Genomic DNA, 121,552 nt, shown 5'->3' with positions numbered 1-121,552 from the left:
ATGAAGTAATGAGGGGTTTCTGTAGTCTAGTAATTTAATTACAAAAATGTTAACTGTAATTCCTTACGTTACTCTGTTACTGACAAAAATAATTAAATTACAGTAATTCATTACTTTCAGTCATTACCCCCAAACACTTGTCTGTGGGAGTGTCTTGGCTGACACGTCTCTGCAGCATTGTGTTGCAGTCAGAAACTGTGGACCAGCTCTACGCCCTCTTTAGGGTGCTGGAGGGTGTGTGGCAGTTCCTTCATCCAGTCGAAATGTGTTTTGTGGATTTGTAGAAGGCGTTTGACTGCGTCCTGCGTGATTTCATGTGAAGGGTGCTCTGTGAGTTTGGGGTCCGTTCACGAGTGAGGAAAGATTGGAGCGTGACAGAGCTCTCTGTGAGATCGACACACGGATTGGAGCGGCTTCCGCTGTCATGAGATGGGGTGAGAGGCTGGTCAGTAAAACACAGATTAGCCAAACATTCCTTTATTTCAAATAAGTTAATTGTATAAAAAGGCATGCTTCAATTGAACCATAGCTTTAAGATATCTCTTAACAGATGACGTGAAAAAAACATTTCACAACAACCATACAAGAAAAACCAAAACAACTGATACACCTAAAATATGGCTGATCCCAAGAACTTTCAATTTTGGAGATCTTTTTTTGTTTGTTTGCTTTAATATTGATTTTTTGACTGCCTTTAAGCATTAAACGCAATATGCACGAGAGGGCTTTAGTTCTCGGTCTTTCATAATACTCAAAATGTTTCAAAGTCCTGAGAACTTCTACTTTTCTTGTTAGGTGTTGGGATCCACTTGACTCCAATGGAAGTCTGGTTTCTAAAAGTTTAGGATTGTCTTCCTCACACGGCTTGGTTGTTGTAGCTGACGTAGGTGGTTTTTTGTGGGGACACTAAAAGAAAAAGAAGCAAAAAAAAAGAGCATGAGAGATACATCAAGATGAACAATTCACAGGTCAAACCACTATTCTTACTATTTAATGCATTAAGTTAGAATGGTTGCCATATATTTGTCTTTTTACTGGATATATGAAAATTAAAATAATATGTACACTATTCACAATAAATTAGGGATATTGTGAAAAACTCATTGGATGTCATAAACACAGTGTTTGTTTCAATTCACAGATTTTTGTGATATGGAAGCAATTGTACTGAGGTGATAGACACACCTCACTGTGGGTTTTCCACCAAATCGTCTGTGTGCAGTGTATTTGACAGTAAGTCGTTCCAAGTTCATCATTCAAACAGCCACGAACATACAGCATTGCTTAACGGACGAGCAGCATCAGCTGGCCATAGTGTGCCTTCAGGTTGGTAGTAGGCCATCAGATATGGAACGTGAACTTGGTGAGCCTCAAAGTGTCATTAGCAGACTTGGATCAAGACACAGAACTTCTGTCAGAGTTTGTTCCAGACCCATGAGTGGAGCCCCGCCAGTGACTAACTCCAACCATGACCAGTACCTAAGGACCTCTGACCTTTATGGTCCACAAAGCTGCAGGTCCGTTTACCAGAAGTCGCTTCCTGGCCAACTATAGACCAATAACAAACCACCCCTTTATTTAAAAATCCTAGAAAGAGTTGTAGTTAAGCAGCTTTACCGCCACCTACAGGACAATAGCCACTTTGAAGACTTTCAGTCAAACTTTCACCAAATCAAATCAAGTCAAATCAAACTTTATTTATAAAATAGCGCTTTTCATGCAGTTTGCAGCTCAAAGCGCTTTCACATTAAAAACAGAAAACTCACAATATTACAGTAGAAACCCAACCCACCCTTCACCTTTCCCACTCCCCTCCGTTAAAACATATGACCCATGACCCCCACGTACAATGAATAATGACTATACGTAACTGTAAAAAAAATTAAATTATATAAATAAATAAACAAGTAAGACTTGGCTCTGCTTTGAGGAAACAGTATTTGGGAATCCCTTTCATACCAGGAGCCAGCTTGGCCATGGGAGCATCGCCACAGCGCCCACCCAGACTGGGACAACACTGGGTCCACTTCACAGCCGTGAAGCTGCAAAATTAGACTCTAGCTGCCCCAGCAAGGGCAACAACCGTGGCAAAAACCACAGAGCAAGCCGGCAAGCCCTGGCAGAAAAGATCCCCACAAGAAATACTGGGGCTAAAATCCTGATAAGATACTAAAACTAAAGATACAAGATGTATATAAAAACATAAAATTGAGAAAAAAGATGCATGAAATGAAATTAAATAAATAAAATAGCCAATACTAAAACTAATAGAATAAATTAGCAGTTAAAATCAACTAAAAGCTAAATTAAAAAGGTGGGTCTTGAGCCTCTTCTTGAAAACCTCTACAGTCTCTGCGGCCCTGAGGTTCTCCGTCAGGCTGTTCCACAGGCGAAGACCATAATGGCCGAATGAAGCCTCACCATAAGTTTTGGTCCTCACCTTAGGAACAACTAAGAGGCCAGCACCGGAGGACCTCAGAGGGTTCATATTTTAAATGTATATATTTTGAATAACATCACTGAAAGTGCACTAGTTGGACTCTGTAGAATTTATTTAAAAATCCTCCTGCTAACCTATAAGGATTACATGGTATGAAGTTATTACAAATCAATTACCGTTACTGTTTACTGAAATCATGAATGAATGTTTTCTGAAGATAGTTAATCATTAAAGGGCAATGGATTTTGTAACTTGAAAAGAATCTACCTGATCAGAACCAGATCACAAAAACTATGTAAAACTATAAAATTAATTAACTCAGTACAGGGGTGGAATTATATAAACTCGCTTCTTCCCAAGCAATAAATCCAGATCTACTTGACTTTAGTTAAGGATCACTACATTTAATTAAGCAAATGTGACTTACCGGTCTTTGTTTTTTTTCTGGTTTTTTTTTATCTATGCATTTCATCATTTCTGTAATGAGTTTGATAAATCTGTGTAACGGGTTTTATTCTATTGACATCAATCAATCGATCAATCAGTAGCAAAGAACTGCACATTTTGTTCACAGATGGTGAATTTATTAAAGACTGCATAAATAAAATGGTGAAGAACATTTGTCCTGAGAAGAAGCAGGAGTTTGCTCATGTTTGCCTGGAACACTGTGGTCCAGAGAATTGAAGACATTTCATCCGACATTAGCAGACAATTGGAGGCAAAAGGAGCGGAGATTGAGTGTTTTTCATTAGCCTGCGATGAAAGCAGAGGCAAGTCCCACATTTTTATTGCGAGGAGTGGACAATTTCTCTGTGTGCCCTGATGACGCTCCAGACCACCTGCAGACGGAGCTCACTGCTGTAGGTCACGTTTTTATCATTTAAGAAATGATATGCAGCCCCTCCTTATTTTTTACTTTCTTTTTTTTATTATTATACTGCACATAGAAACCATCCAGGAATTGTCTCATTTAGCTGCAGAATTGACAAACTTCCTTAACTTAACCCTTGTGCTATCCTAGGCACTTTAACATTGGGAGTTGGGTCATCTAGACCCACTAGACAGTGCTCTGAACCTTTTCTCTTCAATGATTTGTGATCTTCACTGGTGTCCATGGATTACATGAAATCTTTCCACCTTTATCCACTTTTGTCATGGTAGGGAGAACACGTCAATGTAAGGGTGGGGTCATCTAAGATAGCACAAGGGTTAATCTCACCACCACTTTTTCATTTGGATTACATGCTAAATTACAGTGACTACAGGTTAGAAACCCAAAACCCATGCAGGGAAAGTCAAGCAGTTCCCAGAATTTTTAACTAAGTTTCCAGGCTTCCTATCGACTACTATCTTAGATTCTGATCAAATTATAATATTAGGGGATTTTAATATCCGTGTTGATGATCCCATACTGTCGAGGACAGTGTTTTTCAAATGCCGTGGGAAATTATCAATTTTTGTGCCTGTGCAGTTTAGCGCCTGGCAGAACAATCATTACGCTTCAGTACTCTTCTATACCAGTAGGTGGCAGCAGCAGATAACTCATTGCTTTGTGCTTGGAGTCAAGCGAACTAGTGACACATGCATGCAGCGGCAGGTGGCGTTGACGGTGACATTGTGAATGACAGGACAACGGTGAAAGTGATGCAGTTGTTAAACCTCTTCTGAAAAAAGCCCAGTTTATTTACTAGCAACTTGGCCAACTATTGACCAATATCAAACCTCCCCTTTATTTCAAAAATCCTAGAAAGAGTTGTAGTTAAGCAGCTTTACCGCCAGCTACAGGACAACAGCCACTTTGAAGATTTTCAGTCGGGGTTTAGACCTCACCACAGCACGGAAACTGCACTAGTTAGAGTCTCTAATGACTTGTTGTTGGCCTCAGAAAAGGGACTACTTTCTTTTCTGGTCCTGTTGGACCTCAGTGCAGCCTTTGACACTATCGACCACAGTATTTTACTCCAAAGATTAGAGCAGGACATAGGGATCAGAGGATCTGCCCTCCAGTGGTTTAAATCCTATTTATCCGACAGGTACCAGTTTGTTAATGTAAATGGACAGTCCTCTCTTTGCATTCGAGTTAACTACAGAGTCCCACAGGGCTCAGTTTTGGGACCCATCCTGTTTATGATCTACATGCTTCTCTTAGGAAATATAATTAGGAAATACAGCATTGATTTTCACTGTTATGCAGATGATACACAGTTGTATTTATCTACTAAACCTGAAGAAAATGACAATATAGAGAAACTGAATGCCTGCATCAGAGACATCAAGACCTGGATGACAATTAATTACCTCCTCCTGACCCCAGAAAAAACTGAGGTCATTATACTCGGTCCTACAAACCTCAAAGATGCTCTGTCTGCTCAGATAGTCTCCCTGGATGGTGTAAGTATAGCCCCCAATTCCACAGATAGAAACCTTGGGGTTTTATTTGACCAGGATTGATCATTTTAGGCTCATATATCTCAGGCTTTTGAAAACTGCCTTTTTTCAACTACAGAATATAGCTAAGATCAAAAATATACTTTCCAAAAGTGATACTGAAAAACTCATCCATTCATTTATTACATCTAGACTGGATTACTGTAACTCTTTGTTAGCAGCGTGTCCTAGTTCTTTAAGAAGTCTCCAGCTTGTTCAGAATGCAGCTGCTAGATTGTTAGCAGTAACTATCAAAAGAGATCACATCACTCCTGTGTTAGTTTCACTTCACTGGCGCTAAGTTGATTCTAGAATCAAGTTCAAAATCCTCCTGTTAACCTATAAGGCCTTTCATGGTATAGCCCCGTCCTATATTAAAGACCTCATAGTCCCTTACCACCCAAACAGAACACTTCACTCCCAAAATGCAGGACTGCTTGTGGTTCCTAGAATTAGTAAAAGTACAGTTGGAGATCCTCCAGTATTATCCTCCACACTAAAGGGATCAAAACTGTGAATTAACACATGTGGAATTATATACATAACAAAAAAGTGTGAAACAACTGAAAACACGTCATATTGTAGGTTCTTCATAGAAGCCACCTTTTGATTACTGCTTTGCACACTCTTGGCATTCTCTTGATGAACCTCAAGAGGTAGTCACCTGAAATGGTCTTCCAACAGTCTTCCCAGAGATGCTTAGCACTTGTTGGCCCTTTTTCCTTCATTCTGTGGTCCAGCTCACCCCAAACCATCTGGATTGGCTTCAGGTCCGGTGACTGTGGAGGCCATGTCATCTGGCGCAGCCCCCCATCACTTTCCTTCTTGGTCAAATAGCCCTTAAACAGCCTGGAAGTGTGTTTGGGGTCATTGTCCGGTTGAAAAATAAATGATGGTCCAACGCAAACCGGATGGAATAGCATGCTGCTGGAAGATGCTGTGGTAGCCATGCTGGTTCAGTATGTCTTCAATTTGGAATAAATCCCCAACAGTGTCACCAGCAAAGCACCCCCACACCATCACACCTCCTCCTCCATGCTTCACGGTGGGAACCAGGCATGTAGAGTCCATCCGTTCACCTTTTCTGCGTCGCACAAAGACACGGTGGTTGGAACCAAAAATCTCCAATTTGGACTCATCAGACCAAAGCACAGATTTCTACTGGTCTGATGTCCATTCTTTGTGTTCTTTAGCCCGAACAAGTCTCTTCTGCTTGTTGCCTTTCTTTAGCAGTGGTTTCCTAGCAGATATTCTACCATGAAGGCCTGATTCACACAGTCTCCTTTGAACAGTTGTTGTAGAGATGTGTCTGCTGCTAGAACTCTGTGTGCCATTGACCTGCTCTCTAATCTGAGCTGCTGTTAACCTGCCATTTCTGAGGCTGGTGACTCGGATGACTTATCCTCCACAGCAGAGGTGACTCTTGGTCTTCCTTTCCTGGGGCGGTCCGCATGTGAGTCAGTTTCTTTGTAGCGCTTGATGGTTTTTGTGACTGCACTTGGGGACACTTTCACAGTTTTCCAAATTTTTCGGACTGACTGACCTTCATTTTTTAAAGTAATGATGGCCACTCGTTTTTCTGTACTTAGCTGCTTTTTTCTTGCCATAATACAAATTCTAACAGTCTATTCAGTAGGACTACTAGCTGTGTATCCACCTGACTTCTGCACAACTGATGGTCCCAACCCTATTTATAAGGCAAGAAATCACACTTATTAAAGCTGACAGGGCACACCTGTGAAGTGAAAAACATTTCAGGTGACTACCTCTGGAAGCTCATCAAGAGAATGCCAAGAGTGTGCAAAGCAGTAATCAAATCAAAAGGTGGCTACTATGAAGAACCTACAATATGACATATTTTTAGCTGTTTCACACTTTGTTGTTATGTATATACTTCCACATGTGTTAATTCACAGTTTTGATCCCTTTAGTGTGAATCTACAATTTTCATAGTCATGAAAATACTGGAGGATCTGTCCTCCAGCACTGTATCCTCTGCTCTCCATTGCCTGAGACATTCACTGAGCACACTGTCAGTTGAGCTTGATGTATTCATGCATCTTGGATGTTTCATCCTGGATAGTGGCTTCTACGCTCACTTGTCCTTGGCCTCCTTCCATGCGGCTAGCATACAGTCTCAGGGTGCTGGATTTGGGATGGAACCGTCCATGCATGGTAAGGAGCTTTCGTGTTTTAACATCCGTGGTCTGTTTCTCTTTCTTTGGCCATCTTATTATTCCTGCAGGGTATCTGATAACTGGCAGTTCATAGCTGTTTATTGCCCGGGTCTTGTTTTTGCCATTGAGCTGGCTTCTCAGGACTTGCCTTACTCGTTGGAGATATTTAGCTGTTGGAGCTTTCCTTGTTGCCTGCTCCAGGTTGCCATTTGCCTGCAGAATTCCAAGGTACTTGTAACTGTCTTCAATGTCTGCTATTGTTCCTTCTGGGAGTGAGACCCCTCCTGTGTGGATTACCTTGCCTCTCTTTGTCACAATCCGGCTGCATTTCTCAAGCCCGAATAACATCCCAATGTCAGTACTGTAGATCCTGGTGGTGTGGATCAGGGAGTCAATGTCACGCTCGCTCTTAGCATATAGCTTGATGTCATCCATGTATAGGAGGTGACTGATGGTGGCCCCATTTCTGAGTCGGTATCCATAGCCAGTCTTGGTGATTATTTGGCTGAGGGGGTTCCGACCTATGCAGAACAGCAGTGGGGACAGAGCATCACCTTGGTATATCCTCATTTGATGGACACTTGTGCAAGTGGCTTGCTATTGGCTTCAAGGGTGGTTTTCCACAGCTTCATTGAGTTTCCTATGGAGGCTCTTAGAGTCCTGTTGATGTTGTACAGCTCCAAGCATTCAGTGATCCATGTGTGTGGCATTGAGTCATAGGCTTTCTTGTAATCAATCCAGGCTGTGAACAGGTTGGTGTGCCGTGAGCTGCAGTCTTGAGCGACTGTTCTGTCAACCAGGAGTTGGCATTTGGCTCCTCTGGAGTCTCTACCAATGCCCTTCTGTGTGTTACTCATAAATTGATCCGTGTGCCTATTTATCTTGGTGGCAGTGATGCCTGACATGAGCTTCCATGATGTGGAGAGACAGGTTAGGGCAGTAGATGAATGGGACTTCACCCTTTGAGGGATCCTTCTGTATCAGGATTGTTCGCCTTTCCGTTAAGTATTTAGGGTGAGTCCCATCTCTTAGCAGCTGGTTCATTTGTGCTGCCAGGCGCTCGTGGAGTGCGGTGACTTTCTTTAGCCAGCAGGCATGTATCATGTCAGGGCCCAGTGCTGTCCAGTTCTTCATACCTGAGACTCTTTCTTGAATGTCTGCCACTGTAATGGTTACTGGATTCTGTTCAGGGAGGTTGCTATGTTCTTTTCTCAGAGAGACCAGCCACTGGGCATTGCTGTTATGTGCTGTCTCTTTCTCCCATATACTTTTCCAGTACTGTTCATTTTGTTTTGACCCTGCCACTGAGCTTACACTTTCACAGGTTGAGTTGCGAACAGCCTGTTTATCCGTCTGGCTTCATTGTCTCTTGTGTACCTCTTTAGGCGGCTGCTCAAGGCTAAGAGCCTTTGTTTGGCAGTTTCCAGTGCTTCCGGCATGGGCATCTGGCTGTATCTCTTTGGTATTTGCTTTCTCATTGTACCTCTTTGAGCCTCTGTCAGCTTCCTCACATCCTTCCGAGTTGCCTTGATTTTGGCCTCTAACCGTTGATTCCATGGTGGGTATTGTTTTCTCCCATGGTTGCTCTTATAGCCAAGCATCTCAAGGATCACTGCTGCTGAAGTGTAAACCAGTTCATTGGTTTATGTGATTGTTGTGGTAGGAATTGCCCTCAATTCACAGTTTCCAGAGGACTTTCAGGAGGTACATCATTTAACTGTTGTAGCTGGCGTCGGGGTTGCCTGTTGTTCATTCTAGACATGATCATGTCTTTCAGGTCAGTTGCTGCCTCGCTCAGCGTATCTGTGGTTGTTGGGGCTGTGTATCCAGGCAATGAACAGGGGTTGTGTATTTGTACTATACCACTTCAATCTCAACTTGTGATAGGAGTTGCCGTTGGTGGATGTTCGAGCATTGGGCTGCCAGTTGTTTGGCAGTTAGCCTTGATTGTGGGTTTCGAAGCATCCATTCATTCCACATGAGCTCTGGTACAATATCATCGGGAGCAACTCCAACCCAGCCAGCCCTCCCATCTACCCTTCCTAACACCCTCCCTCCTTCCCTTGACCGAAATAAATAAATAGATAAGGAAAGAAAACAAAGTCTTTTTTAATTTTTTTGTTTATTTATCTTTGGTGGCCTGCGATCTACCCTCATGTGCTTGAAGATCGACCAGTCGATCGTGATCGATGTAATGAGCACCCCTGCCGTAAACACTCTGTGCTTCAAGCTGGAATGCAAGCAAGCAGTGAAACCCAAAACAGCTGTCAAAAGCCAGATTGTATAACTTTACAGTAACTCACCACTGGGCTTCATCCCCAGGCTCTGTTCTGTCTTCATTTCACCGTTGGGCCGCTCTGCTGCCAGATGCGATAGTTTGGTGGTCAAGGTGGCAGCAGTGACGATGGCCTTAAAGCTGCGCTTGCGTTTTGGAACATTTTGCTCAGGGTGGAAGATAATGGTGTAGACTTTAGGCATATAGAGCATTCCCAAAGAAACAGAAGCGCTGAGACCAAGGGAGATGGTCAATGTTGCTGTCTGGATGTACATCTGCACATGAAAAGAAAAACAAAAAACTGAAGGAGAAGGGGGGCAGTGAGAGGGAGCAGTCTATGGGAAATTCCACTCCTAACATCAATGTTGGTATGTTAGGAGTGGACTGAGTTCTGCGGCACAGAGGCTGAAAGTTTTAACCCACCTGAGTGATCTGAAAGTACATATTGTTTTACTACAGGAAACCCACTTATTTAAATCAGCTGATTATCTCCTGTGCTGCTCACAATTCCCCTTCTTGTACATGGTTAGCTATAACTCCAAACAAAGAGGAGTTGCTGTTTTAATAAGTAAAAATATTAGGTTCACTCATAAGGATACATTTACTAACCCCAAAGGCTGATTTGAAGGTTATGTCTATTTTACATAATTATTAAGTACTTCATCTTTGACATGTGATTTATTAATTCTTAAGGATTCTTAATGACCTGAAACTGTGCTGTTAAGGCACAGATATCTGATAAAAAGTTATGAACTGGATTATGATAAATCATGTAATGAAAATGGTACAGTTGAACAGGGGTGGGATTGTGAAAATTCACTTTCATTCATTACCTTCAAAACAATCTTTGATTTAATGTCTAATTATCCTAAGTTGGATACATCTTTGTATGAATGTATAACTGCTGATTGCATTGCTTTGTCTATTATTCTTGCTTTGATTGCTTGAAATAAACCATATCTTTCAAAATTTCAAATCTTGTACTGAATAAATGGAAGATTAGGACAGTTGGTCATATTAACCCTTGATGACCCCACCCTTGCATTGACGTTTTCTCCCTACCATGACAAAGGTGGATAAAGGTGGAGAGGATTTCATGTAATCCATGGACACCAGTGAAGATCACAAATCATTGAAGAAAAAAGGTTCAGAGCACTGTCTAGTGGGTCTAGATGACCCAACTCCCAATGTTAAAATTCCTAGTAAAGCACAAGGGTTAAAAGCATTCAGACAGATCCATAGCCAGAATTGATCACTAGAATACAATGATAGCTCCCTCAGACTCCCATTTTGCCATGGGCAGGTAAATTGTGTCATTTGTATTAGATACCAATTTGTAAATTTTGGAAGTGAGCTTTGGGTTGTTAGGGTCTGTGAATTGCATTACTGTAGGAGGGAGTTCTAGGTCTATTTGGGTCAAGCAGTATTTAGTACTTCTTATTAATTTGAGTTGCTGGTATCCTAGAAATTTGTTTTTGCTAATCCAATGAATTGAGGATAGTGTTGGGAGAGGTATAAACAATCTTTTCTGAATAATATGATGAAACTGTTGGATCCCTTTGTTCTTCCATGAAGTAAAGTGAATTATGTCTTCGTTGAGTAATATGTCATTGTTGTTCCAAATGGGTATGAGTTTGCATAGAAATATTGTGGAGTTATTTTTTTTTTGGAAAGTCCCACCAGGCTTTTAGAGATGAGCTGATGTTTAAACTTCTGAAGCACTTGTGATGCTTAATTTTGGAACCGAAAAAAGGCCAATTAGAAATATCTAGGTTATCACTGATCTATGAGAATCCAGGATTCGTCTAAAAGACCAGGTTTAAGCTATTTTTTGCAAAAAATAATCTATTTGCGCAGTAGTAATCCTGAACGCTAGGTAAGCTCAGTCCTCCTCTGTCTTTAGATTTCTGAATAGTTTTCAGTCTGATCCTTGGTGGTTTACCTTACATTGTCTGATTTTAAAGAATTTATTTGTAAATTATGGTGGAAAATAGGTATTCAGTCACCTACTAAGAAGCAAGTTTTCTGGCTCTCACAGACAAGCAACTTCTTCTGTAAGATGATCCTCTGTCCTCCTCTGGTTACCTGTATTAATGGCACCTGTTTGAACTGGTTATCTATATCAGTGTTTTTCAACCAATGTGTAGTGTGCCGCGGGAGAAGGTCAGGTGTGTCATGGGAAATTACCCATTCACTGATCTAAAAACTTTTACCATCTCCAGGATGTCAGCCCTGTGTTCAACCAAAGATCGTAAAATACTTTTTTATTTGTTTTTATTTGATTCTATTGAAGACACTTTGATTAGAATGACGGTACCGTGATTTAGCCGCAGCTTCAGCTCTGTTTGCGGAAAAGTCCCGCCCCTTTAACTGTCTCCAACAATCATTCTTGGAGGCTTAATCACACGTCATCAGTCTGACCAACCAGAAGTGGTTAAAGTCTTCACTTCCTTGTTCCGATTCTGCTCCTAAAGTCTCTCAGTTCTAACAAAAATACCAGCTAAAGCTCGTCTTTAGCGGTGTAGCTTTCCACAGAATCCGGTGTCAGACCGTGGAACAAGTGAACAAAACAATGGAGCTCAGAGAAGAGAGTTTCGCACTACATCTCCCATGATGCATAGGGTTAAAGTGACAGCATCTCAGCACAATGAGTCTCCCCTCTTAAACGTCTTGAAACCACAACGAACACACATCAACCAGTTTTTAAATTTTCTTGATAAAATTAGAGGTCAACAGTTTAGTTCTCCTTCAAGGTTTGTGTTTATTAACAGCCAAACATCCCAGAGTTTGGTCCAAGTCGTCTTTCTAACTGAAACACTTTTCTAATAACGTCTGGATTATTTTATATGTTAAACTTAAGAAGAAGTAACAACAACATTTAAGAAACAGGATTGAGGTCAAGTGGCCAACAGACACAATTAAACTAAATTAAAATAATTTAATCATCTAAAAACAAATAAAACATATTTGTTAAAGTTTTCAAAGACTTCATTTTTGATTAAGACAAAAGAAAAACTAATAAAACTTCAACATTTTCACTTTTTGTGTAGCTACAGAAAACGTAAATATAATGTTAGTCTTTTTGTGTAAAATTTATTAAACATTTTGTGATGATATTGTTCAAAAATTACAGTTGCCTTTGCACCAACATTTAAAAAATAAATCACTATTTAGACAGAATATAGTTTTTTTTTTTTTTATGGTTACATAGAATTGCATGTTAATAAACTGAAGGGGAAAACAACTTCCAGGGTAAAATGTCAAATAATTTAGTTGAAAATTTTTACTGAAAACTAACTTAACTTTTATTACATCTTTAAGAAAAAACAGGTGCAACTTCCAGCTTTTCTGCCACAATTATCACAAAAATGCATGTGAGATCATGGAGGTACTGTACATCAAACTAACAGACTAAAAAGGACAATAGAGTTTCTCCTTTTTTAATTTTTTGGACGCTGGTGTTCCACGGGATTTTTGTCAAGGATAAAGTGTGCATTGGCTCAAAAAAGGTTGAAAAACACTGATCTATATCAAAGACATCAGTCCACAACCTCAAACAGTCACACTCCAAACTCCACTATGGAGACCAAAGAGCTGTCTAAAGACACCAGAAACCAAATTGTTGACCTGCACCAGGCTGGGAAGACTGAATCTGCAACAGGTAAGCAGCTTGGTGTTAAGAAATCAACGGTGGGTGCAATTTTTAAGAAATGCAGGACATACAAAACCACTCATAATCTCCCTCCATCAGAGGCTCCCCACAAGATCTCACTCCGTGGTGTCAGAATGATCACAAGAACGGTGAGCAAAAATCTCAGAATCACACGGGGGACCTAGTGAATGACCTGCTGAGAACTGGGACCAAAGAAACAAAGGGTTCCATCAGTAACACACTATGGCGCAAGGAACTCAAACCCTGCAGTACCAGATATGTCCCCTTGCTAAAGCCAGTCCATGTGCAGGCCCGTCTAAAGTTTGCTAGAGAGCATTTGGATGATCCAGAAGCAAGGGCATTGAAGATGAGACATAGCTGGGTCGTTCAGCATGACAACAATCCCAAACAAACTGTTCGGGTAATGAAGGAGAGGCTTCGTAAGAAGCATTTCAAGGCCATGGAGTGGCCTAGCAAGTCTCTAAATCCCTACCTCAAAGAAAATCTTTGGAGGGAGTTGAAAGTCCATGTAACCTACCAGCAGCCCCAAAACATCACTGCTCTAGAGGAGATCCGCATGGAGGAATGGGCCATAATACCAGCAACAATTTGTAAAAACCTTGTATAGACTTACATAAAACTTTTGACTAACAAAGTATTTAGTAAAACTTTTGTTTTTTGTTTTTCCACCATAGTTTACAAATAAATTCTTTAAAAACAAGACAATGTGATTTCTGTTTTTTTTCTCTTAATTTGCGTCTCATAGTTGAGGTATATTTACAATAAAATTACAGACTTTTCTCACCTTTTTATATGGGAGAATTTGCACAATTGGTGGCTGACTAAATATACACACACATACACATATATGTTACGCCATCATAATCCATGAGAGACAATGAAACACGTCATGCTCAGTTTCAGGCTCAGACGTCCAAAATAGGTCTGAGAGGATACATGCACAGAATGTGGAGTGAATCTTTGCCTCAACACCCACAATCAATGCTAACTGCCAAGCAACTAGTAGCTCAATGTTCCAACATCCAATTGGCACCTCCTATTACAACTTGAGATTTAAGCGGTCCAACACAAATGCAACTCCATAAGTGCCAGAACACCAGGTCAAAGAGGAGGCTATGCCACATACAACAGCAGAGCAGATTGACCAAGGCTCGAAACTGAACAGTACTGGAAAAGTATACGGGAGACAGCAGATAACAACAATGCCCAGTGCCTGGTCTCTCTGAGCAAAGAACACAGCAACGTCCCTGAACAGAATCCAGTAACCATCACAGAGACATCCAAGAAAGAGTCTCAGGTATGAAAAACTGGACAGCACCAGGCCGTGACATGATACAAGCCTACTGGCTAAAGAAACTCACCGCACTCCACAAGCGCCTGGCAGCACAAATGAACCAGCTGCTAAGAGCTGGCTAACAGAAGGGCGAACAATCCTGATCCAGTAGGATCCCTCAAAGGGTGCAGCGCCATCAAACTAACATCCAATAATCGTTCTCTCCACAACATGGAAGCTCATGTCAGGCATCATTGCAATGGCAAGCTACTTGCACAGGTTTCTATCAAATGTGGGATATACCTAGTTGACGCTATGTCCCTACTACTGTACTGCATAGGTCTGAACTCCCTCAGCCAAAAAATACAGATTCAGAAATGGGGCCACCATCAGCCACCTCCTCTACATGGATGACATCAAGCTATATGCTAAGAGCCTGCATGACATTGAGTCCCCTATCCACACCACCAGGATCTACAGTACTGACATTGCGATGTCATTCGGGCTTGAGAAATGTAGCCGGATGGTGACAAAGAGAGGCAAGGTAGTCCACACAGGAGGGGTCTCACTCCCAGTAAGAACAATAGAAGAAATTGAAGACAGTTACAAGTACCTTGGAATTTCACAGGCAAATGGCAACCTGGAGCAGGCAACAAGGAAAGCTGCAACAGCTAAATACCTCCAACAAGTAAGGCAAGTCCTGAGAAGCCAGCTCATTGCAAAAATAAGACCTGGGCAATAAACAGCTATGCACTACCAGTTATCAGATACCCTGCAGGAATAATAAGATGGCCAAAGAAAGATAAACAAACCACGGATGTTAAAACACGAAAGCTCCTCACCATGCATGGACGGTTCCATCCAAAATCCAGCACCCTGAGACTGTATGCTAGCCGCAAGGAAGGAGGCCAAGGACTAGTGAGCGTAGAAGCCACCATCCACGATGAAACATCCAAGATGCATTAATACATCAAGCTCAAGGCCTCATCTGACAGTGTGCTCAGTGAATGTCTCAGGCAATGGAGAGCAGAGGATACAGCGCTGGAGGACAGATCCTCATTGGTGGACAAACCCTGCATGGGATGTACCACCGGACCATAACTGAAGTGGCTGATATCACGAAGTCCTACCAATAGCTAAAAAGGGCTGACCACAGGACAGCATTAAAGCACTCATCCTGGCAGCTCAGGAACAAGCCCTAAACACCAGAGCGATAGAGGCTCAGATCTACCACACTACACAATACCCAAGGTGTTGGCTGTGCCAAGATGCGCCTGAAACAATCCAGCACATAACTGCAGGGTGTAAGATGCTGGCAGGGAAAGCATACATGGAGCGCCACAATCAAGTGACTGGAATAATATACAACAACATGTGTGCAGAATATGGACTGGAAACCCCAAGGTCAAAATGGGAAACACCTCCGAAGGTGGTAGAGAAGGAGAGAGCAAAGATGATAAATGGCGTATACTTATGTAGCGCTTTTCTACCTACAAGGCCCAAAGCACTTTACAGTCACAGACGCATTCACACACTGGTGGCGGGTCAACCGCCGAACACTGGCGCCAACCTTCCACCAGAGGCAAGGCAGGGTTCAGTGTCTTGCCCAAGGACACTTCGACTCATGGGCGTGCAAGGCGGGAATCGAACCTGTAATATTACAATCATGGGTCGACCACCCTACCGCTGTATCCCACAGCCGCCCCCTGTGGGACTTCCAGATCCAGACTGATAGAATGGTAATGGCGAACCAACCAGACATTGTAATGGTGGATAAAGAACAGAGGAAAGCCGTTGTGGTGGATGTGGCAGTATCAAGCGATGGGAACATCAGGAAGAAGGAACATGAGAAACTGGAGAATTACCAGGGACTCAGAGAAGAACTGGAGAAAGCATGGAAACTGAAGGTGACAGTGGTGCCTGTGGTAACTGGAGCACTCGGGGCAGTAACCCCCAAGCTGGAGGAATGGCTACAACAGATACCTGGAAAGACCTCAGACCTCTCAGTCCAGAAAAGCCAAATGGTAGGAATAGCTAAGGTACTGCAGGACCCTCATCTGGCAGTATTTCGAGTATTTCCTGTTGAGTTCCTAAATAAAAGGAACCTTTTGATTCTGAGCTTTCTGCGTCCTGCATATTGTGTCCACACGGTTACTGACAACGAGATTTTAGGAAACAACCTTCTTTACTTAGTTCGAGCATCGAAGATGGGTCATGGCTGGGTTTTCCAACATGACAATGACCCGAACCAGACCTCAACCCAATAAAAATCTTTGGAGGGAGCTCAATCTTCATGTTTCTAACCAACAGCCCAGAATCCTGACTGATCTAGAGAAGATCTGTGTGGAGAAGAATGTGCCAAAATCCCACCTGTGGTGTGTGCAAACCTGCTGAAAAACTGCAGGAAATGTTTGACCTGTGTAAATCTTGCCATGTGATTTCTAGAATTCTTTTTTTTTTTTTGGGGGGGGGGGGGGGTTGTATCTCACTGTGGACATGCACCAAGGATTAAAATGTCAGACCTCTCCATAATTTTTAAGAGGAAGAACTAGCAAAATGACAGGGTGCTGAATTACTTGTTTGCCTTTTTCTATATAGGAGGACATTGTGTTAGTGATGTAAAATATGTTTTAAAGGAATACAGCTCCAAACATCATAATGACGTGGTTTGATTGCGATGCATCTACCAGACTTAAAGTATTAGGTTGACCACAATGTAGAGGGATGTGAGGGAACCATTTGGAAATGTGTGAGCACAGAGGAAAATCTGCGGTGTAGTATACTATACATTTTTACACCCATGTGTGAACTGTGTGCACCAACTGAAAACTAAGCTTGTTGACAGAGAGAACTGGCTTACACATACGCTCCCATTTTTTCATCATTTCTCTTTATTGTCAGGATGTAAAATGAATGTTAAGGAATGTTTTTGTCTGTCATTTTTAAAACTTATGTGAATTATCAGGTTAATCAAATAGATATACTTACCCTTTCTTCTGATTGTGCAGTGCCAAAGAAGATCGGGATAAAAGCAAGCCAGATGATGCATGTGGTGTACATGGTGAAACCAATAGGTTTAGCCTCATTAAAGGTTTCTGGTACACTGCGTGTCTTGATGGCATAAACAGTGCATGTGACCATTAAAAGGATGCTGTAGCCCAAGGAACAGATCAGTGACAGGTCAGAAATGTCGCATTTGAGGATACCGCGCGCATTTTCGGGGTTTTGAGTTCGTTGCTCGCCATAATCCACAAAGGTGTGTGGTGGATTGGTAGCAAACCACACAAGGACACCCAGCAGCTGAAGTGAGATAAGTGAGAAGGTGATGACCACTTGAGAAGCTGGTGAGATGAAGCGAGGCGGTGTGACAGCTTTCTTTCCTTGTCTGAAGATGCGGTGGATGCGGTTGGTCTTGGTAAAGAGAGCAGCATAGCTGAAGCACATGCCAAGGCCCAGTAAGATGCGTCGGAAGGAGCAGACCACAACATCAGGAGCAGCGATCATAGGAAAGGTAACAATGTAACACAAAAAGATACCTGTTAGTAAAACATAGCTCATCTCTCGACCTGAGGCACGCACAATAGGTGTGTCGTTGTAGCGGACAAAGATGACAGTAACAAAAGTTGTAGCAATTATTCCAAGAACTGAAATTAAGATTGCCAGTACAGCCCACGGTGAATGCCACTCTATCTTAATGATAGGAATAGGGTGGCACATAGTGCGGTTTTGGTTTGGTCTCTTTTCGTAAGGGCAGAGCTCGCAGGTGAACTCGTTGGCTTGGAAATGGTATCCCTCGCAGTGCTCGCAGTGCCAGCAGCACGGCATGCCCTTCACCACTTTCTTCCTCTCTCCAGGGCTGCAGGGCATGCTACACACTGAAGATGGTCGGGAAGAATCACTTGCATCCCACTGCAGGGCCTCCATCTGAGGGTGACAAGAAACCAGGATAGATCAAATACACTTTCCAGCAGCCCTGAAAGACTTCAACATAATGACCTTTCTTTGAATCAGTCATTGAAAAAAATGAAAGGGTGGGAGAAAAAAAGCCCTGACCACTATTATTTATGTATTATTACTATTATTATTGTTATTATTATTAATATTATTATTAAAGGCGGCAGTGGCTCAGGCGGTTGAGCAGGTCAATGATCGAAGGGTCGGCGGTCAACTGTTGTTGTGTCCTTGGACAAGACACTTCACCCTCCCTGCCCCCAGTGTCGCTCCACTGGTGTGTGAATGTGCATGAATGTCCCGGTGATGGTAAACTGGCAGCCACGCCTCTGTCATTCTGCCCAGAGGAGCTCCCAGGGGAGCTGTGGCTACTATCCCCAAGTATCAATGAATAATGGACACATTGTAAGAAATTTGAGCTTCTGGATTCATTAGTGTGGTTAGGTATTTAGGTTTCTGTCTTTGTGTTGTTGTTGTCGGAGTGTCCTGTTTTTGTCCTGTCAGTTAACCCTTGTTTTGTCCCACTCACAAAAGTTTTGGCTTCCCAAACCCTTGGATTCAATTGCTCCTGGGTTCTTTCTGGTTACGAGCCGTAACAACTGCTCGCTGACGCACATTTCTAATTCAACCAATCACATGCCAGCAAGTCAATGCATTTAGACACGTAGACATGGTCCAGACAACCTGCTGCAGTTCAAACCGAGCATCAGAATAAGGAAGAAAGGTGATTGAAGTGACTTTGGTTGTTGGTTCCAGATGGGCTGGTCTGAGTATTTTTAGAAACTGCTCATCTCCCGGGAGCTTCACCCACAACCATCCCTAGGGTTTACAGAGAATGGTCTGAAAAAGAGGAAATATCCAATGAGCTGCAGTTCTGTGGGGGCCGAAATGCCTTGTTGATGCCAAAGGTCAGAGGACAATGACCGGTTCCAGGTGATGGAAAGACAACAATAACTCAAATAATCACGGGTTCCAACAGAGGTCTGCGGAAGAGCATCTCTGAACACACAATACGTCCAGCCTTGATGCAGTTGGACTACAGCAGTAGAAGACCACACTGGATGCCACTCCTGCCACTTAAAAACAGGAAACTGAGGCTACAATTCACACAGGCTTACCAAAATTGGACAACAGAATATGTGAAAACGTTGCCTCTAATGAGTCTCAGTGTTTGCCTTGACATTCAGATGGCAGGGCCAGAATTTGGTGTCAGCAACACAGAATCTGATGTTAACAACATGAAAACATGGATTTATCCTGCCTTGTATCAAGGGTCAGGTTCCTGGTGGTGGTGTAATGGTGTGGGGGATATTTTCAGTCAGAAAATACAGTCAGAGATATGGACTTGAGTACCATGACTTGGACTCAAGTCAGACTCCAGTCATGAATGTGATTATTTTAGATTCAATTTGGACTTTAACAGCAGTAACTTGTGACTTGATTTAGACGTAAACCCTCTTACTTGAAAAGACTTGCTCTTTTCCTCAACATACAAATATTAAAAAGTGTTTTGACATAAACTACATCACGTTTTCTCTGTTGCTGTGTATGTTTTCATCCAGTCAAATTTGGTTCGCATTAATTTAATCCAACACCATCCAAGCAATCACATTGCAGGACAACCAATGAAGACAATCTGTCAATCAAAGTGCCAGTTTCTGTCTGCCAGTGTTATTACTTTTTGGTATACAATAAAGGATGTTTAAATTGTCAACAAAAAAAAATTGCAGTTTGCTAAACATGCAGTTGAAGGTAAGACTGGCTAAAACACTTTGATCCAGATCATGATCATATCCATTCGGACATGTTTAAATATTGGCTCATGTTCATTGTTGTTTAATTGTGATTTATATCTAGTGGTGTAACACAACTTTAAGATTTGTAGGTGATGTTGTGGTGAAGGGAGGTGATAATTGGGTAATTGTCCGGCTACTCCTGTTTCGATGAAAGGGATTGTCATGCATCAGTAGGGGTGTAGGAAAAAACTGATTTGGCGATATATCGTGATATTTCATTTGGCAATGTTTGTCTAGATTCAAAATGCTGTCATTATGATATTTATTGAATTATTCATGAGCGTCCTTCAGCGTCTGACTCTTGTTCTCTATTTGGTTGGCAGCACCGCCTGCTGAGCCTCTTTGGGCAGCTCTACACTGCACCACACAACTACAAGATCTCAACGAAGAGCAGCTTGTTTCGTTCTCATGAGATATGTACTATTTAGTTTTTAATTGGGATGGGTACCCAACCAAAACTCTGTGCCATGTTGCTGCCAGTGTCACAGGAAAACGCGGATAGCGGTGCGTTTTTAGCGAGCTCAGATAAGAATGAGTGAAGGAGTGTAGCACAGTGGCTAATGCACTGAGCATCGGTCAAAATGCTGTCGGCCAAGCGGATTACATGAAATCTTTCCACCTTTATCCACCTTTGTCATGGTAGGGAGAACACGTCAATGGAAGGGTGGGGTCATCTAAGATAGCACAAGGGTTAAGCAATTTTGGAAATAAACAGAACTTTATTTACTCAATCATTTATTTAGAACCTTGTTGGTTAAGGCACATTCATTCTATATTTTTTTGCATTTCTTATTATACTATATTTATTCCGCAATGGGAAATTTGCCCCTTCATAGTGGGCCGTTGGGGCCTTCAAGGCCTAAAAAATATCTGTATCATGTGTCAATTATATTTTGCCTTCACTATCAGTTCTGATGGCCCCCTAATGCAAAATCAAGGTCATACATTTATAGTATAGATCTAACTTAGTTATTTGCTTCAGTTAAGATAAATCATTTTTTGTTAGGTCACCTTAAAAATAACACGTAGTTTTCAGACAATTATTTTCCTTTCATTCAAATTAATTCAATTAAGTAGGTTTAACTTTGGTGCTGCTGTTAGAGCGCACCGCAAGGGATTCTGGGATATCATTCCCTTTGGCTGTTTGGACGGATTTGGGTTTAAGTGTGGGTTTTTGACAGAATGTGTTTAGTTGTTTAGCTGTTTTACTGTGATTTGCCGTGTTTTGCCGAGTTACGTCTCTGCACCATGAGTGAGAGTGAAGGAGAGGATGATGAGTTTATATAGCCCTCCTATACATCCTTAATGTAATGACAATGATGGAAAATTCTTTAATGAATTTTTGGATAAGTTATATATATATATATATATATATATATATATATATGCGTCACAAGGAAAATGGAAACAAGATCAGAAACTCGTGCGTTTACTTTGTTGTTTTTCTCCAAGCAGAAACTCTTTTTTTTTTATGTTGCAGCCGTATTACTTTTTTGATGGACGTATAATCTTCATACGCCGTCATTAAAATCTCAGACTCCGTCTCACTGAAGTATAGCGCTTTCTTTTTTTCTCCACGTGTTTCCATGGTGACTCCAGAAATCGGCGATCTATTGAGAATGTCTTTATGTACATGCCGTGCACGAGCATTAACCCAGGGTTACCAAGTGGAGCGTAATTACGCTAACTCATATCCGGTCTTTTGGAACCGACATACCAAGAGTAAGCAAGTTCAGGTGGATTTCAGCCAGAGTTCAGGCTTAAAGTCAGGCTAGTTTAAACATGCTTCCTGGAATACCCCCCTGGTGAAACAGTTTGGTATTTGTCTTTCTGTTTCTGACTCCCTCTGTGTTTTGCTGGTCAGCTGTCACTTCTGCTGGATGGTTCCTCCCTCCCCTACCCGGTGTTCTCTGTGTTTGGTGCACAGCTGCCTGCACTTTGTAATCAAGCTCATTTAAGTTGAAATCACTCAGTCCTCCGTGTCGGTGCGTTAAGTCTGTGGTTTTCCTGCTCAGCCGACACAGAGATCTGCTTGTCCTTTGTTTTTGTTTGTTTTTACTTTGATTAGTTGTTCATTTTTTTGTCTTTTTGCAGTTTCCCCTCTTATATGGAGTTTTGTTTTACTGAACCCACCTTGTGGCATTTTCTGCTATTTATTAAATTGTTTCTTGGCGCGTTCCAGAGACTCGGCCCTCTCTGCACCTGGGTTTCCGTCATTCCAGCCGTAACACCTGGTACAGGTCAACAATTTGGTTTCTGGTGTCCTTAGACAGCTCTTTGGTCTTGGTGATAGTGGAGTTTGGAGTGTGACTGAGGTTGTGGACAGGTGTCTTTCTATAGATAACCAGTTCAAACAGGAGCCATTAATACAGGTAACCAGTGGAGGACAGAGGATCCTCTCCAGAAGAAGTAACAGGTCAGGGAAAGACAGAAATCCCGATTGTTTGTAGATGACCAAATACTTATTTTTCACTATAATTTACAAATAAAATCTTTACAAATCAGACATTGTGATTTTCTGTATTTTTTTTTTCTTATATTGCCTTTTATAGCTGACCTATGATGAAAATTAAATGCTTTTCTCATCTTTTAAAGTGGTAGAACCTGCTCAATTGGTGGCTGACTAAATACTTTTTTGCCCCACTGCATTGTTGGAAAGCAGGAGCAACAGAAGATATCCATTCTTTCCATTCCAGTCTCTTGGCCATTATCATTCCCAGTTCCAGTGGTCGCTGCATTGTTGCAGGGATATTTTTAATCATTTTTGAGCAGCCAAAAATGTCCTGCTTCAGGCTGGAGAGGTCTTTGTAGGCCTTAGAGAACCATCAAATATTTTAGATCAATATTCCAAAGAAGAGCAGAACTAGCAAGAACAGTGTTCCCACCGATACCTCACATCTCACATAAAGGAAAAACTGAGGGATAAATGCTGTGCAGGTTAACTTTAGAGCAATACAAAGGATGAACAGTCTTAGATAGAATTAGCTGATGCCTAGTGTTAATAGAACAAGAGTGAACCTTAGATAAGCACTTATCCCACATCAACTCAGGTAACTCAATACTTAACTCCTCCTTCCAAATATCTAATTTTTTAAGGATATGCTATAATACAATTATCAAACAGATGCATAATTTCAGAGATGAGATGTCTGGAGTTCGAAAAGCTCTTTAGCACACCAAAAATCTCATGCTCTATTGGAACATTTCTGTAATTCTGGATTTTTGATTGGATATAGGGCCTGACCTGTAAATAGCAACAAAAAAAAAGTGAATGAGAGTCAGGTGTGTGGCATCCAGGAAGTGGGCGCTGAAGTTGCTAGGAGATGATGTGCATTCAGTACCTTGGAGACAGCTCCCACCGGTGACCAGAGGGGGAGACAGAGCTCTGACTTCTGACAAAGCCCTCCTTTCTCCATTCATGGTAAGATTTATCAAGCCAATCATGTTAAAAAAGAGTGGTTACAAATAGGTGTGTATAAAGAGGTACCCGGCAATGCTAAGAAGTTCCTAATTTGGTTTAAAACTCTAACAGACTGTTTTAACACAAAACACAGATCTCTTAGGGACTCAGGTTTTTCAGGATGGATCCTAAGCCACAAGGGAGCTGCAGCGATCAGGTTGTCCAAGGCACCTTACTGCCAAAACATCAACCCTCTAAGATTGGCAGCTCAGTAGTATTGCCTGAAGACTGGTAGGCCAAGCCCCCCTTTAACTCTAGATTTCTGTAAGAGCACCCCTGAAATTCTGGCATTTTCACTGTGCCAGATGTAGGAAAAAGCACTCAAATCTAGATCCTGAAAGAGGGCCAAAGTAAGGTAAATTGGAAAATGGTGACATAGATATAGAAATCTGAAAAAGCAGATCTGTGATATCATATCACTTACATTCAGATGAAGTTGATCAGTCCAGTGTCCAATGACCCTGTAATCTGCTGTGGACCTGTTGTTGATCTGATACTGGAAAATGTCATATCGTCCAGGAGCATCACCTTTCTCATTAAAGGTCACAGGAGTTCCTCCACTTCCTATAAAAAACAATTCATTTTCAATGGTTAACTTCAGAAAATATAGAAAAACATTACCAGATAGAAACAGCATATCCTAAAGGAAGAGCATTCTAATTTTTTAAACTCCTGTGCCAAGTTGAGTTTAGAAAAAACATCAGTTTCAAGTTCAAAATGTGGGTGACCTGTTTACTCTATCCTGTACAATAAGAAGCATTCAGTCAAATTAATGGTCTCTTTTTAACTAAAACATGGCTGGGCAAGAACCATGACCTGTTCTTACAGAGGCCTCCGCACAAAATCTTTAGTTTTGGTTTTCCAACCAGGGAGGGCAAAAGGGGGGGGGTGGTACTGCATCTAAAAGCAAATTTCCTTAAATGAAGCCTTTGTTTTTAACAGCCCTCCAATTTTATGCATCATAGTGTACAGACCACCAAAATCAAGCACTGTTTCTATTAAATAGTTTTCAGATTTTTTAGCAATTGTCCACACATCCTTTAACCTGTGATTATATACAGCCAGTCAAACCATCACACTATATAGTTTATGGAACCTGCTTGCTTCACTGGATTTTATACATGTCATCCAGCCGACTCACAACAGGGGGCACAGCCTTGATCTTGTCATAAGTCGTGGTTTATCTGTCTGTCCACTGTCATGGACCTGGCTGTATCTGACCATTACTATGTGCTTTTAAACATCACTGGTGTTATAATACAAGAGACCTCTGTGAAAACGGTAAAGAAATGCTACTTGACTCCTGAAGTGGTCGAAAAATGTATTTCATCTGTTAACCCTGACTCTCTACTTATGCTACTTAAACCCCCTGCTATTTCCTTGTAGAAAATGTTACCAATACTAAAACCTGAAAAGATAAGCCTCAATCCCTTGGAGAACTGAGGAAATTACACAATTGAAGGGATAATATAGGGCTGCTGAAAGACGTTGGAAAAATCAAAAACTTTTAATAAACTATCGGGTATTCCAAAACCAACTAAAACTGAAAAACCAGCCTGTGGAACAGACCAGGAACCAGGGACGCGTACAGGATTTTGGAGGGGCCGTGATACGTTCACCCTCCTGCTGCTCAGCCGTACTCCCTCTGGAGGTCGCTCTTCTTCTCTGTCTGTTGCTTCTCCCCACAGCTGGTTCTCATTTTACTTTGATTTGGTTCCTTTTTAAGGTCTCTGTCCCTGCATATGTTTGTCGCAGCGTCTTGTTTGGATGTTCTCTGTTTGGTTTAACGCTTTGGCATTAAATAGCCTTCAGAGTTCATTAGTCTCCTGGTTCTTCCTGCATCTGGGTTAACCCCCTTGGTTTCTCGTAACATTACGCTGCGACCATGTCCAACCCAGCAGGAGATTCGTCTCGACGAAACTTACCCGGATCCTCCGCCGGTGATGGTTCCGTTACCGGTACGGAACGGGCAGACCTGGCTCAGGAGATGCGAGGATTCATGTCAGGTATGCAGCAGCTCCACGAACGCCTCTCCCACCTGGAACGTGCGCCCTCGTCTTCTTCTCGGCAGACCAGACTGGGTCACCCTGAACCGTTTGATGGGACTGCTGCAGACTGCCGGGCGTTTCTTACTTCCTGCCGGTTGCAGTTTGACTTTAATCCTGACGATTTCCCCTCCGAGCAGAGCAAGGTGGCGTTTGCTCTGAGCTACCTAACCGGAAGAGCCAAACGATGGGGACTGGCGGAGTGGGAGCGCGGATCGGAGCTGTGTCGCTCCTTTCGGGTCTTCTCCGCTCGGCTTCTCACGGTATTCGATCCCACCACGCCTCATCGTGCTGCTGCGTCTGAGCTTCTTCGCCTTCAGCAGGGATCCCGCTGTGTCTCGGACTACGCGGTGGAGTTCCGGACCTTGGCCGCCAGCACCCGCTGGCCAGATGAAGCACTGCTCGACGTCTTCCTGCGGGGCCTGTCTGACGCTCTCAAGGACGAGCTGGCAGCGAGAGAACTTCCAGACGACCTCGAGGAGCTTATCGACCTGGCGGTTCGTATCGACCGGAGGATGAGGGAACGGGGGTAACGAGCAACGCAGCCTTCCTGGTTACCGCCCACCGCGCCCCGCGGAGGTTCCTCCGCCTCATTCAAACTCCTCCCCGGAGCCCATGCAGCTTGGAGCGGGCCGTCTCTCTCCAGCTGAACGGCAGCGCCGCATGCGGGAGGGACTTTGCCTTTATTGTGGACGTTCGGGACACGTTGTGCGCAACTGTCCGGGAAACGCCAGGGCTCCCCAGCAGTGAGGAAACTGGTGAGTCGCAACCATTCTTTTTCCTCTCCTTCTCGTCCCTCCACCACGGTTTTGGTGGCATATGCTGGAGCCCAGGTGGAATTTGACACTCTTATTGACTCGGGGTCTGATGGGGATCTGATCTCCCAGGAGGTGGTGGACAGACTGAAAATCCCCACCGAACCTCTGTCTCCAGCACTGGACATTCATGCCATTAATGGGACTCTCATACACAAGGTTTCTACTCGTACTGTTAAAATTTCTGTGTTGATCTCTGGAAACCACTCTGAAACCATGTCGTTTTATGTTGTTGAATCCCTTAAACCTCCTGTTATTTTAGGGTTTCCCTGGTTGAGCAGACACAAACCCCACATCGACTGAGCCTCGGGGCGGTTTCTGTCATGGAGTCCTTTTTGTCTGCTTAATTGCCTTTCCTCTGCCTCTGTTCGTAAGGTTGTGGAGGCCCAAAAGTCTCCGGAGCCTCCAGATCTCTGTAAAGTTCCGTCTGTCTATCATGATTTGGGCTCTGTGTTTTGTAAAGTACGTGCTATTTCTCTTCCTCCCCATCGCCCTTATGACTGTGCCATCGACCTCCTGCCAGGGACTCAACCACCGAGGGGTCACATTTACCCCCTGTCGCCACCTGAACGAGAGGCTATGGACTCGTATCTGCAGGAGAGCTTACAGGCGGTGCTCATTCGTCCATCCTCCTCTCCGGCAGGAGCAGGGTTCTTTTTTGTGGGGAAAAAAGATGGGGGTCTGCGTCCTTGCATTGATTACAGGGGTTTGAACACTATTACTGTCCGTAATACTTACCCCTTGCCACTGCTGCACTCCGCTTTTGACCTGCTAAGCGGGGCTCGTATCTTTTCGAAGTTGGACCTCAGGAATGCTTATCACCTGGTTCGAGTGAGAGAGGGTGACGAGTGGAAGACTGCGTTTAACACGCCTAGCGGGCACTTTGAGTACCTAGTAATGCCTTTTGGTCTAACTAATGCCCCAGCAGTGTTCCAGAGACTAATCAATGATGTACTGAAGGATATGCTTAACCGATTTGTGTTTGTCTATCTGGATGACATTTTGATTTTCTCTCCTGACCCAGAGTCCCACGTGCAGCACGTCAGAGCTGTACTCCAGCGCCTCCTGGAGAACCACCTTTACTGCAAGGCCGAGAAGTGCGAATTCCACTCTACGCAGACTCGGTTCTTGGGGTATGTGGTTTCTCCTGGGAGGATCCAGATGGATAACTCCAAGGTTAAGGCTGTGTTGGAGTGGCCGGTTCCCTCTGGTCGGAAGCAACTACAGCGCTTCCTGGGATTCGCCAATTTCTACAGGCGTTTCATCAGAGGTTTCAGTGGCGTTGCTGCACCCCTTCATAAGATCACTTCAGCTAAGGTGCGCTTTGTTTGGGATAAGGAGGCGGAGAGGGCATTTTGCGAGCTGAAGAGACGTTTCTCTACAGCTCCTATTCTGACTCAGCCTGATCCCTCCAAACAATTCATTGTGGAGGTGGACGCGTCTGAGTCTGGGGTAGGGGCTGTGTTGTCACAGAGAGCGTCTGATAATAAAATCCATCCCTGCGCGTATTTCTCCCGCAAGCTCACTCCTGCGGAGAGGAACTACGATATAGGGAACAGAGAGCTGCTGGCGGTGAAGGTGGCTTTGGAGGAGTGGCGCCACTGGTTGGAGGGGGCTGAGCGGGCATTTCTAGTTTGGCCTGATCACAAAAATCTCGAGTACATTCGTTCAGCCAAGCGCCTCAATCCTCGCCAAGCGAGGTGGACTCTGTTTTTTGACCGGTTTAACTTCTCCCTGTCCTATCGGCCAGGGAGCAAGAACATCAAGCCCGACGCCCTTTCTCGCCAATTCCAACAGGAGGAGGTGGAGGAGAACCCCACAGAGGCCACACCCATCATCCCTGGCCACCTGGTGCTTGGAACCACCCGTTGGTCCCTGGAACGGAGGGTACAGGCTTCTGCTCCTGATCCGGCCTCCATCCCCTCAGGTTGTCCTGAGGGCCAGTTGTTTGTACCATCTGACCTACGCACCATGGTTTTGAAGTGGGGGCACTCCTCTCGGCTAGCTTGCCATCCCGGAGTAACGAGGACGGGGTTTCTTATAGCCCAGCGCTTTTGGTGGCCTACTATGTCCTCCGACATAAGGGCCTTTGTGTCTGCCTGTTCCGTTTGTGCCAGTGTGAAGACCCCCAGGACCCTTCCCGCCGGCCTGCTTCACCCTCTACCTGTGCCGTCCAGACCTTGGTCCCACGTTGCAATGGACTTCATCACTGGACTGCCAAACTCAAGGGGTAAAACCGTCATTCTCACTATCATCGACCGTTTTTCCAAGTTAGCCCATGCTATTCCCCTGCAGAAACTTCCTTCGGCCAAGGAACTAGCAGCATTGATTTCACAGCATCTGTTTCGTCTTCATGGACTTCCCCTCAATATTGTCTCGGATCGGGGTCCCCAATTCATCGCGGCTTTCTGGAGGGAGTTCTGCAACCTCCTCGGGATCAAGGTCAGTCTGAGTTCGGGATTCCATCCTCAGACCAACGGCCAGGTAGAGAGGTACAATCAAGATTTGGAGACTTCCCTGCGGGCAATGTGCAGTAAGAATCCTAAGACCTGGGCTGCACAGCTTCCCTGGGTAGAGTACTCCCACAATTCTCTAGTTAACTCCACAGGATTCTCACCATTCCAGGCCGCGTACGGATTCCAGCCCCCCTTGTTCCCGCACCAAGAACACTTGGCCTCCTCTTCGGGTCCGGCGGCTTTCGTGAGGAGGTGTCGCCGTACCTGGAGCAGGTTCCGCCAAGAACTCCTGCGGAACCAGGAGCGGCTCACTGTGGTGGCTAACCGTCGGAGGACCCTTGCCCCGGAGTACAAGGTGGGAGACAAGGTGTGGTTATCTGCTACCGATGTTCCTTTGAAGGGTGGTTCCAGGAAGCTGCAGCCCCGGTACATCGGCCCATTCTCCATCACCCGAATTATCAACCCGGTGGCTGTACGACTGGAGCTGCCTTCCTCTCTGAAGATCCACCCAGTGTTCCACGTGTGCAAGTTGAAGCCTGCTAAGGTCTCTAGTCTCCAGCCTGCTCCAGCTCCTCCTCCTGCTCCTCGGATGGTGGACGGAGGACCTGTTTACACCATTCGGGAGCTTCTCGCCTCTAGGAGAGTGGGACGGGGCATCCAATACTTGGTGGACTGGGAGGGTTACGGCCCTGCGGATCGGCAGTGGGTTCCAGAGCGCCACATCTGTGACCCCGGGCTGATCACCCGTTTCCATCGCCTCCACCCGGATCAACCCCGTCGGGGTCCGTCTGGTATACGGACTTCGGGGAGGGGGTTATGATACGTTCACCCTCCTGCTGCTCAGCCGTACTCCCTCTGGAGGTCGCTCTTCTTCTCTGTCTGTTGCTTCTCCCCACAGCTGGTTCTCATTTTACTTTGATTTGGTTCCTTTTTAAGGTCTCTGTCCCTGCATATGTTTGTCGCAGCGTCTTGTTTGGATGTTCTCTGTTTGGTTTAACGCTTTGGCATTAAATAGCCTTCAGAGTTCATTAGTCTCCTGGTTCTTCCTGCATCTGGGTTAACCCCCTTGGTTTCTCGTAACAGGCCGGGGCTCAAGGTCAGAAAACGGCACCTTTTCTTAAAAAATATGGAAATTAAGTAAAATTTTAAACTAAAATATTAATAGATAAATACTCAGCTATGTGTCCTATAAAAGTGACACAATTGTTCTTTTTTATGTAAACTAATTATTGATCATTAAGTCGGACGGTTGCTTCCGCGAAGTGCGTTAAAAAGTAATAACCGCACACTTCGAAGGCCATTAACCCGCTTATACCATGGTCACTTACAAAAGCAATACATATTAACCAGGTTTTAGTCCTTAATTCTTGTTTTTTTTTCGATTTGGATCACTTTTCTCATAAACAGCGTACTATATGTTACGTGTTGGCTCCTATGTAACATATAGTACATATATATAACATATAGTCCGCGTCGCGCAGCACCACCGCTGCAGTCAAGATTCGGCGATATATATATGCTGATCGTCACGATGGGTTGAATAAAGCATCAATTCAGAGGGAAAGTTAATCGCTTACCGCTTGTTTTTGCCCAGATGATGAAGCAAAAGGTTGTTTTACAGAAGCCGGCGCAGTGATACAAATCATTTAAGCTAGCCGACCGGAACTTCTTTTTTCACCGTGCGGTTATCAGGTTTTAACGCATACCCAGCAGCCAATCAGAATCGAGTATTCACCCTGACCATGGTATAAGATGTTGTGAATCTCTAGCAAGACCTGTGCCTCATGCACATAAGTCATGCACCACTCCCCATCATATAAGCCACTTGAATTCTGAATAGATAATTAAAAAAAGAACAATTTGAACTTGAAATATCAAACTCTCAAAAATTCCACAGTCTGTTCAGACCCTGTCTGAATAATGCAATAAATATTTATTTACTTAGATATTATTAGGACTATTATTAAGACAGGATTATTAGCGATATTTACCACAAATTCTACTTTGATTTTTGCCTCATATCACCATAGCACCCTATTCCCATTATGTCTCTGTCAAAAAGCACCTGGATGGCACAGTCTGCTGTGTGCAGGACTGGCACATGGGAAACCAGGGTTTATTTCCCAGGGGCTCGATGAACTTCATCTAGTGTGGGTCCTTGGGCAAGACCCTTTGCACTACTACCTAAGTAGGTAGCCACGCGGCGTGCTAAGTCTGGGTCCCCCTTTGCCGGTTCCCAGCCTGTAAAAAATACAAGGTTGTGTCAGGAAGGGCATCCAGCATGAAAATCTCTGCCAAATCACCCGTGTGAATCAGTGAAAACTGATTCGCTGTAGGAAAAAATTGTCATCCTTCTGTTTATTCACAGAAGTGAATGGAAAGCTGTTTGTTTGTGTGTTTACAGCATGTTACGGTTCTGAAAGAATATAACCTTTGTTTGCCACAATGTGAATCTAGATGCCGACAAATGTGCCAACTTTTAAGTATAGCAGAGAATAGAGAAGGTGAATGAACTGTAGGCGGGTCTAAAGACACGGCAATGTTTGTACCCACAGCCAATTCATTTGTGACGCTGCAGTGAAAGCTAGCTACTTCATTTCTAGCTACAATTTTTTCTCTTGATTTAGCATTTAAGGTCATTGCAACTTGTTTTAGTAAAGTGCATTTGACCATTGAGGCCAAAGTAACCTAATGCACCACTTCATTGCACCTCATCTTTGTCAATAATCCCTCACAGAGCTTGGAGCTGTGCTCTGGATGATTATGTCATTAGGCTTGCTGAGCCACAGTTATCTTCATCTCTCTGTGGTAGTGCTGAAAAACTGTCTGTCTACATCATCTTTAGATTCTCTTGTAGGGGAAGAAGGACAGTTGGACTGAAGACACACACTCATGCAGGGCTGCACAGTGGCGCAGTGGTTAGTTCCTTCGCCTCACAGTGAGAGGTGCCTTGGTTCACGCACCAGCTGAGACCTTTCTATCTGGAATTTGCATGTTCTCCAAGTTCTCCATCCACTTCTCATAGTCAAAAGCATAGTGAAAGGGTTCATGGCATTTCAAAATTGCCCCTAGGTTTGATTGTGAGTGTGTGGCCCTGGAATAGTTGGGTGACTTTTTCAGCATTACCCTCCCTTTGCCCAACAGTAGCTGGGCAAATGCAGGGTAGCCAACCCTGTGACTCCAAAAGAGATCAAGAAGAGTGATGGGCATATGCCTTTTTCAAAGTTTAAAATATAATGGGAAAGTATATTCATTTCTACAATTCCATTCGAAAATTAAACTTTCACTTAATATCTAATTGAATTTGTTATTTTTTTTTTTAATTAATGTGGTTTCCATTTCACGAAACTTTCACGGATTTCAGGAAATTAGAATAGTGTGGAGAAATGACTTTTTAAGTCTCAGTTACCCTAAAGGCAGAGATTTAATCCCATCCATCCACCATTATAAGTATTTTTTTAATCTCTATCTTTGTCGAAAGTCAGAGCTCTGTCTCCCCGTCTGGTCACTGGTGGAAGCCGTCCCCAGAGTTCTAGCCACACTACAACTCCCAGCAACCCCAGTGCACACTTCATTGATGCAGCACACCTGAGTCTCATTCACTCAATCAACCACAGCATATTAAAGCACTGCACTGAGCTGAGCTGAATGCAAAGGATTGTTTGTGCCACCTTGCTTTATTGCTGATCGTTATATCTGGGCCTGATCTTCTGTCTCCTGACCCTGTTTCTGACTCTCCCTGTGTCCGAATTACCACCCTAATAAACATTGCCATGATGGACTAATAACTTGGTGGTTTATTTCTGAACAAATACATTAAATCTACACCAATGTGTTTGTAATTTTATTCTTATAAATCAGCCACGTTTTCCATGATCAGAACATAGCAGATTCATAAATAGTCTTCGTAAAATGTTCATATTTATTAGGTTTGTACTTTGGAAAATAGGTGTCATTATCTGCGTTAAATAGTAGTTCCCCTCCAGACCAGGTGGTGGTGGTAACGCGCCACTTTGTTTTCTTGTCAAGCGCTCTATGAAGAACACCTGAAACAGAAAAGTAGTGAGCATGGGTGTCCAAATTGCTTTTAAAATCATGGGAACTACTAAAACTCTATTTGGTTGAATGCTGTAAAGCATTCAACCCTTTGTTTTTCTGTTTCTCTTTCTTTATTATTGGTTGAATGCTGTATAGCATTCAACCCTTTGTTTTCCTCTTACGCTATCTTCCGCCGTTTTTCGGCACTTAACTCCTTCTACAATTTTCAACCTATTTTAACCATTCAACTATTAAACTGTTCAGCTCTTTCAGCTTATTACTGCTATGACTTTTGGTTTTTCAAATCCTTGAACTTTTTAAGATATTCCAGGATTTTCCATGATTTTTTCTCCATTGAAATACATGAAGAATTTTTCGTGCAGAAGTTCACAGTTAAACTTCTTCTACAATTTTTCACCTATTTTAACCATTCAACTATTAAAATGTTCAGCTCTTTCATCTTATTCCAGCTATGACATTTTGTCCTTCAAATCCTTGAACTTTTCCAGATAGTCCCGGTTATTCCCGGATTTTCCAATATTTTTGCTCCATTGGCCACACCTTTGCTTCTTTAAACAATTGTAACTTTAACATTCTTTTGGCTAGAGACACCGTTCAAACATTGAAATGTTCACAAGGTTTTGGACTTCAATATAAGGCTCAAAATTATTATGGGATGGCAACACCACCTACAGTTTGGCGGCCATTTTTTGCCAAAATGTGAGGCAATTTTAAACTTCTTCAAACTTTCACCTATTTCAATCATTCTACTATTTCAATGTTCAACTCCTTCAGCTTATTCCTTTCAGCTATTACTTTTGGTCCTTCAAATCTTTGAACTTTTCAAGATATTACAGGATTTTCCAAGATTTTCGCTCCATTTAAATACATTGAGAATCCTTGAAAATCTTTGGTTCTTTCAACCATTGTAACTTCAACATGCCTTTAGCTAGAGATACCGTTCAAACGTTAAATTGATCACAAGGCTTTGGACTATAAAATAGGTTTAGAAATCATTATGGGATGTCGACACAACCTACTGTTTGGTGGCCATTTTTTGACCAAATCTGAAGCAAATATTGCATTTAACTTCATCCATGGCTGGAACTGAACATATTGAAATTCACTGGATCTGGACATATAAGGAATGTGGGCGTGGTTAGCAAACAAACTTCGTTGCTATGGACGTCCAAAGGTTTACTTTTTCTGATTTGTCTGAAACTGACGTCGATTGGTTCGTCATCCCCAGGCGACCTAAACATAAAATGGTTGCTATGGAGATAGAATTAATAGAAAAGCCGCCATTTTGAAAAAATTGATTTTCTATCAACTTAGACATGTAGCTTTTACCAATATGATACTCTCAAACAATGTGTTTTTTTGAGTCGGTTGATGATGCTGATTCCAATGCTAGCACTTTTAGCCATTTTAGCAACATCTTCAAATTTTCAACAGTTCAGCCATTTTTTCAACAATTTCAGCTTTAATGCTTAACTCCTTCTACAAATTTTGACCTATTTTAGACATTCTACTATTACAATGTTCACCTTTTTCAGCTTATTCCTACTAGGACTTTTGATCATTTAACTTTTCAAGGTTTTTCCAGTACAGTTCAGACATTTCTTCAGCAAATTTAGCTTTCATTCAGCAGTACAGCATTCAACCCTGCATTTTCTTCTGGAAATGCAGCTCCTTCTAGTTGGTTGAATGCTGTAAAGCATTCAACCCTTTGTTTTCCTCTTCTGCTATCTTCCGCCGTTTTTCGGCACTTAACTCCTTCTACAATTTTTAACCGATTGTAACCATTCAACTTTTAAAATGTTCAGCTCTTTCAGCTAATTACTGCTATGACTTTTGGTACTTCTAATCCTTGTACTTTTTAAGATATTCCAGGTTTTCTGGGAATTTTTGCTCCATTGAAATACATGGAGAATTTTTCGTGCAGAAGTTCACAGTTATACTCCTTCTACAATTTTTCACCTATTTTAACCGTTCGACTATGAAAATGTTCAGCTCTTTCATCTTATTCTAGCTATGGCATTTTGTTCTTCAAATCCTTGAACTTTTCCAGATATTCCCGGATATTCCCGGATTTTCCAATTATTTTGCTCCATTGACAATACCTTTGCTTCTTTAAACAATTGTAACGTCAACATGCTTTCAGGTAGAGACACCGTTCAAACATTTAAATGTTCAAAAGGCTTTGGACTTCAACATAAGGCTCAAAATTATTATGGGATGGCAACAACACCTACAGTTTGGCGGCCATTTTGTGCCAAAATGTGAGGCAATTTTAAACTTCTTCAAACTTTCACCTATTTTTACCATTCTACTATTACAATGTTCAACCCTTTCAGCTTATTCCTTTCAGCTATGACATTTGGTCCTTCAAATCCTTGAACTTTTCCAGATATTCCCGGATATTCCCGGATTTTCCAATTATTTTGCTCCATTGACAATACCTTTGCTTCTTTAAACAATTGTAACTTTAACATTCTTTTGGCTAGAGACACCGTTCAAATAATGAAATGTTCACAAGGTTTTGGATTTCAACATAAGGTTCAAAATTATTATGGGATGGCAACACCACCTACAGTTTGGCAGCCATTTTGTGCCAAAATGTGAGGCAATTTTAAACTTCTTCAAACTTTCACCTATTTTTACCATTCTACTATTACAATGTTCAACCCTTTCAGCTTATTCCTTTCAGCTATGACATCTGGTCCTTCAAATCCTTGAACTTTTCCAGATATTCCCGGATATTCCCAGATTTTCCAATCTTTTTGCTCCATTGGCCACACCTTTGCTTCTTTAAACAATTGTAACTTTAACATTCTTTTGGCTAGAGACACCGTTCAAACATTTAAATGTTCAAAAGGCTTTGGACTTCAACATAAGGCTCAAAATTATTATGGGATGGCAACACCACCTACAGTTTGGCGGCCATTTTGTGCCAAAATGTGAGGCAATTTTAAACTTCTTCAAACTTTCACCTATTTTTACCATTCTACTATTACAATGTTCAACAATTTCAGCTTATTCCTTTCAGCTATGACATTTGGTCCTTCAAATCCTTGAACTTTTCCAGATATTCCCGGATATTCCCAGATTTTCCAATCTTTTTGCTCCACTGGCCACACCTTTGCTTCTTTAAACAATTGTAACTTTAACATTCTTTTGGCTAGAGACACCGTTCAAATAATGAAATGTTCACAAGGTTTTGGATTTCAACATAAGGTTCAAAATTATTATGGGATGGCAACACCACCTACAGTTTGGCAGCCATTTTGTGCCAAAATGTGAGGCAATTTTAAACTTCTTCAAACTTTCACCTATTTTTACCATTCTACTATTACAATGTTCAACCCTTTCAGCATATTCCTTTCAGCTATGACATTTGGTCCTTCAAATCCTTGAACTTTTCCAGATATTCCCTTATATTCCCAGATTTTCCAATCTTTTTGCTCCATTGGCCACACCTTTGCTTCTTTAAACAATTGTAACTTTAACATTCTTTTGGCTAGAGACACCGTTCAAATATTGAAATGTTCACAAGGTTTTGGACCTCAACATAAAGTTCAAAATTATTATGGGATGGCAACACCACCTACAGTTTGGCGGCCATTTTGTGCTAAAATGTGAGGCAATTTTAAACTTCTTCAAACTTTCACCTATTTTTACCATTCTACTATTACAATGTTCAACCCTTTCAGCTTATTCTATTCAGCTACGACTTTTAGTCTTTCAAATGTTTGAACTTTTCAAGATATTCCAAGATTTTCCAGGATTTTCCAAGATTTTTGCTTCATTTAAATACATGGAGAATCCTTGAAAACCTTTGTTGCTTTCAAGCATTATAACTTTAACATGCTTTCAGCTAGAGGCACCGTTCAAACATTGAAATTCTCACAAGGCTTTGGACTTCAACATACGTTTTGAAATTATTATGGGATGGCAACACAACCTACTGTTTGGTGGGCATTTTTTGACAAAATCTGAAGAAAATATTGCAATAAACGTCATCCATGGCTGGAACTGAACATATTGAAATTCACTGGATCTGGACATATAAGGAATGTGGGCGTGGTTAGCAAACAAAGTTCGTTGCTAAGGACGTCCAAAAGTTTACTTTTTCCGATTCATCTGAAACCGACGTTGATTTGTTCCTCATCTCCAGGCGACCCAAACATAAAATGGTTGCTATGGAGATAAAATCAATAGAAAAGCTGCCATTTTGAAAAGACTGGATTTTCTATCAACTTAGAACATGTAGCTTTGACCAATATGATACTCTCAAACAATGTGTTTTTTTGAGTCAGTTGATGATGCTGATTCCAATGCTAGCACTTTTGGCCATTTTAGCAACATCTTCAAATTTTCAACAGTTCAGCCAATTTTTCAACAATTTCAGCTTTCATGTTTAACTCCTACAAATTTTGACCTATTTTAGCCATTCTACTATTACAATGTTCAACTTTTTTAGCTTATTCCTGCTATGACTTTTTTCTCAAATCTTTGAACTTTTAAATATATTCGAGGATTTTTGCTACATTAAAATACATGGGAAATCTTATAGCTTAACTTCTTATACAGTTTTTTACCCACTTTGACCATTCTACGTTTAAAATGTTGAGCTCTTCCAGCTCTGTTCAGCCATTTCTTTAGCATATTCAGCTTTCATTCAGCAATACAGCATTCAACCCTGCATTTTCTTCTGGAAATGCAGCCCCTTCTAGTTATTATCGCATCTTATAGTATCTTCCGCCGTTTTTTGGCACTTAACTACTTCTACAATTTTTAACCTATTTTAACCATTCAACTTTTAAAATGTTCATCTCTTTGTGCTTATTTCTGCTATGACTTTTGGTTTTTCAAATCCTTTTACTTTTTAAGATATTCCAGGTTTTCCGGGAATTTTTGCTCCATTGAAATACATGGAGAATTTTTCGTTCAGAAGTTCACAGTTAAACTCCTTCTACAATTTTTCACCTATTTTAACCGTTCGACTATGAAAATGTTCAGTTCTTTCATCTTATTCAAGCTATGACATTTTGGTCCTTCAAATCCCTGAACTTTTCCATTTATTCCCGGATATTCCTGAATTTTCCAATCTTTTTGCTCCATTGGCCACACCTTTGCTTCTTTAAACAATTGTAACTTTAACATTCTTTTGGCTAGAGACACCGTTCAAATATTGAAATGTTCACAAGGTTTTGGACTTCAACATAAGGTTCAAAATTATTATGGGATGGCAACACCACCTACAGTTTGGCGGCCATTTTGTGCCAAAATGTGAGGCAATTTTAAACTTCTTCAAACTTTCACCTATTTTTACCATTCTACTATTACAATGTTCAACCCTTTCATCTTATTCCTTTCAGCTATGACTTTTGGTCCTTCAAATCCCTGAACTTTTCCATTTATTCCCGGATATTCCTGAATTTTCCAATCTTTTTGCTCCATTGGCCACACCTTTGCTTCTTTAAACAATTGTAACTTTAACATTCTTTTGGCTAGAGACACCGTTCAAATATTGAAATGTTCACAAGGTTTTGGACTTCAACATAAGGTTCAAAATTATTATGGGATGGCAACACCACCTACAGTTTGGCGGCCATTTTGTGCCAAAATGTGAGGCAATTTTAAACTTCTTCAAACTTTCACCTATTTTTACCATTCTACTATTACAATGTTCAACCTTTTCATCTTATTCCTTTCAGCTATGACTTTTGGTCCTTCAAATCCTTGAACTTTTCCAGATATTCCTGGATATTCCCAGATTTTCCAATGTTTTTGCTCCATTGGCCACACCTTTTCTTCTTTAAACAATTGTAACTTTAACATTCTTTTGGCTACAGACACCGTTCAAATATTGAAATGTTCACAAGGTTTTGGACTTCAACATAAGGTTCAAAATTATTATGGGATGGCAACACCACCTACAGTTTGGCGGCCATTTTGTGCCAAAATGTGAGGCAATTTTAAACTTCTTCAAACTTTCACGTATTTTAATCCTTCTACTATTACAATGTTCAACCCTTTCAGCTTATTCCTTTCAGCTACAACTTTTAGTCTTTCAAATCTTTGAACTTTTCAAGATATTCCAAGATTTTACAGGATTTTCCAAGATTTTTGCTTCATTTAAATACATGGAGAATCCTTGAAAACCTTTGTTGCTTTCAAGCATTATAACTTTAACATGCTTTCAGCTAGAGGCACCGTTCAAACATTGAAATGCTCACAAGGCTTTGGACTTCAACATACGTTTTGAAATTATTATGGGATGGCAACACAACCTACTGTTTGGTGGGCATTTTTTGACAAAATCTGAAGCAAATGTTGCAATAAACTTCATCCATGGCTGGAACTGAACATATTGAAATTCACTGGATCTGGACATATAAGGAATGTGGGCGTGGTTAGCAAACAAAGCTCGTTGCTAAGGACGTCCAAAAATTTACTTTTTCCGATTCATCTGAAACCGACGTTGATTTGTTCCTCATCTCCAGGCGACCCAAACATAAAATGGTTGCTATGGAGATAAAATCAATAGAAAAGCCGCCATTTTGAAAAGAGTGGATTTTCTATCAACTTAGAACATGTAGCTTTTACCAATATAATACTCTCAAACAACGTGTTTTTTGGAGTCAGTTGATGATGCTGATTCCAATGCTAGTACTTTTAGCCATTTTAGCAACATCTTCAAATTTTCAACAATTCAGCCATTTTTTCAACAATTTCAGCTTTCATGCTTAAGACCTACAAATTTTGACCTATTTCAGCCATTCTACTATTACAATGTTCAACTTTTTCAGCTTATTCCTGCTAGGACTTTTGCACCTTTAACTTTTCATGGTTCTTCCAGTACAGTTGAGCCATTTCTTCAGCTAATTCAGCTTTCATTCAGCAGTACAGCATTCAACCCTGCATTTTCTTCTGGAAATGCAGCTCCTTCTAGTTAGGGATTAGGGTAGGAATTAGGACACAGCATCTGTTTGCCCTGACCCTTGCCTGGATTTTGACCATCCTGTCTCTTCTCTAATGATCTCATGTCTGTTATCGGCTCCTGCCTGCCTGACCCTGATTCAGCTTTGTGGACTTTAAAAGCTAATAAATAAACCTGCATTTGGATCCAGCCGTCTGCCTGTTCTTGTGACAACAGCAGTCTATGAACAACCAGCCTGCTTAGAATTAAACCTTCATGGATTAACCAATCTATGGAAGGGATCAATGATAGTCTTCCGGCTGGTTGTCAAGTCTGAAGTCTTTATGCTGGTTGTGCTCTGCAGTTAGCATTGTCCTAAAACGTCTTAAAACTTAATATAGCTTGAAGACTTGACTGAGAGCTTCGGTCAAAACTGAACTAGCTCTGCTTGTGGAGCTAGATGAAGGTATCAGGAGACTTTGAGCCCAGAATGAACAACAAGACAACAGGATCGATAAACGAGTGGATGACTTGGAACAACACTTCAAGTTAAACAATGTGATTATAACTGGATTACTGATCAAACACAGATCTAACACTGACAATGCTTCTGATCCTAGAGAGCCTGATGGCATCTCTGTGAGGCAACAAGTTGAGGCTTTTCTCACGTCTATTAGGCTTTCCCTAAAAAACATCAAGACCTCCCACCCGCTCCCCACGAGAAAGGAGACGGATAAACCTGCGATCATTGTGATTCAAAAACACAAACTAGCTCTAATAAAGCAAAGAAAAAGCTCAAAGGGTCTATTATTTATATGAATGACCATCTGATCAGAAGAAATGTTAAAATTGCCAAGAAAGATCGAATTTTAAATGTTAGGCAAATATTTTGTCACTTTCTCTTTCTGACCAACAGTGTGACTGTTAATATATATAAAACCTAAACGCCCCTCTCACCCTCCGCGGGTGGTTTCTCCTCCAAGCTCAGGTCCTCTACCAGAGGCCTGGGAGCTTGAGGGTCCTGCGCAGTATCTTAGCTGTTCCTAGCACTGCGCTTTTCTGGACTGAGAGGTCTGAGGTCTTTCCAGGTATCTGTTGTAGCCACTCCTCCAGCTTGGGGGTTACTGCCCCGAGTGCTCCAATTACCACAGGCACCACTGTCACCTTCACTTTCCAGGCTTTCTCCAGTTCTTCTCTGAGTCCCTGGTATTTCTCCAGTTTCTCATGTTCCTTCTTCCTGATGTTTCCATCGCTTGGCACTGCCACATCCACCACAACGGCTTTCCTCTGTTCTTTATCCACCACTACAATGTCTGGTTGGTTTGCCATTACCATCCTATCAGTCTGGATCTGGAAGTCCCACAGGATCTTTGCCCTCTCATTCTCTACCACCTTCGGAGGTGTTTCCCATTTTGACCTTGGGGTTTCCAGTTCATATTCTGCACACATGTTCCTGTATATTATTCCAGCCACTTGATTGTGGCGCTCCATGTATGCTTTACCTGCCAGCATCTTACATCCTGCAGTTATGTGCTGGATTGTTTCAGGGGCCTCTTTGCACAGCCTACACCTTGGGTCTTGTCTGGTGTGGTAGATCTGAGCCTCTATCGCTCTGGTGCTCAGGGCTTGTTCCTGAGCTGTCAGGATGAGCGCTTCAGTACTGTCCTGTAGGCCAGCCCTTTCTAGCCATTGGTAGTACTTCTTGATATCAGCCACTTCAGTTATGGTCCGGTGGTACATCCCATGCAGGGGTTTGTCCTCCCATGAGGATCTGTCCTCCAGCACTGTGTCCTCTGCTCTCCATTGCCTGAGACATTCACTGAGCACACTGTCAGTTGAGCTTGATGTACTCATGCATCTTGGATGTTTCATCCTGGATAGTGGCTTCTACACTCACTAGTCCTCGGCCTCCTTCCTTGCGGCTAGCATACAGTCTCAGTGTGCTGGATTTGGGATGGAACCCTCCATGCATGGTGAGGAGCTTTCGTGTTTTAACATCCGTGGTCTGTATCTCTTCCTTTGGCCATCTTATTATTCCTGCAGGGTATCTGATAACTGGCAGTGCGTAGCTGTTTATTGCCCGGGTCTTATTTTTGCCATTGAGCTGGCTTCTCAGGACTTGCCTTACTCGTTGGAGGTATTTAGCTGTTGCAGCTTTCCTTGTTGCCTGCTCCAGGTTGCCATCTGCCTGGGGAATTCCAAGGTACTTGTAACTGTCCTCGATGTCTGTTATTGTGCCTTCTGGGAGTGAGACCCCTCCTGTGTGGACTACCTTGCCTCTTTTTGTCACCATCCGGCTGCATTTCTCGAGCCCGAATGACATCCCAATGTCAGTACTGTAGATCCTGGTGGTGTGGATCAGGGAGTCAATGTCACGCTCGCTCTTAGCATATAGCTTGATGTCATCCATGTAGAGGAGGTGACTGATGTTGGCCCCATTTCTGAGTCGGTATCCATAGCCAGTCTTGTTGATTATTTGGCTGAGGGGGTTCAGACCTATGCAGAACAGCAGTGGGGACAGAGCATCACCTTGGTATATCCCACATTTGATGGACACTTGTGCAAGTTGCTTCCCATTGGCTTCAAGGGTGGTTTTCCACAGCTTCATCGAGATTCCTATGAAGGCTCTTAGAGTCCTGTTGATGTTGTACAGCTCCAAGCATTTCATTTGTGCTGCCAGGCGCTCGTGGAGTGCAGTAAGCTTCTTTAGCCAGTAGGCATGTATCATGTCAGGGCCCGGTGCTGTCCAGTTCTTCATACCTGAGACTCTTTCTTGGATGTCAGCCACTGTGATGGTTACTGGATTCTGTTCAGGGAGGTTGCTATGTTCTTTTCTCACAGAGACCAGCCACTGGGCATTGCTGTTATGTGCTGTCTCTTTTTCCCATATACTTTTCCAGTACTGTTCAGTTTCCAGCCTTGGTGGGTCTGCTCGGCTGTTTTGACCCTGCCACTGAACGTACACTTTTGCAGGTTGAGTTGCGAAGAGCCTGTTTATTCGTCTGGCTTCATTGTCTCTTGTGTACCTCTTTAGGCGGCGGCTGCTTTCTTTGGCAGTTTCCAGTGCTTTAGGTATGGACATCTGGCTGTATCTCTTAGGTACTTGCTTTCTCATTGTACCTCTTTGAGCCTCTGTCAGCTTACTCACATCCTTCCGAGTTGCCTTGATTTTGGCCTCTAACCGTTGCTTCTATGGTGGGTACTGTTTTCTTCCATGGTTGCTCTTATAGCCAAGCATCTCAAGGATCACTGCTGCTGAAGTGTAAACCAGTTCATTAGTTTCTGTGATGGTTGTGGTAGGAATTGCCCTCAATGCTTCATTCACAGTTTCCAGTAGACTTTCAGGTACGTCACTTAACCGTTGTAGCTGGTGTCGGGGTTGCCTAGTGTTCATTGTAGACATGATCTTGTCTTTCAGGTCAGTTGCTGCCTCGCTCAGTGTAATTGTGGTTGTTGGGGCTGTGTACCCAATCTCAGGGTGGGAGTGTGGTATAACCTCCTCTCTGACCTGTTGTTCTGGCTCTCCCATGGCATTGTATTGTATTGCTTCAATCTCAAGTTGTGATAGGAGTTGCCGTTTGTGGATGTTAGAGCACTGGGCTACCAGTTATTTGACAGTTAGCCCTGATTGTGGGTTTCGAAGCATCCATTCATTCCACATTCTCTGCATGTAACCCCTCTGGGTGGGATTACTTGAGTAGTAGCATTCTAACAGAACCTTGTTCTCACATCTAGTCCATTTCCGTCTTGTTCTTGTTCCAGTAGCCCACTTTCCATCAGGGTGCTCTGGTCCCTCAGCACCTGACGCAGACCTTGTTTGGCCGGGCGACGTCTGAGCCGGCATGACATGTGGTTCATTGTCTCTCATGTTGTGAGGTAGGCGGTAGCGTTAAGGGTCTTGCCCAAGGACCCTCACTGGTTAATTGCCCGTCATTGTTATGGTAATTGCCCCATTTCCATTGTCATGGTAATTGCCCCATTTTTCATTGCCATTAATTGTTCATTCCGCCCTGGGAATCGAACCCGGGTTTGCTGCATGACAGTCCTGCATCTTACCAACCGAGTTACCCAGCCGGTTATATATATATATATATATATATATATATATATATATATATATATATATATATATATATATATATATATATATATATATATATATATATATATAAATAAACATACATATATGTGTGTGTGTAAGGGTTAATGGCCGATGAAGTCTGCATTATCACCTTTTAACGCACGCCCTGGAAGCCTTCGCGCCGGACAGTTGCTTCAGCGATGATCGTGCAATCCTGACCCTTCCTTTCTCTTTGCTCTTTGCCAGAACTTTGGACCAGTCCACCGGACCGGTGCAAAGTTCTGGTTGTCAACACCATGAAGGATTTTGAGAAGTGTTTGATCAACACAACAACAAATGCAGTCATAAATCAAAAAGCCTAAAATAATTTTCGGCGCCCGGGATCTGCGCTCTCTCTTACACTGGTCCTTGAATGGGCATGGCTCCGGGCAGAAGGTCGATGGCACAGAAGTACCAACGGGGGAGGGAGCTGTGTGGCAAGCTGCTTATTGAAGCAGTGTGCCACGCGGTCCTCGGGTTGAGCCAGAAACTCCTCCAACTCCCCCGTTGCACTGATCTCAGTGAGAGTGGTGGCAGCTTGATGGAGCATAGTTTTTAGATTTTCCTGCAGTCTGAAGGCAGTGTCAGTGGCAATTAGTGGAGGTGAGTTTGTATGCTGAGCAGTTTATAGTGTGATCATGCCCTTCCAGCCAAGACAGACCGAGGTTGACGGGACAACGAAGGGACTCAATGGCGAAGAGGCGGAGAGAGTTATGATAGTGATCAGATGAGACGATTGTGATGTCCTGAGTCAAGAACCAGATCTGGCCCGACCCCAGGGGCCTTCCGTCTAGAGGGGTGACAGCCACCCGGGCGTTGCAGGTGAGCAAAGGGACATCATCATCATCATCATTTATTTATTTTAAAGCACCTTCCACCATCAGCCAAGGAGACCCAAAGTGCTGTACACATGGAGAACATAACACAAAAATTAGAACTATAAAATCAAATTAAAACATTGGAGAAACATAGATGGAAATGAATAAAAATCATAAAACCAACTTAAAAGACATTAAAAGCAACATAATAACAGGGCTAGGCTGATGCTAAAACACTAAAATGGAGGAGCTATTCATTTTTAGAACTCTCGAGGGCGTGAACTCTCTATTGCTGGTGGCAACTGACTGCATAGTTTAGGAGTCAACACAGTGAACGCACGCTTCCCCCGAAACTTACTTTTGGTTCTGAGAACCATTAACACAAACTGGTTAGTGGAATTTAAGGACTTTAGGGACGAATATTTTAAAAGCAGACTGGAGATGTAAGAAGGTGCTGTACCCTCCAGGGACTTAAAGGTAAGGACCAAAATTTTAACAAAAAGCAAGTATTTCAATGGCAGCGAGTTCAAAAAGGCCAAGATTGGTGTTAAGAGGTCAAACTTCTTTTCCCACAAATAAATCTGGTTGCTGTGTTTTGGATCAGCTTCAGCCAGGCTATTGATGTCTTTGGTAAGCCAGCATATAAAGAACTGCAATAATTTAGTCTGGACAACATGAAGGCATGGATCACAATTTTAAGGTTCGTTTTTTTAAACAAGGTGCGGGACGTCGCCATACGTCACATCTGATAAAAGCATGGCCACAGCGTTTATTTGGAGGTTGAGCTTCAGAGCTGCATCAAGTTGAACATGCAGGTTCGTGACCACAGACTGTTCTAAAGGGGCAAGAGAGATGAGATTAGGACCATGATCTTTTCTACCACTAGGGGTTAACACACTTACCTCAGTTTAGCTTTATTTAGGGCAAGAAAGTTAGCCGACGTCTATGACTTAATTTCACCAAGGCAATCAATTATCGTGGCAATAGTGCGGTCGGGTCCATTACATATAGGGGCATATATTTGGCAGTTTTAGGCATGAAGGTGAAAGTTCACCTTATGGTTCCCCAAACAGCATTCCCAGTGGTAGCAAGTTAATAGAAAATAACAAAGGGCCCAGAACTGACCCCTGAGGGACCCCCCACGTCAGGGAGGTAGCACTTGGATGAGTGAGGGTCCATTCTAACACAGAAAGACCTGTCAGTATAGTAAGACTGCATCTGCTGTAGGGCGTCTGACAAAATGACCCACCACCCTAAATGATGCTTCAATAAGCATTGCACTGGAGTTAACCAACTAGATGGAAGGCTTTAATGCTTCACTACAACCACAAACTGGCAATGAGAGGCTGGAATAAACAAATGTATATGCAGAGGAACACAGGTGAGAGAAATAAGGTTGAGATGCTAAAAAAGGAAATGACAGGAGCACACAATATCTTGCTTAATTCCAATCTGCAAGTCAAGTTAAATTTCAATAAGTTGAAGTAAAACTAAGCCAGTCTGTCAGGCTAAAACTCTTTTTAATTTTTATTTTTTGTTTAACATCATCATCCCTGCATTTCTGCAGAACACTTGAATAATAAATAGAGTGCAAGCCATAGCCCATGCAGAGACTGGCTGTATTGCCGTACCCAGGTTTTTCTTTTTGTTTTATTTAAATGAACACATTGCCATGGACTGAGATAGAAGACACAGACACAAAGCGGGATTTCTTACCATTAAAAGTGACAGCATGAATGTGAGCCAAGAGCTCCTTCCCATCAATGTTGGCCATGCGTGGACACAGGCCAGGATATCCGCTGCAGAGCTCAAGGTGCATATGGTGAAGAGCGTGGGCCATTGCATAGACGGCGTCCATGACAAACTGCACTTTACCTTCTTGCTCATAAATAGAGTCACGGCCAATTTTCTCCATTCCTAGATGCAAAAAGACATGAAAAACATTAAACAGACCCAAACTAAAAGTTCCTTTAACTGCTTTGAGATTTTTTTCCGGACTGCTCTGGTTTTCTTTGGTGACCTGGCGTGGGATAAAGTGGTTAGGTGCTGCTGAAAATTATAAATTTTTTGTTTTTATTCATGGGAAATTTGTAAAACTGATGATATGATGTGGTTTGTATTCCCTGGGAATGTCCTGTGAATATTGGTTGAAATGTGTTCGCACAAATATATGTAATCACGAAAATTGCAGGTGAACACAACTCTTTTTTTTTTTTTTTTTAACTTGTCCTGTCCAACAGCTGGGCAGACAGATGAGTGCTGAGGGCCTCTTGTGTTGGACATATTTTACTTTAACAAGAGGGGTTATTAATCTTCAGACAAACCAAAGGTATGTCTGAATAAACCCCTTTTGTAATTGAGGCCAAACTTTATTAATTTCAATCATGTCTGAAAATCTTTGGTGTTGGACCGGATGGAAAAGGAAAGAGGGGAAGAAGACAGAGGGACGTTAGAGAGAAGGGGGGGTAGGAGGGTGATAATAGGAGGGGAAGGGGGATAAGACCATGAAGCAGCATAAAGCAACAAGTTTACTGGTTGTTAATCATTATGGTAAGGTTCAAATGTAGTACAAAAAGGGCGGAGCCTATCCACACACACATTAAAATGTTATAAACACACCTGCTAGCTGCAAAAATGTCCACCTGTCGACATGTACACAAAACAGATGGTGTTCACACGCATACTTATGCCTTAAAACCAACTAGTGTGAAATATTTCAGTCATTCAGTCATGCAAACTGTTAGTGCAAAGGTGAGCTAACACCTGTGCTCAGGTGAGTGTTTATGTTCTTCTAAAATGGATGGTGGAACGTGAAAAGAAGGAGGGAGAGTGCCCAGCCATCCCCACCCCAAGACCCCCACCGCAGCAGCAGCGGCAGCCGGAATCCCCCCAACGCCACACGGGAACCGGCAGGGAACAACCGCCGCCCGGGCGACCAAGCCCGCCACCCAGGCCAGGGCCAGCAGGACCGCCGCAAGGCCCCCAGAGCCAGAGAGCAGGGAGGCACGGAGGGAAAGAGAGCGCCGCCCCAGCCTAACCAGGAGAGCAGCCCCCCCGCCGCGCCGGGAGAACTAAACGCAGGGCACCACTGGAGAAGGACGCCCACACCCCCAGACAAGCACCCCACCACCACCCAGGAGTTCCGGGCATCCCCCCGCCCCAACCCCAGGTACGAGCCAGGACCCCCCAAGGGAGACCCGCTCCGCACTCCAGGCAGCCATCTGCCCGGCCCACGGTTGGTCCAGGGAGGAGCAAGGCAGGGGCCCGCCGCCCCCGCCCAGGAAGGGGGAACCCCGGGGAAAAAAGAGGGCCCACAAGGGGTGTTGTAAATATGGCCCGACCAGGCTCGGCCACAGTTGGAAATTTGGCGGGGCCCAGCGCTCAGGAGCAAGGACCAGAACCCACCCCCCAGGGACACGAACACCCCCGGCTCAGATGTAATGTGAACCCCCCCCACCGCGCGGAGAGAGCAGGAAGCCGGCACCCCGGGGACACGGCCGCTGTTGCAAAGGGGCCCGTACCCCCCACCAGAGAAGAGGTAGGGAACAGATGGTCCTAGGTCCCACCTTCCTTGCAAAATGTGTGTGCGTGTATGTGTGTTTAAGAGGGTGTGTGTGTGCATGTGTGTGTGTTTATGTTGGGATGTATATATATTTAGGGGGGAGGGGTGTGTGCACTAAGGGGGGTGCAGTTAAAATTGGCGGGTAGGGCACTAAGGGGACATCTCCTGATTACTCACAGTGACGTCCCCTCCCCCTCCCCACCAAGGGGCCCTAAATGTCTAAGGTGCGGTTAAAATTGGCGGGTAGGGTGCTAGGAGGACATCTGCTGCTTGCTGGCAGTGATGTCCAAGCACCCCCCTTACCAAGGACCCTACATGTCTAAGGTGCAAATAAAACCGAAAGAGGGGGGGCCCACTCCATACGGCAACCATAGGAGGGGGGCGAACAGGAGGAACGTGATGCTGTAGTATCGCGAGACCCAGCGAGACGAGTGTGGTGAGTCGACTTGGCGGCGCGTAAGCATTTGAACAAACATTTTCGATCTTGTTTCATTTTTCCGCCAGATTAAAATATTTCCTGCAAACTAACATAACCTGTTAAGAGTATTAAGCTTCTGTCAGCCTGGAGGACCTGGAGAATTTCATTGACGAGTGTTTAAATACCTGCAACATGGTGAAGCCCAGAACTACCACCACCACCCCCTCCGCCAAGCGTGAACGGCCTGAGGACTCTCCCGGGGCTGTGTCCTCTCCAGGCAGCGGAGTGAGCGATATCCTGGATTCGATTGATAAAAAGCTCTCCAGCTTTGATTGCCGCCTATATTTGCTGGAGATCCTCCATAGAGAATTTCAAGGTCTGCGGGAGTCTCTGGAATTCAGCCAGCAGCAGGTGCGGGAGCTCGCAGCGGAGAACCAGGCCCTCAGAGAGACCGTCAAGATTCTGGGCAATGACACCGCCCGTCTCTCCGAGGAGAACCGATCCATCAAGGAAACCCTCCTGGATCTTCAGTCGAGGAGCATGAGGGACAATCTAGTGGTCGCGGGGGTTCCAGAGGAGGCAGGAGAAGACCCCGAGGCCACCGTCAGATCCTTTTTAGAGGTCCACCTGAAGCTCCCCAAGGAGGAGGTGCAGAAGATCTCTTTCCACAGGGTTCACCGCCTCGGAGGAAGAAGGTCCGACCACCAGCGCCCGCGTCCTATTGTGGCTAAATTCAAACATTTCAAACAGAAGGAGTTGGTGAAGGGCCGCGGACGGGAACTGAAAGGCACGCATTACAGCGTGAATGACCAGTTCCCGGCAGAAATCCTCCGTAGAAGGAAGATCCTGTTCCCGCTGAGGAGGAAGCATCTTGCTGCTGGTTCGAGAGCGATTGTGGCCGTTGACAAACTTTACGTGGACGGCCGGCTGTTCCGGGACCCGGAGATCACCCCCTGGCTGTGCTGAAGGCTTTCAGATCCGCACTGAGAACATCTGCGCTGCCCAGAAGAAACCCGCAAAACTTACTTCAATGAATGGAAAACCGGATCATCAATAATCCACACCTCGATCTCAGGAAAACAGTCTTTTTTTTTCTTCTTCACCTCAGTCCCACTCACGTTTTTATTGTTGTTTTGTTGTTGTTCTCGTTTTCCCTTCTATCTCTTTTTTTCTTTCCTTTACTCCCCCCCCCCTCTCCCCCCTCATCATATGTAAATCACCTGGAAGCAACTCATCCTCGGTAAGTATTTATTTATGCACGGAACGGGCGCGCGCGCACACAAGCGCACACACGGGCGTGCACATGCGATCCCGCACACACACGCCGACATACTGCAATCACCTCACACAGGCTCTCATAGGACGCACGCGACACGCAGCTCACATAGCCAGAAAACGTTCACGCGCACAGCGCTTCTCAATGCGGGCACGCGCACACGGACTGGTACACAAGCACTACTTAGCTTTACACCTTTTCAGTCAGAGCAGTTATGAACAGTCTTAACATCGTTAGCTGGAATATGCGTGGACTTGGCTCTGAGCCAAAGAGACTGAAAGTGTTAAATCACCTGGATGGTCTAAAAGCAGATATAGCTCTACTGCAGGAGACCCATTTATCGGATTCTTTGAATCACCTTATGTGCTGCTTACAATTTCCAGTTATATACTCTGCCAGTTACAACTCCAAACAACGAGGAGTTGCTGTTTTAATTAATAAAAATCTTAATTTTACTCATAAGGATACAGTTACTGACCCAGAAGGCAGATTTGTAATCATTAATATATCCATTCAGAATAAGGACTTTTGTATAGCGAATGTAACCCCCGTTACAGATACACTCAGTAATAATAGAGCATTTTACAATGATATAAAAAGGTCAATAAATATTAATAAACAACATGATAAAAACAGCTAAAAGTTGTGAGGATAAAAATAAAAATAGTATTCACATTAATAATTTATAGGTTTTATTACTATTTTTGTTTAAAAAGAGAAATTGTTTTTGTTGTCGATAAAGTTTAAAGTTTTTCAACAGCCCTCCCCAACCTGTGCGATGCGTATCGGAGAGAGAGGCCTGTTTAGGGCAGAGACAGCAAGCACGCACAGCAGAGCAGCCATTAGCTGAAAAACTACGGTGAAAAACTAAAATAACGGTGCAAACCTGTTGTCTAGCCGGACCGGAAGAGGGGTGTGAGCCAAATAAGATTTTATGCCATTACGAGACGAGTTTTGTTTTGTATTTTGCCTACTTTTATGGCGTGGGTTTTGCCGTGATGAGGCGAGCCCAGTTGAGACCAATTTAAGTTGTGAAAAGATGACAAAACAGTACTTTTGTGTTATTTATAATTTTCTTTGACATTTCGAAACATGAAGAATTTTATTTGATGTACTTTGGGTATATTTTGTGTGAAAATAAGCTAATTTTGCAAGTAGAGTTGGATGTATGAAAAAGAAAAAAGAGCAGCCGCCATTTTAAGTTTCTAAAGATTCACGTAGCCTTCTAGTGCGGCTCCGCTTTCATTTTGGAGTGGTTTTATTTTGCATATGGACTAAAATTATTTTTATGGCCTGTCCTGCAGGCCAGGTTTTTGATTCCCCCCGAAAGTAATTGGGAGACGGTTCCGGACCGGATCGTTCTGGACTTCTACAGATCCATGGATGGCGAGCCTACCCAGGGAGCACGATAATCTGGACTGCCTGTAGAGCATCACGTGGTCCTATACTTTTCCTCACTACTACAAAATCTCTGCCAAGGTCGCGGTAGGATATTGAACACTAACTGTGGATCCAATACACTTTAAAGGAGCACTACCAAAAACTGGATACATCTGTTAACAAGCTTTAAAGGATTTTGCTAAGCAATTGGACATTTAGAAAATCAGTTCTTTGTTTGCTTTGCATATTGAATTGTCTTTTGTTTGATATCTGATAAACTGAACTGATTTACAAAAAAGTGAAAAGGGTAAATATAGTGAACTCAAAAGAAAGCTTAAACTAAATTTAAGTTAAACAAATTTAGTTCTGTAACTAAAATCCCTTTAAACCAAATGACCGGTCATCTTTAAGAAAAATAGATTGAAACTGAAATTAACTTGAACAAAACCTTTTATTTGAACTTTAACAGAAAAAGTAAAGGAAAAAACAACATAAAGGGTGTTGAAGAGGTGTCTTAACATTACTTAAGAACCAAATTTGTATGTTTATTGTTGTTTGTCAATTGTTCAGTAAACTGCCGGCTTTTTCCATTCTACCTTTATATTGACTCTTGGCTCTTTTATTCAATACACACCACTCCGTGCGAACCTATATCTGGTCCAGTAGCCTGACTACCTCTGCCTAATAGCATAGGTGCTACACGAATGTATACGGCCCTAATGTTGACGACTCTTCCTTCTTTCACAGATTCTTCACCTCACTCTCGGTCCACTCTGACTCCACAATCATTATAGGAGGAGACGTCAACCTGATTCTGGACCCTGAACATGACAGACTCAGCACAGCAGCAAATCAGCGTACATGGCGGTCTGCAAGTATTCTAAAGCAGTACATGAATGATTTTGGGTCTCTGCGACGCGTGGCGCTCATGTCACCCAAACACTAAAGGGTTCACCTTTTTCTCTCCAGTTCACCACTCACACTCCCGTTTAGACTATTTATTAATCAGTAACTCTCTTTTAAAAAATATTCAAAGCTCCAATATCCATCCAATTATTATCAGTGATCATGCACCAGTCTCTGTAAACATTTCTAGGGAAAAATCCACACCCTCTGGTACAACCTGGAGGTTTAATACGTCTCTGTTAATAGACCAGGAATTTCTTGAATTCTTTAAAAAAGAGTGGGCAACCTTCTTAGACTTCAACAATACTCAAGACATCCCACCTTGCGTTCTTTAGGAAACAGCAAAGGCAGTCATGAGAGGGAAAATCATTTCTTATTCAACACACAAAAAACGCAAAGAGAAAGCAGATTTATTAGAATTAGAAAATAAAATCAAAAAACCCTGGAGACTGCTTATGCTGCTTCTGCACAGGAACACATACTGGGCGACCTGAAAAATGTAAAGCTGCAGTTAAATGACATCATTAATAAACAAACACAATTTCAAATACAAAGGCTACGACTTGAAAGATTTGAAAACTCTAATAAATCTGGCAAATTTCTGGCTAATCAGCTTAAAATTAATAGAGAAAAATCATCAATCACCTCTATTATGGACCAAACAGGAAATGTCACTCATGACCCGGTCAAAATTAATAACGCATTTGAAAACTTTTATAAAAACTTGTACACACCGCAGATCAATCCGTCAGAGCAAAGTATTGACTCATTTCTTAATAATGTAAACCTACCCAGGCTAAATGAGGATCAAATCACAAACTTAGATTCTCCGCTCTCGCTGTCTGAACTTCATGAAGCTCTGTTACTTATGCCCAATGGTAAAGCACCAGGGCCTGACGGCTTTCCTGCTGAGTTTTATAAAGAATTCTGGGAACAACTGGCACCAACATTTTATAAAACGGTCACATCTATAAATGAGAGCCAATCAATGCCACCTAACATGAACTCAGCCAACATAATTCTTCTTCTAAAACCAGACAAAGATCCCACCAGTCCTTCAAGCTATCGCCCCATTTCTCTAATCAATGCAGATGTAAAAATTATCTGCAAAGCACTAGCACAGAGAATAGAAAAAATCACTCCTCACATAATTCACTTCGACCAAACTGGATTCATCAAAGGCAGACACTCGGATGATAATGTCCGTAGATTAGTTAATATAATAGACTTTGCCACCATTGAAAACCAGGAAATGACGGTACTATAGCTGGATGCTGAAAAAGCCTTTGACAGAGTAAACTGGAAGTTCCTTATTGCCGCCCTCCATAAGTTTGGTTTTGGAGAAGCATTCATCAATTGGATCAAAATATTATATCACAACCCCAATGCATCAGTTAGAACTAATAAACAGACTTCAAACAGGTTTTTTCTTGGAAGAGGAACCAGACAGGGCTGCCCACTCTCTCCTTCTCTTTTTGCTATATTCATTGAGCCTTTAGCTGCAGCAATAAGACAGAATGAGAGCATTATAGGAATAAAAACCAAACACAGCCATCATAAAATTAGTCTTTATGCGGATGACATATTACTGTTTTTAAGGAATTTACATTCTGTAAATGAAACAGCAATGATCATAAATGAATTCTCCTCCATATCAGACTATTCCATTAATTGGAATAAGTCTGTTTTATTACCACTCAACAGGAATATGGAACAAAGACTCACAATTCCAGTTAAAACAGGAAATATCAAATATCTGGGTCTCTACTTTTTCTACTTTTCCCCCAAAATATCAAAACTGGTGCAGCTAAACCACACCCCATTACTGAAAAGCATACAGGACGATCTAACACGCTGGACCAACCTGCCTCTGTCACTTATGGGCAAGGTAGCCACGGTTAAAATGAAAATCTTACCCAAGGTTAATTATCTCTTCTCAATGATTCCCACACAACCGCCATTAAAATGTTTCAAAACATTAGACTCATCCATATCAAGCTTTCTATGGAACAACAAACCTGCAAGAATTAGTCTAAAAACTTTAAAATCTGCAAAAAGCTGTGGAGGATTAGAATTACCTAATTTCCACAAATACTTTCTTGCAAATCCATTACAATACATCTTAAAATGGTTAAAAAATAATCCAGAAACCAACTCATGGTTAGACTTGGAACAAGCGTTATGTGGGAAGATCAACCTGTCACAGCTACCATTTATTAGCCAAACAGTTAAAAAACAGGATTGTTTCAAAAGCATTAATATAAATGCCACTTTAACAGCCTGGTGGGAATTTCTCAAAATATCAAAATCATCAATTCAATCGTGCAAAATGACACCCATCTGGAACAACCCGGACATCCTTATTAACAAAAAAATGATTCACTTCCCAGCTTGGCAAGCAGGGGGCATAAAACAACTAGAGCACGTAATTATTGATAGAAGATTCATGACTCCCCAGGAAATTCAAGACAAACATGGAATAAATAACTTCTTGGAATATCAGCAACTTAAATCAAGTATTACTAAAAAGTATAAATTTAAAGACGACGATTTAAAGCTACCAGATGTAGTTACCACTCTGATTAATTTTTCAATGAATAGAACTCTCTCCAAAATATACAAACTTTTATGTAATTTAGATCAGTGTTTTTCAACCAGTGTGCCGCGGCACACTAGTGTGCCGTGAGAGATGGTCAAGTGCGCCGTATGAAATTGCCCTCATTAACTGATCTAAAAACATTTCCCATCTCCAGGAAATCAGCTCTTTGTTCATCCAAACAGGCCCTGATAAAACACTGAGTAGTTAGGAATATAAAAGATCATACAATTAAATTTTCTTTGTGTTTATTTAATTCTATTAAATACATTTTAATAAGAATGACGTTACCGCGATTTACCTGCACCTATAAGTGTTTGCGGAAAAGTCCCGCCCCTTTAACTGTCTCCGCCAATCATTCTTTAAGGTTTAATCCCATGTCATCAGTCTGACCAATCAGAAGTGGTTCAAGTCTTCACTTCCTTGTTCCAAATTTAGCTCAAAAAGTCGCTCAGTTCTAACAAAAATACCAGCTAAAGCTCGTCTTTAGCGGTTTAGCTTTCCACAGAGTCTGGCTCGATCAATAAAGACCATGAATTTCTGCTTTTTTTTTTCTTTGGATGCTGGTGTGCCGCGAGATTTTTGGCAAGGTTAAAGTGTGCCGTGGCTCAAAAAAGGTTGAAAAACACTGATTTAGATAACAATATTGCCCTTCCAACAAAAAAATGGGATGCAGATTTGAGCATCAGCACAGATGAAAGCTTCTGGTCAGAACTCTGTCTAAACACCTTTAAACTGACAAAAAGTCCAAATCTGCAGCTAATCCATCTCAAAACTCTTCACAGAATTTACTACACTGGACAGAGGATGTTCAAGATGGGTCTCAGTAACTCAGACATTTGCGAGCACTGTGATAATAATCTACCCGACAGCTACATGCACGCACTGTGGTTCTGCACTCCTGTCCAGGCTCTCTGGCAGCAGGTATGTGCCGATTTATCAGTCTGGCTTAAGGTTTCAATCACGGCCTCACCGTCACTTTGTGTGGTTGGTGACATGAGTGCCATCGATATAGAAGAAGGATTAGCATCTATCATTTTCACAACTCTTTGTATTGCCAAAAAAAATATTTTAATAAATTGGAAAAACAAGAAAAATATAAACATAAGTCAACACAGAAATCTGCTGTTTGATCATATCAGCTTGGAAAAAAGCAGCAATGCGCCTTGGGGGGGGGTTACTTGGCAGTGGCCCCCCTCCTATGGTTGCCGTATGGAGTGGGCCCCCCCTCTTTCGGTTTTATTTGCACCTTAGACATGTAGGGTCCTTGGTAGGGGGGGGTGCTTGGACATCACTGCAAGCAAGCAGCAGATGTCCTCCTGGCACCCTACCCACCAATTTTAACCGCACCTTAGACATTTAGGACCCCTTGGTGGGGAGGGTGGGGGGACATCACTGTGAGTAATCAGGAGATGTCCCCTTAGTGCCCTACTCGCCAATTTTAACTGCACCCCCCTTAGTACACACACCCCTCCCCCTTCAATATATACATTCCAACATAAACACACACACATGCACACACACACCCTCTCAAACACACATACACGCACACACATTTTGCAAGGAAGGGGGGGACCTGGGTCCATCTGTCCCCTACCCCTTCCCTGGTGGGGGGTACGGGCCCCTTGGCGATGGCGGCCGTATCCCTTGGGTGCCGGCTCCCTGGGCCCGGCGGTGCTCTCTCCGCACGGTGGGGGGGTTCATATTACACCTGAGCCGGGGGTGTTCGTGTCCCTGGGGGGTGGGTCCTGGTCATTGCCCCTGAGCGCTGGGCCCCGCCAAACTTCCAACATGGCCGAGCCTGGTCGGGCCATATTTATAACACCCCTTGTTGGCCACCCTTTTTTCCCCGGGGTTCCCCCCTCCTGGGCGGGGGCGGCGGGCCCCTGCCTTGCTCCTCCCTGGACCAACCGTGGGCCGGGTGGGTGGCTGCCTGGAGTGCGGAGCGGGTCTCCCTTGGGGGGTCCTGGCTCGTACCTGGGGTTGGGGCGGGGGGATGCCCGGAACTCCTGGGTGGTGGTGGGGTGCTCGTCTGGGGCTGTGGGCGTCCTTCTCCGGTGGGGCCCTGCGTTGGGCTCTTCCGGCGCGGCGGGGGGGCTGCTTTCCTGGCTGGGCTGGGGCGGCGCTCTCTTTCCCTCCGCGCCTCCCTGCTCTCTGGCTCTGGGGGCCTCGCAGCGGTCCTGCTGGCCCTGGCCTGGGTGGCGGTCTTGGTCGCCCGGGGGCGGTTGTTCCCTGCCTGTTCCCGTGTGGCGTTGGGGTAATTCCGGCTGCTGCTGCGGCGGGGGTCTGGGTGTGGGGGTGGCTGGGCGCTCCTCCTCCTTCTTTTCACATTCCACCATCCATTTTAGAAGAACACAAACACTCACCTGAGCACAGGTGTTAGCTCACCTTTGCACTTATAGTTTGCATGATTGAATGAATGAAAGATTTCACACTAGTTGGTTTAAAGGCACAAGTATGCGTGTGTGAACACTATCTGTTTTGTGTACATGTTGACATGTGAACATTTCTTGCAGCTAGCAGGTGTGTTGATAATATTTGAGTGTGTGTGAACAGGCCCCGCCCTTTTTGTACTACATTGGAACTGTACCGTAACGATAAACAACTAGTAAACCTGTCTGCTCAACACAAGAGGCCCTCAGCTCTCATCTGCCTGCCTAGCTGTTGGACAGGACAAGTTAAAAAAAAAAAAAAAAACATAGGAGGGGGGCCAATGCCTAGTAACCCCCCCCCCCCCCCCAAGGCTCATCGCAGGCTAAGCCCCCCACCCCCTCATCCTAATATGAGGTTATATGAGGAAGGGGGTAAGTTGGGGACAGCTGGTAGACTGTCCCCCGGTGGTCAAACAGCTGTCCCCCGCCCCCCCCCCCCCCCCAGCAAGCGGGCCAGGCCCACCCAGCCCAGGGGCCCCACCCCCGGAGGCGCCGACACTCCAGGCCCAGCACCACCCACCCCACACAGAGAGAGAGGAGCCCAGGCCCCCACCCCCAAACGCCGGCCCTAGAAGAGCCCTGGTCAGGCCTCGATGGGACCGAGGCAGCCAACCGGCCGGGGAAACCGCCGATGGCCTCAGCGGAGACCCCGACCCGTCAACCCCCCCTGCCCCGTACCAATAGTGCCCCCCCCTCCCCCAGAATGCCCCCCCACAGGACAGGGCCGACAATCCCCCCACCCCACCCCAGACCCCGCAGCCGAAGCGGATGACACCCAGAGCGACCGGGGGCCCCAAGAGGGTTGTCCCGTCCCGCCCCAGAGCCAGGGAAGGGCCGATCCCAGCCCCAGGTGTAGATGGGCAGCCCATCCAGCGCCGCTGCCCCCCCCCCCCCCCCCCCCCGAGCAGCGCCCCCCGCCAACCCCCCCCCCAGCACAGGCAAAGGGACCACCCCCCCAAACCAAGCCAGACCACCAACCTACCCCCCACCACACACCCCCACACCCAAGCCCAGAGTGAACACAACTCTTGGTCACGAGGTTTGCAGCAAATTTCGTTAAGAGTTCAAGTTGTGATACCTTGCACTCAAAGACACTCTTTTCTTGACAAGCAGAAAGAAGGTACTGTATGCTTATTTGTGATGGTGCGAAGACACACATTGTAGAGCCACAATAAGAGTGATGACGGGCAGAAATGCAAATCAACGCCCGTTCCAAAAATCTGTGTTGTCATAAAAAGAGCCATAGCTGTTACAAGTCCTAAAACCTTTCATTAGAATTCACTATTTGTGATTTAGTATTATATAGGTCATTTAAACCCATTCATCCCTTAATAAACCAGAATATCTCCTGAGGAAGATGCAGTATGAGTCACTGTGTTCAGCATCTGGGTCAACTGAATCACAAGAGGGCTTGTAAGAAACTTGTTTAGATTGCACTTGCCTAACTGTTTGTAGGGTGTTTCTTCCCTTTTTTTGCATGTTTTTCTCCATGTTTTTGTTGTTGCACTGGAGCTGACTGGCTTGGTCACAAGATTTTCCTGCTAATCTGTGGTTAAAAAAAAGTCTGTGGCGAGTGCAAAGTATTAGAAGAATCCTTAACATTAAAAATAGTGCGACCTGCAGAACAAAAAACAAAAAAAACTTCAGGCACTGAAAAGGTGCACATTTCTTAGACATACAATCACTGGGTACATGATAGACAAGCTAAAACCATTGACTCTGAATTGGCATTGTAGGATATGCATTGAGAGGGTACCTGTCTAATGACATGAGATGATAGAATCTCTGCCATATTACATTGAACAACCTTGTCTACTTCCCTGGACACTCAACACTTCTTTTAAGCTTCATTAATGGTAACAATAATAGTAATAATAATTGATACTTTATTTATCCCACAATGGAGAAATTCTTCTCCACATTTTAACCCATCCCCTGGGGGGGAGTGGTGAGCTGCAGACTAGCTGCTTGGGGGGGGGGCGACAGCTGGCTGGGGAGAGCGGGGATTGAACCTCCAACCCTTCAGTTGTCAGACAACCTGTCATGGTGGCCTGTCAGACTCCTCCCCCTCCAGCTCTGCTGCTCATCACTCTCAGCTGTGACCACTCTACTCATCAGACACCTGCTACTTAAGGAGACCCAGCTTCATCATTCTTCGCCAGTCCGTTAACCCTGATGGTGCTTAGTCTCCAGAAGCTCACTACGCCTGGCCCCTTGTCTCGTCCTGAGTTAACTTTGTCTGTTTTCTGCACTCCAGGTTTTCACCTCAAGCCAAGAGTGTCACCTGAATCTTACCACCTCGAGCAGCAGAAGCCACAGCCGTCCTGTTCTGACGCCACCTGTGAACGTGAGCCACAGTCTCTGTGCTCTTCTAGTTCAGCAGCCACGCCACGCATCAAGCCACAGCTCTCCTCAAGATCTCCAGCCACGTTACCCACAGTCTCGCCAGGAGCCAACAAGAACTATATTAAAACATCTTACTTACCACTCACCTATTTGTCTCTGCCTCTGGGTTTCAGCATCTGGGTCCGTCCCGCGTTCTAGTCATGACACAACCTGCTCTACCGCCTGAGCTAAACTGCCATAACAAGATGAATCAATCTTGTCTTGCTAAATATTACAACAAATAGTAAATGTTAAACAAACTCTAAAAGAGTCAATGAACCATTTCAAATGGAAGGAAACACTGAAATAGAAAACTAATTAAATACCAAGTGCTGATGAGAGTGACCTGTTTAGAGATTTTTGATATTATTTATTTGGTTTTCTTTTAATGTAGAGCACTTTGTGTTATAAATAAATAATATATAAATCAAATAAAGTTTGATTTGATTTGAATGCTGGTTAGTTTTTTGCTCTGACGGCACATGTCAAAAAAAGAGGCTGGTGCAAAGCATCAATCCGGAAAATGTGACACTCCGCTGACTGCAAGCCGCCTTTCTGACTACAAAACAATGCATTTTGGGAAACGGTGTCCTGTCAGTTCTTGCAGTTCTAAGTGATTCTGATCAGAAACGGCTGGCACTCAATCAAGGAAATCTGAGTATTTTGCAACTCTTTCTGCGAATAGTGAATCACTAATGAAAAAAACTGAAGATTTATTTTTGTACAAATGGTAATTTAAATCAACATCAATATGATTACTTTTTTATTAGAAATTGTTTTCCTTGAAACATTTAATTGTTTTATGTTTTATACTGATAATCATTTTGGTTTTAATGCTAAACATCAGGCAGACATTTGCATTTATGCAACAAAATAAAGTCATAAGTACAGGCAGCACAAATCATTGCCTTTATAAGTTAACTTCACTTTCAATTGTATTTATTTCTCTGGGACAGCGCACCGTAAAAGCATCACCGCAATGAGCCAGAATCAGGTTAGCGGCTATTTGTCATCTGTTGTCCATGGACAGATGTTAACATTTTCTGCCTTAAAAGCCAATAAGAACGGTTAAAAACTATTGAAAATATCAATAAAAAGGAAATACAAGAAAAAGTAAATGATACAATAATCAAAATAAAACAGATAAGATGACACAAAGGCTAGAGGAAGTGGGAGGATGATGAGCACCTTGTATTGAAAAAGTGTGTCTCACAAATGAAGTCCATTCTGACTGATCTCTCAGTTAAACATGTCTAAGGATGACGCCTGACGTCAGTGACTTGAGGTGGAAATACGCAGTGCAGGCATAAAATAATCCAATGATTAATAATAATTATGTCTTTCTTTCCTTAAAGAAATAATAATCATAATTAAAGTTTTTAGAAGTGCCGCTACTGCGTACCGGTGAGTACAGACCAACTTAAAGCACTGATCACAGCACAAGATGGTAGCATTATATTTTATTCTGTCTGTTTGATTTCACAATAAAGAGTTAAAGTACAGTTCACTTAGTTTTCATGTATCTATTTTATTTGCTTTTTTCTTCAAAAGCAAAAGAGTAAAAAAAAAAAAATTCTAAGGAGAAATTCATAGAATTTACTTTTAGTTACTAATTTATTCACAGGATGTTGACAATAATGTTTTTCAATTTTATGTTTGTTCTATAAACTTAAACATTAGAATTTATTTGTAGAAGTAATGTTTTTTCAAATGGAACTGATGATGCAGTTTAACATTCTGTTTTATTTCTGTTCTCTTTTGGAACTTGAAAACTTTTGCTTTAATCATGGTCCTTCAGTGCATCTGTTATGTTTAAAGTACAAAATATTTAGATCTAAACAATCTGCTGATGATTACACATTTCTCTTAAAATGTCATAAAATTTGACAAATGTAGTTACTTTTTTTATATCTTCATATAAACATTATTGTTTGAAATGAAAAAAAAGAAAACTATATCGTAATATAGAAAATGTCATATCACTTGGCCCAACTTTGTTCCTTTGGTTTCAAGTTTTTTGTGATGGGCAAATATTCCATATTTTAATCCTATTTAGTCCCAATGTTGATTGCAAATTTAAACAAGGTATTCTAATATGAGTTTTAATTAAAAAAGTTCTTTCCTTGAAGAGGGAAAATTTTTGTTTGCTTCAGTATCTAAACCACAGTCAGAACTTAACAGTTATCGCTTGAACAAGAAAATGTAAACATTGAGTTATCCTCTCTGTTGATTTAATGTCTGGAACCAAAAAATGGTTGTGATTATTGCATCAGGGAACTGAATAAGCTGCCCATGTTCAATGACAACAGCATTGTTTTAACTCTGATGGTAAATGGCGTGTACTTATAAAGCGCTTTTCTACCTTCTTCAAGGCCCAAAGTGCTTTACAGTCACAGACCCATTCACTCAGTCACACACACGTTCACACACTGGTGGCGGCTCTCCTGCCCAACACTGACGCCAACCTCCCACCAGAGGCAAGGTGGGGTTCAGTGTCTGGCCCAAGGACACTTTGACACATGGGTGTGCAAGGTGGGACTTGAACCTGCATACTTACAATCTTGGGTTGATCCCCCTACCGCTGCACCACAGCTGCCCCACCCTTACATCAAGTTTTCCCAAACAGATACTGGAGCCTAATTGACTTCAAAATAAAAACTCAAGTTAATGTTAAAAAAAAAAAACATTTGTTTTTTTGTTTTTGTTTTAAGATGTCAGTTCCTTTAAAATCATCCGTTTGCGATGCGCTGAGACTAGATCAGTTTTATGAGCAGCAAATAATCTTTGTCAACATGAATGATAAAACCTTAGCAGCCACAGAAGAAACATCCAGACAAAACATTCAGAGAATGTCAAACTTTTTCCTCTCTCAAGCCAAATGAGCCAAATGTGGCCCAAACATGTGAGGACAAGAATCTGGCAGCAGGATAGGCAGGAAAAGTTTAGAAAAGTTGGTCCTGATCTTCATTCACTGTTCCATTCACGTTTAAAAGAATAAGGTTGAAACCAGTAATAAAGACGTTAGGATTTTTTAACTGTATCTTTATTTTTGCTGCCCAGACTCCGCCTCCAGTGGAAAATTAAAGGATTTATTTCATTTAATTTTGAGACCCCAGAAATAAAGCAAGATAGATAGCGCTGCTTAGCCTAACAGCTTGAGTACCTGTACATTTTTTAGGACTGCCAGGTCTTTTGCCATGCATTCCCAGCTTGCAGCCAAAATTTTCCTCCCAAAACTCAGCAAACCAGATGTTCCTGCGGTTGTTGGACAGAGAGCGGCTCTTGAAATGACGATCGAATGCTGAAAGAAAAGAAAAAAACTTTATTCCTGTCTTATAGCAAAAGTGGTTTGTTTCTTTTCAGCTGTTTACAGCCTCACCATCTACAGCGGTTCTTCTTGGAAGGATGGTTATGGCACCTTCGGCAACTTGCTCCTGCTGGAGGACTGGAGAGATTTTAGATCCCCAGCTGTCAGAGCCCACCCATAAGAAGTGTCCTGTTAGGTTGTTCCGCTTTGCAGCCTCCAGAATTCGCCTTCCAGCATGATGAGCAATAAACGCCAGAGATATGAAAGATTTAAGGTTTTATGGAAAAAAAGAAAAAAAGGAAGGAGTTTACTCTCAGTGTTTTCTGCAAATTAACAAATCAAATTCTATTAAGTTTGAACGTCAGGACACAAACGTAGTTGTCTCAAGGGGCTGAACAAAGAATATGAATGAAAAAACAACAATCCAAGCTTTGTGCACATGATCTGCTCTTTGTATTCAGGGCTGAAGAACCCTTTTCTTATATTATTTATCTTTTGGCTACATTTGGTAAGGTGTCATCTTACAAATTCAATCTATAGACTAGTTGCTGTCACTTAAAATGTCCAAGTTCTTTTTGGAGAACATTACTGTAACATTCAAGATTGCAGATTAGCTTCGCTTAGTTTATCTCAGAATAACTGTGAGGATGAACTTTCGAAATATTTTTAGAAAGAACTTCATTAAATTAAAGCTAATGATATAACAATAATTATCCAAATGGTCTCCCCTTTACCTCTCACTAGTTGAGAGTAAATGTAGATAAAGTGTATACCTAGACTTTTGTGTTTAATTTAGTGCCCAATCCCTTATGAATACTTGAACTTGATTCTCTTATTTTTTAACGTTCATATGGAGGGGTAAAAAACAAGAAAGAACATTTTCAGAAAACAGAATAAGATGGTAGGCTATCACTTCCATTTTTTGCTGCTAATCACTATTTTGTAACTATTTGGTTACTGGGCTACCAATTGTGTCCTTTTGGGCACAATACTCCAGAAAGACTGGCTCTCTATGGGTGAAGCTGGAGAAACCTTCCCCCAGACCTCTATCATTGTCATGTGTAAATGGTTCACTTGTCACCAATTGTCTAAACCTTTGACAGCTCATAATCAGTCATACGTGATCAATTAAAATAAGTCATCAATACAGAAAACCCTTTGGGTACTTAGTAATGAGATTATCTAATCCTTCTTTTCCACCCTCATTGTTTGATGCTACATTTCAGAGATGGCATTGAGAGGGTCTGAAATAATAAAATGACTCATTTATTGACAATTAATTTGCCTTTTTAAACAACTATCCAATAGGTATAATCTGTCAGCCTCACACTTTTACAGATACTTACAGGCGTGTCATTTTATTACAACCTCCACTTCAGGTTTTCCAAATTAACCTCCCAAGAATGTTATGGATGATAGTCTCACATTTAATCCGACTAAGAATTCCATCAACAAAATGCTTAACATAATGTGTCTCCCTCCATGCAAACCATAAAATATCTTGGAAAAAGATCATCATATTATAACAAATGACACAGTTTGGGACGATGTTATGACAAAGGGTAATTCATCTTCATCATACGGTTAAAACAGTTCACTGTGTTTACCTTCATGAATCCTAACTGGCTAAAATGTATCCACAAATTGATCCTGTAACAAATGATCAGAGGCCACTTTCTTAAAATCAATTTGTATTTTATTTTCTATTACATAAAGTAAACATTTTGATGAACGTGTATCCAGTACAAAGTGAAGAGTTCCAAGACAAACTAATAAATAAATATGCTATAAAGACAAGACAGAACAAATTGAAGGAATGGAGGTACAGTACAGTAGTAGTTCCAATCATATTGTGGGTGCTGTGCCGTGCTTAGTTTAAAGGCATTCCATTTTTTCCAAGGTTTTGAAAACAATATTCATTTTATTTGTAGAGCAAAAGTCATTATAAGTCTGTATATGAAATTTTGTCCACAACTTGAAACGACTGGTCCGACTTGGGGATGGTCGCATTTCAGCCAACACCTAGTGATGGTTATTTTTATAGGTAACTGTTAACATCTGAAAAAGGAAGCAATACGCTTTTTCAATCTCCTTTCCAGGTAGTAAACCAAAAACCTAGCAGCTTCTACTGTTTTAATAATGTTTGGCCTCATACCTCTAATTTGGTACAGGGCCAAAAAATGTGAAACTGATAAGCATTAATCCACACTGTAAATCCACACTGCTTCCGACAATATTGCTGTTTACATTAAAATCGCTTACAACTTGTGGTGTTGTCAAGAACCTTAGAATAATTTTCCCCTCAAATTCCCTCTATTTTTTTGATTTATTTTATGTTAGCTGTGTCTAACACAATCAATGCCAGTCACTCTCTGACAACTTGTGTTGAACAGATTTTACTGTTATAATTGTGATTTATGGATCTTCAGACAAACAGAGCATATTTTTATAAACCCCTTTTGTATCTGAGTCTTAGCTTTACTTATAATAAATGTGTTTATATGCATTCCTTGTTGGACCGGGCAAGGAGAGGAAAATGTATACTTTTAAATGCAATGCTTTTTTAACTTATGTATTGAATAAATGGCGTAGTTGGAAATACCTAAAACAAAAATCATTTTTTTCAATTTGAAATCGGTTTATAATGTATTGAAAGATATAAATGTGTTTCCTTCTAGGAACAAGCACAGTGCCAACAAACCTTTTTCATTCCAATGCAAGAAGGCTGCATTTGTTCTACCAGGTTGGGATTTTGTTCAGAAAGAAGGCCAAATTAAAGTTTGATATCATAAAATAAATAAAGTTTGGCCTCGATTACAAAAAAGGGTTTATTCAGACACACCTCTGGTTTCAAAACCCCTTTTGTTAAAGTAAATTATGTCCAACACAAGAGGCCCTCGGCTCTCATCTGTTTGCCCAGCTGTTGGACAGAACAAGTTGTGACACCGCCACATTGAAAAATGAATGAAAAATACAATGAATGAATAATGAGAAAATGTAAAATATAAGGAGAAAAGAAACTGATTGCTCAAGGGAAAATGCATATGAAAAGAAAATGTGGGAATTATAGCATAAAATCCTATTTCCTGACCAGTGCCTCCTGGACTTCGCCTATGACTACAGAGCCCTATGTTTGAGGTGGAAACCTGACATAACCGAGTCAGAGTTAGTCCTAAATCCTAAATAACTGCAATCCATAGATAGCAGGTTGTTTAAGAGATACCGTTACCACAGTGGATCAGTTGGTGAGGATTGGCACCCTTGTAGAAAAGGACTACACTTCCTCCAGAGAATACTGGGGTAAGGTAGACCAGCAGAAAGCCAAAGAGAAGGGTCAAAGACGAGCTTATGATAAGGGTCCGCGGAAGAACACGGATGTAGTCAACATCATCCATTGTGGACAGAGGGTTTTTCCAGCAACCCTACTTCATGTACCAATTGAAGTAAGAGGTAAATTATGCCAAGCAGTGTTTGATACCGGGTGTACATTTTCTCTAATGAGACAGAGCCAGTGGTCTGAAATCGCTCACGAGGGGGAGCAGTTGAAAACCTGTGATAGCCAGACATTTGCTTTGGCTGATGGGAAAACCCATCGGGCTTTAGGGAAAGTACAATTACTGTACAACTGGCATGGCATGTTGTGGTCCCTGGACACGTACATCATGGCAGATGCTCATTTGGCATTCCCCATCATATTGGGTTTGGATTTTTTGAGGAAAACATCTACCATTTTGAATTTGGGTAACCAAACCTATGGTGTCAAAAACCTCTCTGGTTATACCTTCCACCATTTCATAGACAATCACCATGGACATTGGGAGAGTAGCAGTTCCTCTGTTCATCTGTATATGGCTCTTCCACCTGCGGTTACAAATCAGGGTTGGCAGATAGCACCCCCTACATTTATGGACCAACCAGTGGAAGTTCGCGAACTCTTGCGAGCCTGGCCTAAGGTATGCTCGGGTAAACTGGGGATAACCTCAGCTGAAGAGCATCACATTTTCACCACAGATGAGGTACCAGTTAGGTGTAAAGCCTATCGGGTTTCGCCATTCAAGCGTAAAATTATAAAAGAACACATTGATCAAATACTTAAGCATGGCATCATTGAACCCTCTCAGTCGGCATGGGGTGCACCCATAGTATTAGTCCCTAAACCAGAAGGGTCCATGAGATTCTGTGTTGACTATCGTCAGTTGAATGCCAAAACAACGGCTGACGCTTATCCCGTGCCACTGATCCCTGATTTGCTGGAGTCAATGCATGGAGCTGAATTTTTCAGCACCCTAGATCTAAAATCTGGGTATTGGCAAGTGGCGATGGCGGAAGACAGCAAGGCTAAAACTGCTGTAATCACACCCACTGCCCTATATCAATTTAAATCCACGCCGTTTGGATTGAAGAATGCGGGAGCCACTTTCCAGCAGTTAATGGAAAAAGTACTGGGAGAGCTAAGGGGGAGAATGTGTTGTGTTAACATTGACGATGTCATCGTTTTCTCTCCATCAGCCGAACAACATCTGAAGGATTTACAGGCCGTTTTTGGAAAATTGCACTCAGCCAACCTGGTGCTCAATCTGAAAAAATTTACGTTTTTTCAGAGGCAGTTAAGGTTTCTGGGTCATATTGTCTCTGGAGCCGGGGTGCAGGTCGATCCTGATAAGTCTCGGGCTGTTATGTCCTATCCAGAGCCGACAAATGTACCATCTCTCCAGCGGTTCCTGGGTTTGGTGGGCTGGTACCACAAATTTATTCCCCAGTTTGCAGACCTTGCCGCTTCCCTGAACCATTTAAGGAAGAAAAGTGTAGACTGGAGATGGACGGAAGAATGCCGGAGGAGCTTTAATCAGCTGAAACAGGCTCTCGCCAAAGCTCCCATATTAGTACAGCCTGACCTTTCTTTGCCTTTCGAGGTGCACACTGACGCCAGTGACCTGGGGTTGGGCGCAGTGTTGGCACAGATGACCAGCGAGCGAGAAAGGGTAATATGCCTCTAGAAGGCTTAAAGGGGCAGAACATAATTACTCAACATCTGAAAAGGAATGTCTGGCGGTGGTGTGGGCTGTTGAAAAGTGGCAGCATTATTTGGAAGGAGCAGAATTCACTGTGTTCACAGATCATGCTGCTCTTACATGGGCCCCAAGACCTCGTCTAGACTGACTCGTTGGACCCTACAGTTGCAACGATTTCAATTAAAAGTGCAGTATCGAAAGGGTTTGCATAATATGGTGCCTGATGCCCTCTCAAGAGCTATGATTTCACCTTCAGACGTAGCTACTTGTGCAGCTTACAAGGCCCATCCATGTTCTGCAGATCTACAATGCTCTTTCGTAGAAATCAAAGAGGCACAACAAAGAGACTCGTCCCTCTCTAGTATAATTCAGGGGTCAGCACCAATCCCAGTAATGTGAGATCAGACCGAATAAGTTTTGTGGTACTGCAGGGTCTGCTCTACCGTCGGTCTCCAGTAAAAGATGATGGTGATAAATTTCAGTTGGTTGTACCATCCAGCCTAATCCCTGTTTTCCTGAAATACTTCCATGATCATCCCCTGGGTGGGCATCTATGAAGTCTCAAGACCCTTTTGAGAGTGCTGGAAGTAGCCTGGTGGCCATCAGTGAGGAAAGATGTCTGGAACCACGTCAAAGTCTGCCATACGTGTCAAACTCACAAGGCAGAGAATCAGAAGCCTGCAGGTTTTATGCAGTCAACTGTGGCCGAAGCTACATCGGAGAAGTTGGGATCGATCTACTAGGGCCTCTCCCCAGGAGCAAGAAGGGGAATGTTTACTTGGTGGTCTTGGTGGATTACTTCACGAAATGGGTGGAGTTATTTCCCCTTAAAGACAGTAAAGCACACCGCATCGTAACTTTCCTGAGAGATAACATCTTTACGCGGTATGGGGTTCCTAGAGAGATTGTGTCTGACAAAGGTCCACAGTTCACTAGCCAAGAGATGCTGAACCTTTGTAAAACATGGGGAGTGATCCAGCGCTTCACTACCAGTTACCATCCACAAGCTAATCTTACAGAAAGGTCCAACCGAACTATAAAGACGATGATAGCGTCTTACGTTGGTTCTGAACATAAAAACTGGGACTTGTGGATTAGAGAATTTCGATTCGCGGTCCAACACGATACCATGCGATACGCGGCCCAACACGAAACCACGGGCCGGTCACCAGCCGAACTTATGTTGGGTGGAGGGTTGAAAGGGCCCCTTGAACGTCTTATAGGCGTGTCACCTTCCCCTCATCAACCTCATAACAAACTCATGAAAAGATAGACAGAAATGATTGAACAAGTGCAAAAGAGAGTGGGAGTGCGACAGGCCAGACAAGCCAAGTATTATAATGCTCGTAGAAGAGGTGTACAGCTTCTACCGGGGAATTTGGTCTGGGTACGGTCTCATCCCCTATCTAAAGCATCAGAAAATTCTCAGCTAAGCTCCTAAATGGTCAGGACCAGCTACGGTGTTGAGACAAGTAGGACCCATTACATATGTGGTGCAGTGGAAAGACCAGAATAAAAAAGAGGATACTGTCCATGTGGGAAATATGAAACCCTATTATGGTGTGCAGCCTCTCTCACCCAAGGCTGGGGGGGGGGTATGTGACACCGCCACAATGAATGTAAAGTACAATGAATGAATAATGAGAAAATGTAAAATATAAGGAGAAAAGAAACTGATTGCTCAAGGGAAAATGCATATGAAAAGAAAATGTGGGAATTATAGCAACAAATCCTGTGTACACTGCCTATGAATATAATTAATGGGGTCATTGACTATGGGACTTTTTGACTGGGTAAACAATCATTAGAGGCGGAAACCAAAGGGGATTTGAAAAGAGGAGCGGTAGACGCTGAAGGAGAGGGGCGTGGCGGTGCCAGACGCCGAAAGTCTGAAGCCACAATTTTTCATCTCTTCATTCATCTACCAGTATTGGAAGAATAGTGGGAGAACCTTAATCCTAATCTTCATCTTGGCAGAGCTGTTGCGGGAGGACCGGGTCCCGGAAAGCGGCGTTTTGGACATGCGGGGCGCACTCGAAGGAGCGCTTTTCGGATTACGCTTGGAAGCGGTGAGACCGACCCTTAATATTCATTTTTTTTGGATGTACATATTTTTTTTGTAAGTCATGGTACCATGCGAAGATTGAGACTTCATTTTTGTTTTTTCTGAGGAACTTTTTTTCAAACGGATTATTCAAATATTTTTCATTTGCATCATATCAGGAGCGGACCGAGAACTATTGACTGAGGGACTCTTTTTTTTTTTTTTTTTTCAGCGGGTTCGTTTTGTCGCGGGAAAAAGGACATAGTGATAGGATATAGTGGCTGGTTTATTTTGTTTGGGTGTATCTGGGTTTGTTTGGCTTTAATGTAATGGTGAGGAACCCCCTTGGTAATGTATCAATCAGAAGACCTAGTAAATGTTTTTTAAGCGTTAAAAAGTAAAAAAAAAAAAAGGTTTGATATCATTTTTCAGTTAAAATTTTTTGACAACTCAATTCCAGATTACCAGTCTGTTTTCCACTCAGCAGCTACTTAGTTATTTTTCCCAATTGTGTTTGAGATGGAGAATGTCCTAAATTCAACTCAATCTGTTTCCAACAGGCTTCACCATCTGGAGCTAAATATTTGATCTTTTGTCCATCCCATTTAAATTTGTAACTTCGTCTAATTAAAGTACTTCAAAAGAAATGTATAATCAGGCTCTGGGTTTTGGAAATATTGAGATGATAACCCGAACGATAGCTGGCTATATACAGTATTTTCAGCATAGCCATGATCTTAAGAAGAGTTGAATCTATGTAGATAAATCATGATGTCATTAGGAAAAAGCCCAATTTTATGTTCAGTCTTTCCTGTAGTGATTCCTTCAAGTTTCTTATTTTGCACAGTTAAAAAGCTATTGGTGAGGTGGCCACTGATTTTTTTATGGCTGTTGGTCTACTATATAAACCTGCTATATAAAGCTTATTGATTCCTAGCCTTTCAAGAACTCTGCACAGAAAGGTCCAATTTACCTGATTAAGGTCTTTTGCACATCTAGACTAACTAAAGCTAGTTTGAGCTTTTGTCTCCTTGATGGTTCTATAATAAGTAAAGTTAATCTAAAGCTATCGTGTGTTTGTCGACCTTTATTAAATGCTGTTTGATCTTCATGTATCAGGTCTTGCAGATATGGTTCCATTACTTTACAAATTTTTGAGGTTAATAGTTTGTAAGTTATGTTCAAAACAGAAATTGGTCGGTAGACTTCACAATAATCTTTATTTTTTTCTGCTTTTGGGAGAACAGTTATTATGGCCTCTGACTATGATAGTGGTATTTCAGCTTTATTAAAGGTCCAGTTAAAAAACTCCAATGTCAATGAGGCAAGTTCTTCCTTAAATATTTTATACCATTCATTTGTAAACCCCTCACTGCCTGGACATTTGTTTGATTTAAATCTTTCAATTACAATATCCAATTCTTTTTCTTATCAAACTATCATTCTGAATTGTTCCAAGGAAAGGTACTTAAGATCTAAAGTTGAAAGGTGATGCTTGATTTCTTTTTCTGCTACTGTGAAGGCTCAACTTGCATCACGTTATATCCTTTTTTATTACCAGTATATTCTGTTTGTTATGACCCCTGGTCGTGTCTGCTTGTTTTGTATGTATGTAATGTATGTGTTTGAGTTTCAGCTTTTGCAGAAGTCCAGCTCCTGCACAGCTGGAACAGGTAAGCAGCTTGGTGTGAAGAAATCAACGCTGGGAACAATTATTGGGAAATGAAAGACATACAAGACCACTGAGAATCTCCCTCCATCTGGGGCTCCCCCCAAGATCTCACCCCGTGGGGTCAAAATTATCACAGAACAGTGAGCAAAAGTCCCAGAACCACACGGGGGACCTGGTGAATGACCTGCAGAGAGCTGGGACCAAACTAACAAACTACCATCAGTAACACACTACACCACCAGGGACTCTAATCCTGCATGGCCAGACGTGTCCCCCTGCTAAAGCCAGTACATGTGCAGGCCCGACAGTCTGCTAGAGAGCATTTAGATGATCCAGAAGAGGATTGGGAGAATGTCCTATGATCAGATGAAACCAAAATGGAACTTTTTGGTAAAAAATCTACTCATTGTGTTTGGAGGAGAAAAAATGTGGCATCCAAAGAACACCTGTCACGGTTTTAGTTTCTTTGCTTTTGTGTTCTAGTGTGTCTTGTTTTGAGTTCAGTTTGCTGTTTTATTTTGAAAGTCATCCTGTTATGTTGTTGTTTCATGTTTTACTTTTGGTCCCGATCTGCCCTCATTGTTTCCACCCGTGTCTCGTCTGTTCTGAATGTATTTAAGTGCTGTCTTTCCCTTCCTTCTGTGCTGCTCCATAAGTTGATGTTTCCCTGGTTCTAGCTTGTTCTCGAGTTCCTGTGTCATTGTAATTCAAGTTTCGAGTTTGCCTGGATGCTGCAGTGGTATTTTGTCTAGTTTTGTTTTAGTCACTAAAGATCCCTTTTGCCTGGAACCTCCTGCTTCCTCCTCCTCTCTGCGCCTGGGTGCTTCCCTCATTCCCTTTCGTAACAACACCATATCTACTGTAAAGCATGGGGGTGGAAACATCATGCTTTGGGGCTGTTTTTCAGCTGTTTTTTGGGAGGCTGGGTCTTTCAGCATGACAACGATCCCAAACAAACTGCTCGAGTAACAATGAAGGGCTTTGTAAGAAGAAATTTAAGGTCCTGGAGTGGCCTAGCCAGTCTCCAGATCTCAACTCCATAGAAAATCTTTGTAGTGAGTTGATTCTGTGTTGCCCAGCGGCAGCTCCAAAACATCACTGCTCTAGATGAGATCTGCATGGAGGAATGGACCAAAATAGCAGCAACAGTTTGTGAAAACCTTGTGAAGACTTACAGGAAACGTTTGACTGGGGTCATTGCCGACAAAGGGTATATAACAAAGTATTGAGTTGAACTCTTGCCATTAACCAAATACCTATCTTCCACCATAATTTACAAATAAATTCTTTAAAAAATCAGACAATTTGATTTTTGGATATTTTTTCTCATACTGTCTCTCATAGTTGAGGTCTACCTATGATGAAAATGACAGGCCTCTCTCACTTTTTAAACCCTTGTGCTATGTTAGATGACCACACCCTAACATTGACGTGTTCTCCCTACATGACAAAGGTGGATAAAGGTGGAAAGATTTCATGTAATCCATGGACACCAGTGAAGATCACAAATCATTCAAGAAAAAAGGTTCAGAGCACTGTCTTGTGGGTCTAGATGACCCAACTCCCAATGTTAAAGTGCCTAGGATAGCACAAGGGTTACGTGGGCGAACTTGCGCAATTGGTGGCTGACTAAATACGTTTTTGCCCCACTCTAGCTATCCTTTTTCGGGCCCTTCCAATAGGGGAGGTTATACTGTCGACCCTTCAACAGGGTCAAAGCAGTGGAGTTGGAGTTTCTATTGCAATTAAGGTTCTTTCTATTTATGTTTTTTGTTCTTTTTGCATCTTTTGGGGTCACGGAACTTTCTGTTGGTGGAAAAATGGCAAAAAATGTATGACTTCAAAAATCCAAAAAGACAGGAAGCAAATAGCTCTCTTGAGGGGGAAACATATGTCAAAGCACATGATACATTTAAAAGGTTTGGTATACTTTTATACTTTTTCATTTTACAGCAGCTGTGTCAACAGTACATAGAGAGGTGTAATCACTCTAATTTCCAATTCAACAACTTTTAATTTATTTCTGAGGTTGGTGATAAAGACGGCAGATATACTAGATATGTCTACTGGATTGCAACTGGGTTTCTTGTAGCTTGGCTTTCGCTCACTGTGTCACTGCTAGGCCGTGGTTGACTGACGACTGCCAGCCCGGCAGAGCCTGAAGTCGTGTCTGGGTGCTGGACCCATCTGCGGTTGGAGTTGATTCCTCAATCTGAAATCTGTGCCACTTTGAGTCATTGTAGACTTCTGTGGCGTATCTGACGCATGCACCAGATTCCAAGTGGACCCTCATATTGGTACACAGTGTTTGGAAACATATGTCTTTGTTTTTGAGTATTTTCTTGATAGCGTTGTATTCTTTGCATTTTTTTAACCATCTCTGCAGGGTAGTCAGGGTGAAAGTAAACTAATCTGGAGCCTTCTTGTAGTTTGCCTTTCTTCCAAACTTCTTTCAGGATAATATCCTTGGTTGAGTATTCCACAAAGTTCACAATGATTGGCCTGGGAGGGGTCTGCTAGTTAAGGATCTTTATTCACGTTGGATTTTTAAGTCCAGGTCCTCCGGTAGATGCAGTGGCTCCTCAGGAATTTTTCCATAAAATGCGACACTGAGTCACTCTCTTCTGCTTCTCCTAACCCGAAGACCTGTATGCTGTTTCTGCGAGATCGCAATTCCAAGTCAGTTAGTTTAAGCTGGAGTGATCGCTGATGATCCAGACATGTGCTGATTGCCTCGGTTGCCTTCTCCACCAAGCTCTCTACCTGTTCGACGTGGGACTCAGCTTCATCCAGCTGTTGTGACAAACTCTGCATTTGGTTGGGATGTCGTCTAGTTTGCCATTCATTTTTTGTCATAGTTGGAGAATGTCACGTTCTAGTCTTTCATTGTCCCCATAGAGATCCGCTTTTAGCTCTTTTAATGCAGTAATTACGTAGTAAGTTCCTGGTCCGCTCTTTCTTTACTGTTGTTGGTAGCTTGGTCCTGTTTAGAGTTAGCCTTACCAGTCAAAGCGCTTCTTCTTGAGCTTTGGGTATTTTCACACATCTATTTATGGGCCGGTGAGTATCTTATTCCATTTGATCACAACTTATGTTATAGTATGAGTGAATAAACAAGTCTTACTTGGGATAAACGTTGGGAGAGCAGTTCTGCTATGCTAGCGATTACTCCATGAGTTCACTGGAAGTATGATCAGAGGCCGCTTAAATTCATATTTTCTAATGTTTTTTGTACTAAAATACAACATTTTTTGAAAGATATTTGTGAAGCATCCACATTTATCTTTGAAATAAAACTAGAGCTAAACACACTCATGCTTCTGCTTGGGATTAGTGTGAAAGGGCTCCCTTTGCCTTTTACTTGAATACAATTTTTGAGTAATCAACCCACATTCAGGACCTGTGCAGAGCAGTTAATAGTAGAATAGATGTACTCCTCTTTCAAGCAAACCTTTTAGCATGCTCAAAAGTTGCTGGAGGCTCTTAGATATGGTAGGTAGAGTATCACAGTCATTTTTTTAATAGCTTTGTGTCTTTTGTGCGATGCGACAACAAGGGAGAACAATTTAGTGAATATCATGAGTGTTTCATACGAGACAGGATGGTAAGGTTAACAATAAAAAATACACATAGGGTGTTTAACAACATTCAGCTAAAGCGCACTGATCCTTTCACATGAGACTGCATTCTCTGATCATCAACATGTGAAAAACAGTGTTTTGTTTAATAAAAAGTGAGTAAGATGTCAATTAGTAAAGTAAAAGTTTAACACGGGATCTCAGCAGCAATAGGACATTGGTGCTTACTGAAGATACCCAATTACACCATTTTGTTCTTGAATTTTTACTTCCATGGATTCAAAAGTGTTTTTAACTTTATATTGCATTTTATATTATCTATTGATTTTGTTCTCTGCACAATGCAATATTTTTTCAAAATAAAAATCAAACTTTTTCTCTTGACACGGTTTCATCTTTCCTTTCAGATATTTTATCAGATTAATAAATCAAATTAGTATTGTCCTGGGTTTCTGAATAAAGTCAAAAACTAGACATTAGTACAAGATGAAACTACAGTTTACTAATGTTATGGGTTTTCTCTTTTCCATGGACTCATACAGTAAAAGCCAGATTTTTTTCTTTTTTCAAGTACATATTTAAGGCAATAGTTTTTTTTTTTTGTTTTTTTTTTTACCTGATATCGTCCTCATTGGTAAACATTATAACAGCACGAGCATTGGGAGTCTCCAGCAGACGAATGATAATCCTGTCAAATTCTTGAAGTCTTGGCTCCCGAGGAATCTTCAGAGACTGAGCAATGCAAACCGAACCTGACCGATGAAAAAGAGGAGAGATGGATGACTGAAGAGGGCAAGAAAATTTTTAATAATTTAGCTACAAGCTTGAGACTAAGTTCAGTTTATCATTCAAACAAAGACCCTACTGTTGGAACAGCTGATATTTCGTAAATCATTAGTGAAGATCTTCTGTAGCTCCGCATTTCAAAAAAACAAGCACATCTGTTGGAATAATTGATTATCTTTCTTTATTCTATTTTTGTGGTGTTCACCTTTCAGCACATCCTGTAAGGGGTCGCCACAGCAAATCAGCTCCCACTGATTCACACAGGTGGTTTGGCAGACAGTCTTTTTATTCCTCATGCCCTTCCTGAAACAACCCCGTATTTTCAAGGCATAGGGAGACCCAGATAGGCTTGCTTACAGACACAGTCTGGATTTTGGCTCATTGCACACCCTGGGAAGCAAACCCGAGTTTCCTGGTTGCCATGCTTGCTGCTTTCACACTACCACAGGGATTATTAATTAATATTTATTTTGGGTCCATGACACAGAGGTCAGAGGACTTATGAATGTTTCAGGCAGTGATGTGCGGTGAGGTTCCTGACTGGTGAGGCACTGGCGTCTTCGATCAGATTTACAAAAATATGAACCCTTCAGAAGAGCTTATTTATCATTTCATTGGTAACATGAATGAGATTTATCCAACTTCTTACACAAACATTTGAATTTTGATAAAAACCCTTTAGTGTTGTCTGTGAAAATGATGCTGAAACTGGATAAGACTTCCGGTTCACGGTTACAGCACGGACGCGTGTGGCTCACTGCGGCTATATAACTATCTTCAAATGACTTAAAAAGTTGATTTTCACCAAAAAAAAAGAGAGCTGACCATGGCCCCTAAGAAAAATCATGACTGCGAAGACCTTAAAAAGACTCTAGATTACATCCAAGCTGCGTTGTATCCCTTTATGGAGCAAGTGACAGCTAAGCTAGCTAGGCTTTTGTAGCTGATGGAGGACTTCCGAAGATTCAGAGCTCAAAACGAGCAACGAGATAACTGGGTCAACATTCTGGAGAAAAGACTGGACGATGTGGAACAACAAGTAAGGATGAACAATGTCATTCTCACTGGAGTACCGATCAAACCTCAGCTAAATGCATCTGGAGTTAGCATTACTAATGTTAATGCTAATAGCGCTAACAGTTCTGAAACGGAGAACGGTGGAAAGTCTCTGGAACACCAAGTGCAATCATTTCTCACGTCTAAAGGGATTACATAATTGATTGACTTTTAATGATACTACTTCACTTGCTCCCAAAAAATTGATGTTTATTTATGATTTTTCCAAATGTAACATAATTTTGCACATATTTGTAACTTTTGATACATGATCAAATTTTGCTATGAACATTTCTGAAACAGTGTTATGTCTATTTTACTGGTATTATTTTTTAATCATATCAATGACTTTTATAAGTAACATAATTTGCATATATTTGGATACTTCATTGTCATGTTGATTTCTAAAAGTTTTTTTTTTTTAAATAATTTAAGTAATTTTCTTTGTCATGTGCTTTATTGATACTTCAAGATTCTTAATCCTGTCTTATAAAAGCTAGGAACCAGATAATGATAAATCATGTAATTAAATGGTTACGGTAGAAAAGGGGTGGGATTATATATGTTCGCTGCCTTCCACTCCCTTTCAAGCAATATTTATTAATATGTCTAATTATCCTAAGTTTGATTAGTTATTGTATGAATGTATAACTGATGATTGTATTGTTTTTGTGTATTATTTCTATTTGATTGCTTGAAATAAACCATTTCAAATCAAAAATAAAAAATAAAAACTGTTGAACACTTGTTTTTTGAATATCCATGTTAAACTCTTCTGGACTTCTCATTTGACCATTCAAATTGGAATGCCATTGAAACTAAAAAATACATCAGTGATAAATAAACTTTGTATTTAAGGCATTGATCTGTGTTACAAAATTTTTATTTATTTTACAACTGCTAATACATAAAAGTGAAATATGGAAGCGATTTTGTAGCATTAATAAAAAGCAAAGTCAAAACGGGAAATGCTTTTTCATTTTCAAAATGAAGCTGCATTTTTTGACTAAAAAAGAAAATGAAAAAGCAATCCACCAAAATGCTTTTCCATTTCCTTCCTCAACACAGCTTATTCTGTCACTTAATTAAAATTAAAATTAAAATGGTATTTGACATTTCATTTTCAAGACGTTCCATGGTAAATGTGTAGCATAATTCATTTAGAAATGTTTAATTTGACATTTAAAATGGATTGATAGAAATGCTTTTTAATTTTCAAAATGAAGCTGCATTTTTTGACTCAAAATTAAAAAGAAAAAGCAATACTTCAAAATGCTTTATCATTTCCTTCCTCAACACAGCTTTTTCTGTCACTTAATTAAAATGATAAAGAAAATGGTATTTGACATTTCATTTTAAGAAAGGTCCCTGGTAAATGTGTAGCAAAATTCATTTAGAAATGTCTTATTTGACAATTAAAATGGATTAACAGAAATGCTTTTTAATTTTCAAAATGTAGCTGCATCAAATGCCTCAAAATTCAAATGAAAAAGCAATATTTCAAAATGCTTTTTCATTTTATACTTAAAACCGCTTATTCTGTGTCATAATTAAAACGAAAATGCAAAGAGGGGATTGCATTTGCAATTTCAAATCCACCCTGCAAAACTTGGAGCAATATTCATTTAGAAAAAGCATTAGCAGAGGGGAGGCGGGGCGATGACGTCACTGCTTTCTCCGTGTGTCCGGCTGCTGACTGACGCACACACACGCACCAGGAGCAGACTGTGTTAGCGGCAGAGAAGACGGCTTTGAGTTGGTTGTGAACTTTTGATGAGTTTACACAGCTTCTCAGGACTACATAGCAGCATGTCCGCCTTCTGCGGTCCTCCTCCTGACGCACCGCGGACAAGATTTTTTCTGCGGACCGCCAGCTGCCTTCGCAGAGCGGAGCGCGAAGCTCCCGATGATCGCTGAAGGCGGAAATGCTGCTGCGATCTGAGAAACCATCAAATGAATTTGTGTTTCCAGTAGTGTCCAGAACAAAATAAAGACTCATGTAATTTCCACATATTTACACATTTATTTGCAGCTTCGCGCTGAATTTGCTGTTTGATGACATCTGGAGCCCCATCAACAGATAGCAGATTTTACCGTACTAAACGTTGCTGGTTGGACCAAAAACACTCACTCAGCGCGAAGCTGCAGGAGACTATCTTCATAATGTGCTTTTATTACTGTCAATATTATTATTAAGGGCCTGCTCTACTCGATCATATGTTTTTTAATCCGTGCGGTCAGATGACGCTGAAGAAGTTTGGTTGCGATTCACAGCTTCTGATTCACGAGGGAGCTAAAGGAACATTCTGCTGCATTTTTCGCATTAAGATCCAGAAATCCAGGTTTGAGCAGTCCAGGTCCAGCGGTTTGTGAACAGGACCCGGTTTTAGGTGATCTTAATGCAACACAGACATACCAGGTCTCTCAGCGACAGCTGCCGGACACACGGAGAAAGCAGTGACGTCATCACCCCGCCTCCCCTCTGCTAATGCTTTTTCTAAATGAATATTGCTCCAAGTTTTGCAGGGTGGATGTTAAAATGCAAATGCAATCCCCTCTTTGCATTTTCGTTTTAATTATGACACAGAATAAGCGGTTTTAAGTATAAAATGAAAAAGCATTTTGAAATATTGCTTTTCCATGTGAATTTTGAGGCATTTGATGCAGCTTCATTTTGAAAATTAAAAAGTATTTCTGTTAATCCATTTTAATTGTCAAATTAGACATTTCTAAATGAATTTTGCTACACATTTACCATGGACCTTTTTTAAAATGAAATGTCAAATACCATTTTCTTTATCATTTTAATTAAGTGACAGAATAAGCAGTGTTGAGGAAGGAAATGATAAAGCATTTTGAAGTATTGCTTTTTCTTTTTAATTTTGAGTCAAAAAATGCAGCTTCATTTTGAAAATTAAAAAGCATTTCTGTTAATCCATTTTAATTGTCAAATTAGACATTTCTAAATGAATTTTGCTACACATTTACCATGGACCTTTTTTAAAATGAAATGTCAAATACCATTTTCTTTATCATTTTAATTAAGTGACAGAATAAGCTGTGTTGAGGAAGGAAAAGAAAAAGCATTTTGGTGGACTGCTTTTTCATTTTATTTTTGAGTCAAAAAATGCAGCTTCATTTTGAAAATGAAAAAGCATTTCTGGTTTTGACTTTGCTTTTTATTAATGCTACAGAATTGCTTCCATAGTGAAACACCACATCAACGGCATATTGAATTACATTAAATTATAATCAAAATCCCTACAACGCATGAAAAACAAAAATACCCCGAAAAATTGTAATTTACAGGATTTGTTTAAACTCCGAGACTAATTCCCTCACAACTTCTTTGTTGCGCCTTTTATGTTATCTTTTTATTTGTTTCGTGTACGAATGCTGCTTTCTCTTCGTTACCTTTGCTTTATAAGATAGAAACGTTGAAAACCCACACAGAAAAAGGTAATCACCGAATAGACATATCCACAAATTACTATTTGAATTTTTAAATATAAATTTTTGTTTTAAACTGTATTTTGTGGGGGCGGATGGTGACTGCATGTCACTGGTTTTAGGACACTTCCCACTATTGAGATTATGACTCTCATAACAACATATCAACTCCCTAATGATAATGTCCAAATTTAACTTAGCTGTTCCTGTATCTACATGCCAGTGATTTTTTTTTGCACTTGTTTTGTTATAAAAACCTTATGTGCAAAACAGTGGTAGGGCGGTCGACCTCTGATCGGAATATTGCAAGTTCGATTCCCACCTTTCTTGCCATGTGTCAAAGTGTCCTTGGGCAAGATACTGAACCCCACTTTGCCTCTGGTGGGAGCTTGGCGTCAGTGTTCGGCAGCGGAGCCGCCACCAGCGTGTGAATGTGTGTGTGACTGTGTGAATGGGTCTGTGACTGTAAAGCAATTTGGGCCTTGAAGAAGGTAGAAAAGCGCCTACATTTACCAGTATACAACATTTACCATTTTTGCCATTATTACAAACACAGCCTGCACAACTTTCTGTTTTGGTTCATGCATGGGTGTGACATTGATGATCATCAGCAACTGTTTGGTTTAGTGAGTTGATCAAATTAACGAACCTTTAAGAATTAATGCTGGTTAAAGGTAGAAACAACAAGTATTCTATTTGATTTAGATTTTTTGTTTCTCCCTCTGTTGTCCAATGTTTGTGCCTCTCTTAGTGGCAATCGCTGAAGTAAAGAATGCAATCAAGCTGAAAAAGAAGTCCCACTGAGCCTAGTTGGCTTGTTGGACTCGTGGGAAGTTGACAGGTCTAAACGAACTGCGACCCGGACTGTCGTGAAGGCAAAAACTCTCTCCTGGGAGGAGTTTGGTGCCAAAGAGGCTGCGAACCATCCTGTCAAACATCCAGGCTGAAGTCACTGAGGTACTTGAAGAGCTCCTCAGTGGCAAGGTGCCAGGTATGGATGACGTTCACCCCGAGTACCTAAAGTCTCTGGGTGTGGGGACTGTCTTGGTAGACACGTCTCTGCAGCATTGCGTGGAAGTCTGTGATAGAACAAATTGATTGGCAGACTTGGGTTGTGGGTCCCCTTTTAGGAAGAGATACAGGAGAGTGTGTTCCAATACTGAGGGATCATCCAAATCAAATCAATTCAAAACTTTATTTATAAAGCACTTTTCATTTAAAAAGATAACACAAGGTGCTTTACATTAAAACACAACAAGATATAAAAATAAGCATGATGATTAAAATAAACAAGCACAAAAATTAAAAAAATTTGGAAGTCCAGCAAGCAGGGCATTACAATAATCCATTTTACTCATGATAAAAGCATGCATTAGCATCTCCATATTAGCAAGAGAGAGCAGTGGGCAGACCCTAGAAAGATTTCTGAGATGATAAAAACCAGTTTTAACCTCCTGTTTTATATGAGGGATAAAAGTTATCTTAGAGTCGAAGATAACACCCAGGTTTCTGACTGTTTCTGAATGACTTAATGAAAGTTCCTGTAGCTTCAGAAACTGTTTATCTCTCTTAGCTACAGGACCAATAGCTAAAATTTCAGTTTTTTCCTGGTTAAGCTGCAGAAAATTATTTGCCAACCATAATTTCACATCTAAATTACGGTTAAAAGTGCTTCTATTGGTCTTGTGTCATCAGGAGACATAGCTATGTACAGCTGGGTATCATCAGCATAGCTATGAAAACTGATTTTATGGCTTCTGATGACATTCCCCAGAGGAATCATGTAAATGTTAAAAAGCAAGGGGCCAAAGATGGAACCTTGAGGCACACCACAATTAATTTCATGGACCCCAGAAAAGTTTGTGTCCATGCTAACCATAAAGTTTCTCTCCATGAGATACGATTAGAACCACTTGAGAAAAGTCTCTGAAAGGCCAAGACTTTTAAGAGTGTTTACAAGGATCAGGTGATCAACAGTATCAAAAGCTGCACTTAGATCTAACAGAACTAGTTCTGAGATCTGACCTGAATCCAAGGCACACATGACATCATTAATTATTTTTAACAAGGCTGTCTCAGTACTGTGGTTCGTTCTAAAGACAGACTGCTTTATCTCAACAATGTTTTTTGTAAGAGAAACTCATTCAGCTGAATAAAAACAAGTTTTTCTAAAATCTTACTTAAAAATGGCAAGTTGGACACAGGTCTGTAGTTATTAAAAACTAAAGGGTCTAAATTAGTTTTCATGAGTAATAGTACCCTTCTGTAGAGAGGAGTTCACGATATTTAAAATCTCAATCTCATAAGACGCGGAAAAGGATTAAAAAAGTGATGTAGGGATGGGATCTAAAAAACAGGTCGTTGGATTGACTTGGGAGAAAACTCGACCAAATGTTGCATCTTCAACCAGATCAAAACTGTCCAGTGCTTCCTCAGGTAAAATCAAGCCATCATTACCAATAAAAAGGCTTTTCTGTCCTTTTATGATGTCAGATCTGACAGAATCGATCTTGCTCCTGAAGTGGTCTGCAAAGTCCTCAAACAATGAGGCGGAGGCTGGCATTGTGTTTTTGTTCACATTTGAGTTGATCAAAGACTCAATTGTAGTGAAAAGGACTTTGGGGTTATTTTTATTTAAAGAAATGATGTTCACAAAATATGAATTTCTAGTCTGTTTTACTGTTTGATTATATAGTTTTAGTTGGTTTTGATATATTTTATAGTTTATTTCAAGTTTGTGTTTTCTCCAAAGTCTTTCGGCAGATCTACAACGTCTCTTCAATTGTTTAATTTCCTCAGTTCTCCAAGGGGCTGTGGGTTTGATTCTTATCTCTTTAGATTTTAGTGGAGCAACAGAGTCAAGACTGGATTTTAATTTACTGTCAAAACTTTCAACAAGTAGATCACAGGGGGCTGGTAAGACAGGTGGAGAGTAGGAGCGAACAGATATAATAAACTTTTCAACCACTTCTGGAGTCAAGTAGCGTTTCTTCACCGTTCTCACAGAGGTCTCTTGTTTTAAAAAACCAGTGATGTTAAAAAGCACAAAGTAATGGTCAGATACAGCCAGGTCCACAACAGTGGACACACTGGTAGGTAAACCATGACTTATGACAACGTCAAGAGTGTGGCCCCTGTTGTGAGTCGGCTGCATGACGTGTTGTTTAAAATCAAGAGAAGCGTGCAAGTCCAAGAACTGAGTGGTGCAATAGTCCAACTTCCTGTCTATATGCAGGTTAAAACCACCAGTTATTAAAATCATATCAAAGGAAGTGTGGACAGATGCTAAGAACTCAGAAAACTCCTCAATGAAAACAGAGCTTGGTTTGGTCTGTACACTGTGATGCATAAAACTGGAGGGCTGTTAAAAACAAAGGCGTGATGTTTAAAGCTGGGGTACTCATCTAATGACATCTGCTTTACTGCAAAGGAGTTGGACATTATAGATGCAGTACCCCAACCCTTTTTGCCCCTCCCTGGTTGAAAAAACAAAGCTAAAATTGGGTGGAGAGGCCTCTGTGAGAACAGTAGATGCATCCGTGCTCAGCCATGTTTCTGTTAAAAAGAGACCATCAATATTATTATCTTGGATAAAATCATTTATAATAAAAGTTTTGTTAGACAAAGATCGAATGTTAAAAAGTGCCATGTTAAAAGAGGGGGGTGGAGTGGTTGTAGAAGCTGCTTCCTCAGGTTTTGGTGCTTCCTTTAGTGGACGAAGCCAGTTAATGTTTGCTTTTCTCCCAGCACGTCCCCTCATAGAGGACCTGGCTGTAATAATAGTCTTAATGAGATATACTGGGGGGACAGCAGGTCATGGCAAGAAAGCACTGTTGATGGTTGAAGCAGTTTCTTGGGGTAAGTGGGGGGAAGATACCAAATCCAGTCAGTCACTTCCACAGACCGATGTCTGGACAGATGAAGAGGAGGTCTGGACTGGTGTGGGTATGATGGGGGCCGGTGATGTCTGGACAGAGTGTCTGATGTTTGCAGCTAAAATATTGCTGCCCAGTGGACTGGGGTGAATCCCATCAGTTTTATAAAATGAGCTTCTGTTACAGAAAAGATTAAAATTGTCAATAAAAACAAATCTTTTTAGGCTGGAAGCAGACTGGAGCCAGGTACTCAGACTCAGCAGCCTGCTGAAGCAGCCATGGCCGCGGGACAGGAAGGGGAGGGGTCCCGAAATAAAAACAGTCAATGGAAATGAGTTTAAAAAGTTAGAAAGTCTGATGAACGCATTTTTAGTTGTTTCAGACTCCTGATAAGATGTGTCGTTAAAACCCATGTGTTAAATCATCCTCCTGACTGTGGAAGGGAGAGAACGCAGCAGGTCTGAGAGTTTCTCCAGAACCATGGCGGCCCGGAAAACAGTGTGTGACTAAAGAAGCGGATCTTCCGTTTTATGGAGTCCCGGATTATCGCCGTTGTCGGGGTAAACAGTGGAGGAGGAGACGCGGGCGCAGGTGCAGAGCTGACAGGCGTGACGACAGTGAACCTCACCTGGTCCATCTAGCAGCCGCTCATCTGATCCTGATGATGGGGCTTTAGCGGTGATCCTCGGGGCCCGATCCAAGTTTCTGCAAGCCGCGATGCGTCCGTCCTCCTTCGGGATCACCGTGGCGTCTCTCTGAAGAGAGGGGAAATCGACGGTGGAGCCCAAGTCCGGTGGAGTCTGTGCCGCTGTGACCGCTGCAGAAGGAGCGGGAGAGTCCGCAGCCAGACCAAAGAAGCGGTTGGAAAGACTCAGGACAGGAGGTCTCCGGGTCTCATCAGATCTCTTTCTGGGCCTTCGGACAACCACTTCTTCATCCAGGGATCTTTGCCTGGGTGTTGAAGATGAAGAAGGGTGTGCACAGGTGGACGGGTCTCATGGAGCTGTGTCCTGGAGTGCGGCGCTAAGCGAGGTTAGCCGCTTAGACTGAGCGAAGGAGACATCCATGAACTTGGACAGGAGAGCATCCTTCATTTCCAGTTCGGCTTTTAGACTACGTATGTCTTCTTTAAGGTTATCAAGGTGATCATTTCAGCAGCTATACTCAGTGATTGTGAGTCCAGATCATTGGTTGCATTTGGTTTCAGTCTTGAATTTGGTTTCAGTCTTGAATTCTCGTCTGGACTCACCACTGCTGTTTCTCCGTCCGCCATTTTGTCCGCCATCTTTTTCATACTCCTTAGCCTTCTGGGAAAGTCTATTCCAGGGTACTGGAGATGGGATTTTGACTGATAGTTAAATCACCGATTCAGGAACAAGTGTAGTTTTTATCCTGGTTTCAGAACAGCGGACCGGCTATACATTCTCCAAAGGGTCCTGGAGGGGGGGTTCCTTCAACCAGTCCTTACTGTATGTGCTTTCTGGTTTTGTAGAAGACGTTTGACCACAGAGTGGTCTGTGAGAATGGGGTCCAGGAAGCCTTACTAAGCGCTGTATCATTTGTCACATGTATTACTGGATCAAAGCTTTGTTCGCATAGGATTTAAACATGATCAGAGTTTTTATTTAATTATTGAGTGTCCCCAACTTACCCCTTTCCTCATATAATCTCATATTAGGCTGAGGGGGTGGGGGGTTTAGCCTGCGTTGCGCCTTGGGGGGGGGGGGGGGGGGGCTACTTGCCAGTGGTCCCCCTCCCATGGTTGCCGTATGGAATGGGCCCCCCCTCTCTCCATTTTATTTGCACCTTAGACATGTAGGGCCCTTGGTAGGGAGGGGGCTTGGAAATCACTGCCAGCAAGCAGCAGATGTCCTTTTAGCACCCTACCCACCAATTTTAACTGCACATTAGACATTTAGGGCCCCTTGGTGGGGAGGGTGAGGGGACATCACTGTGAGTAATCAGGAGACGTCCCCTTAGTGCCCTACCCGCCAATTTTAACTGCACCCCCTTTGTACACACACCCTTCCCCCCTCAAAATATACATTCAAAACATAAACACACACATATGCACAAACACCCTCACTAACACACACGCACACAGTCATTTCGCAAGGAATGTGGGACCTTGGACCATCTGTCCCCTACCCCATCCCTGGTGGGGCGTGCGGGGCCCTTGGCAACGGCGGCCGTGTCCCCTGGGTGCCGGTTTCCCTGGGCCCGGCGTTGCTCTCCCCACGCAGGGAGAGGGATCCCTGAGCTTTCTGGCAAGGCCAGAAGCCGGGGATCATATCACACCTGAGCCGGGGGTGTCTGTGTCCCTGTGGAGTGGGTTCTGGTCCTTGCCGCCGGATGATGGGCCACGCCATTTTCCATCTGTGGCCGAGCCTCGTCGGGCCATGTCTACAACAACACTTGTGGGCCTCCTTCTCCCTGGGGTGCCCCCCTCCTGGGCGGGGGTGGCTGGCCCCTGTCTTGCACCTTTCTGGACCAACCGTGGGCCTGGTGGATGGCTGCCTGGGGCAGTAGCTTGTTGCTTTATGCTGCTTCATGGTTTTACCCCCCTCCCCCCTCCTATGATCACCCTCCTATCCCCCCCTTTTCTAACATCCTTCTCTCTTCTTCCTTTCTTTCCTTTTCCGTCCGGTCCAACACAAAAGAATTTCAAAAACAATTAAAATGAATAAAGTTTGGCCTCGATTAAAAAAGGGGTTTATTCAGACATACCTCTGCTTTGTCAGAAGATTAATAACCCCTGTTGTAAAAGTAAAATATGTCCAACACAAGAGGCCTTCAGCTCTCATCTGTCTGCCCAGCTGTTGGACAGGACAAGTTAGAGAAAAAAAGAATATTGAGTGTCAAACAGTGAGAGCAGTCTGTTTCAATGATGGACATTTGTTAGACAGATTTAGGATAATAAATGCAATATAGGAAACAAAGTGGAAGCATTTGCCAAAAGACAAATAATATGAAAATTATAGTTTATTGAGCCTGCCTATACATTTGTTTATATACCAGAACAGCAATGAGAGCTAAAGAAGGAGCTTTTCCTCTCACTGCTGTTGTTAAAAAAGCTTTATCATCAAAAAGGCTCTAATGGTCTCAAATCCGCAGCACAGTGAAGCTGATTGGCTCTCTGCATTGCAGAAAAAGCACAATAAGTCTCTTGTCCTCTGCCAATTGATCAAATATTAATATTTTACTTGGAAGAGATTCATACTAACATAATCTTCCTGCTGCAGCCAGGTTTCTGTCAAACAGAAAAAATTAATGTAGTTGTCAATTTTCAGGTAAATATTCAAGCAACTTTCATAAAAGTTATCTAATAATCAGTACTATGCATCTATTTATTTTTAGCATTCTCTAAAATTAAGTCATGCTTTTTGAGGTTTTTATTGTTTACTGCTTTTTTGCCTTTTGAAATTAAATTTTACTAATTTAGAGTCAGACAGTTTTAATAAGGCTTCAGCCAAATAAAAGGAATCCATGGAAAGTGTGTAAGACGACCACACTGCTTCTTCGTCTCATAAAAATCAAAGTTTAGGTAGTTAATAAAATGGTATATGCTTGTCACAAGAACAGGCAGACGACTGGATCGAATTGCAAAGGTCCTTAAAGCTAAATTGGGGTCAGGCAGGCAGGGGTCAATAACAGGCATAAGATCATCTGAGGAGAGACAGGGTGTTCAAAGTACAGGCGAGGGGGTTGGGGCAGGCGGCAGGCAAACAGAGCCAGATACAGGATCAAGAAATAGAAGATCAGGTCCAAATACAACATTTGATAAGGAAGGCAGAGTGGCACAAACAATACTTCACTCAGTGCTGTGGTTGATCAATTAATGAGAGTCAGGTGTGCAGCATCCAGGAAGTGCACGCTGGGGTTGCTGGGAACTGTAGTTTTGCTGGAACACTGAGGACAGCTCCCGCCAGTGACCAAAGGGGGAGATAAAACCCTTACTTCTGACAATGCATTACAAGTCTCATTAGCAGTAGCAGTTCTAGCCTGAATGGGACATTGGAACGTGTTTGTTCTTCATCTGCACACACAGATTACAATAATTAAGAATCTTGCCAGGGAAAAATTGAAATGGACTCTCGATTATCAGTTTACAGTTCAGCCAACATCGACAAGCTGAAGACCCTAAAACCCCGCCATAAATTCTGAGAAAAAAAACATTGCTACACACAGTGAGGAGTTCTCCCACTTAGAAATCACGGAGAGGTCTGACATTTTCATCTTAGGTGCATGTTCACCGTGAGAGACATCTAAAAACAATCTGGAAATCACATTGCATGATTTTGAAAAAAACAAAAAAAAGTGTACGCTAGAGCTGCTCATCCCAGAACTACATGGAAGGAGCTAGTCAATGACCTGCAAAGAGCTGGGACCACCGTTTCCAAGGTTACTGTTGGTGGTACAGTGATCCCTTGCTATATCACGGTTTACTTTTCACGGTTTCGCTACTTCACGGATTTGCGTCGTGCATTGTGTTCTGCATTCTGATTGGCTAAAAAAGTCACTCCGCTTCTTCTCTACCTGCGCGTCAATAATGTTGCAGTTTAATATGTACACGTACGTAAATCAGCTTTCCAAATTACGTACATGCAAATCATCTGGCAATTTCCTGTTTCTCTAAAACCCATAGAAAAAGAGCGACACCAACTGTCAATCACTATGTTCTTCTCCCGAACAAACACACACAGCTGCACCGCGGGCTTGAGAAGGAGAAAACACTGCAGCTTCTCAGACTGAAGAGCATTGAAATACACCTGAGCCACTATTTGTCCGTTTGTACTTTGTATTTTTTTCATGATCATTTTAAATTTTCTCCCGTTTAATTCAATTACTCTCGGGTCGCGGTGGGCAGGGCTAATCTCCGCGATTTGAAGCCTTCTGTTCACATTGATGATTAAAATTATTATTTGACAGTACTGTACAGAAGTTATTTGTTGAAAAAAAAACGTTTTTAAAGTACTTTGATTTGTGAAACAAATGTTTGAGCCTGTAAAATGGTTTGTTCTTCTTTTCAATGTATAATAGAGTATTTAATTGTATAATAATTGTTAAAAAAAATAGAGGTTTCTACTTCACGGATTTTGCCTATCACGGGTTCTTTTTGGAACGTAACCCCCGCGATAAACAAGGGTTTACTGTACACTAAGACATCAGGATTTGAAATCATGCATGGAACTGAAGGTTCTCCTGCTTAAACCAAGACATGTCCAGGCCCATCTAAAGTTTGCAGATGACCATTTGGATGATCCAGATGAGTCATGAGAGGAAGTCATCTGGTCAGATGAGACCAAAATAGAACTTTTTGGTCTTAATTCCACTTAATGTGTTTGGAGGAAGAAGAATGATGAGTACCATCCCAAGAACACTATCTCTACTGTGAAGCATGGGGGCGGTAGCATCATGTTTTTCTGATGACTGGACTATCCTATGGGGTCCAGATGACCCGATCCTTACATTGTCGTGTTCTCCCTACCATGACAAAGGTGGATAAAGGTGAAGAGGATTTCATGTAATCCATGGAGACCAGTGAAGATCACAAATCATTGAAGAAAAAAGGTTCAGAGTACTGTCCTCCCAATGTTAAAGTGCCTAGGATAGCACAAGGTTTACGGAGAGGATGACCGGGGGCAATTGATCAATATGTGTTCATGCTTAGCAGAGGGAGAAGGGGCAAAAGCTCTTTACATGCACAGCAGCTTAGTATGAGGAAAAGTAACAGACAGAGCAATATGAGGAGACTACGTCAACACAAAAACATAAAGAAAATTAGAAGCAAAATCTGAAACCATTTCACTTTTATTGATCATACAAAGGAAGAGTGTAAAGTCTGCAAGAAAAAAATTCCATATAGAATATATTTACAGGTTCATCTTTACCGCGACTCCATCTCTTTCGTAGCTGATTGAGGTTTCTCCCTTCGCCAATTACCAGGTTGGGAGGGAGGGTTAAAGGTTCCCAAAAATCCTTCTCCTGCTGTCAGCCTTGGCTTTAAGGCACAGGGGAAGTGAAACTGCGCTTTGGATAAGTATTGAACGCGCAGAACAGCATTTTGCAGGCGCAGTTCAAACAGCGATAAGATGCCATTTTTACGCCTGTTTTGGGACAACACAAGATGGCATAAATGACATGCGTAAAAAGCTGTGTTCTTAATGGCTAATATACCCTTCTTTTCCTGGGATTTGTGACTTCTTTCGCTTGAAATAGAAGAATGCCAAGCAGCTTCAACTCTTAAAGCACAGAGGAATACAATCAAACTCAAAACTCACCCCTATATTTATGAGGACATAACTCTGAGCATAAATGTAAATTAACTGCATATGTCGCATCATTCTGCGCAGTGTTAGACCCTCTATTCCAGTTCAATCAGCGGACTGAATGAATTAAAATGTCTTACCAGACTCTCTGGAGATCTGGACAAAGGCCTCAACTCCGCTCTCGCCGTAGTTTCCCTCAGAGGCCAGTGTGGACACATAGTTCCAGCCCAAGGCAGTGACAATGTCCAGCATGGCCTGAGCCTGGTAGGTGTCTGGCGGAACCACACGAGAGAAGAAGTCGTACCGACTACTGTCACTTAGTTCTGGGGCGGTAGAAGCATAACTGATCTGAGGTATCTGTGAAAAGACAACATGGCACAACTGTGAGAGAGAGATTTCTGATACTAAAACCTATCGCCTAAATGCATTTTGTTCACTGCAACCAACAGTAAACAAATGTCTTTGATTGAGCACTTCTTCAATGAGAACTTCTTCAAATAAATTTAGCCTTTATTTAACATTTTGCCAGAAAAATAGCTATCACTTTTACCTAAGTTCCTGTGTAATCATTCTTTTGATTCAAGTAATTCCAGTGGATTCTAAAGCAGCCTTTCATTGCCGTTACATACCACACAGAGTCAGAACTAAACAAGGGGAATCAGCGTTTCAATATTCTGCAGCTAAAATCTGGAACAGCCTCCCTGAAGTCGTAAGACAGGCCTCTTCTGTGTTCATCTTCAAATCTAGACTTAAAACATTTCTGTTTAGCCGTGTATATGACTGAAAGGTCCTATCTGCACTTTTCTTTCCTTTCCTTCCTTTATTTTTAAATCAATTTTCAAATTTTTTCTTTTCTTTTAAAGTAAATTTTACGTTGATTATTTCTATGATGTGTTGTGATTTTAATGCATTTTTCTGTTTTGTGAAGCACCTTGGATTACTTTGTGTACGAATTGTGCTATACAAATAAACTTGCCTTGCCACACAAACCTATTTTCATGACTATAGACTGCATGACTCAGCTTGGCCCTGGGACCACACAAGCTGAGTAATCGACACACACTCACACCTAGGGACAATTTTGAGTCACAATAAACCTAGGAAGCATGTCTTTGACCTGTGGAAGAGTGCCCAGGGAAAACTCCACAGAATCCACACAGAAAGGTCCCAACTGGGATTAGAACCAGGGCCTTTTCGCTGTGAGGCAAAGGCGCTGACCACAGCGCCACTGGGCAGTCCTGTTGTGTCACTCATCAGATTTTTTCTTTGAGGTTTCTACAGCTCTGCACGTCTCACTCCTTCTCAATAATAGCACCAGAACACTTTTCCTCCAGGGGGGGAGCGCGGTGGTGGCGGTTTTAGGCACGGGTACTACGGGCAAATTTAACGGGGGGGGGGGGGGGGGGGGGGGGGGGGGGTGTGACAGCGGCTTAGTGCTTGGGGAAAAATGTGCGCCACTATTCGGTTCTTATTGTCTGTTAAATCACAGAGTTTGTAACAGCCTGAAACCTGTGAATTTCCGTCCCTGCAGCTGCGCGTTCTCGTCTCCTGTCACACGTGGCTGCGTGTGTGAGAACGAAAAGGGAGGGGTAGTGGGCTCGGGCTGCCAGGTGGAACGGGGCACGCGGTGAGCTGCAAGCGCTGCCTGTTGCCCAACACCAGGATCATCAGGTGCCTTTAGATCACTTAGCTCATGCTAATAAAGTCATTCTTTATGAACTATTGTAGACATTTTGGTGACGTGTCTTCATTTTCCATAAATTTATTCTTTGTCTGCCTGTCGTTTAGTTGGTGTCAGTATTTGACATACAGACAGCAGGTAATGCAGGAAAACTGCTGCACTTTATGAAATCATACATAAACAATCGTCATTTAGAAAAAAAATTAGCACAATACTTTTTTTTCTATTTCTTCAGACTGAAACGTTAGATATATTGGTACTGCTGCGTTAATGTTTCAGATCAATTTACATTTAATATTATCTATCGACTGAATTATTTTCTCTGCATCAAATGGTTCAGTTGGTCAAAATGTTTCTAGTTTAAAAAGGGACTGACAGATTTTTTTTATTTCAGGCACTTTAAGCTTCTTTCCTGTTTTAGACTCTAACAGGGTTTCTGTGGTAAAATAAAGTTAAATTTGTTGAAAGTGGATTTATATTGCTTTTTTCTTTTGTTAATGTTAACAGATACAACTTTAGGTATACTTACACAATTTTTATATATACTAACCTAATATATTGTCACCGCGCGAGTGTGTGTGTGGGGTTATGGGGGGGGGGTTAGGGGGGGCGCAAAACATTTTCTTTTTCCTATAAAATAATTGAGAAGCACTGGCTTAAAGTGAACCGGAGTTCATTTCCCCCGATAATCTGTAATAAAATTTTGTAGTTCCTTTGTAGTTCCTTAACAGAATTCTCTTAAAAAGAATGTCACGACATTAAGCAGGCTTGGTCCAAACCAAACACCCTCAGACAACCTCTAACTGTCCGAGATTTTGTCCTGCAGTTGCATCTGGCCTTATAGTGAGGAAAATAAATATTTGAACACACTGTGATTTTGCAAGTTCTCCCAGCCACACTTACAGTATATGTGTCTGAATAATCTTTTGGTCCAGATAGTGCTTTAAGTGGACAGCAACAAGTGGTGGTACTGTCTTTAAAAGAAAAAAAGCTCATGTGGCGGGGGTCAAATTTCCACTCAAAGTTGCTGTAAGAAATAAGAAACGTAATAATGAAACAATGCAGACAAACTATATAAGTTTTTTTCCAGTTAGACCTGAGTGTGTCTCTGTCATGTCTTTTTGGGCTTATTCCTTTCTGAACCTTTTGAGTTTTTCTCTGTTGAATTCTCTCACAACAGTGCCATAACACCACAATGATTAGACACAGCAACACATTGAAATGTGGTCGGATGAATGCAGGCTCATCAAAATAACTTTCAAAGTGACAGACATTGCTTCTCAATCTAGGAGGTGTACAATTGGGTCTCTGGTGTCTTTGGACAGCTCTTTGGTCTTGGACATGTTAATAGTCGATTTCTATCGATTAATCCAGATCAATCTGTCTGAGGCAGAATTGAATCAAATTAATCTAAACCCCTAAAAAATCATTTAAAAATGAGATAAATCAATAATTGAATTGAAATTGGAAAATACCATTTAGATTATATTACTATAAAGTAAAACCAACCAACCATCACAGCGAACAACATACATGTGATGTCTGCAAAAACTGATCATCCATCATTCCAGTCCAATGTGTAGAAACACTTTGAATTTATCAAAGTCATTGACCATCCAGTGTCTAGAATGTTCTAAGAATGTTCCCTTTGGATTCTTTGGAAAAACAACAGTCTTGAACTTTAGGAAACTAACATGTGAATGGATTTGACATTCATTCTAGTTTACTTGTTTGGACACATATTTCATTTCCACTTGATGATCTGGAAGAAATCCGAGAATCTGGAAAACTTTGCTGTTCAGTGGCAGGATGTTCTGTCTGAGTCTCACTGCTCCCATTTTTGGCAAAAGACATCCTGGATCAATTTCAGGTCAGTGACTCGGGTCAAATCTGATTGTTGAAAATGAACCAAATTGACAATGAACTGTATCATCAACCACAAATTATGATATGAATCAAATCATTGTTAAATGAATCGTTACAGCTCAATACATATTTCAAGTATTTTTCTTTGTCACAATGAGATAGCAGGGATCAGAATGATGGGTCTTTCACACTGGGTGTCTTATGTGAGAACAGCTGTTTTGTTGGCTGTGATTTTCACGTTTTTTGTTTATGCTGGTGTTAATAAGATGTTTTTAGTTCTCAATGAATACTTCCTAAATTTTGAATTCAATACCACTTCCACCACAGGCTCTCAGACATCTACCTCACCCGCAACCATCAGGATTGCAGGTGATCCATCCCACCCATTCCAGAGCCACTACAGCCTGCTGCCACCAGGGAAGAGACTGCAAAGTACCCGGGCCAGAACCAAAAGGCTCAAGGGCAGTTTCCTCCACCATGCGATCAGGAAATTAATCTTGTCCCAGCCCCGCCCCCTCTGCCAACTCAAACTGAAATACCACCCATTCTCCCTTTCCCCCTGCATCTGAACATTATCCCAACCAAAGACTGCCACCACCCTCTCCTTTACTTACTGTTCCTTGGCACTGTTGTCACTTTACACTTTATACATATTCTACCTCATAACCACTTTTGCACTATTGCCACTCAATACATCATACCATGTCCAACCGTATTATTTTTCTTTTTTGTAGATACCTTCTGTTTGTATTTTGTACATTAGATCTTTGCTTCCTTCCATTGGTGTTCTCATTATTGGCTGTTTGCACTGTTTGTTAAGGGGAAGGCAATTTCATTTGTGTTGTATGTCATGTGTATATAGCATACTTGACATACATCTCCTTGACTCACTTCCATGTGAAGTTTAATTTAGGGTGCACTTTTATAGCATTTTCTTTTGAAAAGGCATATTCAAACTCTGCCTGTAAAAGCTCATCCAGGGAGTTGCTCAACCTTTAACTTGTAGGTCACATACAGTTAAAGACATAGGTAAAAACATGTATAATTGTTCAGTATTTTTTTCCATCAGGCTGGCTTAAAACATTTTTTGCTTTTTTTGGTGCACCAGTCAACTGATCTGATCTGACGTCCATGTTTCCATCTCTCTGACAGTTTGAAGCCAAAGCCCCTCCCCCGCCTCTTTACCTGCTTTTCCTCTCTACCTGTTCACCCGTTCACATCCTCTGCAGCTGACAGTTGTCCACCCCCCCCCCCCCCCCCCCCCCTCAGTGTGTTCTACACAAAGAGCACAAAGAATGGTCATCATAGCAGCAGGTTGATATGATAGTCGGGGCGCTCTAGCACAGATTTAATTAATTTTACGTGCGGCTGGCGTGCTGTCTAAACAACAGCCCCCCATGCACACAAAAAGCCAGACAGACCTCTCCTCGAGAATAGCTAAATTAATATCATCATTAATTAATGGACAATTGACTGACTTGTTGAGTTAAATATGGCAGATAACGTTTATATCTTGTGGGACACAAAAAAAAGCGACTTCTCCAGTGCCAATAGCAGATACTGCTACTTAGTGATACTGCGGTCTTGAAGAATGTTGCCCCGGGACTCGTTCAACACCGGGGCCCGGTACCCATCCGTAGTTATTGATAAGTTCTCATGCTCCTCAATTTTTTTTTCTTTTCATTACAAGAATTTCAGTTGTGCCTTATAGCCCCAATCAAGAATCAAAAGGGTCAAAGAAGCAGTTATGTTTACACTTGTGCTATTCTAGGCACTGTATCCCATGTGCTATCCTATGGGGTCGAGATGACCATTGACGTGTTATCCCTAGCATGATAAAGGTGGAGAGGATTTCATGTAATCCATGGACACCAGTGTAGATCACAAATCATTGAAGAAAAAAGTTCTTGGCGGGTCTAGATGACCCAACTCCCAATGAGGGTTAACATTGGGAGTGGGGTCATCTAGACCTTATGCTGTAAGGCTAGAACATTTTTTCATCAATGATATGTGATCTTTACTGGCGTCCATGGATTACATGAAATCCTCTTCACCTTAATCCACCTTTGTCATGACAGGGAGAACAGGTCAATGTAAGGATCGGGTCATCTCAACCTCATAGGATAAGGGTTAAGGCTGTTCAGGAAAGTTTGATCACTAAGTTAGCATTGACACAAAAACATTCATTTCTAATATGATTATTCAGGTTCATCATGTTGGGGAAAAAAAGTTTTTTTTCAGCTTGTTGATGCTCTTATTCTTCTGAGAGTTTAAGAGCTAGTTAGGGTCATTCCAAATCTAATTGGAAACTTCCTGTAGCCTCAAAGCACTAAGTGTGTGAAGTGATCAACAATCAAACCCAGATGTGAGTTTGAGTGCTTGATGTGCATGAACAATGTTGTTCATGCACATAAAGCACTTAGTTGATTCCAAACCAAGTTAAATTAGACATATTTTGACATGAGTCAGAGACTATAACACTGTAACAAGCATCTGCCCAAAAATGTTAGCTTATGACCATACCAAGTAGACAGAAAGAGTCACGATTTTCTACCCTTCCTCATTATGGAATCCACCAACGCTTCACTCTGTCAGGTTGGATCATTTCTATTAACTTGTGACAAAATGGTGCTGCTCCAGGCCTTTTGAGCCTTTTATTATTACCATCAGCTTTATTGATTCAAAATGACATAATGATATGTATGACATATTATCATAATTTCACTCTTAGTTTATTGTTGTATGCAAGATTTGTAGTTTTTCCCATTTTTGGTTGTTAGCTGTGTGCTACATCTCATTCTTCCCAAAAATGAATCCTTACTCGGGTATCTTGTCTCATCATCCCTTTTGATAACAGTATATAACAGTAGTGAAGATCTTTTAGTTGTTGGATTTTGGAGGGTGAGTAGATGATCAAAGCCAAATTACATGCAATCAAGGCAGCTTGGAGGGATGTGAGTCAGATACCCTGCAGGAATAATAAGATGGCTAAAGGCACGTAAGCTCCTCATCATACATGGAGGATGAAACATCCAAGATGCAGGAATACAACAGGCTCAAGGCCCCAACTGACAGTGTGCTCAGTGAATGTCTCAGGGAATGGCGAGCAGAGGATACAGTGCTGGAGGACAGATCCTCATGGGAGGGCAAACCCCTGTGTGGGGCAGGGCATACCACAGGAGGGATAGAAAGAGAGAGAGAGAGACAGAGAGAGACAGAGACAGAGAGAGACAGAGAGAGAGATCTAAGCAAGAAGCCAAACCCTGGAAATTTCACTGAAGCAGCCCTGTTCACTGAAAAAGCCCAAGCCAAATTGTGGAGGATCCCTCTGGGGAGAACACTGGAGTTAAAGATAAAAACAGCAACAACCACAACAAAAGTGATGTGATTATCAAATAAAGAACACTGGATTCTCATTTTTTTCATGACCACTTAAAAAAATCCCAAAACCCAAGAAAATCCGATAATCGGCTAGGCTCTTAATAGTGATGAAAAACCAATCATATCCCTGTAACCAGTTTATTATAAGTTAGGATTGCGAGTCTAACAGGGTTTGACACTATGCAGTACCATGTCAGTGGTTTAATAGATAGTTTGACTGGTTTGCAATAATAAATACTTCTCAGGTAATAAAAACATGACAATCCAGCCTTAGTTTCTCCCAGGATAGTTGATGCACAATACATGTATTGAAATACCTGCAGGGGTTATAGAATGGAGGAGGATCAGTCCAAACAGATTTAGTTTAGTTCAAAAAAGGTCCAACTCATTCCATATTAAACAGCAGTTAGCAGTAGTTGTTTATATATGCGTTCCCTGAGATTAATGTGACTGCTGAGCAGTAGCTGAGTGTCAGCAAACACGTGTCAACAGGCATCATGTCCTGCAGCAAATGGCATGCATTTCCCTTGCAGTGCTTAACCCCAAAATGTCACGGTCACACAGGCGTGCCATGAAAAGAGGTGGGGAAATGATCAAATCAGACTCTTGATGGTAAACTGAGAGAACAACATTAGCAAAGACATCTTCTGACAGCAATATCTTTGTCATCTGTTACCGTAGCAAATGACAGCATAGTAAACATAAGAGGAAAAAAATAAGAAGACTAATATAAAAACAAGAAAAATGTAACATAAATGTAAACAATAAGGTGGTATAATTTAAAAAGCTATTTACAGACTGTGCAGGTAAAAAAAATGTGCAATAAAAAAAAAGTGCAAAAAAATGTGCAAAGGTTATCTGTTGCATTGAGAGTTATTGTACACTGTTATTGTGTTGGGTATGAAGGATTTCCGGTACCGGGCAGATAAAGCTGGTATCCTGCTAACATGTGCAGCCAGACGTTTATTTGATTAGATTTACTATATGGAATCCCTCACTGTGACTGGCAATAAACGTTCTCCAGGACACACTGTAGTTTCTGCAGAGCGGCAGGAGTTCATTGGAAATTCACCTCTGAGTTGTGGGTGGGACTGTATAGGCATGGAGTAACCTCGCCCCCACTTTCCATCACTTATCTTTTTACCCTATTTCCATCAAGCTTACAGCTCCTCAAAACCCCAACCTAACATTATTGGTGCAAATAAATGGCAAGCAATATTGGAGCTTGCAGCTGTACAGTTTGGATCCAGATTCCAGCTCAAACAAGGTAAGACGTTCATATAGATCATAGATGAATCAGAATGGAGCAGAGCAGGGAGCTCCTGGCCTACCCAGTGTATTTTCTAGGTCACAAATACGATCTTTTTCCAACTGTATTTTTTCATCTGCTCCTGAAGGAAATACTCAGAAATACAGTTTTGAGCTTAATTTTCTTTTCATTAGAAAAATGCCACAAGAACATGGAAAAAACACCCAAAACACAATTTTTGTCAGAGTTAATTTTTAAGTAGACATTTTCTTGTCATTCAAGTTTAATATAAAATTAAAAATGTGAAAGAAGACCTTAAGTTTGCAGTAAAAAATTCTCATCTAGTTTACAAACTCACATTCAACCCAAGTCTTAGATAAAAACTGCTTACACTTCTGTCGTACAGACAAAACAGTTTTCCCCTCAAAGTGAAAACTCAGAACACATTTACCAAACAGATAGATCTGAAAAAGGATAGGATTTGTTTCAATCTAAAGAAAAGTATGGTCAGTACCTGAAACAGGTATACCAATGAATTCATTGGGGAACTTCTGGGCCTGTCACTGAGAAGTCTTTACTGAAATGTAACCAGCACGACAAAAAGGTGCAAAATGGCTGGGCTCACTTGTGAAGGTCTTCAAATGAGGGTTGGGTGTGGCAATGGATCTTTGTAGTTTTAACATTTTCAATCTTGTAAACTCCAGAGCACTTCTATATAAGTTAGTGCATTAATGAATGATGCTGTTCATTAGCAGAGCGTGAGCCTTTTCATCAGAAATATCCACAACTGGCTGCACTGTTTTCTTAACAAAGACGAAGAGGTTGTTCACACTGGCCCCTCCTCCTCCTCTCAGAAAGACTCGTCACTGCTAATAATCAAACTAGGGCTGAGTTGAAAAATTTAATTACTCCATCTGAATCGATACAAGCTCAATGAATCAATAACTGATCCATAAATGTAGAGATTGATCTTTTATGCCTTTCCTCGTTACAGTGGGGGTTGAGGGAGTAGCAGGTGCAGAGAGGAGGAGACAAGAGTTTCCTGGGAAACAAGATCAAAATCACTGCTGAGCAGGCGAGAAAAACTTGAAATACTCAAAAGGGGAAACATCAAAACTTCACAGAGACAGGGGAACAGCATAATAAGACGGGACTTTCAGTTTTTTCCACTGGTTTGGCTCTTGTCTTGAAACAGAATTTACATTCTGAATATTATAAGATCATTTGGCAAAATAGTCTTACAGTTTAGCATAACACTATAGCTCACTTGCAAAATCTAATATATCTCCCAAAACTGTTCACTCATGCTTCAAAACTAAATTCCTTTCCCATGTAAAGAGTCAGTGCCACCAAAAGGGCAAAGATCCTTCTCAATTGCTTTGGCTCATTTCTTGAAGCAGACTGGAGGTTCTCAACACTCTCGCCAAAGTAATGCGGATGGTTCGGCACAACACCATGGTACACCTGCAAAAGCTCATATCTTTCCCAAAACAATTCACTCCTGTGTCAAAACTATATTTCCTTCTCATTCAAACAGTCAGTGCCCCCAAAATACTTCGTCCCTTTGGCATTGTGTTAGCACTGCAAGTCAAAATGATTAGATGTTTTGTCACTATAGCAGAGGACCATTGAAATATCCCTCATGTCCACCTTTCAGTCATAGCTCAGTCCTTCATTGACAATGGTAACTGTACTGTTTTTGTATAGCTAACAAAATACAATTTTGTAGAAAACTGAAAAAAAGGAGAAGGATTTTAGGGTGAGAGTAGCCTCTTAGGTTTAACAGCACACATTGCACTCATACTGCCAAGGAAATTGTAACCATTATCATTCACACACATAAATTAACTTTCATACATCAGAGTAAAAAAAAAGGTATACATCATAATGTACTTTATAATATAAACACAAAAAAAACAATAAAATGATATGCAGACTACAGTGCTGTAAATAGTTTCACAACTAACAGTTCTTCACTGGTCGCTGTCCTCACCCTCCCTCTCCTGGCCATCGTCCTCACCCTGCTGGCCATCCTCACGCTGCTGTCTGTCTGGCCACAGATTCTCGTCCACATCACAGCGTATATCCTCCCTTGTGATGCAATGAGGGAAGAAACGGCTTACGTGTCGCAACCATCTCCTATACTAATCTCCTGTACTATCCTCACATGCAGCCTCTATTGCATGGAGCAGGGACCTCTGATCTTGAGCCCGATGCTCAGACACTGTCCTCCTCCAAGCGGAGAAAAACTCCTCAATAGGATTGAGGAAAGGAGAGGAAGGTGGTAGGACAGTTCAGACAGTTCAACTGTAATACATACAGACAAACGAGACACAGGTGGAAACACTCAGGACAGATAGGGTCCAAAAGCAAAACTCGAAACAACAACAAAACAGGAAACCTTTCAAAATAAAAAAGGAAACTAAAATCAAAACATGACAGAAACAAAAGAGAACCAGAACACAAAAGCAAAGACACTCAAACCGTGACATTCTTTTTTTGGTTCCAATAACACATAGAGCAGTAGAGCCAAAGTCTGCTAACTTGATGCTAATGTATAGTGGAATTTCCCATAGGACGGCTAATGCCAACACTCGTTCAACCAAAACATACTTTACTGGATAAATGAACAGCCTTGTTTAATCACAGGGAGAAATTTTCCAAACTCTTTAAAGGAAACTTTTTTTAAAGTGACCATTTGTGGTCTAAAGCAGTTTTCTGCTCAAATCATCTAGAATCAAAGTGTAACGCTAAAGCGCAAGCTCCACTTAGAGGCCAAACTGAAACACCCTCCATGAGAGTCAGAACATTTATTTCTGTAAAATTAGCCATTTTAGATCCTTTACAATGTTAATGATCCATTCATTTTCTAATCCGTTTTGTCCCTTTCGGGGTCACGGGGATGCCGGAGCCTATCCCGGCCAATTGTGGGCGAAGGCAGGGGACGCCCAGGACAGGTCGCCAGTCTGTCGCAGGGTAGAATGTCTGCAATCACTCACCCATTCACTCTCACAGTCAAACCTATGGACTATTTAGAGTTGCCAATTAACCTATGAAGCATGTTTTTGGATGGAAGCTGGAGATCCTGGAGAAAACCCATGCATGCACGGGGAGAATAGGCAAACTCCACACAGAAAGGTCCCTATTGATGTTGTGTTTTTCAGGTCCCCCAGCCGGGACTTGAACTGGGGGCCTTCTTGCTGTGAGGCAAGAGCGCTACCCACTGCACCACAGTGCAGCCCAATGTTAATGATCTGCGCATTTTAGTTGAAGCTTCTCCTTTTAAGAAACCATGTAACACTGTCTTAACAATCACATTGGTTTATTTTTTTACCAATACATTTTACAGTATGTAGACTGTATCAGATTTAATATGAATATCTTCAAAACATAAAGAAATTATTCTTTTATTTCTATACAAATGTCCAAATTTGTAAACCATGTAAAATTGCAATGATTTAAATCGAATTGAGTGGATTGAAAGAACTGAAAACAATTGTGAATCAATCCAGGCTCTGGTGAATCGAATCAAATCGATTCTGGAAATTACTGGTGATACCCAGCCCTAGATCAAACCCATTACTTCTGGGTCGTTAGCAAATGTAATTGTACATTGTACAGTTTTACAATCTTAAGGGCTAAATTGTTTAAGAACAACATTTGCTTCCTTCTTAAACAGGAGTAGGTATTTTTTTTTGTTCATAGAACGATGAAGAAAATATAGAGAACATGCAAACTCCACATGCTAACCACTGCACCACCAAGCAGCCATCAAACAAAATTCAAAAGTATTTCAGGGTACATTCAGACTGGACACATTTGGTTTGCTTTAAATGAACCAGAGTTCGTTTCCGCCGATAATCTAAAACAATTTTTAGGTCTGAATACACCCAAGAGGACCCTGGTCCAGGACCACAAACCGTTCTCTGACCCACCTTTGGAGGTGGTCTCTGTTTGTTTCCAATCGGACTGAGCTTTGGTTCGCACCAACTGAACCAAAACGGCCACTGTAGCTGTTGAAAACCCAGTAGGAATATAATAACAATAATAATAAATTGGATTTGTATAGCGCTTAAAAATGGCACACAAAGACGCTTTATAACATGTGAGTAAAAAACAATCAATAAAAACAAAAGCTAATACAAAAAAAATGAAAACGTAAAAATGACAAATTAAAGATTATAAGGAATTTCAAAGAGATGAGTTTTTAGTGATTTTTTTTAAAAATTGGGAGGTGGGTGGAGTCTCTGAGATGTTGGGGCAGAGTGTTCCAGAGGGTCAGGGCAGCAAGGGAGAAGGCTCTGTCTCCCCAGGTTTGATGCTTGGTCCGACAGAGGAATGAAGTAATAAAGGAACAGATGAGTCGCAGACAAATATGCAGCAACAACTGTCGTGTTATCAAACAGAATAAAGAGTCCAACTGTTCACTTGTCGGACCATTTATTTGAACACAGCTGAAAACACTTCTTACATGCTTCTCTGTGTCTCGTTATGCAGTGTGCGCCTGACAGGTGCTGCTACCTAAAAGCTACCTTGTATTTCAGCCTCTGTACACAATTCATTCTGAAGAGCTTGAGAGCCGGCATTAATCGCCATGTAAGAGACGTCAACATTATTAGCGACACCGTGTTCCAGAGCAGTAATGCGGTTTTTGAAGCAATAATGAAACGCTACAAAAAGAGTGGCAAAGAAAACAGGTCACAGTCTCAAAAAGTACAACTCTCTTTTTTTTTTAAGTTGTTCTGTCCGACAACTGAGCAAAAAGTACATATCTAAATGACCCTTAGACGCAAAATCTTTTATCTGCATCCGAAGTTCTCTGTCACCGCAGCATCTGAGGTTTGGTACTCCAGGGAATCGATGGGTGTCAACCACCTGGGAGATGGATTTACACAAACTCTCAGACGCCGGTCTGGAATCCCGCCAGATCACGCCTGTGACGGGGCATCACTCCAGGAAAGACGAGAAGGCAGCAACATTTTGTTTTCCCGCAACGTCACAACCAGCAGTGATCAGGGTCCATAACGGCTAAATCTTTGTCCTTCAGACAGCAATATGATGGACATGCCAGTGTCTCTGTCAAATTCTATGATTAATGGCTATGTTGAATTTCATTTTACATAAATATTTCTGTCTTTCTAAAGCTGACTTTTTTGCTCAATACAAAGTTAATAGGCTAGATGTTAAATAATTTCTTATTAATTAATAAAAAAATGTTTTTTGGCCCCACGACTTTTAGTTCCAAATATAAAGAGCAGAAGATGCATGTTCTTCAGTTCTGCAGCGCTAAAAATCTCAACAAAAATTAGTAATTGCTCAATCAGGAGATGAGAATTTTTTTTAAAATTCTTACTCCTGCTTCACGACAGCCTTCTTTTTTACTCTGACATTTGCCTCATTCATCAGTTTTTCAAAGTTCTCCTTCTATCTTTCCATCACTCTTCTGGAACACATTTCCATCTCCGTCCTTCATCATCTTAACCTGCAGCTTACTCTCCCATCTCTCTTTGTCTCTCCTGTACAGATCCACCTCCCCTCCTTTGTGACAACCGGACATACAAGCCCTCCTCCACCCTGAGGCCTTTGCCCCCTCCAGTGGCGGTTTTTGATATGGGCGATGTGGGCGGTCGCCCAGGGCGGCACTTCATAGGGGGCGGCATTGGCCGTGTCCAATGAGTAATGTGCTACATACAATATTCAAAGAGGTAGCTTGAAGTTTTAATTTGAAATTACTTCAGCAGCCGACACTTAATACTTTTATTTTGACACATCAGACTCTTAATAATGTCTTCCTCCTGTTTCCTCTTCACACTTATGGTGCAAAAAAAAAAAAAAAAAAAAAAAAAAAAAGAATAATTTAGAGTGAAACAACATAAAACAGGCACATGAAAAGGATTTAGGCAGAACAAACATCCGTGCTCAACCCAATTTCGACAAAAGCAGGCAAAGGGGATTATTTCCCACAATTCTTTGCTCCGACACAGCAGACCCGATGCGCACGTGACCACCGCCCTCTGCTGCAAGACGCTTGCGGCCACACCTCTTTGCGGTAGTCTTTGGAACATAAGTCAAAAAACTCCAGAGGGGAGCGCAACTCGCCGGTGGCTGGCTGAATCACACTAACAGGTGATTGGGAGTCTTTTTCTATCTGACAATCAACTCTGGGCCGCAGCTGCGCCTCCCGTCATAGAGACGGAGCCGCGTGTGAGAGGGAAGGGGAAGGGGGGGGGAGGGGGGTGAGCGCAGACCATTTTATATGGATTGAGGTTTTTTGGAGGATTTCTACTGTTGGTGTTGCACAAATTTAGGGAAATGCCAAACATTTTTGGAGTAATCCCACTGATGAGTTCTATGATTTAGTCTTTAATGTTTTATAAGACCTAAACATATTAATCACAATAAGTTTTATTTTTTAGATCTAATCCCTCTGATATGTTTCACAAAGACACACACAGGACGTCACACATTAAGAAATTATTGCTAAAAATGAAGCAGGAGTCCAGCTCTAAAAAAAAAAATGCTCTAAAAAATGATGAAAGAGCAAAAAAATGGAATTATTTGATATGTAATTTCTTATTAATATTTCCAGGCTTTCTTTGTTTTTTGTCCTGCAGCATGTTCATATTTGTATAATGTTGACAGAATATATTTAAATGGAGAACAAAATATTACAAGTTATTTAAGATTTAACTTGAGTTATTCTGGATTAATGTTCCTGTTTTTATTCATATTTATGTTCAAAAAGTTCAGTGTAAAAGGTTTAAAAGTTTAGCTTTAGTGTGTAGTTCAGTAAATCTTTATCTTCTTCGGCTCAAAACCTTAAGCGTGTTTTTAACTTAGGCCCCTGTGTGACTGAGTTTGACCCCCCTGTAATACGAGTCTAGAAAATTCATGCATTTTTTGAGTAAAATGGCTAAATAGAAGATAGGGAACACAACAGGATGTTGTCAAATTTTGTATGTGTGCGCGGGGGGGGCGCTGGTGGGGTTACTCGCCCAGGGAGTAAATTAGTGTAGAACCGCCACTGGCCCCCTCTACCTCCACCATCACCAGTGCACATGTTCATTGTCACACTGAGTCGCAGCCTTACAATGGAATGCATGTTTTCTGGGTGGATAAAAGAAAAAAAAGAGTTACTGATGAGTAAACTGATGAGAAAAAACGAATTCTCATCTACAGTATTTTTTAATCAGGAATAAAGGCCCGTACACACCGGGACGAATATTCGCCAGGCGTTATTCGCCAGCGTTTTTCGCCACGTCTTTTGTGTTCACACCCAGGCGATTTTCGCTGACGGTGAGCCGAGCGAACATGCAATTTCATTCCCTGACATTAGATGGCGCTTAATGTAAACAGAAATACTCCTGTACACAAGGTGGCGCTGCGCAACTTTACGATTCTTAAAGTCGCTTTTCACTCAGAAGAAGATAGCAAGTATTTACGCGCTTGTCAGAATAATACAAAGAAAACATGAATATTTCAAGCACCAGTAGCTCCAACTGGTACTTGGTAAGGGGATATCTTAGAATGTCCGCCATTATTTCTTTGCGGCAGTGTTGACGCTACTTGGCGTCTATCTTCTTCGCTGGTATGTGTGCTCAGCAAGGCAGTTTTGTGTTTGAGCGCCCCCAAGTTGTGTTTTACTGTAACTTCAGAAGCTCCAGACACGTGTGCAAAAGCGCCATTCTCATTGGTCGAATAGATTTCAACGCGACGCGTCGAAAAAAAAAAACGAACCCGAGGCGTTTTTTTTTTTTGACGCGTGGCGTTTTTTCGCGTCGGTGTGCACACTCCCATTGGTGCCCTTTGTTTAGTCACGAGGCGTTAAACGTCGGCGAAAATCGCCGGCGAAATTCGTCCCGGTGTGAACAGGCCTTAACATGCAGCAGAAATGGCTATCCGTAGTTTGAGTCCAGGAATTCAGCCCAACTTGATCACATCCAGAAAAACTGGATAACTCCACGTGTGTTTGTGTGTCAACGCAGAACAGGAGGATGAACAAAAACAACATGAATGCTGGTTTAAGACCTGTAGGGCGGATTGTGAGACTATCAATACTTTAGAAACAGTAATGTACAAAACAAAATGTTTACTATTCTTTTCTGCTTGTTGCAAAAAATTCTGATTAATGCTGAAAATATCTGTAAAAAAACTAGTAAACTACAGTTTTACAGGCCTTACAGAAAATTAGCAAAATGGATAATTGATTCATGATACATGATTGATTGAATGACTGACTGATTTCAAGCATAGTCGTCAAAGCAATAAAGAATTTACACATATTTATCAAACTCATTACAGAAATGATGAAATGCACAGATTACAAAAATCAGAAAATAAAACAAAAACAGACAATTATATGAAATTTGCTTAATTAAATATAATGATCATTAACTAAAGTCAAGTAGAGCTTGATTTATGAAGTTAAGCCCATGATCATTTTTACATAACTACAAAACTTTCAACTTGCTCAGACATGATGGTCTATATTTTTTTCTGATTACACCCATCTAAGTTCCATTATCTGTTTAATAATAAACTAACTTCACAGAAGATTGCTAGGTTAGTGAGAAAACAAAAGAATCACACAAGAGGACATCAAAGTACTCTGACGCTTGAGTCGAACTGGCAGCTCCAAAAGAATAGAAAACATCTCCTACAGCAGTTGGAGCTGCTGACACATTCAGACACAAGGACTGAGCATTAGAGAGGAAAATATGAGCGTGGGAGTGTGGAGAAAACGTAAATGAAGCATGAATTGTGTACAGAGGCAGAAACAGAAGACGCGACTTCCACTTTTAAAACAGCTCCAGAGATGACAGCATCCTCCTCTTCCTCCAAAAGACTCATTCAGGCAAAAAGAAGCCATCATCAGTCCAATAAATGTCAGGTTGTAGTCTGCTTTCATCAGTGTTGCTTAATGCCATGATTCAACATTCATCATCCATTTCACAGCATGTCAGTGAGGATGAGTCAGGTGGAGGGAAGCCTCAAGCTGGCCTCATTCAAAAGGGAGCAGAGGAAATTACAAAAAAAAATTAAACTTAAATATCCGCCATTAGGATTCATAGTCGATATTGGTTCATTGAGAATGATCTGATTCATTTACCTAAAGTGAATCCGAATCTTTCTCCAAACTTCCACCAGAAATTCCTGCTACTGAACAGTAAAGTTTTCCAGATTCTTGGATTTCTTCCAGATCATCAAGTGTAAACGAAATATGTCTAAAAAAAACAAACAAGTAAACTAGAATGAATGTCAAATCCATTCACATGTTAGTGTCCTAAAGTTCATCACTGTTGTTTTTCCACATCCAAAGAATCCAAAGGGAACATTCTAGACACTGGATGGTCACATGACTTTATTCAAAGTCTGTCCACACATTGGACTGGAATGAATGAAACATGGAATGGATGTCATCATGAGTCTTGTCTGCTGTGATACAACGTGTGTGTTTTTATGCTATAGTAAAATAAACCTACCGATATATATACTCAATTTATTCTTTTTAGAAAGATTTTTTTTAATGGTATGGGTCAATTAGTTTCAATTCAATTAACAACTTTCCTCATACAAATTGTTCTGGTTGAATATATTGATTCATCAATTAGGATGAATCAATGAAAGTAGGAAAGAAGCAAAGGATGAGCCACAAGACTGAAATGATGCTCTTCCACCCCAGCAGAAACAGTTGACCGCCACTGTAGACCTTTGGTTTTTTTCTCTTTATTAAATATCCCTAGTTACAAATATAGGTGCAGATCCATGATTTTAATCTTCACAAATATATAAGTGAAATTCTAAAAGTCAGTTTTTTCTTACAATTCAAATCTTGTCAAAAATGAACACAACGCACCAGGGAGTTTTTACTATATTTGATCAGACTGAAACTTGATTTTAGGTCATTGTTCTTATTATCTTTTTATCTATTTCTTGTGTTTTTATTTTTCTTAGGTGTGGGCAGCTGGCCACTGTCTGTCTGTCTGTCTGTTCATTCCCTGTAAAGAGTGATATATATTTAGGCAGGGCTCTTAATGAACTTGAATATTTTTTTAGAAATTAAAATTTTTCAAACCACAAATGTTATTTCAATGGACAACAGAAAAGTTCAGATTAAAACCAGGGATAAACAAATCAGGTTGGGTTTTTTTTGTGTCCTGCCTAGAAAAACCTGCATGCTATGTGCAACATTTTGCATTATTGTGAGTGTTCTTACAGATCAGAGTGTTGTAGTTGTTGTACTGATGTGGAGCAACAAGTGAGTGTGTGTTTGTGCTGGCTGAGGTCAGTGAGAGCAAATGCCAGAAATTACCAGTGGAACTGAATTCAGCAATAGTGAGCTCTTAAAGAAAGCACGCAAGTGCAGAAATTCCATGCAGTCCCTGAATGCACCTTGACTATTAAAAAAGTCAGAATTACATGTTTGAACAAACATTGGGATGGATGTTTTGGTAACCAAGTTTGGGGTGGGGGGGGGGGCAGACACTTACGCCGTGGTTGTTAGTTTGAGCCCCCTGTCAGTGATGATGAGCAATGCATCCCCTGCCAAAATGCCCAGTGAAAAGATTTTCCCACCTGCCAAATAGACATTTTACCCACATTTGGTGGGTGTCAATTTAGAATGAGTACTTAGTAATACAAGCAATAAAAACATTTGGAATAATTTTAACCAAATGGGATGGAAATATGGCAAATGTGAAAAAGTTGGCTTAATCTGAAAAATCTGTGAGCTACTTAACTAGACTGACTGTTACGTTTGGTGCCCCAGACCCTTTCTTCATAAATAAATGTTGGGTCAGATATACCAGCTGATATCTAATCATCTAATTAGACCAAAACTAAATAATACAAACAGGCAGAACTTCAGATAAAATGTCCAACTATTTTCAAAAACAGCAAAGATCTCCTACCTTAAACAGTCGCAGGATGTTGGCCACCATTATGGACACGGAGCTAGCTGATGCCCCAATGACACCCACCACTTTATCTGGCTTGGTGAAGATAGGCGGTTCTCCATTAGCACAGTGGACATTAGAGCCGTCCTTCTCTATGAGTGCCTGGACAAAGGTGAGGGATTGCTCCAAGGCGTAGGTGTCCCGTGAGCATGTGTCCAGAATGCGTGCCCCAAGAGTCACATTGGGCAGCAGCTCTGGATCCTTGTTGATAAGATCTATGGCAAACAGCATCGCTTCCAATCGGTGGATGCCCTTCTCTTTCTTTAGCTCCCCGCAGGGTGCACCCATCTCTCCACGGGCATGGACAGGGAACAAGCCACCCAGATAAATGTCACCATCCAGGCGTATGGAGTGGGCATATTCCTGCAGAGGTTGTGGGGAGTTTGCCAAAATAACAGGCTTAGTTAAGATAGAACACAGTAGCCAGCAGCTCTTCAGTAGGAGAAGGGATAAAAGGTAACATCCAGATAGGGTTGGGTATTTCAGACGACTCATGCTAATGCCATAAGCTGAGCTACAGTCAGTGGAGAACGTCAACAGAATCTACGTGGTAGATGCAAGATGAGCCAAACCATTGATTCTTTTGATGTCCAGGGCCAAGTTGACCACAGCATGGGCCCTTCTGTGAGCACTAACTGGGGATTTCCTGAGTCACCGTTTCTTGTTAAACAGAGAAAATCTCCAGTTGATACTTTCAATTATTCCATAGATCTGTGAGGAGAAAAAAAAAAAAAAACAATCAGTACACAGTAAGTAAGTCAGCATCTTAACAACCAGAGCTGATTGAAACAACAGAACTTCTTGTCAACCCTTGTTCTATCCTAGGCACTTTAACGTTGGAAGTTGGGTCATCTAGACCCACTAGACAGTGCTCTGAACCTTTTTTCTTCAATGATTTGTGATCTTCACTGGTGTCCATGGATTACATGAAATCTTTCCACCTTTATCCACCTTTGTCATGGTAGGGAGAACACGTCAAAGTAAGGGTGAGGTCATAGGATAGCACAAGGGTTAAAGGTGGAAGATGGAATGCCAATTCTACAAACCTTTCAAAATGACTGCAATATCAGAAACCTGGCTAGACTTCCAGCTTGAGAGCTATGATTTCCACTTTGTAAAAAGGAAAAATAAGCAAGGCGGGGGGTGGCTCTTTACATGCACTACAGTCTTAAACACAAAGTTGTGGAAACAATGTCTGGCTGTATTGATGATGCCATGGAATATATATCTGTAGAGATCAGCACAGAGAAACAGAGTAACGTCATTGTTAATTGCGTGTATTGAGCGTGCATAAAATATTGAAACTTTCACAAATGCTATTGAAAACATGTTTGCTAATATCTCCAAAAGGTTTTTATTTCTTTGTGGCGATATGTTGAACCCAAACAATCACACTAAGACAGAGGATCTCACGCATACAATGTACAGTTTGAGCCTATAGCCATTAATCAACAAACCCAGCAGAACAACAATAAACAGCACAACCTTGATTGATACTATTTTCACAAACTGCCCAGAAAACAGAATAAAAAGTGGATTACTAATGACTGACATCCGTGACCACCGTAACCCTTGTGTTATCCTAGACACTTTACCATTGGGAGTTGGGTCATCTAGACCCACTAGACAGTGCTCTGAACCTTTTATCTTCAGTGATTTGTGATCTTCACTGGTGTCCATGGATTACATGAAATCTTTCCACCTTTCTCCACCTTTGTCATGGTAGGGAGAACACGTCAAAGTAAGGGTGGGGTCATAGGATAGCACAAGGGTTAAATCTGAACTACAACCACAAACCTGGACAACCCTGTATGAAGCAATGATGTCAACGCAGCTTGTGAAATATTTATCCAGGAGTTAACATCAATATACAATCAAAAACGGCCCACTTACAAAATACTGTAATAGAAAACAATATAATAAAGGTCTATGGATGACAACTGGACTGAGAAATGCATGCAAAAAAAACAGTTTATACAAACAATTCTAAAAAAACAGAACTGTTTAAGCAGAGCAGCAATACAAAAATATAGAAACAAATTAAATGTCGTGAGAACATGCAAAAAAGACCATTACACAAAAATATTAGAAAAAATAAATCAAACACTAAATAAATTCCGAAAGTCTTGAACAGTGTCATTACGAAACACAAAGAGAAAACAATTACTCAGACTCATTAGTTGGTAAATATGAGATATGACGAAATAAATGGTTCAAAAATATCAGAAAAGGAAACTGTCAAGCACCACAGAAAGACAAATCCAAACTCGATCTATTTGAAACCCGGGGAAGCAAAAGAAATTCTAAACATCATCAAAGAATTCAAAAGCAAAACATCTACAGACTGTAACAGAATTAATACGATGGTGATAATAACTAAACTAAACTACATTTGCAGTGTATCCTTTCAAACAGGAGCATTTCCACAAAAAATGAAAATAGCCCAAGTAATTCCATGACACAAATCAGAGGACAAACATCAACTAACAAATTACACGCCAGTGTCTTTTCTCTGACAATTCCCCAAAATACTTGAAAAAGTGTTCCTCACAAGGCTGGAAAATTTTGTTGAGAAACACAAACTATCCAACGACCAATATGGTTTCAGTAAAACAGATCAACATCCATGAAGATTACGCAACTAACTGAAGAAATGATAAACAGCAGACGATAAAGAGTTCACAGTTCACAGAAACTGGAACGATATACAAGACTGGTTGAACAGTGACAATAATACCAGGCAGCAGTTTGTCCAACTGGAAGATTGTAAATCATCCCTGCTAAATTTAAGCTGTGGAGCTCCACAAGGGTCCATATTAGCTCATGACATCCACTCGGTCTCAAATGCACTCAAATCTTCCACTTTCGGCTTCTCCCATCAGGGGTCGCCACAGCGAACAAGTCGCATGGTAAATTTGGCAATGTTTTACGCCGGATGCCCTTCCTGATGCAACCTACTCAAACCGGGCTTGGAACCGGCAGAGGTAGAGAAGGGAACAGGGAGTAGCCCGGAGTCGAACCCTGGTTTCACGGACGGAAGGCGCCGCAAACCAGCACGAGCTAAACCAGCTCCCCTCAAATGCACTCAAATACTTCTTTTTATATGCCGACGACACAAGTATAGTCTGTACAGGGGAGAACCTCAGTGAAGTAGTAAAAGTAGTAAATATAGAATTAAGGAAACTGAAACAATGGTTTGACAAAAATAAACTCTCACTCAATGTTAACAAAACAAAATTCAAGAAAAGTCCCCACATTCCTGCAGATTTAGAAATAAAAGTTGCCATTGATAATCATGTTCTGGAAAGAGTGACTGAAATCAAATTCCTTGGAGTAATTATGGACGACAAAATAAGCCGGGGACCAAAGTTAAGCAGGTCAGAGTTAAACTGGCAGAGCAGTGTTGGGAAATAACTGGCTTTGTTCTTTGTGTCATACACTCACAAAGCACGTCTACTAATATATTCATCCATAATACTACCTCATTTGCAGTACAGTGTAGATGTTTGGGGGAATACTTCTAGAACAAATCTACAGTGTTTGTACGTCTAACAAAAAAAAGCTATTGGAATTGTTCATAATAATAATAATGGATTGGATTTATCTGCGCTTTTCAAGACACCCAAAGCGCTTACATTGTGTCCATTATTCATCCACTCCTCATTCATACTTGGTGATGGTAAGCTACAGTTGTAGCCACAGCTCCCCTGGGGCAGACTGACAGAGGCATGGCTGCCATTTCGCACCTACAGCCCCTCTGACCATCACCGGGATCATTCATGCGCATTCACACAGCAGTGGAGCCACACTGGAGGCAAGGAGGGTGAAGTGTCTTGCCCAAGGACACAACGACATTTTGGCTGGTGGGAGCGGGGGATCGAACCGCCAACCCTTTGATCATTGGACAACCCGCTCAACCACCTGAGCCACTGTCGCCAGTGTCCTATAATCCACATGGAGTGGATTATAGGACACATAAAAACGCATTATTTTTAAAGTCGGGTTCATTGAAAGTATGGGAACTCCTGAAACCTTAAACAGCTCTCATCATGAAAAGCCAGAAATAACTTACTTCCTGTAAACTTACGACAAATGTTCAAGGTCAGAGATGGGAGTTACAACTTCAAAAATCAGCTGAACTTCAAAAAAGCAGTGCATTCGTACTACAAAAAAGAAAATGTGCTTATTAATTTTGTTTGTGGATTTATGGAACAGATTGGACGAAGGTTTAAAACAAACCAAAAGTTTAGATGTATTAAAAAATACCTACAAGATGTCACTGATGGAACTGTACAAGGCTAGAAATGATCAATAAAAGCAAAACTGTCACTTTTGCATAGGTGAGATTCATAATGTAATGTAAATGTTTAGAACAAATCTGTAAATAGAAATACACGCATCATCAGGTGTTGTGAAAAAGGTTTCTCTACAACCCACTCCTTTGTTTTATCCTCCTATTTAAAACTCTTGTGTTTATTTTCATTTGTGTTTGACATAAAGAAAATGAATTGAAGTGAATGCAATTGAAGGCACTGGGATTTGCTGAGCACCTCCATGCTTATCATGTGATGAGAGGAAATGAGTACGACGTTTCTTTACTGAGAGTTGATCAGTTGCAGGTTTTCAAACCAGTTGACCTTCAGACTACTTGTGGTTTTGAAAGGAATGACCTGTATGTGATCCGTGTTCGCATGTTGACATGATTACCCTGAACATTTACAAAGGGTTTTGTTTAAGACAGTTGTGTGGAACTGTGCAATGCTGAGGACAAAGCGGGTCAAAGTTCTGCTGTACTCCTGTCCAGGCTCTCTGGCAGCAGGTATGTGCCGATTTATCAGTCTGGCTTAAGGTTTCAATCACTGCCTCACCGTCACTTTGTGTGCTTGGTGACATGAGTGCCATCGATATAGAAGAAGGATTAGCATCTATCATTTTCATAACTCTTTGTATTGCCAAAAAAACTATTTTAATAAATTGGAAAAACAAGAAAAATATAAACATAAGTCAACACAGAAATCTGCTGTTTGATCATATCAGCTTGGAAAAAATGTCAGCCCAAAGCTCAAGTAACTTTGAAAGAATTCAGTCTCTCTGGTCTCCTGTGGTTGACTCCATGACTTAAGGGGTGAAAGGCTTGGTCGTCGGTGCTCCTTGCCCTTCTGCCGTGGTTTGGGGTGGGGGTCGGGGCTTCCGGTGCCTGGCGGGGGCGGTGGGGGGCTCCGTTGGTCGGGGGGTCGGGTCCGGTGCCTGGGTGGGGCGGGCTGGGGCGCTGCGTGGTCCTCTGAGCTTGGGTGTGGGGGTGCGTGGTGGGGGGGTGGGGTGGTGGTCTGGCTTGGCTTGGGGGGGTGGTCCCTTTGCCTGTGCTGGGGGGGGATGGCGGGGGGCCCTGCTCGGGTGGGGGGGGCCCAGCGGCGCCGGATGGGCTGCCCATCTGCACCTGGGGCTGGGATCGGCACTTCCCTGGCTCTGGGACGGGACGGGACAACCCTCTCGGGGCCCCCGGTCGCTCTGGGTGTCACCAGCTTCGGCTGCGGGGTCTGGGGTGGGGTGGGGTGGAGGGCTTGTCGGCCCTGTCCTGTGGGGGGGCGTTCTGGGGGGGAGGGGGGGCCCATTATTAGTACGGGTCGGGGGGGCTAGCGGGTCGGGGTCTCCGCTGAGGCAATCAGTGGTTGCCTCGGCCGGTTGGCCTCCTCGGTCCCGTCGAGGCCTGACCAGAGCTCTTTTAGGGCCGGCGTCTGGGGGTGGGGGCCTGGGCTTGCTCCGGGGGGGGGGCGACGCTTTCTGGCTCCTCTCTCTCTGTGTGGGGTGGGTGGTGCCGGGCCTGGGGTGTCGGCGCCTCCGGGGGTGGGCCCCTGGGCTGGGTGGCCCTGGCCCCTTTGCTGGGTGGTCAAACTGGGCTGTTTGACCACCGGGGGACAGTCTACCAGCTGTCCCCAACTTACCCCCTTCCTTATATAACCTCATATTAGGGTGAGGGGGTGGGGGGTCTAGCCTGCAATGCGCCTTGGGGGGGGGGCTACTTGGGAGTGGCCCCCCTCCTATGGTTGCCGTATGGAGTGGGCCCCCCCTCTTTCGGTTTTATTTGCACCTTAGACATGTAGGGTCCTTGGTAGGGGGGGTGCTTGGACATCACTGCAAGCAAGCAGCAGATGTCCTCCTGGCACCCTACCCGCCAATTTTAACCGCACCTTAGACATTTAGGGCCCCTTGGTGTGGAGGGTGAGGGGACATCACTGTGAGTAATCAGGAGATGTCCCCTTAGTGCCCTACTCGCCAATTTTAACTGCACCCCCCTTAGTACACACACCCCTCCCCCTTCAATATATACATTCAAACATAAACACACACACATGCACACAAACACCCTCTCAAACACCCATACACGCACACACATTTTACAAGGAAGGTGGGACCTGGGTCCATCTGTCCCCTACCCCTTCCCTGGTGGGGGGTGCGGGCCCCTTGGCGATGGCGGCCGTGTCCCTTGGGTGCCGGCTCCCTGGGCCCGGCGGTGCTCTCTCCGCACGGTGGGGGGGTTCATATTACACCTGAGCCGGGGGTGTTCGTGTCCCTGGGGGGTGGGTCCTGGTCCTTGCCCCTGGGCGCTGGGCCCCGCCAAACTTCCAACATGGCCGAGCCTGGTCGGGCCATATTTATAACATCCCTTGTGGGCCGCCCTTTTTTCCCCGGGGTTCCCCCCTCCTGGGCGGGGGCGGCGGGCCCCTGCCTTGCTCCTACCTGGACCAACCGTGGGCCGGGTGGGTGGCTGCCTGGAGTGCGGAGCGGGTCTCCCTTGGGGGTTCCTGGCTCGTACCTGGGGTCGGGGCGGGGGGATGCCCGGAACTCCTGGGTGGTGGTGGGGTGCTCGTCTGGGGCTGTGGGCGTCCCTCTCCGGTGGGGCCCTGCGTTGGGCTCTTCCGGCGCGGCGGGGGGCTGCTTTCCTGGCTGGGCTGGGGCGGCGCTCTCTTTCCCTCTGCGCCTCCCTGCTCTCTGGCTCTGGGGGCCTCGCGGCGGTCCTGCTGGCCCTGGCCTGGGTGGCGGTCTTGGTCGCCCGGGGGGCGGTTGTTCCCTGCCTGTTCCCGTGTGGCGTTGGGGGAATTCCGGCTGCCGCTGCTGCTGCGGCGGGGGTATGGGTGTGGGGGTGGCTGGGCGCTCCTCCTTCTTTTCACATTCCACCATCCATTTTAGAAGAACATAAACACTCACCTGAGCACAGGTGTTAGCTCACCTTTGCACTAATAGTTTGCATGATTGAATGAATGAAAGATTTCACACTAGTTGGTTTAAAGGCATAGGTATGCGTTCGTGAACACTATCTGTTTTGTGTGCATGTTGACAAGTGGACATTTTTGCGGCTAGCAGGTGTGTTGATAATATTTGAGTGTGTGTGAACAGGCCCCGCCCTTTTTGTACTACATTTGAACCGTACCGTAACGATAAACAACCAGTAAACCTGTCTGCTCTATGCTGCTTCATGGTCTTACCCCCCTTCCCCTCCTATTATCACCCTCCTACCCCCCCTCTCTCTAACGTCCCTCTCTCTTCTTCCCCTCTTTCCTTTTCCGTCCGGTCCAACACCAAAGATTTTCAAACATGATTGAAATTAATAAAGTTTGGCCTCAATTACAAAAGGGGTTTATTCAGACATACCTTTGGTTTGTCTGAAGATGAATAACCCCTCTTGTTAAAATAAAATATGTCCAACACAAGAGGCCCTCAGCTCTCATCTGTTTGCCTAGCTGTTGGACAGGACAAGTTAAAAAAAAAAAAAAAAAAAAAAAAAAAAAAAAAGTTCTGCTGTACTTCACCGCAAAAGGTTCTAATTCCACAACCTGATAGATCAGAGTTACATGTAAAATGCTCTGAAAAAGGGTCATCGTTATGACGATAAGCATGTTTACCTCCACCTGTGTGTAAATGGAGCTGCAGCTCTGCAGTGCAGACTGTCAGAAAGAAGGAACCAAAGTATCTTAGCCACATTCAAGCGCTCTCCTTCACCCCGTCACGCTCCCTCATCACGCCTAAATGTTTCTGGGAAGAACTGGAGAGGTTTTTATTTATTTATTTAATTATTTATTTGGTTGTTTTTATTTTTCAAGTTCCTGAACCGTTTTTAAACTACAGGTTTAGCTTCATTTAGCAGTGTTGAAAAGAATCAGCACTTTATTTTCTCAATTAAACAACATTATTGGTTATGGGACATTTATTTGTTTGTTTGTTTGTTTTCTTTCTTATACTGAAAAATATTTTCTTGTGAAAAACAGACATAGAAAAAAATCCTAATTTAGCAAAAACAACGTTTGTTCAAAGTCATCCTCTATAAAAATGTGTGAAATATTCCGTATGATGCTGTCTCGTGATGCCATCATTACTGAATACATTGGTGCATGCCTAAATGATTTCCCTCCATTCTTACCAGATGCTGAGAATGTAGTCCTTGAAGGACGCAAAATAGTTTCTTTTTTTGCCCATGACCAGGTCCCCCGATTCTGCTTTGAAGACTGCAGCTTCGCTGTTTCACACAGCCCTGGAAAGCGCGGCACGGCACGGCACGGCACGGCGCGGCTGTCCTGCGTCCAGGGAAGCAGCTGAGTGTCAGGTTTCAAAGTTCAGGTTTCCATTCAGGTCTGCGCAGAGAGCGCGCAATCCGGGCTTCTTGCGGAAAGAACAGAAAGCGCAGCGCAGCCTCCGTGTTCATCTGACAGGACAGGATTTCTGCCTCCAGATGCGGCATCGCGCACGCGCCTAGACACCAGTGCACGAGTCTGTGCTCATCCAAAGAAACAAAAAAGGGGGATTGGCTGCTTTATGTTGAGGCAGTTGGTGCCCTTCGTTCATGTTTAACACTCCTTATAAAGTCTACAAAAGTTTCCAAGTATCCATTGTTTCGGTATAAAAGCTGAAATATATCGATTCTTCACGAGCTTCATGAAACTCAGTGGGTTCAATCTTGACTGCAGACGGAAGGGCGGCCCCCTGCGGACTAAAAAAGTAGCACTTGCCCTGTTTTTTGTGAACCATCTGATGTAATACAATTACTTCTTAGACATAGTTTTCTGATAAGTCACTTGTTATTTTGACCTGAAGATATGTTAACTGAAGGAAAAAAAACACACTTTCTTTAATTTACCAGCAAACATTACGTTTGCTCCAATCACCCCTTTTTGTCCCCAAACATTACACGTGGGTAAGAGCAGCAGAGCTGTTAAGGAAGTGATGGAAAAGTTTGGTATTCAGAGAAAGAAGAAAGACAGATGGTGGAGGACATCGCTAAAAGAATAGAAATGTCATTAAAGAACTCAGATGAACAACTGATAATAATGAAGGGAGGAGCGCGCAAGTGGAATTTGACATAGATCAGACTCCAAAGTCATGGCAAGGAGGAGAATAACAAGGCAGTAAGTGGTTAAGTGAGGATGGGGGGGGGGGGGGGGGGATTCGAGAAGTGCTTCTTGGGGAGGCCTAGGCCCAATGGTGGTGATTCACCACCGGGGTCAGTCCTCCACCTGTGCCCAACCCTCTTCCTCATATAACCATTTATTAGGGTGAGGGTGGTGGGGGTCAGCCTGTGATGCACCTTGGGGGGAGGAGCTACTTGGCAGTGGCCCCCCTCCCTTGGTTGCCGTATGGAACGTGCCCCCACCCCCTCTCGGTTTAAATTGCACTTATCAAGGACCCTTGGTAGGGGGGGTGCTTGGACATCACTGCCATCAAGCAGTAGATGTTCTTAGTGCCCTACCCGCCAATTTTAACCACACCCCCTTTACCTCACAAATACACAAAAACACAGTCCAACACATGCTCACTAACACATATACATCACACAAGGAAGAGAGACTTCTGATCTTCTGTCCCCCGCCCCACCCCTGGCGGGGGGAACCGGAGCCCTATGTCCCTGTGGTGCTGGTTTCCTGGGCCCGGCGGCCCTCTCTCCATGCAGGGAGAGGGATCCCTGAGCTCTCTGGCAAGACCAGGAGTCGGGGATCACATCATATCTGAGCGTGGGGGCGGGTCTTTTCTGGGGACCCTGACTCGTACCTGGGGCTGGGGGATGGTCAGGACTACTTGGTGGTGGTGGGCCGCCTGTCTGGGTTTTGGGGGGCCCCCTGGGTGCTGTGCTGTATGGGTTGGGCTGGGGCTTGCACTCTCTGCCCCCTGCGCCCCCCTGCTCTCTGGCGTTGGGGGCCGCTGTGGCGGTCCCGCTGGCCCTGCCTGGGGGGGTGGATGTGGTTGCCTGGCAGGTGGTCTTTATCTATTGTACTGTGCGGTTGTTGGGTTGGTCCCGGCTTCCTCTGCTGCTGTGGTGTGGGCCTTGGTGGGGTGGGGGTGGGGGGGGTGAGGGGCTGGGTTCTCTCTCTCTTTTTACATTCCATCATCCACCCCAGAAGAACATAAAACACTCACTCGAGTACAGGTGCTATCTCACCTTTGCACAAACAGTTTGCATGACTGAATGAAATGTTTCACATGTGTTAGTCTGAATGCATAAGTATGTGTGTGTGAATGTTAGTGGTAGTATGTCTATGTAGACTTGTTTGTGTGTGAACACTTTTGGAGCCAACAGGTGTGTTTAACGTTAACGTGTGTAACGTTTGAGTGTGTGTGTGGACAGGCCCCGCCCATTTTAAATTTTTCATGCATCTTAACCTGTCAGTTGTGATTATAAAGCTACAGCAACTTGTTGCTTTCTGACGCTTCATGATCTTACCCCCACTACTATAATCACCCCTCTATCCCCCCCCCCCCTTATCTGTCATCCCTCTCGCTTCTTTCCTCCTTTTCTTTTCCGTCCGGTCAAACAAAAAATATTTACAAATATAATTAACATGAATAAAGTTTAGCTGAAACTACAAAAGGGGTTTATTTAAATATACATCTGGTGTATCATAAGATTCATAACCCCTTCTGTGAAAGTAAAATATGTCCAACACAAAAGGCTTTCAGCTCTCATCTGTTTGCTTCGCTGTTGGACAGGACAAGTTAGTTGACCACATCGTTAACCCTTGTGCTATCCTAGGCACTTTAACATTGGGAGTTGGGTCATCTAGACCCACTAGACCAGGGGTCGGCAACCCAAAATGTTGAAAGAGCCAAATTGGACGATAAAAAAAAAAAACAAATGTGTCTGGAGCTGCAAAATATTAAACGCCCTATTCAAGTCTTATAATGAAGGCAACACATGCAATGTGTATCTATATTAGCTATATTAGCCTGCTATCAAAATGACTAAGTTGCTGCAAATACATAATTATTAATGATTAAATGTTTATTTGCCCTGCAGTGCATTCTGCGGAGAACGACGCGTCACGTGACTGCTCTGTTGTGCAATGTTAACTTCATTACAATATCAATGAATTATGTTTCATTGCTTTGATAAGATTAAAGAAATGTAAAAAAGAAATCCGATTTTTGATGTCATTTTTATTTTGAGGATTCGAACAAAAATCAATAAAATGGAACGTGTGTGCCCCATGACAGTCAGCTTGCCCTCGAATGACAGAACAGCTTCAAGCATTTGCGGCGCCTGGAGACTTTCATTCAGCTCGTTTAGGTGGCTTGCGATATGGGCTTGTTATGCCAGAGAGGAGACTGCGCTCTCAATTTCTCCTTCTGCCTCCTCCTCTCTGAGACTCTACGGAGTCGTGTGGTGTATGGGAAACCGACAGTTCTCCAGCGCAGCCAGTTGATTGACAGCTCAACTTGCTGACAGTTTGGCTCTCCTTTTTC

At 42.3% G+C, this 121,552-nt stretch overlaps 1 protein-coding gene across 1 annotated transcript; it reads right to left on the bottom strand.

The window, feature by feature from the left end:
* Window positions 1–461: 461 nt before the first annotated feature.
* Window positions 462–118,760, bottom strand: LOC101169446 (metabotropic glutamate receptor 8-like). The gene is made up of 11 exons (XM_023955550.1): window positions 118,242–118,760; window positions 109,781–110,536; window positions 90,834–91,050; window positions 75,874–76,009; window positions 63,024–63,178; window positions 62,808–62,945; window positions 46,406–46,606; window positions 23,897–24,036; window positions 17,254–18,189; window positions 9,348–9,594; window positions 462–906 (listed from the first exon to the last, which is right to left on the bottom strand). The coding sequence occupies exons 2-11, from the start codon at window positions 110,318–110,320 to the stop codon at window positions 857–859; spliced, it is 2,760 nt and encodes a 919-aa protein (XP_023811318.1). The 5' UTR covers window positions 110,321–110,536; window positions 118,242–118,760; the 3' UTR covers window positions 462–856.
* Between the last annotated feature and the right edge of the window lie 2,792 nt (window positions 118,761–121,552).

Source organism: Oryzias latipes, chromosome 6 (genome assembly GCF_002234675.1).
Source record: "Oryzias latipes chromosome 6, ASM223467v1".
NCBI classification, from domain to species: Eukaryota; Metazoa; Chordata; class Actinopteri; order Beloniformes; family Adrianichthyidae; genus Oryzias; species Oryzias latipes.
Note: the sequence above shows the minus strand (reverse complement) of the source record. Positions and strands in the feature narration are given on the sequence as shown.

Bases quoted from the DNA above. Each gene is read 5' to 3' on its own strand.
- LOC101169446 (XM_023955550.1), bottom strand. From the start codon at position 110,320: ATGAGTCGTCTGAAATACCCAACCCTATCTGGATGTTACCTTTTATCC. The intron at 91,051-109,780 runs GTAGGAGATCTT...GTCTTTTCACAG, and splicing joins ACATCCTGCGACTGTTTAAG to ATACCTCAGATCAGTTATGC. The intron at 63,179-75,873 runs GTAAAAAAAAAA...TCATGCTGGAAG, and splicing joins ACCAATGAGGACGATATCAG to GCGAATTCTGGAGGCTGCAA.